The 130,050-nt window shown below is 40.7% G+C and overlaps 5 protein-coding genes and 17 non-coding genes across 26 annotated transcripts; 2 read left to right on the forward strand and 20 right to left on the reverse strand.

Annotated features, from left to right (window-relative positions):
- Positions 1 to 36,792: 36,792 nt before the first annotated feature.
- Positions 36,793 to 36,866, reverse strand: trnat-ugu (transfer RNA threonine (anticodon UGU)). The gene has a single exon. It is a non-coding gene; the product is annotated as a tRNA-Thr (tRNA).
- A 558-nt stretch (positions 36,867 to 37,424) lies between these two features.
- Positions 37,425 to 37,498, reverse strand: trnat-ugu (transfer RNA threonine (anticodon UGU)). The gene has a single exon. It is a non-coding gene; the product is annotated as a tRNA-Thr (tRNA).
- A 1,747-nt stretch (positions 37,499 to 39,245) lies between these two features.
- Positions 39,246 to 39,319, reverse strand: trnat-cgu (transfer RNA threonine (anticodon CGU)). Its single transcript has one exon. It is a non-coding gene; the product is annotated as a tRNA-Thr (tRNA).
- Positions 39,320 to 39,686: 367 nt separating this feature from the next.
- Positions 39,687 to 39,760, reverse strand: trnat-ugu (transfer RNA threonine (anticodon UGU)). The gene has a single exon. It is a non-coding gene; the product is annotated as a tRNA-Thr (tRNA).
- A 361-nt stretch (positions 39,761 to 40,121) lies between these two features.
- On the reverse strand, positions 40,122 to 40,195 carry trnat-ugu (transfer RNA threonine (anticodon UGU)). Its single transcript has one exon. It is a non-coding gene; the product is annotated as a tRNA-Thr (tRNA).
- Positions 40,196 to 40,670: 475 nt separating this feature from the next.
- trnat-ugu (transfer RNA threonine (anticodon UGU)) lies at positions 40,671 to 40,744 on the reverse strand. Its single transcript has one exon. It is a non-coding gene; the product is annotated as a tRNA-Thr (tRNA).
- Positions 40,745 to 41,147: 403 nt separating this feature from the next.
- Positions 41,148 to 41,221, reverse strand: trnat-cgu (transfer RNA threonine (anticodon CGU)). The gene has a single exon. It is a non-coding gene; the product is annotated as a tRNA-Thr (tRNA).
- Positions 41,222 to 41,497: 276 nt separating this feature from the next.
- On the reverse strand, positions 41,498 to 41,571 carry trnat-ugu (transfer RNA threonine (anticodon UGU)). Its single transcript has one exon. It is a non-coding gene; the product is annotated as a tRNA-Thr (tRNA).
- Positions 41,572 to 42,045: 474 nt separating this feature from the next.
- Positions 42,046 to 42,119, reverse strand: trnat-ugu (transfer RNA threonine (anticodon UGU)). The gene has a single exon. It is a non-coding gene; the product is annotated as a tRNA-Thr (tRNA).
- Positions 42,120 to 42,522: 403 nt separating this feature from the next.
- trnat-cgu (transfer RNA threonine (anticodon CGU)) lies at positions 42,523 to 42,596 on the reverse strand. The gene has a single exon. It is a non-coding gene; the product is annotated as a tRNA-Thr (tRNA).
- A 276-nt stretch (positions 42,597 to 42,872) lies between these two features.
- Positions 42,873 to 42,946, reverse strand: trnat-ugu (transfer RNA threonine (anticodon UGU)). Its single transcript has one exon. It is a non-coding gene; the product is annotated as a tRNA-Thr (tRNA).
- A 450-nt stretch (positions 42,947 to 43,396) lies between these two features.
- On the reverse strand, positions 43,397 to 43,470 carry trnat-ugu (transfer RNA threonine (anticodon UGU)). The gene has a single exon. It is a non-coding gene; the product is annotated as a tRNA-Thr (tRNA).
- Positions 43,471 to 44,005: 535 nt separating this feature from the next.
- On the reverse strand, positions 44,006 to 44,079 carry trnat-cgu (transfer RNA threonine (anticodon CGU)). Its single transcript has one exon. It is a non-coding gene; the product is annotated as a tRNA-Thr (tRNA).
- Positions 44,080 to 44,310: 231 nt separating this feature from the next.
- On the reverse strand, positions 44,311 to 44,384 carry trnat-ugu (transfer RNA threonine (anticodon UGU)). Its single transcript has one exon. It is a non-coding gene; the product is annotated as a tRNA-Thr (tRNA).
- A 671-nt stretch (positions 44,385 to 45,055) lies between these two features.
- Positions 45,056 to 45,129, reverse strand: trnat-ugu (transfer RNA threonine (anticodon UGU)). Its single transcript has one exon. It is a non-coding gene; the product is annotated as a tRNA-Thr (tRNA).
- Positions 45,130 to 45,480: 351 nt separating this feature from the next.
- trnat-ugu (transfer RNA threonine (anticodon UGU)) lies at positions 45,481 to 45,554 on the reverse strand. Its single transcript has one exon. It is a non-coding gene; the product is annotated as a tRNA-Thr (tRNA).
- Positions 45,555 to 45,857: 303 nt separating this feature from the next.
- On the reverse strand, positions 45,858 to 45,931 carry trnat-ugu (transfer RNA threonine (anticodon UGU)). Its single transcript has one exon. It is a non-coding gene; the product is annotated as a tRNA-Thr (tRNA).
- Positions 45,932 to 63,248: 17,317 nt separating this feature from the next.
- nubpl (nucleotide binding protein-like) lies at positions 63,249 to 67,667 on the reverse strand. Its single transcript, XM_033641816.2, has 11 exons — positions 67,507 to 67,667; positions 66,575 to 66,719; positions 66,316 to 66,350; positions 66,039 to 66,129; positions 65,838 to 65,877; positions 65,661 to 65,751; positions 65,482 to 65,575; positions 65,208 to 65,293; positions 64,958 to 65,078; positions 64,661 to 64,743; positions 63,249 to 64,547 (listed from the first exon to the last, which is right to left on the reverse strand). The coding sequence occupies exons 1-11, from the start codon at positions 67,633 to 67,635 to the stop codon at positions 64,485 to 64,487; spliced, it is 978 nt and encodes a 325-aa protein (XP_033497707.1). The 5' UTR covers positions 67,636 to 67,667; the 3' UTR covers positions 63,249 to 64,484.
- Positions 67,493 to 70,392, forward strand: dtd2 (D-aminoacyl-tRNA deacylase 2). 2 transcript variants are annotated; one of them, XM_033641818.2, is made up of 4 exons: positions 67,493 to 67,617; positions 68,640 to 68,827; positions 69,377 to 69,446; positions 69,637 to 70,392. In XM_033641818.2, exons 2-4 carry the CDS (start codon positions 68,717 to 68,719, stop codon positions 69,948 to 69,950), a joined length of 495 nt encoding a protein of 164 aa, XP_033497709.2. In that variant the 5' UTR covers positions 67,493 to 67,617; positions 68,640 to 68,716; the 3' UTR covers positions 69,951 to 70,392. The 2 variants fall into 2 exon arrangements, with proteins under 2 accessions (XP_033497709.2, XP_033497708.2); XM_033641817.2 differs by lacking the exon at positions 67,493 to 67,617 and having other exon boundaries at positions 68,506 to 68,827.
- Positions 70,393 to 72,786: 2,394 nt separating this feature from the next.
- Positions 72,787 to 95,613, reverse strand: LOC117266970 (V-set domain containing T-cell activation inhibitor 1-like). Of its 2 annotated transcripts, XM_033642433.2 has the most exons (5): positions 95,202 to 95,608; positions 81,661 to 82,005; positions 80,032 to 80,121; positions 78,815 to 78,901; positions 72,787 to 76,076 (listed from the first exon to the last, which is right to left on the reverse strand). In XM_033642433.2, exons 1-5 carry the CDS (start codon positions 95,251 to 95,253, stop codon positions 76,066 to 76,068), a joined length of 585 nt encoding a protein of 194 aa, XP_033498324.2. In that variant the 5' UTR covers positions 95,254 to 95,608; the 3' UTR covers positions 72,787 to 76,065. The 2 variants fall into 2 exon arrangements, with proteins under 2 accessions (XP_033498324.2, XP_033498322.2); XM_033642431.2 differs by having other exon boundaries at positions 72,787 to 78,901; positions 95,202 to 95,613.
- Positions 95,614 to 107,367: 11,754 nt separating this feature from the next.
- On the forward strand, positions 107,368 to 119,462 carry LOC117266666 (uncharacterized). Of its 3 annotated transcripts, none has more exons than XM_033641953.2 (20): positions 107,368 to 107,618; positions 108,121 to 108,244; positions 109,783 to 109,919; positions 110,059 to 110,228; positions 110,497 to 110,692; positions 111,015 to 111,280; positions 111,370 to 111,455; positions 111,582 to 111,643; positions 111,729 to 111,967; positions 112,172 to 112,361; positions 112,488 to 112,529; positions 112,660 to 112,780; positions 114,727 to 114,868; positions 115,322 to 115,486; positions 115,664 to 115,784; positions 116,891 to 117,528; positions 117,618 to 117,735; positions 117,865 to 117,934; positions 118,048 to 118,377; positions 118,934 to 119,462. In XM_033641953.2, the coding sequence occupies exons 2-19, from the start codon at positions 108,121 to 108,123 to the stop codon at positions 118,374 to 118,376; spliced, it is 3,216 nt and encodes a 1,071-aa protein (XP_033497844.2). In that variant the 5' UTR covers positions 107,368 to 107,618; the 3' UTR covers position 118,377; positions 118,934 to 119,462. The 3 variants fall into 3 exon arrangements, with proteins under 3 accessions (XP_033497844.2, XP_033497845.2, XP_033497843.2); XM_033641952.2 differs by having other exon boundaries at positions 107,369 to 107,618; positions 118,878 to 119,462; XM_033641954.2 differs by lacking the exons at positions 117,618 to 117,735; positions 118,934 to 119,462 and having other exon boundaries at positions 118,048 to 118,190.
- Positions 119,463 to 122,187: 2,725 nt separating this feature from the next.
- Positions 122,188 to 126,412, reverse strand: LOC117267610 (uncharacterized). Its single transcript, XM_033643619.2, has 4 exons — positions 125,451 to 126,412; positions 124,176 to 124,379; positions 123,830 to 124,040; positions 122,188 to 123,563 (listed from the first exon to the last, which is right to left on the reverse strand). The coding sequence occupies exons 1-4, from the start codon at positions 126,154 to 126,156 to the stop codon at positions 123,311 to 123,313; spliced, it is 1,374 nt and encodes a 457-aa protein (XP_033499510.1). The 5' UTR covers positions 126,157 to 126,412; the 3' UTR covers positions 122,188 to 123,310.
- Between the last annotated feature and the right edge of the window lie 3,638 nt (positions 126,413 to 130,050).

A 130,050-nucleotide genomic window follows, 5' to 3' on the forward strand; every position in this document is an offset into this window, starting at 1 on the left:
GTTAAAGTAGCTTTATGCATCATTCATTAATTACAAGGAACAAAATGTAGTTCCTGTGGACCCACAAGCCGACATTCAACATGTTATTAAAAACAATAAATCCAACACAGCAGCTCGGCACAGGATAATATGTACAGGACAAGTGATGAACACGAGCAACAAATGTGACAGAAAAAAAAGTACTGAAGGTGGCGTGGGAACGTAAGCTATCCTTGAGTAAAAAAATTGTCTTGTATTGTCTTTGTGAAGTTGACTTTTATCTCAATTTAATCTCTGTGCATTCAGTGCAAATATCTGGGCTGCGTTCAGCCATGACAAAACATAGCAAAGCCTTTATTTAAACTGAAATGATGGTGCGTTCAACACCCTATTGTGTATGTTGTGTTACGCAAGTGTACTGCTTTTTTAATACGGCAAGGTTTATAGACATGTCGCTGCTGATTGACAAACACCTCTGACACACCCACCAAACAAGAGAAAACATACCTCAATGCCTGTTGCACACCTATTCGTACATTTAAAGGAAACATGTCATTAAACCTGGAAACTACAGCAGAACGATGCGCAGCGTTTTCAGACTGAACATGTCCCAGTTGAGTGTAGCCTAGCTTTAGCACACAACAGGGACTGCAACACACTGATTGATTTATAGCTTTGAATTGTGCAAACAAAACACAGAAGGCAAACACATGCAGTCAACCTGCAACAAGTGTGGAATTCTTGTTGGATAACTGGTTGAACAGGATTTTAAATCTATTGGATAGAGGATCCAAAAGTGGGAGTTATTATTGTTTGAGTCCAAGTGCCCCACAATCACATCAGGATCAAAAGAACCAACATGACCTTGTCCCTACTGGTCATTACTCGATGCTTGGGCAGAAACCCTCTGCATTATTTTAATAGAAAAAATGCTCAACTCACATGACTAATGACTGCTGTGACAAAATACGTCAACTGACTTTTCGTTAACTTTTCGTTAACATGAACACGAGTCTCCTGTCCTGTGATTGTTGGACCCATCCACCTCCACTACCACCGACCCTAAACGGACTTTTTGTCACACTGATGTTGGCTAAAAAACTGGTGTGTCTCACAAAGATGCTAAAGTGTGCATTGTGCATCTGTATCTGACGCCAAGGGCCACCAACCAAACATTATTATGTTATTATAATGTAAAGGTTGGAGTGTCTGGGCTCAGCCTTAGAGATAGGGTAAGGAGCTTGGACATTCAGAAGGAGCTCGGAGTAGAGCCGCTGCTCCTTCATGTCAAAAGGGGTCAGTTGAGGTGGTTCAGGCATCTGATCAGGATCCTCCTGTTAGAGGTGTTCTGGGCACACTGGAGGGATTACATATCTCATCTGGCCTGGGAACGCCTTGGGATCCCCCAGGAGGAGCTGGAAAGCGTTGCTGGGGAGAGGGATGTCTGGGGTGCTTTGCTTGGCCTGGATGGATGGATGGATGGATGGATGGATATAATGTAAAGAAAACTGAATGGCTGATTCTAAAAAAGGTTAATGAAGAACAGTGAAACCATTTTTTTAAATCATTCATTCATTCAATATCTGTCACCGCTTACCCTGGTATAGGGCCACAGGGTGCTGGAGCCTATCCCAGCTGACATTTGGTGACAGGTGGGTACAGCCTGAACAGGTCGCCAGACTATCATGGGGCTGACACATACAGAAATGCAACCATTCATTCTATGAATCCAATTGCACAATTAAAGGCTGCAAATCAATCAGTGTGCTCCAGCTCATGGCTCCAGCTCCTTCTTTTCCCTTGAAAGTTTTGTGTCCTTGAGTTGAGAGACACCTGATTTAACTGCATGCTGCTGGAAGATGAGCAGAGAACACTGTTTCAACTAAACTTCCTCAAGCCTACAGTAGCTCTGTCAGAAGTGCCTTCCTACAACTGCGACAATACTTATTTCATACATATCTTCCGTGTTTTACATGGCTATGGTGAGATAGCTCTGGTAATGATGGAAGATGTTTTCCTCTTGTGATTTAAGTCTTTGTGCGGCAGTAGTGAACACAGAGTGTGAACCTGAACCTGGCACCTGAGAGGTGCCGGTTAATGCTCCTGGGCACTGCCGAGGTGTTCTTGGGTAAAGCACCGAACCCCAATCTACTTGAGGAGCCTGTCTATGTGCAGCCCCTTCCCTCAGATGTCTCTCCATTAATGCATGAGCATGAGTCCTGTTTGTGCATGTGTCTGGATTTCGGGCGTGTGTGTGTGTGATGTGCAAAACAACTACAGAGTGAAAAAATTGAAAAAACATCCCTTGAGGGATTTATAAAGGAATGCTAAAAAAAAACCCACCAGGCTAAACACACCCAATTAGAGCATGGTTGTATTAGGGACATATTTCTTTGACCGTCTTCAGCAGCAGCCACTACAGCTCCTGAATGCATAAATATGATGTCTGAATATAAATCTTCCTGGACAAAGCTGCTGATTCACAGCAATAAGAAAACTTGTAATGAGTTAGTTTCCGTCCCCTGGTGACAAGAATGTAAAGCATCCAGTGCAAAACGTACACACACAGACTCCCGTCTGACACATTAGCAGTCATTAGCATTGCAAATGTTACACTCTCTGCCGAGGTGTAGAGCAAAACACACGTAGCGATTCTTGTAAAACTGACAGGTGCGATAAATGCAGCACAGGCAGGTCTTCACTCAACCCTGATCAGTCTGATGGGAATGCTTTAAATCTGCAAGGTCCCACGTGTGTTCACCTTGGCGCTGGGTGTGCAAATATTTCTGGTACAACTATGAGTATTCAGATTAACATAAAAAAAGATGTTTGGAATAAACACACAAAAAAGCATTTTATTAATTTATTTTATATATGTGCATATTTCCCCCCTATATTTTAACTTCTGCAGTATTTCATGTCTCAGATTCTCTTTTTTTATTTGCACGTTTTTCCTTTTTACACATATTTAATGAACATTTTTGTTGCCAATGACTGTTTCTCAACTTGATTAAATATGTGGAAACTAGTCCATGCCCATTGAGTGCACAGTTGCCCACATACAGTTTCACATGGTGTGTGTTTGGGATACAGGTCATAGAAAATTGCAGATTAAATAGTCAACTGAACCCATTAAGAAGAGCAATGTATTCAGACAGAGTTTTTGTGAATGTGACAGTACAATTGCTTTATTGAAAGTACAGTAGTACATTTTTCTGTTGTTATAGTGCCACCCAGTTGCCAATCAGAGTTAAATTTCTCCAGTCACCTTGAGGCGTCCTGTTCTACATATCTACCAAGTTTAGTAAAAATCCATATGGTAGTTAGGCCTAGATAAGAAATTAGCTCTCCAGCGCCCCCATTTTGTTTGATGGGGTCAATAATGGAGGGGTCCCCTCAGATTATGTGTGGTCATATGCCTACAAAGTTGCGTGGTGATGGGTGAAACCCTTGAGATGTTATACACCTTTATGTGATGAGCCACGCCCTCCGCAATATTCATTGCCTTATAGAAGCTCAGTTTTAGTAAGTTTTCCAACTTCTGCCAAGAGGGAACTTTAGATATTGGTCCCTAGATTATGTTCACCCAGTTTCATGCAGATCGCTCAAGCTTCCTAGGAAGAGATCCATTTGAAGTGTTTTTCAAAAAATTCAAAATGGCGGAAAATCTATATAAGCGGAAGTTATGGGTTCTTGAGGCAAATTTGTTCCTCATGAGGAGAGGCATCTCTGTGCAAAGTTTCATGTCTCTACGACATACGGGGCATGAGATATGCCCATTCAAAGTTTGCAATTTCAATCGGTTGCTACAGCGCCCCCCTTTGGCCAATTGATGTAATATTGCTTTATTCGCATCCTCCCATGACCCTCTACCACTGTGCCAAATTTCACATGGATTGACCAAGTCAGTGAGGAGAAAAACGTGGAACAGACACACACACAGAGTTTTCGTCATTATAAAGTAAGATAGTTGCTAAATAAGTATTTGTATGATATTAATCAATTATTAATCATTTATATGTATTTTATTGATGTTTGATTATATAAGTTACAGTGCTAATTTTTCTCAGATCTTGACAAATTAATAATTCGAAGAAGCCTCCAACTGTGCTCCTTCTGAACGTGTTCCATCCCAGTTTCATTTGAAGGTTAAACTATAAATGCAATTACAAGTATGCAAATTAACCTCCTCACGTGGAGGAACATGTGAAACACATTTCACAGGTGGAAAACTGTAAAACCCTCAAATTACAGACCAGAAATTAAATAATTCACATGAGATAGATTCATAAGATGAAGGTGTGTGTGACTTTCAGATGTAAACTGTAAGAAATCAGATATGAAAATTAATTATTTTTTAATTAATTTTTACGTGTGAATCAAATGTCCTATATTATAATGTTATATATTATTATTATATTATTATTATATATTATATGATGTTTTTATTATGTCATGACAGTTTGTCTTCATCACGGCCACAGATTGTACCGAACTGAGCTGCTAGGCTTTTGACCAGAACCAAGAGGTACGATCACATCACACATCAGTGGCTCAGACGCCGCTGGAACACGCTGCGATGTGTCGGTGAAAATGCCAGGTTAAGGGCTCAAACCACATCACACCAATCCTGGCTTCCCTACACTGGTACCTGTTGGTTTTGATTTTAAGGTTTTATTGATTACTTACAAAGCCCTTAGAAGCCTTGCTCCAGATCTTTTATTGCCCTACGTTCCTTCCTGAGATCCTCAGATGCATCTTTTCTTGTTGTTCCGAGGTCTAGATTAACTCTTAAAGGTGACAGAGCCTTTAACTTCACCTGCATGTGTTTTGACTGTGGGAGAAAGCCCATGTTGACACGGGAAGAGCATGCAAGAACCTGGAACCCTCTTGCTGCGAGGCAACAGCTTAACCACTGCACCACCATAACACACCACTTTTTTAAACAAACATATCCCTTGGAAAACATCCCACAAAGTTCATTACACAGTCACAGAAATATAAAATGACCTCCCACCAAGACAAAAAAAGGCAAAGAAAAACAAAGGAGAAGTCAAACTCCAGTCAAAGAAGCTATTTTTTTTCTCAGTTACCACAAAATACATTTGGTCACCAGCTGCATTGCATACATACTGTGTAGCCCCAGAGTCACATGGTCTCTGATTATAATCTGTGCTTGCATTATATTAATATGACTCATGTGTGGCACAAAGTAAACAGTGTTTTTTCAAAGCCTTAATGTTTTCACTGTTTCTATTAGCCTCCTGGTGAGGATGCTCTCTGTGTCACATCTGGAACAGCTGCTCCACCTCTCCTCAGTCGCCAGGAAACAGAGGCGTTGATGTGTGTTTACCGTGTGTAGGCTGTGTTTCTGGCTCTGTTAACAGTTGTCACACCGAGGTGGAAAATGCGGCCGAGCGCTGCCTCCGCTGATGTGAAGAGCTCCTTCTGGAGTCAAGAACCATCTCTTCGTGTGTTTCGTTGACTTTGAGGGAGAGAGATTGTCGTCCTTACACCAGATCTCTGCGGGCTGACTCATGCTTGTTAGTGAGGAGCTGCTCTGCTGTGCAGTCATCAGCGGATTTAATGACATGATGGCTCTGATGTGTGGTGATACAGGCCTGGGTCAGCGGGGGATCAGCTGGGACCGTCTGACTGCCTGTTGCTAGGAGCTGCACTGTGATGGTCAGCAGGGTCTGAGGACTGAGTGCCCTGATGCTGAGACACAGTTGATAAATAGTGTCTCGAGTGAAGCATATTTCAATATAAGTGGGGTCAAATCACAGGCTCACCTCTTGAATAGGAGTAAGTGTGGAGGAGAAGGATTCTGTAGAGGCAGCATCAGTGACAGAAGTAATGGTAGTACTTGCTGCCCACAATAACAAGGGAATCACAAAACATGCGATTCTCATCCTGATGACAACAATAGCTGCTCATACTACTGCAGCCCAGTCGGCAGGACGAAATGTTAGCATTGTATACTTCTGCACACCCCCAATACATTACATTTCTATGTTTCAAATGAATCATATCATTTTTTTAGTGATGTAATTCAGATTAGATGTATATGAGTCAAGTTTCTCAACAGAAGGAGGCAGGGATGGTGGATATTGGATGGCGGGATGGCTGCCAAGCAGTGGATAGAGGCAAACCACTGTTCGAGACCAACGAAAGCAGGCATTTTTTAACAAGAGTTCAGGACATTTCGAGCCATGATTGTAACAACCAAACTGGGTACTTTTAAACAAGAGTTTTGGACATTTCCAGCCTTGATTGTAGCAACAAATGCAAGTATTTTTTTATGGAAATATGGGACATTTTAAGTCAAGTTTAGAGCAACAAAAGCTGATATATTTCTAGCTCTGTAGCATCAACAGCAGTTCGTTTTTAACAAGAGTTTAGGACATTTTCAGACGTGTTTGTAGCAACCAAACCAGCTAGTTTTTAGCCATAGTAATGGACATTTCCAGCCCTATTTGAAGCAACAAATTCGGGTATTTTTTAATAGAAGTCTGGGACATTTTAAGTCAAGTTTATAGCGACAAATGCTGATGTATTTCTAGCTCTGTAGCATCAACAGCAGTTAGTTTTTAAACAAGAGTTTAGGATATTTTCAGTCGTGTTTGTAGCGACCAAACCAGGTAGTTTTAAACAAGAGTTTTGGACATGTCCAGCCCTATTTGTAGCAACAAATGCAGGTATATTTTAATGTAAGTCTGGGACATTTACAGCCCTGTTTGTAGTGACAAAAGCTGATATATTTCTAGCTCTGTAGCATCAGCAGCAGTTAGTTTTTACACAGTTTAAGACATTTTCAGCCGTGTTTGTAGCAACAAAACTGGGTAGTTTTTGGTCATAATGGAAGTCTAGGACATTTTCAGCCATGTTTGTAGCAACAAAAGCAGGTACCTTTCCAGCCATGATTGTATTGGAAAAAATAAAAATAAAAATCTTTTTAAAGGGAGTTCAGAACATTTCTATCCCTATTTGTAGCAACAAAAGCAGGTATTTTTGAATGAGAGTCTGGGATATTTTGAGCCATGATTGTAGTGACAAAAGCAGGTTTATCTCCAGCCATGATTGGAGCAACATATATGGGTATTTTTCAACAAGGGACATTTCCAGGTTTCTTTGTACTGGCAAGAGCTGGTATATTTCTAGCCCAGCAGTTATTTTTAATGAGAGTTTAGGACATTTTCAGCTGGTTTGTAGCAACCAAATTAGGTATTTTAAGGAAAACATTATGTTGGGTTTAAAGGGGTTTTTTTTGCCTTAATTAGTTGTGAAATGAGGAAAGAAAGTGGGGATGACATGCAGCAAAGGCTGGAGTTGGAATCAAACCCCCAACTGCTGTGGGAAGGACATGGCCTTTTTACATGGACACCTCCTCTAACCACTGAGCTTCAGGCTGGGCACCCCACCAAGGGGTTTTTGTGCCTAAACTGAACCACACATTAACCACAGCGCCGTCACAACATAAAACTAAAAACTGAAATGCGTTAAATTAACATATCTGTGGTTTGCAACAGCATATGATGTCAGCATTTACTCTGGTGACTGCGTTAACTACTGCCAGTACACACTTTTACACACATACAAGTCAGTATTGTCAAGGTCAGACATTTAAGAGGACATCAACAGAGGAAAAAACACATTTTTAAGTGGAGGGGGATTTTAAATACTGCTTACATGTTAATCATTAGTATAATGTCAAATGTTAATTATCACCAAAGGTCATCCTGAGGGGAACACGAATATCAGAACCAAATTTTATGCTCAAACCATCAAATAGTTCTGAAGACATCTCAAAACCACAAACCCCATGGTGACGATAGAGGAAAAATCAAAGTTCACCAAATTATTTAGGATTCATCCTCTGCAAACCGTGGATGTCTGTACAAAATTTCAGTTTCTGAGATATTTCAGCATGTTGGACCAACAAACGTGCCAATAGCACGGCTAAAAATATATAAAGACTAAAAAAAAACGAAAACCTAGAAAACAAGAAAGGATATGAGATGATGACGGTTAATTCCATTCACACAGAAGGTCATTTGTAAAAGAGATGTTTTTAGAATGGCACTTCACACAGAAAAGGCTACTCAACATCATACCCTATCAAATGAAATTAAACTCTCCAGGCTGGTGAAACAGTGAGAGTGCCTCCTGTTGGATTTAAAGATTTATCATCTGATTTCCTGCCCTGCTCCTCACCCTGAACCCTGCAGTGTGTCTGTTTCTGGAGCACGCCGCAATATGAAGATTAAAAAACAGTGTCGGGGACAGAGAGAGACTCTTCCAGCCATCTCTTTTCCTCTCTCGCATGCATCATTCAATACTAACACTCGAGGGCTTACGGAACATTTTTTTCTTCTTGGGAAAATCTCCTTAAAACCCACTCTGAAAATAAAGCCCCGAGGGTGTGGGAGCTTTGAAAGAGACATCAGATGGGCTGATAGGACGTCCTGTCCTCCCCTCCAGCTCTGAACAGGCTGCAGCAACTCTGGAGCTTTACAGGGTCGACTGGTGTTTCATAAACTGGAGGAGCGTCTCTGTCCAGCTGCTCCTTCACAGGATTTCCCCCCAATGTCATGATGTAATGTCCACAGAACACATATTTACTTTACACACGCATTTGATTTATTTTGATAAATGACATTAAGCTGTTTCTCAGACTCTCTGTTTCTCATCACGCTGCCTTCCTGTTTAAGTCTTTTAGTCTTTTTTAATTTTTTATTCTTTGACTTTATAAAAGACATTTTGACATGTTTTCCTCCCCACATTCTCATGAAAAGAAGATCATATTTATTTCAGATTTTCCTGGAATGTAAACTTTCACTACTTGTCAAACTGCAAGTACGACTACCAACACCAGCTTCTTCCAAAACAGCTTGTTGAAAATTCTACGTATGTATTTTATCAGCAGCAATGAAGCTCTACCTAAAGTTCAGTCAGGAACACAATACTTTTCATGCCCAGGTGGTAAGTTCCTCTCTAACCCTGCCATTCACTGCTAACAGGAATGCTTACTCACTATCTCTGGGTGTCATTGTCTGGGTAGATCAATTGAGTCATCAGCTTATTCACAATCAACCAATGGCAACTTACTGCACCTCGTGTTAAATATGGTTCTTTCTCTGCCATAGTTCTTTCTTGCTGCCATCTTGCGTGCCCTCCACCTCCCCATCACCGCCTCGTCTTTACGGATTCATCAGCCTCATCTGCACCAGCAGTCAGCAGCCTCAGAATCATCAGCCACCACCAGAGCTCGATTCCATGGGTAGATTTATCCTGCTGCTGCACAGATGTCCCTCGATCACAGAATATCTCCCTCTGGTGTCCAAGTGCCAAAGACTTCTGTTAAATCTTAATCAGCACAAATAATCTGTTAATCTGTACAGTCATATTCCGCATTAAAGATCGTCAATTCTTCATTCTTCGTGTCTCCTGATTGAAGAGCCCGGTCTCACGCGGAAGTGCCGTGACTTGCGACGTCAGAAACCAACGGAAAAAGGCGTCCTTTAACGTTGGCATGATACGTGGCCAGTTGCCATTATAGTTTAACGGCAACCGGCCGCATCAAGGTAAAAATTGGTGGGAAAAGGACGAAAGTTATGGCGGCGAAAGTCCGACTGGGGCAGGCAGGAAGGGTGGTGGATGAGTCCAACAAACACCGACTTTCACCCGAGAGAACAGTGTTTGCGTCCCATATGACTGTAGTGCCAAACCCTGTTCTTTTTTCTAAATGTTACCATGTGTCAGTTCGCAGTGTTGTACCAACGTAGCGCATTTATCTTGAAAGAGACTGTATGTCAACGTTAAATTTCCTGTGAATTCAAATAAACACAAGAAGTTTGTGCTCTAGAGAAAGGATCAGCACTAAGTGAATAACCTCCTAAGTCCTATGATAAGCTATTATGGCAAGGCTTAACTATACAGACCAGTGAGCAGTGATAACTAACATGTCTTTGGGGTCATCAGGTGGGAACCTCCTTTCACCAGTGTTTCGTCTAGTTGGTCCCACGACACCTCCAGGAGGCTAGACAGTGATCTCTGGCGTCCCAGAGACACTCCCCTAATGCCAGGTCTCACTGCTCCTCACACCAACCCAGTAACCTCCTTTACCTTACTTACACATGGCTTTCTGAGCCCAAACAGCACTGCCACCTTCAACCAAACCCAGGCTCCATACATGCGAGCTCCAGGTAGTGACCGTGCTGATACTACCTTTCCTAGCACATTCACCATACTCTATTTCACACCCTACATAGCATAACTCCCATATAAGCTTAAGTTAATGGAGATAGATAGCTCACGGGATCAGCAAACACACTCACCTTGCAGCATGGTCTCAAACAAAAGGGATTCAAATAGGCCACTCCAACACTTAAATAACCTTCCTCTTCCTGGATTTCCTCCTGAGAGGAAGTGGATCTCTCCACCTGATCTCAAGGAGTTACGTACTCTGCTTAGTAGTTCTGCTACTAAGACCTAAGTGCTAAGTATTAAGTGCTCCCTGCACCAACCCAATAACCTCCTTTACCTTACTTAAGCATGGCTTTCTCAGCCCAAACAGCACTGCCACCTTCAACCAAACAGAAGTGTACTTTGAAAGAAGACAATGCATGTAACAGGCAGAACTTGACATAGTGTCCCAGAACATCAACAACCAACACACCCAGGGTACCTTGCATGTCGTATGTGGACATGGAAAGTCCATGACCAAAGTTCATATGTGACGAGGTCGGAGTGAGAATGTGTTGGATTGAAATAGCATTTATCATAGTAGCAGTATTTTTTATTAATGGTCTGAACTGCAGTAGCTGTTGTACTAATAGTAGCTGCTGTGGGAATAGTAGTATTAGAAGTATTGCTGAAACATAACTAAGTATATTCAATACTTGAGTAATTTTGGGGTACTTGTGCTTTACTTGAGTATTTCTTTTGGTGGTAAAAAGCCCGATCTTACAATATATTACAGTAAAGGGACTGCTCTGCTGCCTAATGTCGGAAATACATTTTTCTGAGGCCAGGAAGCCAGTTCGTTTGTAACGTTGGTCAACATGTCACAGGAGTCGCAGGACTGGCTGTGGGTATTCTCTGACCATAATCCGACTTAAAGTTAAACTATCCCCAATGTTTAGTTTGGCTGCACTCTACTGCAGAATCATGGCCGCAGCTTGGAGCAGCTGCCCAGCTGTCCATAGACATGACATGATACTTTGCAGTAGGCCACACATCGTCCCTGCTCGGTGTGTTTTTGGCGTATTAAATACAATATATCTGATACTCTAAGTATATTTTGTTGCTAATACTTCTGTACTTTTACTTGAGTAAGATTGCAAATGCAGGACTTTTAAATATCCCTGCATTCTTGGCAGGATGACCCGCCATCCACCATCCCCTCCACCTCCAGATGACAAGCCCAGCTCAGATAATGTGTCACTGTAGACAGGTTGCTATGATACATACATGTCAACATTTTCTTTTGGTGACTGGGTGGAGTAATGGTCAGGATCACTGTTGCTGTTATTCTAGATGTTTTAGTAATAGCAGTAGAAATAGCAGTGGTAGTGGGTTTCACCAGCAGCAGTAGTCACAGTACTAGTAGTAGTAGTAGTGCTCGTAGGAACAGTGTTTAGTTTAAAATTTTAGTGGAGATTCATAGAAATAACTCACAGGTTGTTCTTCCCACATGACTTCATTACCTCGTGTCATTTTAAATAATAACCGACTCTAAATATTTCCCCGTCTTCGTCTCTGTCCTTCTGTCATGCTCTAAATAAAACTATGAGGGAGACTTGTGTGGGTTAATCCTCCATGAAGGCCGGGCTCTGCAAGGCGGTGCGGGCCGGTCTATTGTGTCTGGGTGTGTGTGCTCAGCTGGGACGGCTGTAATACTGAACCCCAGCAGGGCGAAGCAGGAAGCTGTCTGAGTATTTATATCTCCCTCCTCTGCAACAATATGGAGCTGTGAACGAGCCAAGTCCTGCAGGATCTCACACTGACTCACCCCAAAACCATCACAAGACTCTGTTTGGGTTAAAAGACGATTATTATGTTATTTCTTTCTTCTGCTGTTCTGTGAACAAGTTATTTGAAGAAAAAACACACATATATGGTATTTAAATGTATGAAGTACATCATGTTGCAACTTATTCATGATAAATATTAGTGTCTTGTAATCACAGGTGGAATGGGCCAGATGTTTGGCATGACATGGAAATAAAAGCTAACTATCATATCATTAAAAATATCCAGCATATCAGCTCGTTCTCATCTCATACTGCTGCTTTATCAATGATTTCGGCAGCTGATATGGATGAACAAAGGCACCTTTCGTGGCAGTATGACACACACCTGGCAGAGGCTATTTCTGATGCTGCCGGCCACACTGGAATTCGTCAAATACCACCACATTGTTAGTGAATGTCAGCATCAGACACTAAAGCACCCAGACACTCTTCATGGCAACTGCTGGAAACTACTATAATATAAAGAGTGAGAAAATCCATATAGAGTGGGAGGGAGACTAAGTGGATGGGTCAAACTAACAAACATTTCACCTGGGAGCATGCTGCCTGTGTGAAACCAAAAGTCAATGGAGTTTCTTTGATAACAGCGTAGCATGCATTGGATGTACTGTAGTCAAGTGATATCATGTGATGTCAGAAAGAACCGTATTTATTTTAAGCCAAATCATGATGTGTTTTTGTAAACCTAACCACATGCTTCTGTTGCCTAAACTATAGGAAATAAACCTACAAACGAAGCTTTGCAAGTCTATTTTGAAAAGACACAATGCATGTAAAAAGTGCAATTGAGACGGTGTCCGTGAACAGACACAACTTGTCATAAATCAGTTCAGGAAGGACCCAAATGCAGAGCAGGAGGCAGGTTGAAGGTTAAATAAAAAGTGAGCATTAACAAAACTCAAAAGCAAGGAGGTATGTGCACAGACAAACTGACAAGGAGCAAAGTAAAACACACAGGTGTATATATACACAGAAAGCCAATCATGAGAACGAGACACAGCTGGAGTAGGTGGACGCGGGCAAAAGGAGATAAACAGGGATTGGCTAGCAACAAGGGTGTAGTGGGGAACACTAGGGTGGAACAAATAAGACCATGGGTGCGTCCCAAGTCTCTTATTTTTATAGTGCTACTGCTAGCTCCTCGCTTGAACCGGAAGTCGTTCGAGGTCCGCCATCTTCTAGGCCGTCCCAAGTCTCTTATTTGTGCAGCGAGGAGCTAGCGCTAGGAGCTAGCAGCAAGCTTTAAGCAGCTACGAGCTAGGATGGTCGAGAGGTTCCTAACAGGAAGTCTTTTTCAGCTTGAGGCCATGATGTATAAATACCCGCCCCCTACACCTGGCTCATTTGAACGAGATGGCAGAGAAACAGCGCAAGTGTACCCGTTACATGCATTCTTTGCAATGAAACGCTGTAATTCACACGTCTACGTGACTACGAAGAGTAACGTTAATAATATTTCGTGCAAGACTGTCATGTTGTAATTAAGTTTATTTCATTCACAATCCGTTGCGTTGTTCAGCGGACTGTCGGTGATGTGTGGCTGTTAAATGTGCAGCTGCTCATGTCCAGAACCACACGTGTTTATATAACACCACACACACACACACACACACACACATACACATTTGCCCATCATTAATTGTCCTGTATGTCATGTGAGTGGAATAATGTTTAATAGCTTGTAGGTGATATTAATTATTAATATTAATATTAATTAATATTATTATTTTCATGTTGTTGTAAGCTACTGCCGTCTGTCCTGCATCTCCCTCTGTCACTGTCTCTCTCTCTCTCTGTCTCATTGTGTCATACGGATTACTGTTAATTTATTATGCTGATCTGTTCTGTACGACATCTATTGCACGTCTGTCCGTCCTGGAAGAGGGATCCCTCCTCGTGCTCTTCCTGAGGTTTCTACCGTTTTTCCCCGTTAAAGGGTTTTTTTTTAGGGGAGTTTTTCCTGATCAGCTGTGAGGGTCCAAAGGACAGAGGGATGTCGTATGCTGTAAAGCCCTGTGAGGCAAATTGTGATTTGTGATATTGGGCTTTATAAATAAAATTGAATTGACTGAGGCAGACTGACAGGTCTGATGTCGTCACTCAGCAGCTGACTTGCTGAATGATGGCGAGTGGAATTAATAATAGTGATAATAATGATGATAATAATAATGATAATGATGCTCATCACAGTGACAGTGGCAGGGCTACAGACCGTTCTTTAATTGCCACAAACTTCGGCAAATGACTCAATAACAATGGTAATACATACAAAAGTGTGTGACCAAAGTCATTACAGCGTTACAGCTTTGATCAGCGAATATAATGTGACTTGGGATGTACGCCAGACGCTGGCTCCGTTATGCAGCAGATCCAGCTGTGCCGCCGTCATCAGGAATGGACGTCGCTTCACGTGACGCTACAGTGGAAAGGACGTCATGTCTCTTAAACCGACAATGCTCGCTCATCGCTCCTAGCGCTAGCTCCTCACATTTTTTTCTAGGTGGGAGGGGCTAAACAGCTAGCAAAGTTGGCTAGCAGTAGCACTAGCAGTAATTTAAGAGACTTGGGACGGACCCCAACACAGAACAGGTGTGAGAGGAAGACAGGAAGTAAAACCAGACACTACACAGGAGGAGAAAATCTACACAATAAAACAGGAAGCAGATTAAACATGAATGAATAACATGAAACAAGGAAGAAGACAAACAGAACCTCCAAACGAAGTCCACAAGATTACATACTATTAACAAAAACCCAGCATCATGACAAAAGTGACAGAGGAGGCTACCTAGCGACTCATTTTGACGTTTGGGTTCACTGACAAGCAGTCAGGATGAGAATACACATGTATTGAATTCTTTTTTACTTTTTCTTAGGCTACTTTTTTTTTTTTTATTTAAAACACTTTGTGGCTTATTTATGAAACACTGTTTAATGGAGATTGATTCAATATTTTTTTTTACATTTCATTTAAATTAAGTTTTAAAATTTATTTATTTAATCCATATTTAACCCTTTGAAACCTGAGAAAACATGGAAAGAGGGCAATGAGCAACGACAGAAGAAATTACCCCAAAAAATTAGCAAGAATTTAATAGATAAAAATTTTAAAAAAGCAAAAACAAAGCAATAATAAATAAATAAATAAATAAAATAATAATAAAAAATCAATTGATAACAAGAAAATTAGAAATAAAAGAAAGTTAAAAACAAACAAACAAAGAAGGAAATGACCTGGAAAAGGAGCTTAAAAATTATAATAATTATGTGACATTATTTTGAATATATAATAATAATGATAATTACAAATATAGTTTTCCCCTAGCTTTTAAAAAATTGTTTCTAAATTAATTGGTTTTGTATTATAAAGGGACATTTCTGTGAAAGGAGTCTCAAAGCAGCACAAGAAAAGTGATGCAGCTTCCAGTTTCAAAGGGTTAACCACGCAAGTCCTGCTGCAATCAACAGCCTCTTTCTCAAGGGAGACCTGGCTAATACAGGATAAAAAAAACTTTCAGACAAACAGCAACCACAATAAATCTAGGAGATATACAGTACAGGCCAAAAGTTTGGACACACCTTCTCATTCAATGCGTTTTCTTTATTTTCATGACTATTTACATTGTAGATTCTCACTGAAGGCATCAAAACTATGAATGAACACATGTGGAGTTATGTACTTAACAAAAAAAGGTGAAATAACTGAAAACATGTTTTATATTCTAGTTTCTTCAAAATAGCCACCCTTTGCTCTGATTACTGCTTTGCACACTCTTGGCATTCTCTCCATGAGCTTCAAGAGGTAGTCACCTGAAATGGTTTCCACTTCACAGGTGTGCCTTATCAGGGTTAATTAGTGGAATTTCTTGCTTTATCAATGGGGTTGGGACCATGAGTTGTGTTGTGCAGAAGTCAGGTTAATACACAGCCGACAGCGCTATTGGACAACTGTTAAAATTCATATTATGGCAAGAACCAATCAGCTGACTAAAGAAAAACGAGTGGCCATCATTACTTTAAGAAATGAAGGTCAGTCAGTCCGGAAAATTGCAAAAACTTTAAATGTGTCCCCAAGTGGAGTCACAAAAACCATCAAGCGCTACAACGAAACTGGCACACATGAGGACCGACCCAGGAAAGGAAGACCAAGAGTCACCTCTGCTTCTGAGGATAAGTTCATCCGAGTCACCAGCCTCAGAAATCGCAAGTTAACAGCAGCTCAGATCAGAGACCAGATGAATGCCACACAGAGTTCTAGCAGCAGACCCATCTCTAGAACAACTGTTAAGAGGAGACTGCGCCAATCAGGCCTTCATGGTCAAATAGCTGCTAGGAAACCACTGCTAAGGAGAGGCAACAAGCAGAAGAGATTTGTTTGGGCCAAGAAACACAAGGAATGGACATTAGACCAGTGGAAATCTGTGCTTTGGTCTGATGAGTCCAAATTTGAGATCTTTGGTTCCAACCGCCGTGTCTTTGTGAGACACAGAAAAGGTGAACGGATGGATTCCACATGCCTGGTTCCCACTGTGAAGCATGGAGGAGGAGGTGTGATGGTGTGGGGGTGTTTTGCTGGTGACACTGTTGGGGATTTATTCAAAATTGAAGGCACACTGAACCAGCATGGCTACCACAGCATCCTGCAGCGACATGCCATCCCATCCGGTTTGCGTTTAGTTGGACGATCATTTATTTTTCAACAGGACAATGACCCCAAACACACCTCCAGGCTGTGTAAGGGCTATTTGACCAAGAAGGAGAGTGATGGAGTGTTGCGGCAGATGACCTGGCCTCCACAGTCACCGGACCTGAACCCAATCGAGATGGTTTGGGGTGAGCTGGACCGCAGAGTGAAGGCAAAGGGGCCAACAAGTGCTAAACACCTCTGGGAGCTCCTTCAAGACTGTTGGAAAACCATTTCAGGTGACTACCTCTTGAAGCTCATGGAGAGAATGCCAAGAGTGTGCAAAGCAGTAATCAGAGCAAAGGGTGGCTATTTTGAAGAAACTAGAATATAAAACATGTTTTCAGTTATTTCACCTTTTTTTGTTAAGTACATAACTCCACATGTGTTCATTCATAGTTTTGATGCCTTCAGTGAGAATCTACAATGTAAATAGTCATGAAAATAAAGAAAACGCATTGAATGAGAAGGTGTGTCCAAACTTTTGGCCTGTACTGTACATTAACACAGTAGTTCCCAAAAGATCCAGGCACGGGATCCAGATTTCTCTTAAGTCATTCGTTCAAGGTCCACACAGTTTAAAATATTTCGCATCATAATTGCATTTGGCCATGTCGTCGAGCGAGTTTGCTGTCTCTGTTAGGTAGCTGTCATTCTCGGAACCCATCGGTTGTATTCGGCGTCTGACTTCCGGCAGATGGCGATACAGACTCTGGGGGCAGGCCCCCGATTTTTTGGCATTCCAGTTTGATTTGAGGAGGCGATTTTCCGTTTCCGACTTAACTATGCTGTAAACACTGCGATGGATTCAGAGTTTGCATTGATGCCAATTATGTTCCGCCTCGTTAGTTCAACTCACGGACCGTTTAACCTGGCAACAACTGCAGCCGGCTCAAACGTGATTGGTCAATATCACACGGACTACAAACAGCCTACAACCAGAAACCAGGGCTCTTCCGCTCTTCTTCCGGAGGCAAGATCTCCGGGGTTTGCCTACAGACTCTGCATTCACTGAATGTAGAGTCTGTATATAGAGACTAGGTAGATGTCTGTTATTCACTCACTCTACAGCAAGAAACAGCACTTCAAAATAAAAGCTCTGTGCCAGAAAATCACTGTACCTCTAAATAAAGCACGCTTTTTACCAACCTGACACTTTCGCAAGTCACTTGCAGTCCATTTAGAATGAATCCACCACCCACCAGTTGGGAACCACTGCATTAACATGTCATGATATATATGCACAACGACAAGTACCAACCGATTCCTTCATTCTTGTACTTATGAGGCTTTAACATCAGGCAGAAAGACCAATTCTCTTAGTTTTATCTTTTGAAGGTTATTCTAAGTGAGAGGAGAGGAGCACATAAAAGCTTTTTTTTTTCCAGCTCAGTCCGAGATCTAGGAACAGACAACGAGACTAAATCTTGAGATCTCAGACTAAAACTACAGTCAGATCTCTGTTCAATCAAAGTGCAGATGTAGCATGGGACTTTACCCAGCATGGTTTTATGAATGGACAAGGAATACTAACGACTGAGCCGATGAAAGGTCAAAGGTGGCCAGTCATCATAGCCATCATTACAACCACTAATTTAATTGAACTGTGTTGCCATTTAAGATGTTCATTTTTACTGTTTTCTGTACACACTTTTGATTTATACAATATAACATATTATGACATAATATGATGTGATGCGATACGATACGATACGATACGATACGATACAATGTACTGCAATGCGATACGATACAATACGATATGATGCTCTGCGATGCGATACGATAGGATGTGATATATGATATCATATGATATGATACGATATGATGTGATGCGATGTGATGTGATACGATGTGATAGGATGTGATATGATATGATATGAAATGATATGATATGATATGATACGATGTGATAATGATACGATACGATACGATGCGGTGTGGTAGAGTACGATACAATATAATATAATATTATATAATATAATACAATAAAATATATTTATATTTTAAGCATTTTGTAATTTATTTCCAGAATATTTGCTTGAATTATTCTTATTTTGAATTTAATTGCGGGCGGCACGGTGGTGTGGTGGTTAGCACTCTCGCCTCACAGCAAGAGGGTTGCCGGTTCGATCCCGGCGTGGGAGCTCTTCTGTGCGGGGTTTGCATGTTCTCCCCGTGTCAGCGTGGGTTCTCTCCGGGCACTCCGGCTTCCTCCCACAGTCCAAAGACATGCAGATTGGGGACTAGGTTAATTTGTAACTCTAAATTGTCCATAGGTGTGAATGTGAGCGGGAATGGTTGTTGTCTCTATGTGTCAGCCCTGTGATAGTCTGGCGACCTGTCCAGGGTGAACCCTGCCTCTCACCCGATGTCAGCTGGGATAGGCTCCAGCCCCCCCCGACCCTCAAGAGGATGAAGCGGTTAGAAGATGAATGAATGAATGAATTTAATTGCCAGTGTAGATGTTCATGTCCACTTTTTTAATGCATATAACTATATTTTTTATTTTTTATCAACTCATTTTTAGTTGAGACATTCTTGTAACTGATTATTGACTTTGGAAAAAGAAGATCAGCAATAAAGATAACAAATAAAAAAATAAATAACTGAGGCTTAACTGAAGGTCCACCGGACAAGAAATCAAACTGCATCTGGTAATAAACACTGTAAGATGTGAAAGCTCTAAAGCTGTGTGCACAAAATCCAGATTCAACTTCATTTAAATTTTGAGTGTCATAACATTTATTGACTCTGTTAATTCATTTAGATACGTAAACTGATTAACTGCAGCCACTGAGCCCACAGCAGGTCAAACACTGGAAGCTTACATACACTCTTTGGGGTTTAATGGCCCCCAGTGCGAGCCAGAAATAATAATTTTTCCTCCCTGATATCTGTGTCGAGCTCCAAAAAGCATTTGTCAGGTGCTGCGAGAGGTGACCAACAGACTGCGCTTCACCTCATTACAGACAAACACATAAATGATAATAAGCCGAGGTGATAAATAAAGCCCAAGCTGAACTTAAATGAGAAAAGCAACTGAGCAGCGAGGCTTTAGAAGAGGCCGTCAGTGTTGTCCTGTATGTTAATGCTTCCCGACAGAGGTCAGCGCAGTCTGAAAACAGTCCTCCTGTTATTGACACGTCTGTTGGGACAGACAGGCAGAGACACAGAGGTCACAGTCACAAAATGAAATGTTTGCCTTGAGGCGGCGGAGTGTAATGAAAGTCCTCCTCAGGTGGGAGAGTTCCCACATCAACACCTGTCACTGCTCCTGCTGAGCCGCCTGATAGAAAACAGCCACCACCGATAAACAGCTTCGTCTTTCGCTTCAACGAGGCCACTGCATAGACAAAGCTGGTGACAGTCTGATAAAAACAAACAAACAAACAAACAAACAAACAAGTGTTTAAGGCTGAGCTATTCTTATCTCCTTTATATACTCTTGGGTTGTTTAATCTACAGCAATTACAGCAACACATCAACTCTGCCTGTGAGGTGAATTGCAAACCAATTGTTGCATCATCTGTCTGGGTGGCTGGTCTCACACAATCTCACCGGTGAAGATATCAAATGTGGAGGTCCTGAGCTGGTGTGGTAACATGTGGTCTGCGGTTGTGAGGCCAGATGTGCTGCCAAATTTACGAAAACGTCTTTCAAGATCGCATATGGTAGTGAAAGATACCCCTTGTTGATGCCAGAGGTCAGAGGAGAATGGGCAGACTGGTTCAAGATGATAGAAAGGCAACAGTAACTCAAATAACCACTGGTTCCAACCAAGGTCTGCAGAAGACCATCTCTGAACCAACAACACCTTGTCCAACCTTGAAGCAGATGGGCTACAGCAGCAGAAGACCACACCAGGTGCCACTCCTGTCAGCTAACAACAGGAAACTGAGGCTACAGTTCACACAGGTTCACCAAAACTGGACAATAGAAGATTGGAAAAACATTGCCTGGTCTGATGAGTCTGGATTTCTGCTGCCACATTCAGATGGTAGGGTCAGAATTTGGCATCATGGATCCATCCTGCCTTGTATCAACGGTTCAGGCTGCTGCTGGTGGTGTAATGGTGTGGGGGAGATTTTCTTAGTACCAGCTGAGCATGGTTTAAACACCACAGCCTACCTGAGTATTGTTGCTGACCGTGTCCATCCCTTTATGACCACAGTGTACTCATCTTCTGATGGCTACTTCCAGCAGGATAACGCACCATGTCACAAAGCTCACATCATCTCAAACATGACAATGAGTTCACTGTACTCCAATGGCCTCCACAGTCACCAGATCTCAGTCCAATAGAGCACCTTTGAGATGTGGTGGAACGGGAGATTTGCATCATGGATGTGCAGCCGACAAATCTGCAGCAACTGTGTGATGCTATCATGTCAATATGGACCAAAATCTCTGAGGAATGTTCTTGTCTATCACGCACAAGAACAAATCTTGACACGTAATTACTCTGATATTCATCGAGTGATAATCCCTCACTGTGAGGTGTCTACAGACTTCGTGGTGAAGATGTTTATTTCAGCTGCTGCATGTCATTTCCCCTCCTTCTCTCCTTTTATTTTCTGCCATCTCTCTACTGTCACTCTTCAAACAAAGGAAAAAAAATGCCCCCAAAATCCCTCAATGCATCGGCAGGCTGTGTAGACAAAACTACAGTAAGTGCAGGAGTTCAAAGTTGAAACAGGAAGTAGGTCTCTAAACTGTGAGGCTGTTGGTTTTGTCTGTTTACTCACTTCTTTTTATTGCTGTCACCGTGTTCCCAGATCTTTCAGCTCATTAAAGAGTCATAAGTGTAATGAAGTCTTTTATCAGTCTGAACACACGAGCTGAGAAAGTACAGCTCCTGTTTATTTACTGATATTATAATGTGCGAGGCTTTGTTACTCTGCAGCTTTGAAGAGTCTTTCCTGAAGCTGAAAGGTCATCCGTTAAAGCCAGCGTGAGTCCGTCAGCTCCTTCCACTTCTGTCGACAAGTCCCTGAGCGATACAGCGACCCCCCGCCTGCGTTAGCAGCGAGTTGCCCTGAAACATCGCGTAAGCCCAGCGTCTGAAAGTGTAAATGCAAAGCGTGCAGCTCTGTACAGTAAAACCTCTGCCAGGCCTCCTGACAGCAGCAGCGAGCGTTTCATCAGACGGGGGCCCGCCGCTGCCTGTCTCATAACTTCCTCTCGCTTTGATCCCGAACCCTGCAGTCATATGCAAAGCAGGCTGGGAAGACGCCGCCATGCTGGGAGCGATCGCACGTACAGAGCAAAGAGTGGAGTAGACTGTGTTTCATTTTCAGAGGTTAAAGTCTGCCGGTGAGCTTCAACACTGACACACTGGAGCTGTGAATTACAATAACACCAGCACTCCTTTCTTATGAGACGCATTCTCTGAAGTCCAACAACACATAACAGATCTTTAAACATATATAGTGATAGCATCATCATCATCATCATCATCATCATCATCATCAGGTGGCATTCACTTCATCCACAAAAGATATAAATTATTTTACTGTTTTAATATGAATAACTTTAAAAGTCTTTGATGTGCAGGAAATATTAAATCTTACAGTTTCTATTTCCTGGTGAACCTCACTTTGCTTCCACAAGCCTCCTGGAGTTTTTTCCTAGTTCATAAGTTCATACATTTCCCAGAATGCCTTTCAACTGTCCCCACAAAATGAGACTAACCTTGTGTCTTTGGATTGGTGACATTCTAGTGAACTGGGTTGCCTCTCTCCAGTGAAGAAAATCTAAGCACAAGCATTTCATTTCCTGTATTCTGGTGGATTTTTTGCCCAAATTTGTTCCCTTTTGTTTGGGGAACTAACCTCTGTCAGTGTGCATGTGGCACCTGTATTCACGTCAATGACATGTTCATTAATTTTAGTTAATCCATAAACACTTAATAATAAAAGTTGATAGTATATCATAAAAAAAAGATAAAAAAAAGAATAATAAAAACAAAATTAACAGAGAATTTAAAAGACAAATAGCAGAAGGAATAAAAGATTTTGAATACCGATTAGTTTCACAAGCAGGTAAAGTGTATAGATGCCCTGGTGGCAACAGAGAACACGCCCAGAAGAAGCTTAAATTGTTGTGGTTTTCTGGAAGATTTGCTGATTGCAAAAAATGTCCCATTGTGTCACTCTTGTGATCTTAGAGCAGATTTGTACAATGCTATTTAGACTGCTTCTGTCTTTCAATGTGAGGCTGTGAAACCAGCAGATAAATGAAAAACACAGGTTTCTGCAAACCACAAACAAGCATTTGCACATTTCATACATATTATATCAATGTTTCTAAAGTGACGTAATATATATAAGCTCACATTTGTCAGAGGGAGTTGGAGGCTATGCTGTTTGAAACCAAATGAAGGAACCAAGGTATTTCCCAGCGGTATTTAATAATAATAATACTAATAATGCTACTACCTTATTTATATAGCAACTTTCAGAAAGCAAAGCCTCTCCCACCTTTTTGAATTAATCTGGAACTTGGAACAACAAGGAAAGATGCATCTGAGGATCTCAGGGTGCGAGATGGAACATAGGGCATTAAAAGATATAAGTTTTTGTAAGTCATCAATATAAACCTTAAAATCAATTCTGAAAGCAACAGGTAACCAGTGCAGGGAGGCCAGGGTTGGTGTGATGTGGATGGAGCCACCGAACCTGGCATCATGACGTTCTCCACGGAACAGCGTTTTTCACCCACTCATTGCAACATTTCCCAGCGGGGTGGGAGATACTGAACATGGGTGTTTTTGGCAGACCTGTCCCTGTTTTTTAAGCAGCTTCTGTGCCACAAAATGTGGGTGTTTTAAGCCAAAACATGATCTTTCCTAACCATAACCAAGTGGTTTTTGTGCCTAAACCTAACCATATCTTCACCGCAGTGTTGCTGAGAAACTTCAAGCCAACAGCAAAAAATAAATGTACAAACGTAACGTACATGTGGTTTGCAGATGTACATTATGAACATTTTCTCTGGTGATTATGTTGTAATAGCTCATATGTGTTACAGCAAGATGTCTGCTTACCACATTTATTTTTTCTCTGCCTCAGTGACTGTTACTTTCTGCATGAAAAATAATTTCAAATCTCCAGTTGAACCAAAACACCTTGTGTTCATGTTGAAAACATCCATTAATTAGTAATGTCGTTCGACCTCGGCTCCCAACAGAGAATCCCATTGGAGGGCTACACACATACTCATAAAACTTGAACTACATCTTCTATTTTTAGCGGTTTATCAAAAATAAAAGTCCCCTCCTACTTTCAGTTTTTTATTGTGGGGGGACAAATGTCATGTCCCCTGCATCCTCCACCAAAATCTAAGCCTTTGTATGCACTTGTTATTGTAGCCTATACTGGCAGCAAGCTGTCTGAGCCAGCCAGAAGCAGTGGCAAGAGTGTTCTTGTTGAAATGACTTTGTAATGCTATAAAGTTAAAAAGAAACTCAATAAAGGATCTTCAGCCAGACGGCAGTGTACAGAGAGATCTCCTGCAGTGCTCAGACCTCACACTGTCACGACTCAGGAAATGCGGTAAAGGACCCGAATGCAGACAGATGAGGCAGCAGGATGACTTCAGCCGTTTATTGTTGGAGCGAGGGAATGGATAGGCTCACTGGCTTGAAAGCAAAAGAACAAAACACACGGCAGCTTTAAGGACCTGGTGAGAGGTGAGTGGAAAGAGGTTGATTAAAACAGGAACAGGTGATCAGGTGGGCGGAGACAGTCAGGTAATAGAGGGAAAGTCTGAGGGCATCTGATGGATGGAAGATGACAATGAAGGGGCCTGAGGACAGACTGTGACACACACTGATCCACAGATTAAACTCTGGACGTCACACTCTCAAACATTCGACCTACACACGACAGAGTCTGACGATGATCACGTTAACGCTGCGAGGAAACAGCAGCAGCAGCAGCTCTGCTTCCTCGACACTCCAAAGTTCAGTCTGACGGATCCTCGCAGCCTCAGTCTGCCATTTATTTTTAATGCACCTGCTGCTAAGCTAAGAACAATAAAAGAAACACTCCTCTTTAACACAGCAAGCTTCAGAGTTTTCATTCTTTTCTGCTGCAGTAACACACATATGGCTGAATGAAGACATCGAGGAGGGAGAGCAACATTTTTGGTGACCTATTTGGTTATTTTCATCAGGATGTGGTGACTTTATCTGCTTAGTATGAGGGTGGGGACAACACACACACACACACTCACACTCTCACTGAGGTTTAACTGGCCTCCATAGGGGGTCTTTGCTGCAGAGGAGAGCAGCTGGCTGGCCTTGATATTAGTAACAGAGTGAGTGTGCGCAGCAATAAAAATATTTCAGATATGTGATTATGGGTGTGGGCTGCAAGAAACAGTTCAGCTTCTTCTGCTTTAATGATGTGATGAAGAAAGCAATTGAGATGTGTGGGAAGAAGACAGAGAGAGCACATATAGGAGTACAGTATGTGGCCAAAAGTATGTAGACAGCTTACGCCTGCAGCCATGTGTGAAAATGTATCATGATGTGATACCACATCATACATTCATACATACTTTCTTATGTTTTGTGTCTAAGTGACCAATGGGAACAACAAAACAAACAGGCCCCGATGTAATCCCTATGTGTAATTGTGCACTGTCAGTTTACATCCATTAAAAGTGTTTGTTTTTGCCACTGACAGGCTCAGATTGCTATTCTAAGTGTCTGACAACATTATGGAAAGGACCACAGACTCTTACAGCCTCCACTCTTCCAGTTTCACTCTGCAGGGATTTCAGACACAAGAGCATTCGTGAGGTCCAGCACTGACGTTGGGTAATGAGCTCACAGTTGGTGTTCCAGTTCATTCCGAAGGTGTTGGATGGGGCTGAGGTCAGGGCTCTGTGCACACCAGTCCAGTTCTTTCACACCAAACTTGCAAAACCATTTCTTTGTGGAGCTGGCTTTGTGCGCAGGGACTTTCCTCACATTGATGAAGTTGGAAAAACATGTCTCACTCCGACCTCGTCACATATCGACGTTTGGTCATGGACTTTCCAAATCCACATATGACGTGCAAAGTACCCTGGGTGTGTTGGTTGTTGATGTTCTGGGGTGCTGTGTCAATTTCAGCCTGTTACATGCATTGTTTTCAAAATACACTTCCATTTTCACAGGAAATGTACAGTTTTCATACAGTCTCAGCGTGGGATTTTTGTTGTCTTGTTTGCTTGTTTATTTGTTAATACATCCCATGGATTTGAGTGTTTGAAAGATGTCTTATGTGGGTATTTTGGGTCAGTGATGGAGTTTTGTTCGCCCCATAAGGATGCCCAAGGGGGTCCATGTCATTGGTCTGACAGCCCATTGGTCCGACATCCCATTAGTCAGACGGTCTGCGGTGCTGAACGGCTCCCAGCGGGCGTATTTCTACCTTGATGGTGCGCCACGACCGGCTCTGGGTCAGCAGGGAAAGGCTTGAGGCGAAGCAGGCTCACAGCTTATGTGTTTGTCACTTTCTTTTTCATTTTAACCCACACCATGAACTTTTCCTGACCCTAACCAAGTGGTTTTTGTGCCTAAACCTAACCAGACCTTAACAACAGGGCATCATGATGATTTCGGAACGGACTTCGGAACAATGGGTTTAATATGGTCCCAACAATGGGATGTCAGACCAATGGGCAGTTCCCGCCCAAGGGTGGGGCATAACAAGTGTCTTTCAAAATAAATGCATATGTCAGTACAACAACGCAAATTGACGTTTTGTTTCCTACAACAACCAACACACATAGTTAGGTTTAGGCTACAAAAGCAAGCGGTTGGGTTTAGGAAAAAAAGAACAGGGTTTGGGAAGCAAACAATGGCCTCCTAGGTGAAAGTCCATGGCTGTTAGACCCATCCACCACCCTTCCTTCCTGCCCTAATTGGACTTTCGCTGCCTTAACTTTTGTCCTTGTTCCGCTGAGTTTCCCCCCTGCATCATGCCGACGTAGAAGGACAGCTTTTTTCGTTGGTGTCTAACGTCAGAAATCACTAAGCAAGCGCCAGTTTTTGAGGACTTTGGACTGAGACCGAGTTGGTCTAAAATATTAATGTATGTTTGTTGTTACACTGCAGCTTTGAAGAGCCTTACTTTGTTTGTCCATGCCCTTCAGAACAATAGTAGTAGGAGTAAAGGCCTTGGCACACTGATGTTATGTCAGTCACATTTGCACACTTTGTCCAAAACTTCATAGATACAGGTTCGATATTCTGCATTTTTGGCATCTGTCAGAAGTCTGATTGACAAGAATCAGTAAAGAAAATGTGGGGGCAGGACACATCTGCAACAAGACAGAGGAATGGGGCGCACAGAATCATTTCATAACTCAGATAGCTCACTTTCAACAGGTCAAATAGTGATATTCATATAGCTGTGGTGCCAAATAAAAGACAGAGAGGAAGTGATGACAGCCAGATAGGTAACTGGAAATGGAAATGTATCTCTGCATTTTGTCTTCTATTGCAAATGTTCACACCGAATAGAACAACAAAACACACATCGCAATCAGTGTGTGAGGTTTCTGTGCGTTACAAAGTTACACAGTGTCTGTAGAGTTAGGAGAGAGTAACAGAGTCAGAGAGGGAAGCAAAAACTAGAGAGAGGAGAAGAAGAAAGTGCAGGGTAATGAGTGTGAAAATGAAAAAGAGAGGTGACAGTCAGAGAGATGAGAGAGGAGGAGAGAGGAGAGGAGGGAGGAGGGAGAAGGGGGAGGCATGAGTTTGCATAAAGAGGAGAGGGAAGGGAGAAAGAGGAAGAGGTGACATTTAAAAATAGAGAAGAGTGAGCAGAGAGGACGAAGAAGGAGGTGTGTGTGTGTGTGTGTGTGTGTGTGTAGCAGCTGTTTTCCTTCATGCAGTGAATATTAAAGTAATTTCCCATGATCCTCTGCTCCAAAAACCTTCCCTCCTCTGATGTCAGCTGGTGTGTTCACGCCATTTTAATCAGGAAGACCAAGGTGTGACAATGTCAGGTAACACTCAACACACACACACACACACACACACACACACACACACACACACACATACACACACACACACAGATTAAAAAAAAAAAATCATGAAACAGTGATGACAGACTTGCAGATGCAGCCAGTCACATCCATAGACTGTAGGAAATAATGGACGTAGCCACAGTGACATCATCCGTCCGCTTTGAAGCCTCGTGTCTGGCATTTTTGTCGTTGCCATCTTGGATTTTTGGAGTCAGAAGTGACCATGTTTGGACGAAAGGGTGGAGATAGCCCTCATGCTAGCTACTAGCTTGGTCAGCCAGTACTAGCTTCTTTACAGCTATGGTTAAATGTGACAATACTAATTCTAATGCTAATTTTCACTAGCGAAAAACGTTGCTAACATTGTTTCAATGGCCCAAAATTCCACATTAGTCTAATAAAATATCCCTTTGGACTGATCTATGAGGACTGACTTGCTTTTGGAGCCAGCCTCATGTGGACCATTTGAGCAACTGCAGTATTTGTCACGTCAGCGTCGGCTTCATTTTTCAGCCTCAGAGGTTGCTGCTTGGTCACATCATGATATGCAGTGATGATGTGATGAAAACAGACCCATTTACATACATGGAGGCACTGCATGATGGTCAGTGGAAAGATGTGCATGATAAGATGTGATTGAGTACTTAATGTTTCAAAACAACTCGGATACTTGGAAGCATGTAATGATGATGAGACATTTCTGGAAACGTCCGCTGAGAGCTGATGTACTGAACTGCTCTGGTTTCTCAGCAGGAGGACGAATAAACAGCAGCAGAATAAAAACAAACTGACAGGAACAACCAAGGCAGCTGACACATACGGGAAGAGACTAAAAGAGTCTGAGTGTGTGTGTGCGTTTCCAGAGAAGGAAACAGCCTTACATTACAAACAAAAAGCTTGTAATGAATCACCTCTCTCTCTTGTTTCTTTCCTGTAACCAGTGACCAGCAGCTCCTTCACTCACAGCTGCATCAATCAACAACAACAGCCTCAGTAACATCTTCTTCTGTGCTCTCCTTTAATGCCTTTAAAACAGAGTCAGGATTTAAGATCATGAATAGCTGATCCACAGTCATCCTTTTATATGTCTGACACTTTTTAACCAGCAACACGGAGGTTCTTCTGTCGATTTTGTTGACGTTTGAAAAGAAAAACCAACAACATTAAGACAAAAACACAGTTATATACAGTGGGGAAACAACTTGCTTTCTTTGCCCAGATGCAAAACCAGAAAATTACACATCTTAACATGATTCAGTATTTCACATTTCTCAGCCATTTTTGTTACATACATGTTATTCCCAAGTCTAAGACTGTTGATATTATAATATTTAAAATATTATTAAACATGACCAACTCTCCCTGATCCAAAGGCTAGAGTGCTTAAAGTCCAATTTTGTGATATTATATGGTATACAAGCCTGGTCTCACTCCAAAGTCGTCGAAATCTGGCACTCGGGCAGTGACTTGTGGCATCAGAAACCAACGAAAAAAGGTGTCCTTTAACGTTGGCATGATAAACTGCCAGTTGCTGTTATAGTTTAATGGTGCCTGACGGCATTAGGTGGGTGGGTGGATCCAACACCTACCTGCCCACCAAATTTCACCTGAGAGAGCAGTGTCCGTGTCCCGTGAGATTCTAAAGCCAAACCCTGATCTTTTTTCCTAAACCCAACCACGTGGTTTTGTTGTTGAAGACAAAAAAAGTCATTTCAGGGTGTTGTACTGAAATAGTGCTTCTATTTTGAAAGAGACTGTATGTAAACCTTAAATTTCCTGTGAAAACAGGAAGTGTATTTTGAAAGAAGACAATGCATGTAACAGACAGAACTTGACACAATGTCCCAGAACGTCACCAACCAACACACCCAGGGTACCTTGCACGTCGTATGTGGACGTAGAAAGTCCATGACCAAACGTCAATATGTGAAGAGGTCAGAGTGAAAATGCGTTTTCTTGGCATACTTTAAACACTTAACATGACATCTCTGTCACATGAAATCCATGTATCTCCAAGTTTTAGGGATTTTATTGTAGTTTACTTCTTGAAGTTTTATGTTTTTTTTTAATCTAATTTCCAACATATATCCCGCAACAGTAAAGCACAGTTAGACCTTCAATAAATCAAACAATAAGACAGTGAAGAACAAAAATAAACAATAACTTAGACAAACATACAACAAAAGACAGAAAACTGAAGAATAAAGAACGAAGAATGAAGAGAGAGGAATGTAACAATCTAGTACAAAACTGGGAAACCACCAAACACCAAGAACAGCTTATCAAATCCAAATCTTCACTGAGGAGGTCAGGGGTCAAACAAGTGAAGGCAGTCAGTGAAGGCAGAAAAATCCATTCAGGGAAATCACACAAAAAGCAAAGTCCATAAATCCAAGCAGAGTCAAAACACGGGGAATCAAACATGAGGAAAAGGTTGGAGAGCATGAACACACTAGGGCGACCATGACAATGTGGCAACTGAAGGGGGGAAGCACTGGGCTTTGGATACACAGGGGCTGATTACTAACTACACACAGGTGAGTGGAACAAGACACAGGTGAAACACATGTGGTATTTAACAAAGGCGGAAAACATGAACATAAACTTGACAGAATATCACAGGAATGACTTGAAATGATATAAATAATATTTGACAGAAATATGAAGATGTCAATATTTTTCCAACATGTTTTATATTGATCTTGTTCATGCAGTTTACTGAGATACAACAATATATATATGACACTTAAAGAACAGCACAAAATGATTAACCTGCAAAAAAAATACCATAAATAAATACATTTCTGTTCATCCTGCTCATACTGTGTATCAAAATGATGACCAAACTGATTTATGTGCAGTAGCTACTTATGAAACACGGTTATATAGAAGTCAGAGCCACGGAATATGTTTGAAAGTGTAATTAACAATAATAATAATAATAATAATACTAACTTCTGATATAACGTTAGTCACTAAAGTCTTTCACTGAGTTCAGATTTAGCTATGAGCCATAAAGAAAATGTTCCTCTGTATGTTTCAGTAAATTATGTTTAAAAAAAGAGCAGAATGGGGAAATGAAAGCGGAAGCATTAAATATAAAAAAGGAAGAAAGAGAAGAGGAAGAGGAAGAAGAAGAAGAACAAAACTCCATCTTTTCATCACTAACAGAGAAACCTGAGAGAAAGCAAACAAACACTGAAGAACAAAATACTGAAGAGTGAATTTCCCCCTGCAGTTAAAGTGCTGCAGCCTCCAGGGAGAGCGCTTCAGGACCCAGAACAGGAAGATGTAATTATTAGTCAGAGGAACTGAATTTGAAGAAGAAAGATAAAAAATAAGTTTGTGAGGGAAATCCATGCAGCAGCAGCAGCAGCAGCAGTAGTGCTGATTTTTATCCGTGCAAATGTTCCTCTGTGTGTTTGACTGGAGAAGGTGACACGTTTCCTCCCTGCAGAGTTAAAATAAACCTCCGTATTTCAGTGTTGAAGCTGTTTGACTGTAAAAGTCAACTGACGGTGAGAAGTGCTGCATTTTTAGAGCAGAAAGTTAAAATCTGAGGTTCAGAAAATAAAGTTGTATTTTGTATATTTTAGGAAAATATATGATTTTATTATCCAAATATAACAACTTTGTTTTGAAAAATATTATGACTTTATTTGTTTTGTTTTTTTTAAAAATGCAATTTTATCCCCAAAAGTCTTTTTCTGAGAACAACTTTTTTTTAAAAAAAATTATTATGACTTTAATGTCGTTACAACTTTGATCTGAAAATATTGTGACTTTATTTTACAAATATCACAACTTTATCCTCAAAATATGTCTCTATTCTCAAAATATTACTACTTTGTTCTTAATTTATTATGATCTTACTCTCAAAATATGACTAAATTTTTTAAAAATTGCAATTTATCCTCAAAATTTTACGTTGTTTATTTCAAAATAACTTTGTTCTAAAATTATTATGATTTTATTGTCATTACAACTTTGATCTGAAAATATTCTGAGAATATTTTACAAATACCACAACTTTATCCTCAGAACATTATGTCTCTATTCTCAGATATTACAACTTTCTTTTAGAATTATCATGACTTTATTTAAAAAAAAAATTGCAATTTTATCTTCAAAATATTAAGGTTTTTTTTTCAGAATAACTTTGTTCTAAACATATTATTACTTTATTGTCAAAATATTATAATTATTATTATTATTATTATTATTATTATTATTATTATTATATTATATCTGACTTTACACACAAAATATTAAGACCCTATTCTCAAAACTTTGCTCCAAAAATATTGGTACTTTATTCTAAAAAAAAAAAAAAATACAGTTTTGTTCTAAAGAAATTGTGATTTTATTATCAAAATATTACAAATTTGCTCTAGAATATGACTTTATTTTACAAATACTTTAACTTTATCCTCAAAATATAATAAAATATTACAACTTTGTTGTTAAAATATTATAACTGGATGAGCACTTAAACATTTTTTTCCAAAACTGAGCTTTTTCCTCATAAAATTATGACATCAGTCTCAACATATTAACATATGGCCTTTATTATAAAGTTTTATATGGTTAGGACTGTTTTGTATGTTTACGTGTTCTTCTTTTAGCTTTTTGTTGATGCGAAAAGGTGCTGTTGTTCGCTAACTAATGTCTGAAACAACCCTAAACTGAGCAAACCAAACTGATATTTTGATGATTTTTTTGTGAGAGCGTCTTCACTAAAAAAGACCAAGAACAGAATGTTAAAAAGGTTAAAAGCAGAACAAACACAGTAAAGTTCAAACATTAACCCAGACCCTTCAAACATCCACAGAACAGTTTGTTCTCTGCTGGAGGTGTAAACCAGTCCGTCCGTCCATCAGTAATATTTCATAAAGTACTTCAGTTCACCTATATCGCCATAGCAACCTCAGCCCGTTTTTAATTGGAGCCTGGGGCCAGTCTGCATCCCTTTCATCTTACAGACACACACAGAAAGACACACTGTGTGCATCTCTGCTCACTGAGACACTTGCAGATACACTCTCTCTCAGTTATTAACACTCACACACACACTGCTCTGAGGTGTCGTCTCCCGATAGGATGGAGCGATGTGGTGTCAGTCATTGCTCTTCAAGTTAGAGGTTCAAATCTGGTTCATGTGTGTCAGTCACTTTGTCTCTGTTACGATCACTTCCTCACTGGAGGTTCTGCACTGCAGGTTCAGGTTCACCATCTTTCAACAGTCACACACCCGTACGAACATCGAAACAGGTTTTAAGATGAGATATAGCTTTATTTATCCCCAGGGAAATTGTTGTGCTGCGGCTGAAGTACAAAATGGGAATGAGTGCAAAAATATATGAGGCTTCAGCAGTCTGAGTTAGTTAAACTCAGCGGATAACCTCCAGAGTTACAGCATTTTCACTGCTAAATTCTCCTCTTTGTGTTTCACTACACAGTGCCACACTTTTGTCACAAATACTGAGTTTGTAACACTGATTTAAACTCCACACCAGCCAGTATTTCTTCCTTTTCACTGGTTTACATTCTCTCTCAAACCAGCACATTCTCAGTTTGTTCACGGACTTTCTGCGTCCACAGACGACGTGAAAGGTACCCTGGGTGTGTTGGTTGTTGACATTCTGGGACAGCGTGTGAAGTTCTGCCTGTTACATGCATTGTCTTCTTTCAAAATACACTTATGTTTTTACAGGAAATGTACCGTTTACATACAGTCTCTTTCAAAATAAAAGCACTACGGTGATACAACACCGGGAAGTGCAGATTTTTTCCTCCAACAACAAACACACACGGTTACATTTTGCCAACACACACGGATTGTTAGGTTTAGGAAAAAAGAACAGGGTTTGGCTTTAGAATCTTACGGGACGCACACACACTAGCCTCCCAGGTTAAAGTCAGTGTTTGTTTGACCCATACACCACCGCTCCCACCCTCCCGACTCAGACTTTCCCCACCTTAACTTTCATTCTTGTCCTGCCGTGTTTCTCACTGATGCCGCCAGCTGCTGTTAAAAATTTATATTTGGGTCATTCCCATATCCCGTGGCGGCCATTTTGAATGTTTGTAGCACTCTGCCAAAGCTCTAGCTAGAATACTTGCAAATAAAGTGCTGCAGGATGAGTCACTGCAAATTGGCTGCAGCACCCAGCACACTTACTGGGGATGTGGGCTAAGCAATGGCACTGCAGTTTCCAGGGTCTGCCACGTAATGCCCTGCGACCTACAATGTAAAGTAATGTGACAGCATACCTTAAATTTACTCAAAGTTAACCCTTTCACATGGGACACAAACATCAAGAAACCAATCTCCTGGGGAAAAGTCCACCACTCCAACCTGCCCCCTGATGTGGACTTTCACTGTTATTACTACTCCTTTCTTTATTCCCATCAGTGCATTCATCACGTGATTGCATATCATATATACGAAATTCTGGTGCATTATTTTTTGTAGTATACAAACGCCCAGGCGCTCAGGAGTAATTCTGATCAGATGCTCGAACCATCTCGACTTGACCTCCTTTAGACTCTGAGCTTCTCCTCTTGTCTCAAAGGTTGAGCCCAGCCTCTCTACGGAGGAACTCACTTGGCTGTTTGTATCTGGGATCTTATTCTTCTGGTATCTACTCAGAGCTCAGGATCGTAGGTGAGGGCTGGAACAAAAGCTTTCCTGTAAGGCTCAGCTGCCTCCTTACCATGATGGTGCTGTAAAACGCCCACCTGCATTACTGCCGATACTGATCAATGACAGTTAGTTTGCTAATACACGAAAGCAGAGTGTGTAGGAGGGGAAAGATTTTGTCAGTGTCATACTCAAGACTGTAAGGCTTTGGCTCTTTCCTGGAAGCACTTGACATAAATGCTGAAAATAATTCAAACAGATTTGTTTTATTTTAAAGTTAAAAAAGACCTCAGTGAAGCCAGCTGAATTTGGGTTAGGTGAAGTGATCAAACAACAAACTGCGCCTCGTATTTTTTATAAATCTGGAGCTCTGAATTGTTGAAAGGCAACATCTTCGCTTTATGACGGATGGCTCTGTATATCAGCTGGAGGTGATAACGAGCCGCCCTGTAGCATGTTTCTGTGGAGTCAGCCGGCTCAGCTTCAAGTTGAACCACTTTTGATAATGCTAAAAGGTGAAAAGGTCATTTTATTTTAGTATCCATTAACTGCTAACTCCACTCAGCCTGGAGAGATGGATGAGACATTTGTACTTTCAGCTCCGCACAGAGGCTTTTAAAAACGGTAGCCAAAACAGTAAAAAAGATGTATCTGAAAAATGGTGCAGTATATAAGTCCACTTATATGCAGTTATGACCCAGCTCTGAGAGGGGAAAGGGAAGCAACGTGAAACCAGATGGTTTGGTAAGATCAAGTTATTTATTGCTCGGATCAGCTGGAGGTAACTTAACAAATAAGAGAAAAAGGAGGCAGACTTCAAAGGAGAAAGGGCCTGAGGGTGCTGCTTTAATCAACTAAATAAATACAACCAAAGTAGGACTCCTCACTCAGAGTATCAATGAGCTCTATTTGAATAAATAAAAACAACAAAAAGACAAGAAATAAAACCAGAAAGTCTAACAAACCCTTCGCTGAGTCCTGCCCACCTTTGGTTACTGCTATCAAGCCTGTCAAACCTTCCACCCAGCAGGTCAATATGGTGTTTTCAACCAACACTAGCCCCTTTTACACTGCCAGATTTTCGGTGAATGTTGGACCGTTTTGCCGGCAAGCTGCGAGCGTTTATACACACAGAGGCGGATTGGCGAGTTGATCCGAGGTGCCCAATTTTCCGCCTCATAGGGTAGACATATTGGCGGAACCCTTTTAGTTTAAACAGACCGAGGCGGGGGCGGCACGGTGGTGTGGTGGTTAGCACTCTCGCCTCACAGCAAGAGGGTTGCCGGTTTGATCCCAGGCGTGGGAGCCCCTCTGTGTGGAGTTTGCATGTTCTCCCCATGTCAGCATGGGTTCTCTCCGGGCACTCCGGCTTCCTCCCACAGTCCAAAGACATGCAGGTTAACTGGTGACTCTAAATTGTCCGTAGGTGTGAATGTGAGCGTGAATGGTTGTTTGTCTCTATGTGAAGGGTGAACCCTGCCTCTCGCCCGATGTCAGCTGGGATAGGCTCCAGCCGCCCCGCGACCCTCAAGAGGATGAAGCGGTTAGAAGAAGAGACCGAGGCGGCCTTCCGCAATGGGAGGGGCTGTTGAAGACTTATGGGAGGAGCTGTTGATGACGCTGCACATGCGACCCACTGGCGGTGGATAAACAGGAAACAGCTGATAGCAGGAATTAGCGAGCAGCTAGTAGCAAGAGGGAAACGCAAACCTGGAGCAACTGGGGAGACAAGGAATTGCGCGCCCTCCTTGTCCTCGCAAACGAAGACGCCATTAACCATCAGATGACGGGGACGGTGAAGGACGGGCTGACTTAGGAGAGGATCGCCAAAGGACTGACCAGCCGCGGCTTCCCTCCCGCGTCACTGTTTACATCACACGCTGAGCTACACCTTTTGTTACTTGCTCACACCCCCCATTGCCCCGAAAAAGGCGCACTCTAAACAAAAGTAGGTAGGCTGCATTTTGCCACACTCCCCGATTTTGCTTTTATACTGCCGATGCTGAAAAAAGACTGATCGGGCTTTCCTGCAAATTTGCACAATTCCTGTCTAAAAAGGGCTACTGTCTCATCCCGACGTGTCATACTTTGACATTTGGTCACTATCATGTCACTGGCAGCAGCCTTTTGCAGTCTATCTTGACGCACAAGGGGTTAGCAGATGGTAATGCAGAAGTGGTCACTTCCCGCGACCCTCAAGAGGATGAGCGGTTATGAAAATGGATGGATGGATGTCTTTGTTTGCTAACGTGCTAAGCTAGCTCATGTTGGTTAGCGTCTTACCTTGGAGCAAACAAAGGAGGTTTATATTTTCTCACAGACCGATGTTTACGGAAGAAAGGAACGATATCTTCTGGCTGTAATTGGTCTGAAACTCTAAAAGTTTCTGGCATGTTGGGGTCCTGAGAGGCTCAACATTAAGGTGCTGCTGGGATTTGAACCCAGGATCTCCTGTTTACAAGACAGGTGCTTTAACCAGCTAAGCCACAGCACCTGTAATCTGCTTGTTTTTTGATGTATGAGATGCTTTTTGAAGCAAACTCTCCTCATATGAAAGCCGAACAACAAGAGAGAAAGTCAGACATTTCACAAAAAAAAGAAAATACAAACTGATATTTTAGGTTTGGTGCCATGTCATGATGAGTGGAGAAGAAATTGTTGCTTTAGAGCGAAGTTTCGACACAGATTCATTTATGATTACGTAAGAGTATTATGCTTCACTACCTTGGCAGTTGTAAGTACCGTGAGTGGACTGCAATTGGCTCCCAAATGTTGAACTTTGTGTGTATCAGGGCACAGCCAACGCACCCTGAAAAACAGATGTTTCGGAACGCTTGTGTGCCGAAAGGGGCATTAAGAAAACAGTGGATGTAAGGGTGCAATAAAGTGCAGCATATGTGCCAGCCCCAGCTTAACAACTAAAACTTGATCAGTCTAACACTTATCACACATTCGAGACACAGTAACAAGATGCTATCATCAACTCATAGCCGCACTGATTGCCAACTCTGAAGTTCACAGGTATGTTAGAGTCCTGAGAGCCAGAACTGTAAGGTGCTGCTGGGATTTGAACCCAGGACCCCTTGTGTACAAGACAGTTGCTTTAGCCATCTAAGCCACAGCACCTGTACACTGATGGATGAGATGCCTTTTGAAGACACATCTTCTTACATCAGAGCCAAACAACAAGACAGGAAGATGGATGGGACCTGATATTATGAGCAGACAAAAAAAGACTGTTGCTTTTAGTGAGGAGTTTAGACACAGTTTCAGTGTGAAGGCTTCAAACGTAAAGCTATACACCCAAGAGATTAAGAATGTCATGCTCCGCCAACTTGGCATCTTTTTCAGTGTAATTTTTCATCTTGAAATCTTATCTCTCCTCATTATCCCAAAGAAGACGTTCCTGTTGAAGCAAACTCTCCTCATATCAAAGCAGAACAAGACAGCAAATCGGGTATAATACACAAAAACTACAAGCTGATATGTCAGGTTTAGTGCCGTGTCAGTGTAAAGCTGTACAGTAAATGTGAGCAGAGGTGGATTGGCCATCTGGCATACCCGGAGTTTCCCATACCTGGAATCAGCTGGAGCCACTCTCCTGGTTTGGGGGTCACAGCCCTAAGTGCTCCGATTGCCACATCCTCTGCATGTAGCCCCTCTTGCTGGGCTTACATCTATGGTAACATTCCAGCAAGTTCCATATTCTCTGCTCTGGTCCATCTATGTCTTGTTCCTGGTTCCTCAACACCTGACATGGACCTTGTTGACCCAGGTGACGTCCGTGCTGGTATGACTCTTGTTGGCCTTTGAGCTGAACGAGCACGCCACAAGGAAGACGCTTGAAGACAAAAGAGACTGAGAAAACGTTCTGACATGCCACCACGAATTATCCATGTTAATACACCTTTACCCTGAACGACCACAAAGAAGAGCAAGCTGGAGGCAAGGAGCAAGAGTGATGGCCTGGTGGTGAGTAAACCACACACAACCCCTCCAGATAGAAAAGATTGCACTCACCCAGGTCCATCCAGGTACATTTCTCATGTCTAATGCAATACAATGGGAAGTTACGGGCTTGTTAGCCTTAGCTAATGAGATTTCAGGAGCCTGGTTTAGCAAAGCAGCGTAAAGAGTCCCAGATCCCCTTTTTATTAATATGTGTGTCTCCTCAAATGTCAAAAGAAACCTGCCTGATATTTGTGTGATTGATTGTGGTGGGCTGGTCTGGGCCAAAATGCCAGGGCCACCCTGAAACTGAGCCTCAAACCAAAAGAATTAAGATTACAGTAAGAGTCTCATGCTCCACAAAGTGAATACATTTGGCGTTGTTTTCAATGTAATTTTTCATGATAAGTCTCTTCATTTGCTCAAAGAAGAAAATACTTTTTATTTTGTGGTTTAGTGCCATGTCATGATGAGCAGAGAAGAAACTGTTGCCTTTAGAGAAAAGTTTAGGCACAGGCTTCAGTGTGAAGACTTCAAAGATAAAGATACACACCCAAGAGATGACTGGTCTCATGTTCCACCAACTTGGCATCTTTTTCAGTTAAGTTTTTCATCTTAAAATCAAATTTCTCCTCATTACCGCGAAGAGGACATTGCTTTCTGATCTACAGAAAATGTGAATCTGTGGTTCAATCTCATCATTTGCTTAAAGACGAAGACACTTTTTGATATAGCAATCCTCTGATCCAAAGATGATGCAGAGAGGTGCTGCTGGGATTTGGATCCAGGGCCTCCAGCTTTACAAGATGGAAATTTTAACCAGCTAAGCCACAGCACCCCCCCGAGAGCTTACAAACAAGAAGGCCTTCCTTACATAATGAGGGTACTGTGTATTGGGTAAAGGAGCAAACTCCTGTGGTCTCTAAGGTGCTGCTGGGATTTGAACCCAGGATCTCCTGTTTACGAGACAGGCGCTTTCACCAGCTAAGCCACAGCACCTCAATGTCTAAGAAAGATATCTGATGGATGAGATGGTTTTTGAAGCAAACTTTCCTCATATCAGAGTGAAACAAGACAGCAAGTTAGCCATTTCACAAAAGAGAAACACAAGCTAATATTCTGTGGTTTAGTGCCATGTGATAATGAGTGGAGAAGAAATCGTTGCTTTCTGGGAAATTTAGACACAGTTTCAGTGTGTCATACGATGAGGAGTGTAATTTTTCTTTTTCAATATAATCCAGCATTGTGTGTAAGAACTTACCCTATTCAGGGTTGGGAGGACTAGAGCCCTTCCCTGCTGATACAGGCTTTTTAAGATAATCTTTGGTCTTAAGACATAGTTTTATGAACAACAGATGATGGGTGAAGGTGCTGCTGGGATTTGAACCCAGGATTTCCTGTTTACAAGACAGGCGCTTTAACCAGCTAAGCCACAGCACCTCAATGACTAGGAAAGATTTCTGATGGATAAGATGCTTTTTAAAGCGAACTCTCCACATATCAAAATAAAACAAGACAGGAAGTTGTATATTTCAGAAATGGTTGCCTTACTAGGAAGTTTAGTCACAGTTTTAGTGTGATGATACAATGAACTTTCCACCAACTGAGTAAATTTAGCATCTTTTTTAATATAATAGATCAGTTGTGTGTCAACACCTACCCTATTTAGGGTTGTGGTGGGACTGGAGCACTGCTTTCTTCTAGAGGCATACACCAAGGACTCATGCTCCATCAACAGGGTAGATTTGGCACATAGAAACACTTTTCACTATCACACTTATGAACCATTGATGATGTACGAAGGTGCTGCTGGGATTTGAACCCAGGATCCCCTGTTTACAAGACAGGTGCTTTAACCAGCTAAGCCACAGCACCTGCACGCCATTTGTTCTTTTGATGTATGAGGTGCTTTTTGAGGATGAGCTTGCCTCAAATCAAAGCCGAACAACAAGACTTTAAGTCCAATATTTCACAAAAAAGAAAATACAGGCTGATTTTTTTTCAGATTTGGTGCCATGTCATGATGAGTGGAGAAGAAATTGTTGCTTTAGAGAAAAGTTTAGACACAGCTTTATTTACGATCACGGAAGAGTGCAGCCAGTGCACCCTGAAAAATAGATGCTTGGGAAGGCTTGCATGCTGTGATGGGACCTTAAAACAGTGGACATAGGGGTGCAAAAAGTGTGGCATGTGTGCCAGCCCCAACTGAACAATTTATACAGAAGTCTGACAATTACGAAACATACATCAGCATGAGACACAGTATCGTGATGCCATCACAACTCACAGCTGCGTCGACTGAAACTTTAAATTTCGCAGGTTTGTCGGAATCATGAGAGCTGTAACTGAAAGGTGCTGCTGGGATTTGAACCCAGGATCTCCTGTTTACAAGACAGGTGCTTTGACCAGCTAAGCCACAGCACCTGCACACTGCTTCCTTTTTTGATGTATGAGATACTTTTTGAGGGAAACTCTCCTCATATTAAAGCCGAACAACAAGATGGGAAGTCAGATATTTCAAAAATAAAGAAATGCAAGCTGATATTTTATGTTAAGTGCCGGCGCAAAACTCAGCAACTTGGCATTCCTCTCTTTAAATTCTTGATGTAGCAACCTTGTGATCCCGAGAAGATGTAGTAACCACAGCACCTGAATGTGCTGTGGTTTAACTGGATGAGAAGTTCAGGTACAGCTTTATTGTGAAGGCTTCAAAGGCAAAGGTACACACCAAGGTCTAATGCTCCATCAACTGGGTTTCTTTGGCACCTTTAGGATTAGCATGAAGATACAAAGATATCATGCTTGTGACCCCACAGTTGATATATTTAGGTGCTGCTGGGATTTGAACCCAGGATCTCCTGTTTACGAGACAGGCGCTTTCACCAGCTAAGCCACAGCACCTCAGTGTCTAGAAGATATTTCTGATGGATGGGACGTTTTTGAAGTGCACTCTCCTCATATCATAGTGAAACAAGTTAGATATTTCACAAAAAAAGAAACACAAGCTAGTTATGTTTTGTGCCATGTCATGAAGAGTGGAGAAGTTGCCTTACTGGGAAGTTTAGGCACAGTTCCAGTGTGAAGTTATACAATGAACTTGAGGTCTCATTTTCCACTAGTTGAGTAAGTTTTGCATACTTTTCAATATGACACTTGTGATCCTGAGGTAATGTATGAAGGTGCTGCTGGGATTTGAACCCAGGATCCCCTGTTTACAAGACAGGTGCTTTAACCAGCTAAGCCACAGCACCTGCACGCCACTTATTCTTTTGATGTATGAGGTGCTTTTTGAGGATGAGCTTGCCTCAAATCAAAGCCGAACAACAAGACTTTAAGTCCAATATTTCACAAAAAAGAAAATACAGGCTGATTTTTTTCAGATTTGGTGCCATGTCATGATGAGTGGAGAAGAAATTGTTGCTTTAAAGAAAAGTTTAGACACAGCTTCATTTACGATCACGGAAGAGTGCAGCCAGTGCACCCTGAAAAATAGATGCTTGGGAAGGCTTGCATGCTGTGATGGGACCTTAAAACAGTGGACATAGGGGTGCAAAAAGTGTGGCATGTGTGCCAGCCCCAACTGAACAATTTATACAGAAGTCTGACAATTACGAAACATACATCAGCATGAGACACAGTATCGTGATGCCATCACAACTCACAGCTGCGTCGACTGAAACTTTAAATTTCGCAGGTTTGTTGGAATCATGAGAGCTGTAACTGAAAGGTGCTGCTGGGATTTGAACCCAGGATCTCCTGTTTACAAGACAGGTGCTTTGACCAGCTAAGCCACAGCACCTGCACACTGCTTCCTTATTTGATGTATGAGATACTTTTTGAGGGAAACTCTCCTCATATTAAAGCCGAACAACAAGATGGGAAGTCAGATATTTCAAAAATAAAGAAATACAAGCTGATATTTTATGTTTAGTGCCGGCGCAAAACTCAGCAACTTGGCATTCCTCTCTTTAAATTCTTGATGTAGCAACCTTGTGAACCTGAGAAGATGTAGTAACCACAGCACCTGAATGTGCTGTGGTTTAACTGGATGAGAAGTTCAGGTACAGCTTTATTGTGAAGGCTTCAAAGGCAAAGGTACACACCAAGGTCTAATGCTCCATCAACTTGGTATCTTTGGCACCTTTAGGATTAGCATGAAGATACAAAGATATCATGCTTGTGACCCCACAGTTGATATATTTAGGTGCTGCTGGGATTTGAACCCAGGATCTCCTGTTTACGAGACAGGCGCTTTCACCAGCTAAGCCACAGCACCTCAGTGACTAGAAGATATTTCTGATGGATGAGACGTTTTTGAAGTGCACTCTCCTCATATCATAGTGAAACAAGTTAGATATTTCACAAAAAAAGAAACACAAGCTAGTTATGTTTTGTGCCATGTCATGAAGAGTGGAGAAGTTGCCTTACTGGGAAGTTTAGGCACAGTTCCAGTGTGAAGTTATACGATGAACTTGAGGTCTCATTTTCCACCAGTTGAGTAAGTTTTGCATACTTTTCAATATGACACTTGTGATCCTGAGGTAATGTATGAAGGTGCTGCTGGGATTTGAACCCAGGATCCCCTGTTTACAAGACAGGTGCTTTAACCAGCTAAGCCACAGCACCTGTGTGACTGTTTCTTTTTATGTATGACATGCTTTGTGAGGATGAACTTGCCTCAAATCAAAGCCTAACAACAAGACAGGAAGTTGGAGATTTCACAAAAAAGAAAATACTAGCTGATATTTTAGGTTTGGTGCCATGTCATGAGTGGAGAAGAAATTGTTGCTTTAGAGAAAAGTTTAGACACAGCTGCATTAACGATTACGTAAGAATATCATGCTCCACTACCTTGGCATCTTTTTCAGCATAATTCATCAACTGAAAGCTAAATTTGTCATCATTAGGTCAAAGACAGCAATGCTTTGAAGCAAACTGTTCTTACAGTATATAAGAACAGACTCTCATGCTTGACAGCAGCTGACCCCAGCTCAACCCAGCTGACATTAGGCTAAAGGTAGCGATACTTCCCAGGTTAGGTTTTTTAATATAATCTTATAAGGAGGTGAGGTATCAAGGTGCTGCTGGGATTTGAACCCAGGATCTCCTGTTTACAAGACAGGCACTTTCACCAGCTAAGCCACAGCACCTTAATGACCACAAAAGATTTCCAATGGATGTGGGGGGGTTTGAAGCGAACTCTCCTCATATCAAAATAAAACCAGACAGTACGTTAGATATTTCACAAAAGAGAAGCACAAGCTAATACTTTGAAGACACTGGTTTGTCCTCATATCAAAACAGCTCGACGAACGGGGTAAATTTGGTGTGTTTTCAATCCAACCCATCTTTCCATCATCTGTAACCACTTCTCTTATTCAGGCTCACCGGGGGGTCAGTAGAGCAGTTCCCATCCCATCCCAGGTTGGAATCTTCAATGAATGAATGAATCAGTCAATCAATTTTATTTATAAAGCCCAATATCACAAATCACAGTTTCCCTCACAGGGCTTTACAGCATACGACATCCCTCTGTCCTTTGGACCCTCACAACGGATAAGGAAAAACTCCCCAAAAAAACCCTTTAACGGGGGGACAGACGTGCAATAGATGTCGTACAGAACCGATCAACATATATACATTAACGGTAATCAGTATGACACAATGAGAGACAGATAGGCATTAAGGTGCTGCTGGGATTTGAACCCAGGATCTCCTGTTTACGAGACAGGCGCTTTCACCAGCTAAGCCACAGCACCTTGATGTCCAGAGTAAATGTCTAATGGATAAGATGCTTTATGAACTCTCCTCATATCAAAGTGAAACATGACAGAAAGTTTTGTGTGGGGGGACTGGAACACAGCTGTATCGCCTTCACGATAATACAGTAAAGGTATACACCAAAGTCTCATGTTTGGCACCTTTTTCAGGGTTAGCCTGAAGATGATAGGCTACATCCAGTATCACACTTATGATCTTGAAATGTTTTAAGGTGCTGCTGGGATTTGAACCCAGGATCTCCTGTTTACAAGACAGGCACTTTCACCAGCTAAGCCACAGCACCTTAATGACGACAAAAGATTTCCGATGGATGTGGGGGTTTTTGAAGCGAACTCTCCTCATATCAAAATAAAACAAGACAGCACATTAGATTTCACAAAAGAGAAACACAAGCTAATACTTTGTGGTTTAGTGCCATGTGTTAATGAGTGGAGAAGAAGTTGTTATTTGATGTATGAGATGCTTTTTGAAGCAAACTCTCTTCATATCAAAGCCGAACAACAAGACAGCAAGTCACATATTTCACAAAAAAATACAACCTGATATTTTGTGTTTAGTGCCATGTCATGATGAGTGAAGAAACTGCTGCTTTAGTGAGAAGTTTAGACACAGCTTTAGTGCTTCTTTTTCTTTCTTTCTTATGCCTCTCAGCCAGCGATAGCTGTAGCCATGATGTTTTCAGGTCACGACCGCCCGTCCGTCCACCCATCTTCGTCTGTCTGTCTGTCCCATTCTCGTGAATACAACATTTCAAACAAACACTTAAAGGGAACTTCTTAAAATTTAGCGCAAACATGCACTTTGAGTCAGCGATGAAGTGATTACAATTTGATGGTCAAATGGCGCTGTGACCTTGTCCCTTGTATTCTCATGAACAGCTTGATGGAAGACCTCTCTTCAAAGATGGACATACTTTGAGACATAGCTGTCCTGTAAGAAACAGACAACAAACTAAGGTGCTGCTGGGATTTGAACCCAGGATCCCCTGTTTACAAGACAGGTGCTTTGACCAGCTAAGCCACAGCACCTGCATACCTGGAGATGGGTTTTGATAGATCAGAAGGCACAGCCGTGCCAGTAGCAGGTAACATCGACTGTTGTCCATCTTTGTGGGTAGGTGGCTTTAAAAGGTGGCTTGACTCGGGCCTGGTCACGATTAATCACTTAGCAGGAGATCAAATGAAATCTTTTGCACAGCCAGATGTTTTGGGTTAACTTCAAAAGACCTCCTTAGATATTTTTAAGGAATCATGGCGAGTGGGAAGCAATTAGGAGACCTCCAACCAGTGTGGAACAGTACTTGAACAACAAATTTCTGGGTAAATCTGGCATCTTTCTTGGTATAACACTACTAATGATGAACCAGAGATGATCTATGAAGGTGCTGCTGGGATTTGAACCCAGGATGTCCTGTTTACAAGACAGGTGCTTTAACCAGCTAAGCCACAGCACCTGCTCAACAAAAGCTTTCAAGCATTGTAACGCCTTGTTTCCACTCACGTATGGGTACAGAGAAGAGTCAACCGGAAGTCCATTCCTTCCTTTGGGAATCTCTGTGATATCCACTGTGCCTGCATAACTCCTCCTCTCCTTATTTCGGCCTGGAATTTACGTTCAGAAAGTTTAACTTTTGCAGTGGATTTTGGAGAGACAGTGACATTGTGCTAGCCTAGCTAACAGGCTAACATCATAGTTTGCTCAACAAATGAAACACTTCATTACACTGATAATTGTGTGACAGAGAGAAGACTTTGTTAGGTGCTGCTGGGATTTGAACCCAGGATCCCCTGTTTACAAGACAGGCACTTTAACCAGCTAAGCCACAGCACCTGTATGTAATTAAACAAAAAGACATTTCTTACAGCAAGAAGCAAGAAAACCAATTCCTTTTTGTAATAAAGGCACTGCTCCATTTAAGTAGTGAGCCAGTCCAGTGAGCGAGCCCACACCATACAACTGGCCATAATTAATGTTATTATTACACCTGTGTGAAACAGACTTCTGTAAAGAAGGCCTGTGGGGGAGATTCTCCTCTCTCCTCTCCTCAAATCAAAGCAACAACTGCATTACCTGCAGGTGCTGAAAAGAAAAAACAACAACCTCTGCATATTTCATCACACGCACTTTCAGACCTGCCAAAAAGCAGTCGGCTCACAGATTATGTCCATAAATGTGCTGTTCACAGGATTTTGAGCTGAGTTACGCTAATGTTTGCAGCTTTGTCCTGCTCGTTATAGCACTCAAAGCCATTACTGTCAGAGATATAAAAAGCTGAAATAAAAACAACAATAAAGCAAAATGTAACCTTTACGTTGGCTGTAAGTAGCCTATGATTTTAAAGAAGCCTCCGAGTGGGGTTAAGCTGCATCTTTCATTATGATACCATAAAAGTAAATATAAGAACAATGCTGTTTCTTTATCACCGTGTCTTCTACATGGATCATCAGCTGGAGAGGGCTCTGAAAGTAGCCTATGTAAATATGTGGTCAATACATATACGGATCTGTAGAGCACTGGTGACCCACACCTCCCTCACCCATGTTGTTAGCTCAGGAGAAAGAGGATGAGAGAGAGACATTGATAAATTAAAACACACACAGCTCTGACTCATGAATATCTCTCTGCAGCTACTACGACCCTCAAACTAACAGTCAAGTGAGGCTTTATATGATGGATTAGATTGATTGGGTAAATTATATATATTATATACTATAATTTGCATTTAATTTTGCTGAAGTTTTGCTCTGTATTTTTGTGTTTTTTACTGCAGGGTGCTGTAAGAGTAAAATTTACAATAAGGATTAATGAAGTATGCTCCATATCTGTACTGTACATGCCCTGCAGGATGACTTATCAAAAATACTGTAGTATTTAAAGGACGAGACAGCATTGTTTGTAACACAAAAAAACATATATTGACATATAAATGACATATATGAAGAGTTAACTGAACTATTATCAAAAGAACGCAGGAATAGGACATGTGAAATGTATTATTTATTTACTGTGGCTCTTTTGACGCTTTAGGGAGCCTGGTCTCCCTCCAAAGTCATCGAAATCCAACACTTGGACAGAGACTTGTGGCGTCAGAAAACGAAAAACAGCGACTGTTAATGTCGGTATGATACATGGCCAGTTGCTGTTATAGTTTAACGGCGCCCCACGATGTCAAGGGGAAATGCAGCGGGACAAGTTAAGGTGGCAAAAAGTCCAAATGTGGCAGGCCGGAGAGGTGGCGGATGGATCCAACAAACACCAACTTTCACCCGAGAGAGTAGCGCTTGCATCCCGTAAGATTCTAGAGCCAAACCCTGTTCTTTATTACGAAACCTAACCATGTGTTTTTGTTGCCTAAACCCAACCATGTGTGGTTGCTGCTGGAGGAAAAAAACGGCAATTTGTGGTGTTCTACCAATGTAGTGCTTTTATTTTGAAAGAGACTGTATGTAAACGTTAAATTTCCTGTGGAAAGGGAAGTATATTTTGAAAGAAGACAATACATGTAACAGGTAACTTTTACTTTCATGCAAGGCTGATATCAATGTAATGTCTGTGCGTTAAGTACTGAGCCGGAGTCGAGATGTGGGTTATCTTAGCTTAGCATAAACCAGTGTTTCTGAAATGGTGTATCAATCCAGGTGTGCCGTGGTATTTTGTTATGACCACACATTATTATTGCAATACTCAACTGAGCCTATACGAAAAGTTTTGAATACATTTCTGATTGACTGTATCAGTACATTGCGTGCACCCATTTCCTGATAAAGAGGCAAACTCTAGCTAAAAAATGTAATTTAACTGAATATGAAAAAAACCTTGGGGAACCTATTTGTCACCGTTCATGCATGGGTGAGTGACACGTCAAAAGCCCTGCTTGGCAGCCAGTGTGAGGGATGATAACATTTAAAAGAAAGAGAAGAAGGCCGTGAGTGGGACAGTGGATCGCTTTATTGTACGGAGCAAATTACAACAAACCACCAGCTGTCAGTAGACAGAATCACAAAAGCTACCTGCCTTATTTTTCTTATTTTTATTGTCTTATGTCGTGATAAGGGTGATAACACACGTTACAGAAGCTATTGTGTACAGCTATAAATACAGGTGTGCCTTGAGATTTTGGTTTGCAATTTGGAGGTTGAACCACTGACAAACACTGGATGCAGGCTGAAACAGAATGCCTGGCTCACACAGTGTTTAAAATACACCTACTAGCACCTGCAAAGCTCACATATTAACACTCTGTGTTATGTTTGTACACTGTGTACACAAACAGAAATGTAAAAAAGAGTTTGTGGTTTTGTGGTGACGTCTAGACTGCAGGAAATTACCTCGGCAATATATAGTTCTGGCACGTAACTCCCCACAACTTCATAACGTTTGGTCACTCCCTGATTTATTACACAAAGCTGTTATATGAATTAATTATGATACAGTATATATCCTGACAATAATGCTGAGAAACTGCAATTATGAGCAGAAAGAAATTAAACTGTGGTTTTCTATGTAGCTATAAATTATTCAGACACACACACACGTCTGGCCTGAGGCTTGAGGGACTCAGGTGAACCACATAGCTTATTAACCCTCCAACACACACACACACACACACACACACACACACACACACGCAGACCTTTAACAAGACAAAGGGAGGCTCCATCTTTTGACAGGCGAAGTGAACAGGGTGTTGCACTCCATCTTTGTTCTGTCTCAAACCAGCAGAGCGTAAAGCATCATGGGACATGAGAGGGGGAGGGGCTTTCATGTCAGATTTCCCCCGATAATTCAGTCAGTCACTGTGATACATGTACCCTTGGCACGGTTCGTCAATCCATGCCAAGTGTCCAGTTAAAAAGGTGGTCTGGAGTACGGTTCATGTGTGCTCAGGTACGGGTCACATCAGGTGTTAAAACCAACTGTTCCAAAACAGGAAAATGGAAGTGGAGTTACAAAGGCTTTGTTTCATTACATTTGCCTGCAGCACACGCTGATGTCATCATCTGAGCTGCAAAGCCACGGGTGATAAAGTAGGAAGGCAGGCTAGTTGGTCGTCCTTGATATTATCTTCAGAATATGACTGTAGTAGGCATAATGTAAAGGTCAACTTCACTGTATGGACTTTGGATCTTGTGATTCTCATGCCTTTCTACACTGTAGCAACAACATAAACAAATGTCATCTAGATGATACAAGTGCTGTTTTACTAAAGCTGGGTATGCACTGTACAACTGTGTTTTCCTTTAAATCCAACTCCTGCTGTACCAGTAAACTGACCTTTCACTAAGCCCTAACACAACAGGTTAAAAAGACAAAGATAGTTAGAAGCTAAAGCCGAACTATAGGCTACAGATCACAGTGTAAAAGTGAACCACCACATCACTGCTGATCGCCACACAAGACAATGAATATAAAGGGAAACTTTGCTGATGTTGAACCAGCTGTGTGGCATCACAGTGTGTGCAGATGAACCGTGTTTGGCTTTGCCACCGGACGGGCAGAGATCTCCGGGTGAAGTCAAACAACGTTCATCTGCACACACTGCGATGACACACAAGACAATGAATATAAAGGGAAACTTTGCTGATGTTGAACCAGCTGTGTGGCATCACAGTGTGTGCAGATGAACAGGGTTTGGTTTCATTCCCGTGCTGCTGCCAGCACCTGGACCTCCGCCGCTGGATGGTTAGGGATCTCATCTGCGTACAATGTGATGTACTGGTTTCTGTACAGCAGGATCGCTCTTTGTTTCACTGTTATAACCATTAAAAAGCAAAAGTAGCATGTGTATACATTGAGTAGGCTATATCTTCAGTAGCTAGCTAGCTAACTCTACACTTTTCAGGGTCTGATTTTGGTTTTGGAACAGGGAAGAAACGTATATCTGTTTCCAACCTCTCCAGGTAACAAGTATCATTAATACACGACATGCCCCAGGCACAACATTTAGCTCCAAATCCACAAAACCAGCCTGAAAATGAAGGAAATCTGAAACGACTGCATTAGAGTCAATGGAGCACAGCTGTGTTACATGAAACATCAAGGGGGCACGTATGCTTTTGCCTCAGCTCGACCAACCTGGCCTCCTTATTTTCCATCCACATGATGTGTCGTGTCCACACGGCACTTTCAGACGCTCTGTTTGCCACTTCACACAGGCGAGAAAACAAAGCACTGACCCTGGGGAATCGACTCATGGCGCTGCTTCAACTGTGTCAGAGCCTGACTATAGCTGACCGAAGCTCTGACATATCAGATATTCATCCGAATGTTGGACGGCCATTTGGGGCCATGATCGGTCATTGCTCTCCTCAAACGATGCCCAACAAAGCTGAAATTCAGTCCTACTTTTAAATGAGTCATGCGGTTAAAGAAATGAAGTCAGAAACAGGCTCAAATTGTACAATATATGCGGAGAATATTGTGAGAGCTGAGCAGCAGGGGAGCAGGGAGGAGGGCAATTGCTCTCAGTACAAATAGTACCTAATATGAAAACAACCTATTTCCTGGAGGCGGTTTGTACAATTGCAGACCCAAAATCGAACTTGCAAAATCAGTATCAGTAGAATATAATCATTCAGCTCTACTTCCCAGAGCTGATTTGCATTTCCTCCCCAGAAAAGCCGCCATTTCACTGGTGCATGACTTATTTCTCTCTCTGTGTGATGTGCCCAGTTTGTACGACTGTCGCCGATGTGGTTTCACTTACAAGAAGACAAATGAAGGAGACGAGAGGAGGAAAAAGTCTTCAGAGAGACGGGGAGAAGAATGAAGAGGAGAGAAGAAGAGAAAAGGAGGTTTCACCTTGTTCTCCCAGAAGAAGAAGACAGATGAGGAGTGTGGGGGTGCTGACTTAATGAGAGGACACACACACACACACACAAACACACACACACACACTGACACTGACACAGCACAATTGCAACCAGCTGCTGCTGTTTATCCGGCCACGAGCAGTACAGCTGCGTCGTCACGGCAACGAGGCAACGAGGCAACGCTCGGGGCAGCGGGCGAAAGCAGCGATCACAAGGTCAACAAGGAGTGTGTGTGTGTGTGTGTGTGTGTGTGTGTGTAATTGCAGGGTAACTTAGTGTGAGAAGATGATTGTGAAGAATCTTTTGACCTCCTTTATGTGAAACCAAAATAAAAGTCGATCATAAAACTACAAAGTGACTTTTATAAACCACCCAATGAGGCAGCGACGCTCCTCCAGTGTAGGAAACATTTCAAGAAATATTCCAAAACGATTTAAACTTTGACCAAGTTTGACTTTTTTGGCAGCTCCGTCTCTCTTGCGTGCAGTTAAACACTGAGCTCAGCTATTGTATTGTGAGAGTTTCCCAACCCTCATAAAACAGCTGCTGTTTGTATTCATTATTTTAGTGTTTCTTTCTGGGGAATAATTGATGATTTGATGCTTGTACCAAATATTTCCATCAGTTCTGGTCACATTTGGCGGTGAACATATTTTCAGGGATCTAAAACATTTTTATCTGGGACCAAGTTTTGATGTCACTCACCCCGAATCAAAGGTCCCAGTTATAATATTCCTTTTAATATCTGATACATATCCATTTACACTAATCTACATACATGAGTGTCCATTAGTGAGATGAACTCTAATTGCAGCCATCGTGGTTTTCCTGCTTCTGTGTCACATTTACTGTCCAGTTCATTCTTAGTGTTTCTAGCAGCTGTTTCCATCAAACTGACTTTACACTGCTCAGCAGCAAACAGCAGACAGACACAGTTAAAGACTAGTTGGTGAATATAGTGAAACATTAAGCAGGTAAAGAGACTGATATTTTTCTCAGGAGTTGGAGGAGACCAAAAACAGAGCTGCAAGAGACTAAATATTTTATTTATATTAATCAGGGGGACATAAACACAACTCATAATGAATGACATTGTTATTCTGTAACTGCTAAAAGTAGGATCTAATAAGCATAAAAAAAACAAGCACTGTCACTGAACGGGAAGTAGTTTTGGGGAAAAAAGTCCTGATATGTGGACAATGGGTTTATTTCTAATAATCACAAGTGTGTAATAAATTACAAATCTGTTTATTTTGATGTCTGAATATTGTTGGGCAAAAGCAAAATGACAAACAATACGGGTTAGGGGTCACTGCTCAAGTCAATTCATTTCGATGCCTGAATATGGCTGTGCAAAACAAAATTGCAAGTAAAGCAACATATCCAAAAGACTTGTGATTTGTTCATTTTGTGACTCCCTCCAGTCTACAAATGTCCTTCTTGTCTGTAGGAACAGTTTGTCACAGCTAATTGGCCTGTGTGAAATGTTGGGATAATACAAAAATTAAGTTGTCTTCAAACAAATACTTCCTAAATAACAGCATGTTAGCTTGTTACTGTAGTTAAAATTAGTCAAATTCTGGTCAAAATGGTCAAACTACAGACGTTATTTAGCACATATAAACAAGTTTCAACCATAATATTTGATCAGGTTTTGCACCTTGTCCACCTTGGTGTCGGGATCGGCTGCAGACTGAGCAGTAAAATGTCCACAAATGAGAACAACAGGTCTAAATTAAGCAGAATGAATTTTAATGTGCAGGAAATCCAAAATGTGATGTCCTCATATGAGGATGCAGGGTCTCAGGGGGATATTATACATTTTTCAAAAGTAGCGGTAACACTTTACTCGAAGGTATCTACATAAGGGTGACATGACACTGTCATAATTATGACATGACATGGTCATGAACCTGTCATGAACATTATGTACATGTCATAAACGTTTCTGACGGCTGTCATTAAGTGTCATTCGGTTTTTGTAATGACAGGTTGACATTGTTTGGGTTGGCTTGGTTATGACAGCTTGACATTAAAACCCTAAGCCTATCTTATAGGCCTCTGCTCGAAAATTGCATATCTATAATGAAATGAATATATCTCTGCAATCACAAGGTCTATTTGAATACTTGTGGTGTCATGGTAAAGGGAACACTTGTGAGATTTGTTAAGATGTGTAAATATCAGTATATGTGTTATATGTGAGGAGTAAATGAAGATGGCACACGGCACAAATGAAATATTTTGAGGGTCGCCTAAAAAAATCAGAGTCAGCAGAACGCGTTGTGGGGAGGTGTCGGCTGCTGTGAGTGGTCATTGTTTTTATGGTTTTTGTTCCCCCGGAACCTTTTTTTCCGCTCGGATTCATTTGAATGACGGACAACTTCCGGTAGTACGCAAACGGAGAATACGCATTTTACAGCGAAATTAATAAAGTAAGAGATTTCTGTTGTTGTTGTTCTTTGGGCTGTAGCTCTGTGGTGGTTAAAGGGAGAGTGATTTGGAGTATACATGTGGAAAGAGTGGAGTCTCAGCTTTCATTTGAGATGAATGGTGTGTGTTTTGAATAACGTGTGGTCGAGTTAGAGCCCGAAATATACCGAGTGGGTCGGGATATTGGTGCTGGAGTTAGTTGTTGTTGTTGTTTATTTAGTTGATGTTAAAACTGAGTTTGGGGCATGTAAAAAGTTTTTTTACAGCCTTGTAGCTTTATTAGCAGCTCTAGAGGTCCCCAATTGGGGGACTTTTGCTCAACAGGTTTTAACCAGGATGACATTACCAGAAGTTGTCTTTGTCATGACAAGTTGACATTAACAAGAAATGCACCTCTATTCGTGTTTATGACAAGTTGACATAAGGACTATTATTGTCATGACAAAGACATCTTCTGGTAATGACATCCTGGTTAATGTCAAGTTGTCATAATAAGGACATCCCAAACAAATTTAATGTCAACTTGTCATGACAAAGACAACTTCTGGTAATGTCACTTTGATTAATGTCAAGTTGTCATAATCAAGACAACCCAAACAATGGCAACTTGTCAATACAAAAACCAAATGACACTTAATGACAGCAGTCATAAACGTTTATGACATGTACATAATGTTTATGACAAGTTCATGACAGTGTCATGTCACTCTTATGTATATTACCTTCAAGTAGAGTGTTACCAAAGTAGCTTTGGTACGATATTGGGGAACACAGGTACATATATGTATATTTTCTTGATTTATTTTTGTTATGAATATGGGTCACAGTGTGGCATGTCACGTCTGGCTCAGGCAGCACTATGGGTATTTAAGATGGCGACTTTCTGTCATATATCAGAAGTCTGAGGAAGATTCGTGTTGCTTGAAATGTCACTCTGCATTAAAATCCTTCTAAACAGGAGCTACTTGGTGTGCGGACATGTGTGTGTAATTCACAGGTGCCCAAATGAAACATTTCTTTGTCTCTATTTTTGGACAGAGATGAAAGAAACCAAAATTATGACATCTCATACACCACATCCATATTTTTGTACAGTCTTTGGTTTCATCATACAAAACCTGTCATTGTCTCCTTCTTCTTCTGAACATTTTAATTCTGTTATTGTTATGAATCGTAGTCTTCACCTGTGCTGCCAAACACAGACACAGAAAAAGAAAAGAAGACGAAGAGGAGGGAGCAGTGTTTGCTTCTATGTTTATAAAGTCATCTCTCCCACTCATTTTCTTTTTCTTCTTCTTCTCTAATTTGGGAATGCAGGATGTGGTTTTCATAACAATGAGGAGTTACATTTCATTTCGCTGCTGACTGAGGCACAAATACACACACAGAGATACACACAAGCATCTTTACATTCAGACAGTGTACTTATACACAAGATGCATGCACATGTGAACTGCACACACACACGTGCATACAAACACACAAAAGAACGTCCACATTCACTCACACAGAAACCTGCTCATTACACATGCAGGTACACGTACACACACGGACTACTGTGTATTATATGTGTATTTCATATTATGCAAATGTTCAGCACAGACTGAACACAAAGACACACACACACACACACACACACACACACACACACACACACACACACGAGGAGGAGGAGGAAGATGGAGAAAGAAGAAAATGGAAATGAGAAACGCTGCCGGATGAGTGACAGACGTGATTCAACTGCAGCTGAACTGTGGTTGTGACTCGACGCACTTTGAGGATATTTTTATAATCACCATGATCATGTGCGCTGATTACATTTGTTTATCATCATTATTTAATCATTATTCTTGCCTTGAAGACGTGACGTGCATGAGGCAAGCTTGGATTAAAGTGAAGATGAGACGAGTCTTAACCTGAAAATTTATAAAGTGTTTTAACATCCTCATTAATATCCTGGTCCCTGTGTTCATGACTTCAACAGTAATCAGGTTTCTCATCATCCTGTGAGCAGTTGTGTCTTGATTTTGTAGCATTTCATCTACTCAAGTAATGTGCAAATACACAATTCTCGCATACATATCCTTCATTTGAATATTACCATGGTATGCTGCTTTATACTTCGACTGCACTACATCTCAGGGGGAGATATTGTACTTTTGACATCTCTACAGTTAGATACTTTTTATATTATAAAAATATATGATGTGCTTATATGATATGATGCAGTACTTTACATTATTAAAATGCTCTTACATGAATATATTTGATAATAATATAACACATTTTGAGAGGATAGATTTTGTTGATAATATTTTTGCATAAGTGACATTTTGGATTCAGAGGCCACTTGCACAAAACATTAAGATTTTCCTTACAGACTGATTTAATGTTCCCTCATAATAAAATCCTTTGCACAAACACCCTTAAGTCTTCTGCTTAAGGTTTCCTCAAAACGTTAAAGTCAGTATTTAAGCTTTTGTCCTTATCTCAATGTTATATTTAAGGAGTCCCTAAACTGATGCACTTAAGACCTTAACAACCATTAGAGCTACCTGCTCTCCCCTGGGATCTCCGCAAGTGATGTGAGGACTCTAAAACTTCACCTGAGCCTCCATCTGCATATCGGTGAGTAGATAATGGCTGAATATTCATTTTTGGGTGCACTATCCCTTTAAGGTACCTCTGACTCTATCTGAACCGCAACATGGCCAAGTTTACAGCAATGAATGAAGAAAATTAAAGCATTCAGAGAAAAGTGTTCCGCGACCACAAGAAAGCAGGGGTGTGAATCTTTGGGTGTTACAGCTGTATGTGTTCTGTGCTGCTAACCCTTTTCCCTCCATCGTAGATCTGCCCAGGTGTGCTGCATTACTGAATGAGATGCATCACACCTGGCGTGGAGGAGGTGCTTAAGAGCTCATGGTCCTGCTGCCTCTCAGCGTGGGATTTTTCTTGTCTTGTTTGCTTGTTTTATTTGTTAATAAATCCCATAGATTTATTTTGGGTCAGTGGTGGGGTTTGTGTGCCCCATAGGGCCGCCCAAAGGTGGGGTGTAACACATGATTCAATTCAAAATTGATTCTCGATTCATAATCAGTTCTTGATTCAGTGCATAATTCAGAATCTAATCCAATCCACTGTGCACAAAGAAAGGCAGTGGGGTAGAATGTGGCATGAAGAGTAAGTATCCTGATAACAGACTCATAGACTCGATGACACCCCAAACACTTTCAGTGGAATCAGTGTAACAAAACACTGGTAAACATCTTCAGCACCAATGGAACCAGCTGATAAATCAAGCTTTTGCGAAATCTAGTTGGAAGAATATTTATATTTATATCTGTATGCATTCATATTTAAGGATGGGGCTTATGTGACGAGCTGTATACAAGGCATTGCCACAGTCCATGAGTCAGATCCGCCCCTCGCTCCTCCACAGCTTCAACCTCTTGTCCAAATATGGTCACTTCTGGTTCCAAAAAAAACAAGATGGCGACAGCCAAAATGCCGAACTTGAGGCTTCAAAATAGGAGCACACAAACCAATAGGTGACATCATGGTATGTCCCCCATAATTCATACAAATGGGCTGGACACAATATTGATATGATGCAATACAATTAAACAACACCTCAAACTACATCCTCCAAGATAACTATGAAATGTAATCACCTCCTCTTTAAAACAATAAAAGAGGATTCATTTATCAAGCAGTTTTTACACACTGTTGAGCAAGGTGTGCCTAATAAAGTGGCCACTGAGTGTATAGTTCACACCAAATTGAAAGTAGGACATTTCTGACTTTTGAAAATCCAGCCATGCAGATGATGCTTCATTAGTAGCATAAATAAATGAAGGGAACATCTGGAGTTGGTGTCGGCTGAGACGTTTATAAAAAATTAAAGTGTGCAGTATCTGTGACCTGAGACGTAAAAAAAAATCTCCAAAATTGTCCTTTCATACAAGTATATATATTTTTTATTGATGTTAATTATTATTTTATTGTTAATCTCACTGTGATGTAAATGTGAAACGTAAATGTGATCACTCAGTCCGGATTTCTGTTTGAGCTTCTGATGAATCGGTTCTTGTGAGGTAAGAAGTTAAAAAAAAAAGTTTCTTAACATAACCTGTATCAATAATATATTTCAGTGTGTTATATTATTCATGTTCCTGCTCTCAGCGGTGATGACTCACATGCAGGAGGGAAACTGAAGGAGGGAAATAATTAAACACATCTATCTATCCCAGCAAGAGCTTTTATTTTGTAACCACTTCCAGGATCAGGTGCAGTAATATTAAATGACATAAGACATCAGTGAAAGGTTGTTACCACGTGGATGTAAAGTTTGAGGCTTCACCTCCTCCTCATCTCCTCCTCTCCTCCTCTATCTGGTTCATCTGCTGAGCTGAAATAGAATTGACTTCCTGATACAAGGTTAAATGAGTTTGATGTCAAATCTCTGCAGGGAGACAGAGAGGGAGGGAGGTAAAATGAATCTGTTGACTGATGGGTTGACATCATCACGCTGTGTGTGTGTGTGTGTGTGTGTGTGTGTGTGTGTGTGTGTGTTTTGCATCTGTAATTTGCATCCAGAAGCCTTGAACAGTCAGACATCTTAAGAGCTCTTATGAGTTCTCAGTCTGTTGTTTACGTCTGGAAAGAATCAAGGGAAAATCAAGTCAGGCTGTTTGCGTCTGGAAAAGGCAACAGGTCAAAAGCCAGTCACCAGGATAAATGTTGGCGTCGTACGTTTCTGCAAACCACAGCTACATTTTACATTTCTATGTAGTGGATATTTTCCAGTGTGGTTAACATGTGGTTAGGTTTCGGCACAAAAATCTTATGGTTTCGGAAAAGATCATGTTTTGGCTTAAAATGCCCTCTTTTCATTTTCTTTTTCCCAATGATGGCGGGAAACACAGCGGCACTATTCTGTCAGAAAAGTCAGTGATGTCTCTGTAAAAAACAGCTGCTTTTGGTGGCAGTATCCCAGGAGAACATGTGGCAATGTCTCAGTTATACAACTGCTTTTCATGGCACTATCCTGGTAGGGAACACAGTGATATTTTGGTAAAAAAAATGCTGTTTATGGCACTATCCTGGCAAAAAATGCATTGATGTCTGGTAAAAAAAACAGCTGCTTTTTGTGGCATTATCTGAGCCAAAAATGCAGAAATATCTTGACAAAATCAGATGGTTTTCATGGCACTATCCCAGCACACAATGCAGCAATGTCTGAGTAAAATACAGCCTCTTTTTGTGACACTATCCAAGCGAAAAATGCAGTGGTGTGTCTGTAAAAAACAACCACCTTGGTGGCACTATCCCAGTAGAAAACCCAGATTTCTTGATTAAAAAACAGCTGTTTTTCATGGCACTATACTGTCAGGAAATGCAGTGATATCTTGGTAAAACACTATCGCTTTTCGTGGCACTATCCCAGCAGAAAACCCAGTGATATCTTGGTGAAAAACAGCTGCTTTTTGTGGCACTATTCTGACCAAAAATGCAGAAATATCTTGATAAAATGAAACACTTTTCCTGGCACTGTCCCAGCAGAAAATACAGCAATGTCCTGATAAAAAACCAGCCACTTTTCATGGCACTATACTGTCAGGAAATGCAGTGATATCTTCGTAAAACACAGCCCCTTTTTTCGTGGCACTACCCCAGCCAAAAACACAGTGATGTCTTGGTAAAAAATAGCTGCTTTTCTTGGCACTATCCCAGCAGAAAACGCAGTGATGTCTGAGTAGAATACAGCCTCTTTTTGTGACACTATCCCAGCAGAAAATGCAATGGTGTCTCTGTAAAAAAAAAAAAAAAAAACAGGCACTTTTTATGGCACTATACTGTTAGGAAACGCAGCTATGTCTTGGTAAAACACCACCCCTTTTCGTGGCACTATCCCAGCTGGAAACGCAGTGACAGCTCATGACAAAACACACATGTTTGGTGACTAAAAACTTCTGGAAACACAGCAATGACTCACTAAATCACAACCTGTTGTGTTGTTTGTTGGTCTTGATCAGAGCTCTGCAGCTTGGCAGGCGTCTCCCCTAGGTGTCACGCCATCCACCATCCCCTCTGCCTCAAGACAAGAATATCAGCTCATATACTACATCACTTTAGAGACACTGATATGATACGTATAAAACATAGCCTGCAACTGTAGTGTATCTGTGGTTTGCAGAAACCTACAATGCCAATATTTTCTTCTGGCGGCTGGACTGAGTTTAAACTGGTGTATGTGTTCAAAGCGGACCCAAACAAGCTGTGGGCAGAGAGGATTCATCACTGCGCTGTTTTAATAAAGACGACTGAATGTTGTCCTCCACATTATGTGATATGCATGCTGTAGTTCCCTGTGAATCCCTTGTGCGTGGGTGTGTAATCTAACTCCTATTCAGAAAGCGCAGGCTCCACCAGAAACAATGACAACCACTTTACAGAGAGGCCGTTTCTAGAATGCAAATTCATCAAATGGCTACTGATGAAACAATATGAGCCATAAATCAAAATGTTTTTGTAATGAAAATAAATCTAAAGGATTATGACTTTACAGTTTGAGAAAATAAAGACCTGTGTGTGCTCTGTGTGTAAAACCAAACCCTGATTCTGCAGATGTGTGTGATCTATTTTTTCATTCAGCTTTACTAATAAAGTGACTTTGGTGGAAAGTTTAGAGGCAGTGGTTGAGAAGACAGTGGGTGTGTGTTTGTTTTGTGAAACCAAAAGTTCAGCTTGACTTTTGGGAAAATCTCTTATCTTTGAATTTAATATTTCATCATGAGAAAGCACTGATTTCATCCATGTTTGAGTGTGTGTGTGTGTGTGCTTGAGCATAAAAACACAAAAGATGGAGACAGATGAGTCATTGTCCTCTCACTGCTATCACCTTTCCAGAGAAACCCTCCCTTCTGCTTTTAATTCCTGTTAACTTTCTCAGATTTGAGAGTTTTGATCCTTTGATACTTAGAGTTGAACTCTGACATTATAACAACAATGAAATGTGACATTAGACCTTTCATAAACCTTTTTTCATAACGTCAGAGATGCAGTAAATCTTCAGATAGAGGCACAGTTATTTCAATAATTTTATATGCTGCAGTTAAATGTCTTCTTTGTGTGTGTGTGTGTGTGTGTGTGTGTGTGTGTGTTTCCAGTATACGGGGGTTTTTCTGCGCCGACACAGTGAGACACTTCACAGCTGCGGTCAACAGTTTCTGGCAAAGACTGTGTGAAGAAAACTTGTGTTGTGACCTGATGACTCCTTGATGACTCCTCTCTCGCCATGTGACTCTGTCCTGATCAAAACAAAGAGGTTTACAGTCTGGTGCCAAATAAAAGGACAAAAAACATGAATAAATAGTTTCAGTAAGAAAATAAAACCAGATCCTTCCACACTTTATGGTTTAATATGTCAGCAATAAACAAACACAAACAGAGTGTGGCCCATGGAACTGTTTGTCAGCACCTAAATTCCCATGATTCATTATGCTGTCATGTAAATTGAGTCCAATAGTTTTTGTCCTTATTTGAAGAGCATTATGGGATCTCATGCGGCAACAGAAACCAACCAAAAAGAGAGCTCTGCAGCTCAGCAGGTATCACGCCATCCACTAGTGTTAGAGCCTAAAAACGCGGTGTAACTGATTTATCCTAAAACTGAAAATGTAACATGAAAGTGTCTGTGACACAGATTTCTCAGAGTGAACACATTCAGGTTCAAATGAAAGAAAGAAAATTAGATATTATATGTTGCAGTCACATTTTTTTATTCAATATGCAACAAGCGCCCTCTGCTGTTTGTCTGTGGCAGTGCGCAGTGCATTGACGCCCTCCAACATTAAAGGATCATTCAGGTTATTTTCAGCAGGGATCTCACTTTGCCTCATTCACAAAAACTCTATGTATGCTTATCAAAAAAGATGACTCCCTAGTGACCAGTGTGTTCTCATTAATAAAACAGATTTTATTAACAGTTTCCAAATCGCTGCAAAGAAGACACAGAAGCGAAACAAAACCAGAAACACCGGGAGTGTTTGGGGAAGACTGGACTGAGCTGTATCTGTCATAGACTATAAAATAATTTCAGTTGCCTGTAGTTCGCATTTCTTTGTTTTCTGGGTTTCTGTTTACTGTGCTTTTTCTGTGGTTTCTTTCCCCTCATTTGCCCATCGACACACCTGCCCTGAATCAGCCTCGTTAGTCCTTCACTGCTACAGTTTTTCCCAGCCAGCCAGCTCCCCTTTTCCACCTCACCTGAGCTTCTCCAGCCTTTTCTCCACCTGCACTACAGCCCCCTCATCAGATTAGTTTCAACTCAGTCTTCACTGGATCATTAGGGTCCAGGCAGCTAAGCTGCCTGGACACTATTGTAATCCTGGGTATTCTTCTTCTTCTTCTTGTGAGGAAATCATACTTCCCATGGGTGAAAACTCACCAAACTTTGCACAAAGGTCCAGTCTCATGCCAGATATCCTCAGCTTTAAACTCCAGGCAATAGTCCTGATGGTGGCGCTACAGCAAGCATCTAAAGTTCAAAACTTTGAAAATTCATAACAAATCAACCATACGTGCTACAACTTCACAACTTTCATCAAACTGTAGCCCCAATATTGAAGAAACTATTGTACATTTAAACCTATTAAAAATTATGACTATCACTCTGGGTTTTTTTTTCAAAAACTGTAAAACTTCTTAAACCTATCTCCTCCCACAATTTTTGCTCAATTGACACCAAAGTTGCTACAGAGCATCTTCAGACTGTCCTACAAAAAGTATGTTTCTCAGATTTTTGATTTATCAAAAATTGAGCCTACAGTGCATCAAAATGTTTGACTGTAAACGGTACTGTAAACATATACATGCAAATTCTTGCTAAATAAATCTTCAATGTTCATGAAAAAAAGACAAAATTCTAGAGTCATGGTAGATGATATGTGGCAAATTTCAGAATTTTATCTCAAAAACTGAATTTTTGACAGCATTTTGAATTTTGCTCTGATGTGAACAATTGGAGTCAATGTAAAAATGGCAATTTTAAACATCAGTTTTTCACTTATGGAGCAAATCAATCATTGTTACAAACAAATAACCAACATCTCCATGCTGTCTAGATGCAATATGTGTATTTTCAGGTTTTTGTTTCGATAACTGAATTTTTTACAGTGGTTTGAAATCTGCTTTTCCATGCATGGACGGCTGCTAAACCTGCATGTCTGGCTTAGTCAATCTGTGAAGCTACACATGAATTGTCACTGACTAATTAGCTCAGTAAGATAGAGATTGATCCTTAGTCTCAGAGGTTGTGAGTTCAAGCCTCAGCTGATGCAAAAGGCAGATTGTGTTGCTAAGTTCCTAAATGTCTTCCAATTCTTCTGCTTGTTGCTCAGAATTGCCTAAAAATGCCCGGACCCGACCCATCGCTGCACAGCAGCTATAATTGTTTTTGTAATGTGATCATCAGTTTTACTATTTTTCTGTTCAAACCTTGAATAAAAAGATTGATCAAGTTCCTGTTGCCTGCAGTCTCCTATATCTGGATCCATCTGCTCCACATCACACAACACAAACCAAAATTAAAGTTCCATCATCAGGCATATTTAACTGTATTCATGTAACTTTCTTAAACATTTTATGCACAGTAATAGATTTATATTTTAGTGTTGTATACAATGAGCAGGGACACGTTTATTTAAATCATTTGAGAAACCAATAAACAGAACAGAATAAAGCAAAATTCACATCTTATTCATCTAGATTCTTACTGATCTGAGAAAAAAGGATATATAAATTGCACATTATACACACACATGACATAGTGATAAGTTTGTAGAGCCCACAGTTGTCATGGTTTAAAAATAGTTTTCTTAAAGGAGTGTGGAACAGGATTTTTATTTGACCAAAATGCCATTTATTGATAAATAAGCATGTTAATTATGACACAGAGAGTTAGATCTTGAGCTGACAAAAATATCAAAGCAGGACCAAAGAAAGATTTAAGTATAAAACAGCTTAAATCCCAACTTTGGAAAAGAGTCAAATCCAGAATGCAGCAATATGACGTTGTTACCCCCGTTAGTTTTTTATTATTTTATTGGTATTTATTTAGACTGCAGTGGAACTCTGTAACTTCTCACTCAGTACGTTTACATGCACAGTTAAGTTGAGCTACGCTTACAGCTTGACGAGGCCATTTAATTGGACTACTGTCCCTGTCCCGTACGGGGGGATTGATTAATTGACTGAAGTATGTCCGACTTTGCAACGATAGGTAGCGATATGCCGACTTTTCACTTTCTTGTTAGTATAGGCTGACCTACTACATCACAGTCCAAACAATGGACAAACAAGTTAGCTACAGTTAGCCAGCAGCAAACTGGTACCATGGTGGACAACTTTACAGCTCTGTACATTTTGTCCGTCCAAAAATGCACAGTTCTGGATATAGACTTCCTGGGATCTTTTTCTGTTACGCATTTAATGCTATTTGAAGCCCGGGGCAGAAAGTGTGGAGCATCTTCCATCTTCACATTATCTGCCTGTGTTAGTGCGACTTTAAGAAATTCGATTTAGTACAATTTCAGTCAGACTGACATGTTTACGTGTATCTTAAAAGTCTGGTTTTAGTCTCTGATGTCATGTAAGCGTACTGAGTGGTACTGGGGACCACCAACATGCAGTTATTTTAAAGATGCAGGATGCAATTCTGGAGTAAGTCTGTTATTCATTCCCAGGTCGTCAGTATTTGACGATCTGGAATAAGACTGAACAATCAGCTATCTTTGCCCAGGCTCTGCACCTTTACATATTTTTAAAATGTAATATTCATAAAATTCTAAACAGACTTTAGCTGAGTTTTATTAAATATCACCTGACAGCTAAATGATTCACATTTATTCAGTAACACTGTGGCACTAACACACAGCATACAGTAGTGCTTTGGATGTAACTTATTGTTCGTTATGACAGTGAAGAATTCTGTGCGTCTCTGTTTGCGTGTGTTTTGTATGCTTACATAAAAGTGTGTCACATGTACAGTACGTTGTTTGTTCTGCAAGTTCCCATGTGCAGTGTGCGTGACATGGAGTGTCTTCATGTGCCTTAATTCCTGTTGAAGCTGTCAATCAAGTGTTGACTTCCTCAAGCCTTTGGACCACAGCAGACGCCACCTTCCTGTACGCCTCCGCCTAGAGAGTAAACACACACACAGCACTCAGTAAATAAAAATACATGGGGTTTTTTCATGAAAACAAAAATGAAAAATGAAGCTATGATGATTAGGACAGAACAGAACAAGGACCTCTGGGCTGTCAGGAGAGGAGACGACCACTGGTGTTCCTCTGTCTGACATCTCTCTGATGTTGAGATGAAGAGGAATGTCACCTGGAGATAATAAATATGACATTACAGGGGAAATCCATCAAAATGATCAAAAATACATATTTCAACCAGTTAAACAGGACATTAAAGTACGAGTTTTTATTTCCTGATTTGTTATTTGCTGGAAATATTTAATGAAACGTATATACAATCAAGAAAATCATCTACAGAGACTTTTAAATGAGCAGCTGGTGCACTCACTGGTTCTCCGACATACCTAAGAAATTGACTCCCAGAGTGTCAGCGAGCTGTCGGGCCCCATCAGAGCCGAAGATGTGAGTCTGGTGGTTACACTTGGGACACTGGAAGACACTCATGTTCTGCACCAGACCGAGAACCTGCAGGAACATTGAACACAACATTAACCTCCTGTAACTGTAGAAGAATAAATCAGATTTGTTGAATTTTAATTTCACTTATCAGATTTTTGACCAGCTGTTAATAACACACACAAATTCACAGATTACCGGCACGTTAACTTTCTTGAACATCTCGGCTCCTCTGCGAGCGTCGAGGAGAGCGATGTCCTGCGGCGTTGACACAATGACCGCACCTGCAAAATAAAACAGACACACAACACGACTTCACTTTAAAACTGAGCATTTGTATCTTTGTCTGACCAAACGTAAACACATAAATAAATAAATTTTGCTAGCTGAACAGCGACCTACTTTACAAGGGACTATGGTAATGCAAGTAGGGCTGGTACAGGTATACTGTAGCTCTGTGTGTGTGACTGACCTGAGACTGGAATGTTCTGTGAGATAGACAGCTGGACGTCTCCTGTCCCAGGAGGCATGTCGACTACCAGATAGTCCAATGACCCCCAGTGCACCTACGATCAAACACACACCTCAATCTATTAGCATTAAATCCTGTTTCGTTGTCAAATCTCAGCTGGGTGTTTGTAACGTTCTCACCTGTCTGAGCAGTTTCTCTAACGCTGACATCACCATCAGCCCCCTCCACACGATCGGAGCGACTTCGTCCACCAGGAACCCCATCGACATGCTGAGAGAGAGGTTAAAAAAGACAGGTGAGAGCTGAAGAGAGAGGGGGAGACATGATGACATAACGGTTTGACTGAAGGGACTCACCAAGGAACCCCGTAGTTGGTGAGAGGGATCATCAGATTGTCTGGAGGAAAGATTAAAAACACCTGAAGTCAGTTTACAGTCACAGAGGCTCCATACAGCCTCTAAGTCCTTTACAGAATATAACTACCGTATACAACTACATTAAAAATCAATGATCAGGTGACATTTATTCTATAGAGAAAGATAAACACTGTGCCGTACTGTTGCTGAGCTCCGGGTTTCCCTTCAGGTTCATCAGTTTGGGAATCGAGGGGCCGTGAACGTCAGCATCCAGCAGACCAACTGATTTGAGCTGAGAGAAAGAGCAAAGATGAACTTAAATCATTTTAACAGAGTTCAAAATTTAGAAGGAAGACAAACTGTGGACATTGTCAGTACATTTGTGTACACTGCCTGTTTGGTTTAAAATAAGTGACTGGCTATAATGTAAAAGAAGAGGACAAAAAACGAATGTGATATAAGTGAGAAAACTTCTTACCGGATCGTTCGCCATCAATCCAAGAGCTAAATTCACTGCAGAGACAGACGCAGAAAAACAAAGTCAACAGGCTGGTTGAAAAGTTTTTCTGTTTTTTTGTCTGTTTCCTCCAGATGCACGTCACTGAGAATCAATGCTGCACTTCCAGCCAGTGTTTAAAGATTAATAAATCCAAAATATCCATACAGAACCCTAAAGCTTTGGATGCAATAGCTATAAAGGATATAAATGCTACAAGAGCAAGAAATTCATGCTGTACCTGCAGTGGTTGATTTGCCCACGCCACCTTTCCCTGAAGCCACAACGATGACCTGTTTGACCCCCGTGATGGGCTTCTGTTTGGGAAGACCTTTCGCCATCTGCTGCTTCTGCCTCTCCTGTAGTGTCTTACTGTCCACTGACCTCTGTGAAAAACAGGAACACAACAGGTACACAATGAAAACAATGTGAAGGTTAGAAAGCTGTGACTTCAAAATACTGGTGTCCATTCCAGACTGGGTTACTTAGAGACTTTTTTACTCTTGATCCTTTAAATTCATTGGCCAATACCGTTGATGTGCTGATCTGATGTTATTGTACATCCCTAGATCTGACACCACCGCTTTCTACTGTAATTAGTCGTCTTTTATACAGTGTTTAAACGTTTATTTTCTCATTTTATTACAATCATTTGCTAATGCTTTATAGATTACGTAAAGGCCATTTATAACAACTTTTGGGCTGCCAAGTTGTGAAAAATCTCTTTGCTTAGCTCCAGCACCTGGACCAGAATCCATTTATTAATCTATTTCATTAACATTTATGATTATGAACTTGACAGACTACTTTATTTATAACTGCTGTTGGTTTAATAACAGTATTTGAGCAGCACTGTGTTCAAGTAAAACCGCTTCCGTATTTCGGGTTTCAAAACAATATCCTTAGCGTTCAAATGAATGTATGAATCAAAGCGAAAGTATATGCACCCTATATTTCATGTGTGAATAACAACAAATAATAACATAAAAACACAATATGTTAACATTTAATGACGTTTCTCTTTTAAATATATTTGTTTGACCGTTACCGCTTTTATTTTTTAAGTACTTCCGGTCTTCTTCTTCTTCTAGATTTCTAGCTACCTTGACGTTAGCATGCAGCTGTTAGCTGTTTCAGCTAACTGAAATTCAAAGGAACAGGCAGTATTCTTACGTGGCAGCGTGCGAACTGAACACAACACGCAGGTCCCGGTTTTATTTCTGTCCCGGTTCGTAACACTGAGTGTTTATTAACGGATATTCTCAGTAAATGCGACAGTCTGCTGTAAGTGAGCTGAGCCATGTTTAGCTGTTTGGATGCTCCTCTGATCGTTAGCTTGGTGCGCGTCAAGCTTGCGCAAAGTACGCATGCGCATGCGTTTTGTTTTCTGTAGTTTACTTTCCTTCTCTAAAAAGATGTAGTTTTTATTTTTCTGGCTGTAACTGGTGTGGTAATTTACTGTATCATAAAAGGGCATTTACTTAACTTCATACTGTCTTTCATATTTTATTTTTATTTTATTTTCTACTCGTTTATTTGTGCATGTTTTTGGATTGTTATGTAATTTCTCTTACATTTTGCTGTTGCCGTGTTATGTTATTTTACTTATTCTATTTTATTATAGAGCACTTTGGGGTTTTTTTTAAATTTGATTTGATTTAGAAAAATCAGTCCATCATCTGGTGATAATTAGATGTGTCATTTTTACTGGGTAAAAGGCATTAAAACATAATTTTAAGTTATGTTTGAAAGTTTTAAGTCACCGTTTTAGTCGTCTCTTGAATATCTATTTTTTAAAATACATGGATATATTTTGCCAGTGGAAATCCCAGAATTACTTTGTTTGTTTATTTTATCATTATTTTACAAATAAAATATCGTTTTTTTGTGTATGGTGTCTTTACTTTTATTATTTATTTACTTCAACCACATTTATTCTTTTATTTGATTTGAATTCAAATTCATTCAATTTAATTTTTAATTTAATTCATTTTGTTTTGCTTTTTTTTACTTAAAATTTTGTTTCCTTTTTGCCTCTGTAAATTTGAAAATATTATATTTTTATTTCTTACAAAAATATGATTTGGAGAAAAAAAATGCACACAATGATTATTAAAATTAGCAAAAACGGAGATAATGAGAGAAAGTGCCTGCGGAAATAATGCGCAGCTTTGAGCACCTTTGGGCAACTTTGGTTGACGTTAGTCCGGAAGTGTGTTGCATGAGTTTTCTTGTGATTTGTCTTTGCCATTCATTGAACATTTCCGTCACTTTCTAAGTCGGTATAGTTCTATTTTTTATGTTAGGATTGAACCGGTTCCTCCTGCACCACCGTTTATAAAGAGGACAGACTTTATTAAACCAGTAAAGAGGATAAACTCAGATGGCGGAGAAAGGCAGTGCTCCTGTGGCCCGGGTGCTGCTGCAGCAGTGTCTGCAGGCCAGACTGCAGGTGAAGCCAGCAAAGGAAAACTCAGAGGCTCAGTTTGTCCAGGTGAGAACACCTGAACATCTCATCTCAGTGTGTCCATCTGCATCTCCTGTTGGAAAAATGTCCATAACTTTCTCTTATCAAATTTGTAAAACAAGCAAACAAGACTCTTCTTCCTTGAAGTAATGTTGTTGCATGTTTAATGTTTTAGGTCACAATGAAAAAAATAATAATAATTTCACATTAGTTGAATCAGGAAATCATACAACAGACTTTTTAATCTTTGGGCTTGGTGGAAGATTTCAAGTATTTTCAAGTCAAAAGGCTCACATCCAAGTAAAGTCACAAGTCACTGGTGTTGAAGTCCAAGTCAAGTTGCAGATCTTTTATATCTCTCTGTATCAAGTCTGACTCCCAAATCATGTGACTCAAGTTGACTCCTCTGGTTATTAGAATTTGGAACAGAGAGATAAAATAGTGTGTCAGTGACATAACAAACCAGAGGGGGACAAATTACAGCATGTTACACTGAAACAGGACTGGATTTCTAATTGAAAGCAATACACCGGCTGCTGATTGGTCCACATAACTGATGACACTTTGTGTTTTCAGATTGACAGAGGGATGGTGATCTACATCTGCTTCTTTAAAGGAGCCACAGACGACATCCTGCCCAAAATGGGTCAGTGACCTTTTTATCTTTTGACCTACATATTACATATGTTTGTGCTTGTGTGTGTATTTTGGGCCTGTGTGTATGAAGTATATCTTCTTCTTCTTTTATCTTCTTCTGGCTCCATCCAGCTCTGCACTTCCTGTAAATCCCTCAGTATGGGGTGTAAATATTGTGTCCTCCCTTCTCTCTCCTCCAGTGTCCACACTGTTGAACCTGCGTCTTTGTGAGTCCGACTCAGGGAAGATGGTGTCAGTGCTGGAGCTTCCCGGCAGTGTGCTGATTGTCCCCCAGGCCACGCTGGGCGGGAAGGCCAAAGGCAGGGCCATGCAATACCACAACAACATCAGCAAAGAGGACGGACTGCGGCTCTACGGAGACTTCATTTCTCTGTGTGAGAAGGAACTGACGGCTGCTTCAGCTGAAGTGACGGTGAAACACGGGACGTATGGAAACAGACAAGTGCTGAAGCTCGACACCAACGGACCCTACACACATCTGATGGAGTTCTGAGTGTAAATATCTATATCCAAGGCTGGAAACAGTACCTAAGACTTTATGTATTGATATTTGATGTATGCATTTTTTATATCAACAAAATTACACTGGAATATGTCACCGTTTTTTGTGTAATCCCCTTAGGAGTCTTAAAAATATGCTCAGAAGGCCACAAAGTGTTGATAAACTCTGCAGTAAACATACCTGTTGAATACATAGTAATATCTGTGAAAGTTTGTAGAGGAGGAATGAGGGTCTGGTGCTGTTTCCCTGGTTACAGTGAAGGGAAATCAAAATGCTTTCCTGTTTCAATGTGACAACACAAGGGTCAGGGATTATAATATAACAAGGGGAATTATTCCACGAGGGATTAAAACACTTCACCCTTTTGAAACATTACACTTTGAAAAAGAAATATAAGCCTCAGCTAATTTAGTAAAGAATAACAGAAGTGGAATGTGACTAAGTACTTTTAATCAGGTGCTGTAAATAAGTACAAGTTTGAGCTACTTGTACTTTGAGTATTTCCATTTTATGCAACTTTATACTTCTACACCACCACATCTCATTAGTACATGCTGCACTTTTTACTGCACTTCATTTATCTGTGAAAGTTTAAGTTACTTTTCAGATTAAGATTTTACACATAAAATACATGATCTTATAAAACATGGCAAAAATGCATCATGTTTTATAAGTTCATCATATGCTTTGTTTGTAAAATATATCAAGCTGGTGGCTGCTTGCTCAGCTGCCGTTCAGCGGCTAGTGAGACATCCTGGTGCAGACTATTAATTGGAGTTAACCAGCCTGTCACTCATTGCAGCATATGAAAATAATTACAAGCACAGCTGTTCTTGGCTTTCAATGTCTGATAGTCCACCACTAACATTTTCGTCACATCTCATCTTGTCAAAGAAAAATTTGACTGTGGAATGGGGACACAGAGTTGTCTCGCCTTTATTACGCCATGGGAGGTAGTCACAGCGGCAAAACGATGTCTGTATAAACAGGGCAGTGAGCAGGACGGGATCATGGGTGTCACAGGTGTGACATTTTGACAATCTGATATGCATGCAACCCACCACGGAAGATAGTAGCTGTTGGTAGTGAGCGGCTAACTCGGAAGAAGAACAGCTGCCGAGAATGCCTACAAATTGGGAAAACAATGAAGTCCGGGAGCTCCTTACCCTCCGAGCAGTGGACAAGATCAGCCACCATATAACAGAGATGGTAAATGATTTTTATTGACATGTTAATGCCATAAAGTGTTGCTGACACGTGTTACACGTCACGCCTATCAGGCCTCTTTTGTTTCCGCAAAGCAGCAATGCAGTGTATCATCACACACTGGGGTCCTGTTTATACGACAATGATTTCAACTGAAAACGGTAAATTTTAGTTGAGTTTTGGCTGATCGTTTACACGACAGTGGCGTTTTGGGTGCCTGAAAATGCAACGTTTTGAAAACAGGCTCCAGAGTGCAATTTTTTGGAAAAGGCACCGTCTCCTTTGTCGTGTAAACTTGCAATATGCAGTTCCTTTGAAAACGGAGACTTTTCGCACATGCGCATTACGGTTCCAGTCACTAGGCATGCACGAGAATGTCAACCATCACAACAACAATGGCAGACTCCCGAGCTCTGTTTGTGCTGCTCACCCTGTTGAATTTATCAACCAGCTACAGACCTGGCATGTATACTGCACAGGGATTGTTATCAAAACGTCGTCTGAACGCGGGACTTTTTTCAAAACGAAAATGAGAAACAATTATGTTTTCAGCGGATCGTTTTTGTGTAAACATAGCCTGGAGCGGCATCATCCCCTTGTTGCTGGGTTCTGTGTAAAAATGTAGAGGGCATAAAGAGGGGACTTTGTAGCAGCTCTACAGCGCCTTATCTGAAAAAAATAAAGGCTACAGATTTTAAGCATTCAAGTTGAATGCCACACATGATATAACCACAGGGGGTTGATATAACCACAGCTGCTTTGATTGACACGCTGTCTGCTGATGTGTCCTCAGCCTAGTCAGATCCACCCCTCACTCTTCCACAGCTCCAACCTTTTGTCCAAATATGGCCACTTCTGGCTCCAAAAAACCAAGATGGTGACAGCCAAAATGCCAAACTCCATGCTTCCAAACAGGAGCCCACAAACATTAGCTACGTCCTTTATTTTTACAGTCTATGAGTTTTATGACTGGGTCCCTATTTTGTTTGTTTTAATGCGTTTAGTAAAAATTGCCAATTATTAAGGAAACTAAACAACTTGCCAACAACAGCATGAAAAAAGGTGTATACATAAATGTAAACTACACAGGTTTCAAAAACTGAAAAATGAAGGTAATTTGCTGAAGGAAAGTGATTTGTCGAGCCTCAAAGATGTTTTTTATTTGCTATTCTGCATTGCCCCCCATGTTGATGTTCTAAATATCTCTTTAAACATGCATGTAGAAAACTGCTATACATATATAGGCTTCATTTTAAGGCATGAGTGAGGCAAAGACCAAACAATGGAAAAAAGAAGTCATGATTTAAAGTTAACATTGAGATGCCAATGAGCTGAAATATGTATTAAGAAACTGCTAATAATTATCATCAATCACACAGCTTCTTGAACTTTCTTGGTATATATTGTTGTGTTGCTATGCAGTTTGAGGTAAATGGGTAATCATGGTGCAGTGGCTTATTGTTAGAAATCACAAAAAACAAATTGGCAACATCGAAACCAAAAAGAAAATTTTTTGGTAAATTGACTTTTAAGGGCCAGAATGCAAATGTGTTCTGTCTTGAAATGTTTTAATGCTTTAAAGTAAAGGGCTTGCCATTTAATGAGGAGGGAAACATTGGAGTTTATTAAAAACATAATCTTTTTATTACAAGTTCAAGTTCTGGTGTCATAACACATTGTACAGACTGTATAGTGCTGAAAACAGAGGAGTGCAAGAAGAAATAAAAATAAAAACCCATTTAGTGGTAAAATACTAAAATAATGTAGTAAGTGCATCAACACTTGCATTAATACTTTATATTACACACACACATACAGCAACTTTGTTGGAATGCCAGCTTAAAATAATTAATCTTTAAAGACATTTAAAGACGTTCTGTTCAGTGAGTATAACATGTCATAGGGGATTAAGAGGTTAAAAAGTGTTACTGAGATGGTTCTACTGCACAGGTTCAATCCCATCAAGGGCAGGACCTCAGACAATGACAAAGATTTATAAAATGATGGTAACAATGCATCACAAGCCACACTTATGAACAATGTCCCTGCAAGTGCGTTTTAATAAAAAAATTTACAAAATCACTGCTCTCATGTCAAAGATTCCAGCACTCAAGAGTATAACAGGCACATCATTTTTAAGTCTCGCTGGAAATACTGGATGAAAAGTTGGCACTTAAGTTATTTCACAGAGGTCATAACCTTTCAATATATTTATCTGTTGAAACTATGTATCTTACATATATAACCTGCTGTAATCTCTCATAGATAAGCACAGTCTAAATTCAAATCAGCCAGCATAGTCAACACATTCTCACTCCAACCTTGTTACATTTTGATGTTTTGGTCATGGACCTTCCACGTCCACATACGGCTCCAGTGCAGTAAATACTCATGGTCACATGCTTGGGGTCATTACAACTAGATAGACAGACAGATAGATAGATAGATAGATAGATAGATAGATAGATAGATAAACAAACAATAAAAAAAATAGTCTAGTGACCTATTTTTAAAAGGCACTTATACCAGTGCTCCCAAATATGAGACAAGCAGCGTGTGGCACTGTACACAATGTTTGTCAGATTCCAGAGTGTTTACTCGAGCAGTCACAAACATGTCAGTAGCGCTGGTCCATCTGGGCCTTTTTAGCACTAATCTCAGAGCGTCATTATATGCCACTTGCAGTGTACAAAGGAAAGCAATATGCTTTAAACAGAGTCAGCTTTACTCCATCAGTGCAACAACTGAATTTACGTGACAATACAATGCTTGCACATACAACATACGACACTGACGATAAATGTCCTCGTCATCTGTCAGCTCGTGTCCAAGGTATTTAACTACACTGCAGATATTCAGAACATTACCTGCCGGTTTAAAGTCAGGAAACGCCATATATTTATCTTCCTTAGTTCTGCAGATCATAATAACAATTTTTGCACTGTTACACTTTACATCATATTGTTCCCCATACATAGAACACACATTAATAGAACCGTTGTTATCAAAATTTACATATTAATAATTAATTATGTTCCTATGAAACCTGACACCCATCACATCACTGTGACAGTGAGCTAATATGTACCTTTGTGGATTCACACAAGACAGACAACAGCACCATCATGAGAGCAAACAGGAGAACGCCTGCTATCCCTTGTATCCAGTGAAGGAAAAATTTCGCATTCAGGTACCTTTTTTAGATAAGCATAAGAAAAATTGTGCTTGTCATTGCTGACATTTTAACACCAGAACTCCGTTAAAAACAATATTTTAAAAGGAGCTGTGTACGACATTCAGATTCCGATTAAGATGCCTGCACGCGGCTCTCAGTATCAGTGTGGCCACGCTGGCAGCTAGCAGCTAAAAGTGCTAACAGTGTGAACAGCACTAACAACATGGTGTTAACAAGGAGGGGAACTGGAGGGTGGGCCCTTTGGTGATGCTATTGCCTCCACCGCTGGTTATCATTAAAAGTTAAAGTCCCACTGATTGTCACACACCTGAATGTGTGAAATTTGTTCTCTGCATTTGACCCATCCCCTGAGGGAGCTGTGAGCAGCAGCGGTGCCGCGCTCGGGAATCATGTGGTGATCTAACCCCCCAAATTCCAACCCTAGATGCTGAGTGCCAAGCAGGGAGGCAATGGGTCCCATTCTTTTAGTCTTTGGTATGATCCGGCCGGGGATCTAACCCACGACCTCCCAGTCTCAGGGCAGACACTCTACCACTAGGACACTGAGCTGGTAAACCCTTTATTTACCCTTTCATTTTCGAAGAGAGATTGGGGTACATAAATAACAGCATAAAATAAACAATTTCAAAAGCACGATACAGTGCAATAATATACATTTAGAGTGTCGAGGTCCCCGTCTTTTTGCTGTCATGGATCCAGATCAGGTTTGGGCTCGGGCAGAGAATCTAAACTCTAATCTGGAATGACCTGTTATAACAAGACTATCAAGTTTCAAAGTGCACTGCAATTTGTTCCAGGTGTGGTGCACAATAAATAAAAACAAATGCTGGTCCCTTGTAATAGACAGAGAAGGCCAACCCATTCTCTGATAAAGAAGACAATGATGAGTGCTATGGCTGTCTACGGTTATAAATCTAAGGGCTGAATGGTGGAGGCTGCTGCATGGCGATAAATTACGTCACCATAGTCTAGCACTGAAACAAATATTGCTTCCACAATCTTCTTTCTACATGATGGAGGGAAACGAGACTTGTTTCTATACAAAGCTTAATTTGTAATTTTTTTGTCAGTGCATCAATATGCAGCTTGAAGGTGAATTTGTCTAACCTGGAAATACAGATGCCCCGCCCCTAGAAAATTATAATTTGCACTTCTTTCTTTCTTTCTACATTTGAGTCTGGATTTCCAAGCTAGAATTTGTCATCAATCCAGAAAATCCAGATGACTACCTACCACATAATTTTCTACAATATACAATTATTGCCATATGAAGAAATCTAGATCCAAATGACTTATAGCTAGTGTTTTGTTCTACTGGAGGCACATGATAGAAAATATTGGTATTGGAAGTGTTCAAGTTTCTATTTATAGGCCAAGTCTGAGATGTATTGAGGTCCACAGTATATAATTGTTTGTCTTTTTAAAGATGAGAAATGAACACAAATATGGAGTTTTGGCCTGGATATCCACTTCCAGTATTAGTCGTTTCCCCCAGAAACTTATTACTTTCAAAGTGCTGGCCAGTAGGTTTTGAGATTGGTAGCTGGGTCCAAGAACCAAAAGCTATACTACTACGTACTAGTAAGTACTAGTAACACTGTATCATATAGCCCATGTTGTCAGACTCAGATTGTCAGATTGTGTTGGGATTGTCCTTGTTCTTTTCCTTGGTTGTTTGGCCGGTTCGTCCTCTCCTGTATGGATTTACAGGCCTCCTATATGACACAAAACAGGTTAGAGATTAGGCTTAGGTTAAAGTTTAGCTGACAATTTTGCTAACTGACTGTAACTGACCTCAAATAACTGTTATGGAAAAAATACCAGGAGGAAATTAACAGAACAAAAGAGAGAAAATGGAGCAGCTATTGAGACTGACTAGCATTAGCCAGCAATAGCAGTTGCCTAATGAGCCCTGTGAGTGTAATTACTACAAGACCAGGTTTGTAAAACCAAATATTTGCAAAGATGCACAAACCTTTACAGGTATGTCTATCATCATCTATTTTTCTTCTTCTCCCTTCTGTATTTCTTTATATGAAGTGTTGACATGGCTGCTACTAGGGGTGCACGATAATTATCGGGCCGATAACAGGAAATTATTACGTCATTCCAATAAGTCCGAGCCCCGCTCCCACTATGAGACCTGAATGGCCTGCAGTGAATGCTGCGTTCAAGTGACGTTGGCATAATCAGAAAAACTCTTTCTGACTGGGAAAATTCAAGAATACCCCCTCATGCCGGAAAACAACTCGTTAACTTGGTCATAATTTCACACAGACACGCACACTCTCTCTCTTTCACTCACACACACACACACACACACACACACACACACACACAGACGCGCACACTCTCTCTCACACTAGTGTTGCAGGGTATACTGGTACCAACTGTAGACCGCGGCACTAAAACTCCACAGTACATATGATACCATAATGTTGGAGTACCGTAGTACTATGGTACCACTACTGTGGGATAAGTTCAAAGTCCAATCGCAAGAGGGTGAGTGTCCATGCACCGTCCAATAACAGCATGTGCTGGCCACCTGGCACTCAATATGCTGCTGCAGTGACATTTCAGGTATTAGCTGAGCTATTGAGTAGCCTATCTTTAAGCAGTGAAAGTTATTTCTTATTTCTTTTTACTTGTAGGTTCGATTTGTTTATATGCTACAGTGATTTGTTTTCCACAGAGCTCTACGGTGCGAGCATTTTACTCGCATTTGCGACTAAAAATGGTTTTGTGCGAGCAAAAGAAATCATTCAGGAGCACGCTGTGCGAGTACAGATTTCAACCAGCAGCAGAAACGAAAGGCGAATCCTGCAGGTTGTGGGTTGAACGGGGGTCACAGACACAGACAGGAATGTATTTCTGTCAAATGTGACGGCCATAGTGCTCTGTGGCGCAAGATAACGGCTTACCGGCGACGGAGAAGCCCTGCTCCAGGTCCAATAATTTCCCCTTGTTGGTGTCATGACTGCCCAGAAGTACCTGAACAGCCGAGCCGTGGCAGCACACAGGTATGTGGCGTGTCAGAGGAGAAACGAGCCGTTCACATTTCTCTCTTTGTGGCAGGTAACGATCCACAAACCTCACCGCACTTAAGGGACTGTTCTTTACTTATGAAGAGACTGTCAGGGGAGGAGGGTGGCTGGTTGATTCTTATTTTATTTATTTATTTTATTTTGATCCCCTCTATGTTAATCACTGATTGATGCTGTTTTTGAAGTATGAATAAGTCAATAAGTAATTTATTCCATTGAAATATCATTGATGTATTATAGAAAAGTGATTTATCTTTTTATAAATGACAAAAGGCACATCTGCGGTATCCTGATACTACTCAGAAGGGTGATACTGTCACTGGTATCGTACCGTGGGTCTCTCTTTCTCTCTCTCTCTCTCTCTCTCTCAACATGAGATAAAAGAACAACTGAACCTCATTTACCTTAGGGAAAAGGTATTCATTTGAATGGAACCATAAGCCAAAATCCTTTGAACGTATTTTTTTGTTACTATGGAATGCACTTTTTCAGTTTAGACAAGTCTAACTTGTTCAGTGCAATCATTTTCTATATATATTTATTTTTTTGAACTTCTGGAATTAACTTTTTCAGTTTGTAATCCCGATGCATGTATTTGCATCAGTTCAACGGGCCTTTATTTTTATATCAGTAAGTAATACACCTTATTTAAATTGATGTTTATTTGAGATATCAAATAGTTTTTTTTTAATATCTTTTCGAAAATGTTTGAGATGCTTGCCAATAGTTTCATTGGAAAAAATAAATATCTCTTCATTTAAAGAGTCAAAACGGTTTTGGTTTTGTTCATAGTATTGATGTCATGATCTTAGGTATACATATATATATATATATATATATATATATATATATATATATATATATATATATGTGTGTGTGTGTGTGTTATCGGTTATCGGTATCGGCATTTAGGAGCTGAAAGTTATCAGTTATCAGTATCGGTTTAAAAGAAAAGTTATCGTGCATCCCTAGCTGCTACATTTGAACATATCTGAGAAACTGTGTGAACGAGGGATGAATGACATAGAAGTTGTATGTGCATATACATGATAGGGTACAGTACTTTCTTTACTGACTGTGAACTGCTGTTTCTATGGAAAAATAAAAAAGTAAGTGTTACAATGTGTTCTAATTACAAGTAAACATAACTGATCTTGAATAATTCAATATATTTGTGCAATAAGGTGTATATAGCATGCGATTATAACAAAAACTACTGATTCTAATATGGGTTCGATTTGACCCACTTGTGGTTTATTGAGCAACACTTTTAAGTGCCAAACTATAGGTTTGCATTTTTTCCAGTCTTTCTTCTAACAGCAGTGACAAATCTGAGAAATCTGTTACAAAAACTGTGAGCCTATTCTTTTAAATGGGGAAAAAGAAGTGAAGAGAAATTTGTAACTTACTGGTAGTTTTACATCTCCTCTGTATCAAATAGACAGCAACAGTGATTCCAATGACAGGAATGGCAATAAGAAAGTAAGCATAGTTTACTGAAAGAACAGAGAAAAGATGTCAAGATTTGTTCTTCACTGTGGGATTAAAATAACACAGATCCATCCATTTTTCACGTCCACTTCTCCTGCTTCAGGTCACAATTCATACTTAAAGGAAATGGCCACTTTAGAATGAAAATACAGACAGTACTTTGTGACCCTCATGCCGACAAGAAGTCCAGTGTAGTTTTTTAACCCTCAAAACTCGTTCGGGGTATCGGAGGATAACAGCTAGCTGGAATAACAGCTACACTTGAAGTGCATAGAACCCACATTTTGAAAATGTAATAAAACTCCACTAATGCATTTCAAAAACGTCAGAACGGCCCGTCCGTCGTAATCCAAGTGCCCTGAAGCCTCGGCATGCAAAACTGACTTGAAAAGACGTAATTTACTCCACTTTTATAGCATCATTTCTCACCGTGGTCAGTTAGCTTGCCCTGCACTTCGAGTGTAGCTGTTATTCCGGATAGCTGTTATCCTCTGATACCCCGCATGAGTTTTGTGGATTAAAAAACTACACTGGACTTCTTGTCGGCATGAGGGTCAAACAGAATAAAAAAGAGCTATCAATGCAAAGAACCATAACAAGTGGCAATAACAGTAATAACACACTATCTCTCTCTACCAGTGCACCAGTGTCTCCCTCCTTCTCTCTCACACATACCCACACATGCACACACCACACCTCGCAATGTTTGAGGTAAACTGTGTGCATATATATGTATATGTATCTATCTATATATGTATATATGTATACACACATTTTCAATTAATAATAATTAAATAACTTAAGTGCAATGTTCACATTTTCATAGTTTTTTTTTGCTGAAACTAAACCAACTAACTATAAAGCTGCATAAAGCTGAGGAGAGCTACCGAGTCAGCTGATCATTATCTGTAAGTTCATCGCTACCAGAGATGTTTCACATTGTTTTCATATTGTTATTTCATACATTATTATTACAAAGATATTAATTGCAGCCTTTTTAAATCAAAGACAAGCAAAAACCGTTAAATCATCAATATCATGCCTTTGAGAAGAAACAAGTTTTGAGATGACGTTGCTGACCTGACCATCTGCATGTATTTCATAGGGGACATAAAAGACAGAGCTTGGTACTTACTGTGACCCTTTCCTGCCTCTGGCTCTGGCTCTGGCTCTCGCTCTCGCTCTCGCTCTGGCTCTGGCTCTGGCTCTGGCTCTGGCACTGGCACTGTGGAAAAATATGGGAAAAATGGCGATATGGGAAAAAAGACAGACCAGCTGTTATGCCAGTGTCAGTAAATGGGGATACAATTTAACATTACTCAAGACATTTACTTCCCTGGATTTGTCTGATCTGATGTGTTGCTCTTCTTTCCTATTCAATTGTAATATGTAACAAGTTTACAAGATAAAGTGTATTTATCAGTCCCTCCAGGATCTTACAGCAAAAACCTTGAATTTGTGGCCAATTTTGTCAAAAATTACAATAAAAAATGTGGCATTTTTATGTGATTTTTTGCAGGAAATTGCTGCAAATGACAAAAATTGGGGCTAATGACAAAAGGAGAAAAAAATGTGATTTTTTAATGAAACTACGACCTCCAAAAAATAAGTCATGTAATCACTTGCTATAATCATCATACTGAATATTACAAAAATAGCTGAAAATGTTTTTTATTGTTATCTTCTTTAGTTTTATTTAATTAGTTTCAAAACATAACATCCAATAATGTTGCAGAAAATCTTGAGTGAATATAGTAGCTCTCAAACCAGACAATGTGACTGTAAAACAACATGTAAGCTACATCTTTTGTAAACAACATTTTAATAAATTCAACACATATTGTGTGCAAATTCTTATGTCAGTACAAGAACGTTTCTCCATACTGCAATGCCGTATTTGATGACCCGTCAGATTACGTTGGAAATGACGCCGCGTGTGTGACGACTTCTGGTTGGCCGGAAAATGTGGAAAAACGCAGAAAAATCACAGGACTTTTGAAAAAATTGCAAGCCCCCGCAAATATTGCACACTATAGTTGAATTTGCGTGAATTATTGCGATCGCAAGATCGCGATTTACTGGAGGGACTGATTTATAGGTCCAGTGTGTCAGATTTAGGGGGATTTTGTGGCATCTGATGGTGAGGATTGCAGACTGCAACCAGCTGAGACTTCTACTGGTTAGAGTTCCTTCAGTGTTCATTGTTCAGAGGGGGTTTATTGGGAGCTGAATTATCCACAGGGGTCTCCTTCTCTAAAAAAAGAGACCAGACCAGGTGATTTCAACCCATAGAACAAGTGTTTTTCAGAGACTGTTCTGCGTGAGACGTGTTGGTAGCCTCGCACCTGCTCATGTTTGCTCATCTTTTTTTCTGTTACTTAAGAAAACACTGAATAAAGCAGTTTCACATTTAAAAATCTGTGTTTTACAGATGCTCTTGTCGTGGAGGAGCTGCCAATTAAGGTGGCCAATACAAAAATATGAATGGCCCAGTATTTGGTTTTTCCACCCTGGGCTACTGTAGAAACATTGCAGTGCAACATGGCGGTGTCTGTAAGCGAGGACCAGTTCCCTATGTAGATATAAATGGCTCATTCTTAGGCAATGAAAACACGTCTTATTTTCAGGTGATTAAACACTAAAGAAACGTACTATATCATATTCCATTTCTGCCAATGTATCCTCAAAGATCCTACACACTGGACCTTTAACATGTAGCATATATATATTTTCACTTTTTTCATTTTAGGTTAGAAATACCCACCGATACTGAGAAGAATATCGCATTGTCTGACTTCGGGTGAGTCTTTGACCTTAACAAGGCAGATGTAATTTCCCACATCCCGATCATCTACTTGGCTCAGTCTCAGTGAAATATTTCCGGCGGCCATTTGTTCATGGAAGAGAGATGTTCTACCTGTGAAATTCCTGTCCTGATGCTCTAGATCATCCTTCCCTTTTCGATAGAGGTGCACTTCTTTTTCCTTGTGAGTCCACTCAACTCTTACAGCTTTCAGGTCGTATGTGGGCTCTTTGTAGCATGGCAGAACAATGTCATCCCTCACTTTGGCTTCAACTGTTTCATGTTTGCCGGTCACATCAGACTCTCCTGGGTAAACAAACATTGCATTTAGCCTTACTGTTGCAGTATCACACTATAACACTTTGTTTCTCAATATTGATTAAGACAAAGACAGCTGAACAGCTGGTCTTTTATTACAGTTCACAGGCCTATAAAAAAAATTTTCAACTAAATGTAGCACAAATTTTAACAAAATTTCCTGAAAAAAAAAAATCATGAAAAGAAAATACAAAATAGTGCACATTTCCATCCTCTAGGCTATACTGTTGTGCTAATATTTGGACTTGGGCACATCAGGGTCATGGAACCTATTATAAGAGCTAAATACTGGACTCAAAGATGACGTCCAAGCATATTTTCCCAAATTGAGTGTTGTAGTATGATCAGCGGGAGACCATTAATGTGTGAAGTGAGTTAGGGGACACTACACTGCAGAGTATTGACATTACTGAATAATTTTGTTATATCTCTTCTCGGTGTTGCACTTTGTAGACGGTCCCTGTTAACACGTTCTGCAGTCTTTTTCCATCCCACCTCACACTGTTTAGCTGCAGCAGCTGTAATAGATGTTACAGCAGGGCTTTATCGCTCTTACCGAACACCCAAATGCTATAGCTGCCGTTACTTTTCTTCAGTTCACCAGAGGGGAGAAATAGCCTACTGACTTCACTCTACAAGCCTATAGAGGACACACCTGACACACCTGTTGTAGCGTCTTCCGCTGAATCAATGGCCACTCTCAAACCCTTGTTTGAGAGTTCCATTCCCCTGTCCGGAGGTATTTTCCCAGTATTCACCGGCTCATTAGACATTATCCCTTACATATACATATACACATATATATATATATATATATATATATACACACACACACACACACACATATATACATATATATATATATATTTTATACATATATACACACTGAACAAAAATATAAACGCAACACTTTTGTTTTTGCTCCCATTTTTCATGAGCTGAACTCAAAGCTCTAAAACATTTTCTATACACACATTTTCTCACAAATATTGTTCACAAATCTGTCTAAAATCTGTGTTAGTGAGCACTTCTCCTTTGCCGAGATAATCCATCCCACCTCACGGGTGTGGCATATCAAGATGCTAATTAGACAGCATGAATATTGCACAGGTGTGCCTTAGGCTGGCCACAATAAAAGGCCACTCTAAAATGTTCAGTTTCATCACACAGCACAATGCCACAGATGTCGCAAGTTTTGAGGGAGCGTGCAATTGGCATGCTGACTGCAGGAATGTCCAACAGAGCTGTTGCCCATGAATTGAATGTTCATTTCTCTACCATAAGCCATCTCCAAAGGCGTTTCAGACAATTTGGCAGTACATCCAACCGGCCTCACAACCGCAGACCACGTGCAACCACACCAGCCCAGGACCTCCACATCCAGCATGTTAGTAGGTTCGTTCGAGATGAGCCAGGCCTGCACAGATTCGATCACCGGCGATCGGCGCACAATGCATGCCGGTTAGTTTTGTGTCCGACTTCACCCTGACTTGCTCTGATGTATTACAAAAGTGGACGGCGATACAACCGCGAGAGCGAGGCGGCCGCAGTTTTTAGAGCCAGGCGCTGTAGTTGCTCTCCACCGACTGCACCACCTGGCTCTCAGCTGATCTAACAGCTGATTGGTTTAGATGTCGACTCCACACTATGACGTTTCAGATAAACTTTTAATTTTTGTTGAATTTTAGAGATTAAGATTGTATTTGTCTGATCTGAGGGTTTATTCTGTGAACAGAAAACATGTTGTGTGACTGATGGTGAAGTTTAGTTGTCAGAGACTGAATACATTCATCATAAACTTGACAACAATACATTCAGAGCTGCCGCAAGTCTCCTACGGGGGCGTGGCGCTGACGTCACTGAATCAGGAAGTGAGCTGAGTGGGGTATCTCGCTTTATCCAATACAAAGAGCATGGATACCAAAAGGCGAAGCTCCGATGAATTTTTGCCAACAGCCACTAGGGGCGCTACCACCATTTTGGACTGTTGAGCTTGGACTGTTGCGCCCAGACAACATGCAAGATTTCAAGGAGAGAGGAGAAAAAAAGTAAAAGAAAACAGTGTAGTGCAATTAACTGCAACAACTATCAGTGGAACACCCCGCACCTGGCCTTCCACCATTTCCCGAAGGATCCCGACAGGTAAGAACTCCTGAGGTGTAAGTTTTAAAGTGTTTTAATATCCATTTCATATGCCAGCTTTGTTTTGTTGTGTGTGTGTATATATATATATATATATATATATATATATATATATATATATATATATATACACACGTGTGTGTGTGTGTGTGTGTGTGTATATATATATATATATATATATATATATATATATATATACACACACATATGGCCTCTTGGACCATTTATATCATTATCATCACTGCTTTAGCATTAAAATATATCATATTAAAATAGCCTATATATATTGGACTTCCGGGTTGACTCAGCCCAAGATGGCAGCATAGGTAACTGGCTCCCGATCAGTACTCGAGAAAAACCCCCGAATTCAATTACCTTGATAGAAATATATACATCTGAAGCAGAGATGGAAAAAGGGGGGGAAATCAAGAAGACAAACAAACCAAAAGAAAAAAAAACAACCCGAATTGACCAACGAAGACGGAGGTGATATAGCAGACCACATGGTCTGCTATATCACCAAGGCGGCTGCAGTGATTCGAACGGGACTTAAAGATATTGTTAAGGAGATCCAGGACTTTAAAACTGAGCTGAAAATGAAGTTCACCACATTCAGAGAAGAAATCAAAAAGGAAATGAAGGAAGAACTCGAGGTTTTTAAGAAGGACATTAACCAGCGGCTCACAGAAACAACAGCAGAGCTAACCATACAAACTACGAGAATCACTGAGACCGAACAGAGAATCGAAGAGCTAGAAAACTGGAACATTGAGGCAAAAGAAGCCCTACTTCAGTCAGTAAAACAACAGAGAATACTACAAGATATGCTGACAGACCAAGAGGAAAGAAACAGACGGAATAATATCTGCATCTTCGGTCTGAAAGAGGGAGCAGAGGGCAGCTCTGTAACACAATTTATTGAACAACTTCTGAAAAACGAGCTGCCTCTGCCGACAAACATGGATCTACAAATACAGCGGGCACACAGAGCTTTACTGCCGAAACCAGACGCTGATAACCCCCCGAGATCTATTGTGGTCAACTTCCTTCAATACACGGTGAAAGAGACGGTGCTGAGGGAAGCCTGGAAGAAAAAAATTCACTATCAAAACCGAGCACTCTTTTTCGACCATGACTACGCCACCGAGGTTGTCCAGAAAAGAAAAGAATACAACGGTATTAAAAAAGCTCTTAAGGAGAAAGGAATACGCTTCCAGGCGCCTTTGACGAAAATCAGGATCCACTGGGAAACTGGCCCGCGGACATACGAGAGTGCACAGGAGGCTGCGAAAGAGCTGAGCTGGAGAGGAATCACGGCAGAGGTGCCGGGGAGAGGTGCAGCCAGGACCGGGATGGAGGAGCGACTCCAGCGGGCACTACCGTGGCAACGAGTCGGTAACTCAGAAGATACTGCTTTGCGAGCCAAGCAGAGACTTCAGGAATTTCAAAGGAAATAATGGAGAAAGACGTATGTGAGTGCATTGAAAAGACTAATTAAGGACAGATTAATATTGATTGCACTCCCTGAATTGGTCAAAATATTGATCGATTGTCTTCCCTTGCTATATCTGATCGGTAGCTAAGAACATACTTTTTGCTAGGAGGTTAATGCAGAGACATTATTGGACAATAAGACCAAACCTACCTAGAGAGGGGCCCCCATATGCTGCGGGATATTCCCCTCACCCCACGAAGGTAACGTGGGAGGCACACACATGGATACATGCCTACTTTTGGAAGTCAAATTGTTCCCTGTTCTATATCAAACTGGTTCTATGTTCTTACGAAGTTGTTGTTGGTTGCCATGGTTACGATACGGATCCAAGTAAAGTACAAGATTTTACAAAAACAATATGAGTAATATCTCACTAGTGTCATTAAATTTAAATGGGCTGAACAACCCAATTAAGAGAAGTAAGGTAATTTTGAAAATGAGAAAACTTAAAGCACAAGTCATCTTCATCCAGGAAACACATTTATCTCAGGAAGAGCATGAAAAGCTCAAGAAATTTGGTTATAGAAACACTTTCTATAGCACATGCAAGCGGAGCCGTAAAAGAGGGGTTGCAATAATGATACAAAACGCAGTCAATTTTGAATGCTTAGAAGAAATTAATGATGAAGAGGGACGATATGTTCTTGTTAAAGGAAAATTAGAGAACAAGATAGTCACATTAATTAATGTATATGCCCCGCCAGAAAGTGATAAACATTTCTTTACAGTTCTATTTACAATTATAGCATCAGAAACAGAAGGCATTGTGATGTGTGCTGGGGATTTTAATGTAATTCTGGATCATAAGATAGACACAACAAGCACAAAAAGAAGTAAGACTCACTTAACTAAATTTATGAATATGTCACTGAAGGAACAGGGTATGGCAGATGTATGGAGAGAACTCCACCCAACAAAGAAAGACTATACACACTATTCCAACACACACAACACTCATTCTAGAATAGACTATGTATTTATGAATAGCTGGGACATGCACAAGGTGAAAGAACGTGAAATTGGAGTGGCTGATATTTCAGACCACAACAAAGTTCATTTAACTGTACAAATGAATAATAGACATAAAAATACAACTTGGAAACTAAACAGTGGCATAATGAACAATAAAGTAATAATTGAGCAAATTAGAAAGGAAATAAAAAGATGTATCGAAGAAAATGCTACAGATGAAATTAACCCAATTATCCTATGGGACACTGTAAAGGCCGTAATTAGAGGAAAATTAATAGCTCAAATCAAAAGAAGCTAAAACAAGCGGCTTATCTTGATCTGACAGGAAAATTAAAAAACCTGGAAATGAAATATCAAAACAACCAAAATATTCAACTCCTACAGGAAATGAAGACCATAAAAGGGGAAATAGACGAAATTCTGAGAGGAGAGATAGAGAAAAAACTTAGATTTGTGAAACAGGAATATTATGAATCTGGCCCTAAAGCTACTAGACTACTGGCAAGGCGAATTAGGAAACAACAGGCGCTAAATACAATACACTAAATCAGAGACCCTCAATCGGCAGGATTACTACAAAAACCTATATACACAACTACCCTCATCTAGTGAGGAGGCAAAAAGACAGTTTCTCAACTCACTCGATTTGCCAGCTATTGGAGAATTACAAAACAACGACCTCACAGCTCCTATAACACCTGAGGAAATATCCAAGACTATATCTAAGCTTAAAGCCAATAAAACCCCTGGAGGTGATGGTTTCCCATCGGAGTGGTACAGAACTTTTAAGGAGGAACTGATACCTCTCCTTGCAGCTTCCTTTAATTGGACTCTCAAAGAAGGCCACTTACCACCATCCTGGAAAGAGGCAATAATTTCAATAATTCCCAAAGAAGGAAAAGACACAGAATATTGTAACAACTTCAGACCAATATCAGTTCTTTATGTGGATTACAAGATATATACATCTATTATAGCACAAAGATATGAGAAATTTATAAATGACCTAATTGACGAAGACCAAACCGGTTTTATTGCAGGGCACCAAACACAAGATAGCATTAGGAGGACCATACGGATAATTAACACAACACAAACTAATAAAAACAGTGCTGTTTTGTTAAGTCTCGATGCTGAAAAAGCCTTCGATAGTGTAAATTGGGACTTCCTATATTTAGTATTAGAAAGATTCGGATTTAATAAAGACTCAATTAATTGTATTAAAACTATCTTTCAAAATCCTACAGCCAGAATAAAAGTTAATGGGAGTCTAACGGAAAGAATAATGTTAGGAAGAGGTACGCAACAGGGATGCTGCTTATCTCCACTCCTCTTTGCTATATATATTGAGCCATTAGCCCAGGCGATTAGACAGAGTGAGGAAATAAAAGGGATTAATATTAATGGACAGGAACATATAATAAGTCTATTTGCGGATGATATTATGATATACCTGGACAGCCCCAATACGACTTTTACTCAGCTAATGCATCTCATAAAAGAATTCGGTGAGCACTCAGGATACAAAATAAATGTAAATAAAACACAGATCTTGACCTTTAATTATACCCCATCCCCACAAATCAGGAGAACTTACCAATTAAAATGGCAATCAAAAACTATTAAATATCTCAGTGTGACTTTAACAAAACAGCTCGCTCACCTTTATAAAGCAAATTATGACCAGATCCATTTCCAAATTAGTAGAGACATAGAAAGATGGTCAACCCTGCCATTAGATTTTAACTCTAGAATTGAAGTAATTAAAATGAACATTTTTCCTAGACTACTATATTTTTTTTCAATGTCTGCCTATTAGGATTCCACGAGAAAAGTTTAAAATTTGGGATAAAATGATCTCCAGATTTGTATGGAATGGTAAAAAACCACAGATAAAATATTGTACACTACAATTGGAAAAAGATAAAGGAGGTATGGCACTTCCCAATTTGAAAGACTATTATCGTGCAGCACAACTCAGACCAGTGGTCAAGTGGTGTGATGAAGACTACTGCAAAGTGGAAAGACATTGAGAGGGCGGTGGCAGGTATTCCAACCCAGTCCCTGATTGGCAATGCTGAATTAATGAAGTCACTACAAGACACGATCGATCCAATAACTTTGCACACATTGAATCTCTGGTTTGACTTTACCAAACAACACAAATTAGAGAGAGATTTAAAATTGTTAAGTTGGTTTGCATATGATGACAGATTTAAGCCAAGCTTAAGTGACCACAACTTCAGGGACTGGGGCAGGAAAGGGCTTACAGCCATGTGTACATTAACAAAGAATGGGAATGTAATGAACTTCCAGGAGTTAAAAACAAGTTATGGATTAGAAAACCGGGACCATTTTAGATACCTACAGTTAAGGGACTATTTTATAAAGGAAATACAAACTGTGAAAACTTTAAATGGTGTACTTGATGTAATGACCAGGACATACAGTGGAACTCAGTACTGTACCGAAATCTGAGAGACTCAGAAGCTGCTTCTACTCTGTACATTAAAGAGAAGTGGGAGAGGGAACTGAACATCAACATTACTTTGGAAGAATGGCATGAAATGTGTGAAACACAACACACAACTACAAATTCAAGAACATGGAGGGAATTCGGATGGAAAAACCTGACTCGCTCCTTCATTACACCTAAATTGAAGAGTAAATAAACTGGTTCCCAACATACATGTTGGCGGTTATGTGGAGAGAGAGAAGCAAACCATACACACATCTTCTGGAAGTGTCATAAACTTAACTTGTTCTGGGAAAGTGTACATAACATAATGAAAGACATTTTGGGATATGTAATACCAAGGGAATGTAAAGTTATGTATCTTGGAAGTTTGAATAAATATGTTCTAGAAAAAGACAGATACTTAACCAAAATGTTATTGGTCACATGTAAAAAAGCAATAACAAGAAATTGGTGCAGGACTGAACCACCCACTATAACTCAATGGCTAGAGATCATAAGAGAGGTCTGCACCATAGAGAGAATGACCCATCAGCTTAAAATGAGAGAAAATGTCTTCTTAACTAAGTGGGAGAAATGGACACAATACGACACAGTGAATGATGCCTAAGGATTGACTGATTTGGATTTATGTACTCTGTTTGGGATAATGGATGCCAGTAACCATGACTGTTATTCTTCTGTTTTTTGTTTCTTACTTAACATATCTGTCCTAATTTTCTATTCAATTCTGCGATGGAATACATGATTTAAAATATATATTTCTTTGTTTAAATGTAATAAACTCCAATAAAAATGTGAGTGTCAAAAAATAGCCTATATATTATTATTATTATTACTGTCCCCTTACTGTACAAACTGTAAATAAATCTTTATTCCTGACTATGTGACAATGCCATTAATGTGTTTCTAGTTAAATTGAATTTCTATTTATTCATTTATTTATTTTTTGGTAGATTGGCTTATGGGGTGATTTTGAAGGAGTAATTAAGTTAATCTTCTCATAAGTGGATGTAATATGTAGAGATGCCATCTAGGCCGTTTTTCTTCGTTTTTTTTTTTTTAAAGTCTATATTTTGCTTTACAAAAACATGAAAAAGCAGCTGTGACCAAGCTATCACGAGGTGAGTAGTATTGTAAGCATAATTAATAGTGATATACTTCAGTTTGTCTGTGTGTTTTTGTATGCAAGCGGGTCTGCTGCGGTCTGCTGACAGTCCAAAATGGCGGCTGTAAGACGAAACCATGGGCGAGTCTGTTGCTATGGGGCGTTCTATTGAGCTTCGCCTCTTGGTATCCATGCTCTTTGTCCAATATCTCTTAGGCGGTGGGCCGAAGTCGCTATCTGCTTTTGTTTTTGAAATGATCGATCCTCAGCGATAGAGTAGCTGCTTTTTTAACATTAACTTAATATATTTTTTCTGAACAAGTTTCCGTTTGTTGGCAGTCTCAATTCGATCATATTTTTATGAAAACTAAACTTATGTTTGATAAACTAAATCAGGCAAACGCTATGGCGTACTATACCGCAAACCAATCAACAACAAGTTCCAGCGTCACCTGACTTGAAGTGTGCCAATGATATTCGCCCAAATAGGAAGTAAACACCGCTCAGAGGAGTTGACCGGAATTGACCGGAGTTAACCGTAAACAGTATGTAGTCTGTGTCTTTATGCTATCTAACCGACAGTATTCTCCTGGACATTTTCTGCATATCTTCCGTGAGAAGCTGAAGACGTTTCTAACGTTAACTTAGTTGAAGTGTTTTGAACAGTTATTCACGTTGTGTATTAGCTCATTAGCCACCGATGTGTTGTTAGCATTCATCACTAGCAAAGTGAACGGACTTTTAGCCGCAGTACAGCTAACTCAGCTTACTAATGAGGCTGCAGTTCATAGTTTCCGATGAGGAGAACCTGAGGAATAAACTGACTGTGCTGTGAGTAACCCAGCTAACGCTCAGAGTATCCTGACTGCACCGCTCGGGCCCCGCTGTCATGGACGACATCGACGGGCCGTCTTCATCTTCGCCACTGACTGAATGAATGACTGAAAGGCTGTTACACATCGTCTGGACACGTGTGACATCTTGATCCTCGCCTGCTGGTTCGAGAGACCATGGAGTTGACAGGAAATCAGACGCAAACTATCTAACTATCAGACTATGTGATGACTATGGTATTAGTACTTTTACTGAACAAAAGGATCTGAATACTTCACCATTGTATGATATATGAATATTTATGATATGAAAATTGAAATTGAATGTACTGTCCAAAGTCAAAACCACAATGTTGTACAAACCAATCTGCTGTATTGCCCTCTCTTTATTCTTGCGAGCTCTCTCAATGTTTCTTCTGTTGGCATATTGCATATAACATTCTCGGTGGTAGCCAACATTAGCTGGCACACAAAGACATTTTCCTTTAACTCATATTTTTCTACAGCTATTGCTGCAACTTGGCTTTCTTTAGTATCAAAACTGACCCACTCCAGAGAACTTCTTACAAATGCTGCCCAACTTTCGACTGAAAATCGTATGATATTAGGAGCTGTGTTGCCTGCTACATGCATGCAGCACTCCATATTTTCCAGGATGCATCCTTAGCTGCAGATGTGCTAGCTAAGGTAAACATGTGTTTGGGTTGATGCAAATGAGATGACATAAAAAAAAAAAAATCAAATCAAGTGGAGAAAACGACTCAGACTCATCACTTGTTGTATATTGTAGTTTATTAGGTCATTCATTAGACTCTAGAAGCTTATAAACTAGTCAGTTTAGGGTCTATTATTAAGAAATATATACACATATATTACAATTACTCTTTTGTTTAGTATTAGAACAATATGAGAAGCAGATGTAACATATGCCTCTTGCATGTTACATTAAATACATCAGTTGAGCTTTAAATGGTCACTATGTCGAATAGCAACATCTTGAAATATAGAATATAGTTTTGCCAGTAATTTTGTGTTATTTTCATATTTTTATGCTGTTATCTTATATTTCAAATTTAATACTTGGCTACACAGTATCCAAGGTAACGATGTAGCTAAAAAGCCCATCACCGGGGGAACAAGTCAGACCGGGCTTGTATCCCCCACGTGAGTGTGTGACTGTTTAATGGAAACCTGTAAATATTAATGTATAGCTGATCTGAGAGGGACTTTATTACTAATTATAACTATATTGACATTCAGAGTGATTATCAATGTGTACTGGTTCATATGTATCAATAGTGTCTTTTATGTAATTTGTAATATAGTAAGTCTTTGACATAGCTGTCAAGTCTCCCGTTTTGGCCAGGAAACTACCGTATTTTACCCCTCTTTCCCGCCGTCCTCCCGTATTAGTATTTTCCCGTAAATCTCCCGTATTATAATAACATAATAACCCTGTATTATAACGTAGGAATGTTCACAGCATTTCAATGTCAACAAAGGTAGGCCTATCAGATTCTGATCACCTAACTGTAGTTAGTAAGTGGTTGACAAGTGGTTATTTTAGATTTCCTGTACACCTGTCTTAAAATGTAAGGGATACTGGAGCTTGGTTGGGGTGGTGGGACGGCTCGCGGCGGGCGCCGGAAAATTTCCCTTATTTTCAGATCCAAAACTTGACAGGTATGGTCTTTGATCCTGGTCAAAGTTAGACTGTTGACCATATAATTTGTTATTTAACGGTTATTAAGCTTCGTCATGTTGACATCATTTATTAGTATTGTAAGTTTCCTTTGATTGTGATTTTATTTATATTAAATAGTTTAACTGAGACCGGGCTTGTATCCCCCAGACCCCGAAGTGCTTGTAAGCAATAAACAGTGATCACTGAATCGACATCGGAGCATCTGTGTGTCTTTGTTGGAGTCAACTGACGTTACTAACTGTTAGCCGTTAGTCCACCATCATTATCACAACACAACGCAGAGACTGTAGGCTGTCGCTATTATCAGCAATATAAAAGAAACTTAACGGGGGCATACATAGAAAAATAAATCACAACACTGACCATTTTTAGCACCTGCAAAGGGATTTGTGTAGACCCTAAGATTATACAATCATGTTACATACATATATTAATGATGATGGTGATTATATACCATATATTTACATTAAATTGTTCATCTGGACACAATAATAAGTCAAAAAAAGACGGAGCTGTCAGTTTTCCCTGTTTACATTTTCGGGTCCTAAGGCCGTCTGCCATTGGTTGATATTCTCTAAACTACAATCTGATTTGTTCATCAGCTAGAGTTATCCCGCAAGTTGCCTGAGCAGAGTGACAATTAAAATACAAGTTTGTGAAAATATATGATCAAACCAGAGCTGCCAACAAATTTTCCCGGACTCTATAGAATTGTTTAATATCACACACAAAAAACTGTGTACTCTATCGATGGAGATCGATCAACAACACGAAAAACGCGTTCGGCCCACCGTCTATCTGGTATTTCCCGACTCGAATCACACAACAAGGCAGTCACGTGATTCCAGAGAAACGGGGCCTCGTTTGTCTTTGGTCACGTGATATCCTGAAAAACGACACTGGCTTCGACACAAGCTCAGTGTTGCCAACTTAGCGACTTTGTCGCTATATTTAGCGACTTTTCAGACCCCTCTAGAGACTCATTTTCAAAAAAGCGACTAGCGACAAATCTAGCGACTTTTTCTGATGTTATTGAAGACTTCTGGAGACTCTGTTGTGAGAGCACGTATCATTCTTAGTCTTCTCAACGGGCAGCGGATGCTGCCGTGAGCTCCTCTCTCGCCCCAAAGCACTCACAGACGGCCCAGTCCTCCCTCCCAGCAGCAGTCAGAGCAGGAGACGTTAACCCCTCCACGTCCAGACTGCAAATGAATCGCACATGCGCGGAACCGCCGCTGGCTGATCTATCGCTCTGATCCCGACCTGGTTTACAGTCAGGGCGGGATGTAAATGTAAAATTTTCTTTGCCTAATATAAATCACTGAAAAAAGGTTCATTTGTAGTTCTAAACATATTCAGGGTGTTTTTTTACTCAGTTTTTGTCTCCCACGATGTTATTCCTCTCTCCTACAGCATCCATTACAATTACATGCATATGGACAATTATGCAAATTAGGCGATGACGTCATTTAGCGAGTTCTAGCGACTTTTAGGACAGCCAATAGCTACTTTTCTTACTGAGGAGTTGGCAACAGTGCACGAGCTTCATTTGGATCGCTTGGATATCTGCTTGCTCGGTGGGCGCTGTAGTAGCAGATTTGTTAGCAGTCTTGCTAGTCAAGTTAGCACTCATGCTAGTTAGCGATTTTCGGGAGTCGTTCTTCCTCTTCTCTTGAGGTTTCATGTTACCAGCAGAGGTAACCCAACGACGGCCGGACAGACGTGGTACCCAAATAAATGCAAAAAGTATCGTTGTTCACACTTAACCTATGTGGAAAACAGTTCGGTTTGCGGATCTCAGCAGAAAGCTTCCACTCAGAGCGCCATCTTGGTTAGCGCCCCTCTCACCCAGCAGCTAAGTTTAAAAGTATTTTAAGATAAGTGTCAAACTAAGTTAGTCTACATACAGACATCTGTCATTTGAGCTTATTAGTAACAATTCACTATCAGCTGAACTAGCGTGCTGTCCTTGTGTAAGACATAACGTGGATGAGAGACTGTGGGCGAAGCATACTGAATATCACTGTCTACATGTTTACGTGTTCATGCTTGCAGAACACGTGTATTGATAAAGTATTGGCTTCTTACTCGCTAAGGGTTAATGTCACTTACAGTAACGAGTATAGCTGCCGTCAACTCGCCATCATTTTTGAGTTATCTTCACTTTGTTTCCACCGGGGCCGCTCAGCTGTTCACCGGTTACCGTGACTCGTGTAGACGTGTGTGCGTGTGTTTGGTTGGGGGGGGGGGGGATCAGCGCCGACACAGATGAACCGATACCGTTAGTGCTTATCAATACTACGGCCTTTGATCATTTAGCCCCGGCGGGGCTAATTTAATACCGGGTTTCGGTACCCACCCGGGTAATATCGGTGGTAAATGAGAAAAGTCCCTGCGGTGGAAAAGGGGCTTTAGTTTCAAAAGAGAACGTCAAGGAATGTCACGTAGCCTACCTGTAACGCTCCAGACAGCCAGAGACAGCAAACTCACAAGTATTGACTTCATGATGTGAATGGTGGTGGTTCGTCCCAGATGAAGAGTGGAAACGGCACCGTCTCCGTTGTCATGTAAACTTGCGTCTTCTCGTCTTCTTCTACTGTTTATTGGCGGTTGGCAAATAACTAGTGGTGTTGCTCGAGCCAGTTTGCTCGAAACAGAGTCGATCTTTTGAAACGCAAGTGCATTCACACCAAAAGCGTCACGAGCGCCAGCGGTCGCTCAGGTCGCTGGCATCTCGCTGCAGCACCTCCAGCAGGCGCTTGCAGCTATAGACATATATACATAGACGCCGCATCGACTGCCTGAGAGCGTCCTCGCCGGCCGCCATCTTGGATGGGTCTCGCTTCGCCGCCACAGTGCATTCACTTCTATTGAGGAAGGAGCTGTATGCACAATCAAATAGAATAACTCACTGAATTTTCAACTGATTTTCACGAGGTTTGGTTTGTTACAAACGGCACACATGTAGTTATGATACAGGATGCGTTCGTACATTAAAAATGCGGGATTTCATGCTTTAATACTTTCTGGAGATAGCAACAGCATGTTATTTAGGTCACAACACAGTTATTTTCTTCACCTCAACCCCAGAGTGGGATATATATATATATATATATATATATATATATATATATATATATATATATATATATATATATATACATATAGATAGATATAGATATACACACACATATACTGTGCTGCTGCCGTGGTCCTGCCAGATGCCTCCTGCTGCTGCTGGCCATCATTAGTCATTAGTCATACTTCTACTGTTATTATACACATATGATTATTGTCACACATGTATACTGCCAGATATTAATATATACTTTCAACATATTGTACCACAGTAGCCAGAACTATAACTATAATATTATTACTTTCATTAATGTTGTTGTAAGCTACTGTTATTGCCGTCTGTCCTGCATCTCTCTCTCTCTCTCTCTCTCTCTCTCACTCTCTCTTTCTGTCTCATTGTGTCATACAGATTACTGTTTATGTTATGCTGATCTGTTCTGTACGACATCTATTGCACGTCTGTCCGTCCTGGAAGAGGGATCCCTCCTCAGTTGCTCTTCCTGAGATTTCTACCGTTTTTTCGCCTGTTAAAGGTTTTTTTTGGGGGGGAGTTTTTCCTTATCTGCTGTGAGGGTCCAAAGGACAGAGGGATGTTGTATGCTGTAAAGCCCTGTGAGGCAAATTGTGATTTGTGATATTGGGCTTTATAAATAAAATTGATTGAACTGATTGATATACACACACATATATATATAGGCTATACTGTACTGTATAAACACAATATACACAATACAAAACATAGTATAGCATATTAATAAATGTATTAATATATTTTAATAAAGAAAAAGCTTGATTGTTGATTGAGTTTATTTCTCACACACGCTCTCTTTTATACCCACAGCCATCAGACTTAATAATTCTTTGTTAAATAGATGATCTTACAGACTTCTTTGAAATTTTCTTTGGGGATTAATAAAGTTCTTCTTATTCTTATTACACTGACTGCTGTGATCCCTCAAAAGTAGTAAAAAACATTTTCAGTATTTACATAAACACAGATTAATTTTGGTATTGGTATTATAACTGAAAATGGGACTGTGGTCAAGATAATTTGAAAAAAGATACAGAAGGATGAGCAGCAGGGGATATTTGCAGCACAGCTGGTGGAAAAGTGAATATGTGCACAAAGGTGTGCTATACATAATATGCTATACTGTGTTTTGTATTGTGTATATTGTGTTTATACAGAATATAAATACTATATATATATATATCCCACTCTGGGGTTGAGGTGAAGAAAATAACTGTGTTGTGACCTAAATAACATTCTGTTGCTATCTGCAGAAAGTATTAAAGCATGAAATCCCGCATTTTTAATGTACGAACGCATCCTGTATCATAACTACATGTGTGCCGTTTGTAACAAACCAAACCTCGTGAAAATCAGTTGAAAATTCAGTGAGTTATTCTATTTGACTAGTGCATACAGCTCCTTCTTCAATAGAAGTGAATGCACTGTGGAGGCGAAGCAAGACCCATCCAAGATGGCGGCCGGCGAGGACGCTCTCAGGCAGTCAATGCGGCGTCTATGTATATATGTCTATGGTAGAGGACATCTGGCGGCTGCACCGTGAACATGATGACATTAAATTGCATCATGCCATCTTGCTGTTCTGCATTAAATTTTTAAGCAAAAAAATATCCACTGATCAAAGGAATTGTTGGACTGTATGTTTATCTATATTAGGCTATCTATATATTTATCTAAATATTAGCACAATTTAATATCAATAAATCATTGCATACATAAGTAGAATAGAATAATAGAATAGAATAATGTTTATTCGGACATGTTTAAAAGAAACAAGCTTAGGTTAGAAAAAAAAATATAATAATAAAGAAATAAAAAATGAAAGACATGAATAATGAAGTTGCGTAAAGTAAAGGTCAGCCATTCAGCAAGTCACAAAGACAAACCAAAGAAAACAAAAACAAAAAAAACAATCAAACAAAGAAATATAACTCGGAAACATATTTGCATATTTCACGTCCTAAAAGGAGCAGGAAGGAAGTGTGAACTTATCTAGTCCTACCCCCTTTTTCTTTATATATATATATATATATATATATATATATATACAGTACAGGCCAAAAGTTTGGACACACCTTCTCATTCAATGCGTTTTCTTTATTTTCATGACTATTTACATTGTAGATTCTCACTGAAGGCATCAAAACTATGAATGAACACATGTGGAGTTATGTACTTAACAAAAAAAGGTGAAATAACTGAAAACATGTCTTATATTCTGGTTTCTTCAAAATAGCCACCCTTTGCTCTGATTACTGCTTTGCACACTCTTGGCATTCTCTCGATGAGCTTCAAGAGGTAGTCACCTGAAATGGTTTTCCAACAGTCTTGAAGGAGTTCCCAGAGGTGTTTAGCATTTGTTGGCCCCTTTGCCTTCACTCTGCGGTCCAGCTCACCCCAAACCATCTCGATTGGGTTCAGGTCCGGTGACTGTGGAGGCCAGGTCATCTGCCGCAGCACTCCATCACTCTCCTTCTTGGTCAAATAGCCCTTACACAGCCTGGAGGTGTGTTTGGGGTCATTGTCCTGTTGAAAAATAAATGATCGTCCAACTAAACGCAAACTGGATGGGATGGCATGTCGCTGCAGGATGCTGTGGTAGCCATGCTGGTTCAGTGTGCCTTCAATTTTGAATAAATCCCCAACAGTGTCACCAGCAAAACACCCCCACACCATCACACCTCCTCCTCCATGCTTCACAGTGGGAACCAGGCATGTGGAATCCATCCGTTCACCTTTTCTGCGTCTCACAAAGACACGGCGGTTGGAACCAAAGATCTCAAATTTGGACTCATCAGACCAAAGCACAGATTTCCACTGGTCTAATGTCCATTCCTTGTGTTTCTTGGCCCAAACAAATCTCTTCTGCTTGTTGCCTCTCCTTAGCAGTGGTTTCCTAGCAGCTATTTGACCATGAAGGCCTGATTGGCGCAGTCTCCTCTTAACAGTTGTTCTAGAGATGGGTCTGCTGCTAGAACTCTGTGTGGCATTCATCTGGTCTCTGATCTGAGCTGCTGTTAACTTGCGATTTCTGAGGCTGGTGACTCGGATGAACTTATCCTCAGAAGCAGAGGTGACTCTTGGTCTTCCTTTCCTGGGTCGGTCCTCATGTGTGCCAGTTTGGTTGTAGCGCTTGATGGTTTTTGCGACTCCACTTGGGGACACATTTAAAGTTTTTGCAATTTTCCGGACTGACTGACCTTCATTTCTTAAAGTAATGATGGCCACTCGTTTTTCTATAGTTAGCTGATTGGTTCTTGCCATAATATGAATTTTAACAGTTGTCCAATAGGGCTGTCGGCTGTGTATTAACCTGACTTCTGCACAACACAACTGATGGTCCCAACCCCATTGATAAAGCAAGAAATTCCACTAATTAACCCTGATAAGGCACACCTGTGAAGTGGAAACCATTTCAGGTGACTACCTCTTGAAGCTCATGGAGAGAATGCCAAGAGTGTGCAAAGCAGTAATCAGAGCAAAGGGTGGCTATTTTGAAGAAACTAGAATATAAAACATGTTTTCAGTTATTTCACCTTTTTTTGTTAAGTACATAACTCCACATGTGTTCATTCATAGTTTTGATGCCTTCAGTGAGAATCTACAATGTAAATAGTCATGAAAATAAAGAAAACGCATTGAATGAGAAGGTGTGTCCAAACTTTTGGCCTGTACTGTATATATATATATATATATATATATATATATATATATATTATCTTTAAACTTTATGTTGACCCTAATTTTTTAAGCTTTCCGCTTTGTTTAACATATACAACTCAAACAAATCAAGCAAGAAATCCAAAAAAATAACACTAATCAGAATGAGACATACTTCAACAACAGGACAGCCTACATGTCCTGTAATCATCTTAAATATTTAGGCTAATATAATTTAGATCTGCCCTGTAAAAGTGTGTTTATAGCGCACTGAATGAGTGTTTTGTGCGAAGATGTTATTACCACTTGTCAAAAGAAAAGACAATGCGCTCACATGTCCTCTCAGATTCGATCACCGACAATCGGAGCACAATGCATGCTTTCCCTGGTTTGCATATTGGAACTACAACAGCCTCCTTCCAACTTTGTGGTAATTTTCCACCCTCCCAAACTATATTATATAGTTCTAGTAAAATATCCTTAGATGATTCACTAAGATGTTTTAACATTATATAACAAATCTGATCCTTGCCTGGTGCTGACATCTTTGTTTTGTTGAGAGCATGGTGTCGCTCTGTCTTTGTAAATTACTTGTTTAGTGAGTCACTCACACTGTAACAGCTCTTCATTCTCTGCTATTGTAGTTACCCTTCCTCTTTTCCCTTCATCGCTAATATTTTCCAAACTGTGAAGGTCTTTGCCAACATCTCAGCTTTCTCTTCATCTTTCACTGCTGTTGTTTCACCATCATTTAAAACTGGATACCCATATTCTCTTTTAATCCCATTCATTCTTTTAATCATTCTCCAAATGTTCCCAATTTCTGTCTCCCTTCCCACTGAGTTACAATATGTCCTCCAAAATTCCTTCTTTGCATTTTTTATGACTCTCCTTAGATTTGCTTGCAGTCTCTTATATTCAATAAGATTCTGAAAACTGTGATTTCTTTTCAACATTTTAAAAGTTTTATTTCGAGACTTAATTGCTTCATCACACTCTTTTGTCCACCATGGAACAATCTTCTTTATGTGCTTACCTCCCTTCTTCAGAAAGATTTAAATTATCAGCATCTTCATTAATAACAATTATCTGCATTTCTTGATCACAAATATACCCAAATTTCTCCCAATCAGCACTACTAAAAGCCCATATCTGGGATCCATCATTATCATATTCTTCTACTCTCAATCCTACTACAGTGAAAATAGGATAGTGGTCACTGCCAACAGTCGTCAATCACTATACCATGATCATCATCATTACCCAACTACCCCATACTGTACTGTGAGCATTAAAATCTCCACAACATATCACTTTTCCTCCTAAATGTACAACTAATGCATCAATTAACTCTATTGATAACTTATTACATGGATTGTAAAATACTCCAATTCTTTACCTTTCCCCAAAACCAAGCTGTCATCCCTGAGGACTAATGACTCCCATCCTCTGCAGGAGGAGATAAAAGCTCTGGAGAGCTCCTTCAGTGATAGACTGATTCACCCAAAGTGTGTGAACGAACGCTATCGCAGGTCCTTCCTGCCTGCTGCTGTCAGGCTACATAACCAGCACTGCTCACAGTAGACTGCACCATGGACACTTTATTGACACTATGGACACTTTATGGACACTACAGCTGTCTGCTGTTTTGCACATACAATCACTTGCACTAGATGTGCTCCCTTTATCCACTGCTCATTCTCATTCACTGCTGCTCATTATTATCCACTTCGTATTATTTTCATTATTTTTATTATTGTTATTGTTATTCATCACCGACTCTTGGATTTTTGTACTTATTTGCATGCTTAGTTATTTAAGTTTTTAAGTCTAATTTTGAAATCTTTAATCTGACTCTTTTTCCTTGACTGCTGTAACGCTGGAATTTCTCAATTATGGGATCAATAAAGGTGTATCTTATCTTATCTTATCTTATCTTAAACTCTGTATTGTATCCCTTGCTTCACAAATATTATACATCCTCCTCCACTTCCCTCCCCTCTATATCTGTGGATACTATCATAGCCTTTAATTTTAAAAATCCAATGATGGTTTAAGCCAGGTTTCTTGAACACATGTTATTTCTGGTTTCTTTTTTATATCTTTGATGAATCCTTTAAATTCCTGGCCATTTGCTGTGAGACTTCTTGCGTTCCATTGTAGAATAATCAGCTTGCTTTATCACCTGAGCCTCCCGGTTTCCCATCTGTTTCAAGTCTTTTGTTAATATGCTCCCAAGATACACCTTTCATACCCAAAAACCTTTTAGGTCCCCTCACAATTATTTTAATCTTCTCTGTTTTGTGTTTGACTTGATCAGTACAATTAATTACATAGGCCATGAACAAAATCAGCCTATTGACTTCGTGCTGTGTTAGCTTTCTGTTTGATCTTCCTCTGATCTAGGGAACAGGTTTAGATGACAACGGTTTCTTTAAAAACGGAAAAGTCTTTCCTTTGTGTTTTAAAAAACTTCTGCGTTTATATGACCATGTTATTGAAACGAACACCGTTCACACGGAGCCGCAAAATCTACTGGAAATGCTGTAGTATGCACGCCAGGCCCAATGGGTGGCAGTGTAAATTTGCAAAGCAACGCCACGGCATGACGCCATGCGCCTGCGCTGAAGCGCCTTCCTCTTTGCTACAACACGGTTATTACAAACCAAAACAAAGAAGACACAATGGCGAAAGCATGCACAGATAACTTTGTCTGGATGGACGACGAGGTGGAGTTGCTACAGTAACAGATCTACACTTCACTTAAAATCAACAGGGTGAGCATCACAAACAGAGCTCGGCATTGTTGTTGTGACGGTCGGCATGCCTAGTGACTGGAACCGTAATGCGCACGTGCGAAAAGTCTCCGTTTTCAGAGGAACTGCATATTGCAAGTTTACATGACAACGGAGACGCTGAAATTGTTGCGTTTTCAGGCACCCAAAACGCCGCTGTCGTGTAAACGATCGGCCAAAACTCAACTAAAGTTTACCGTTTTCAGTTGAAATCATTGTCGTATAAACAGGGCCTGAGAGGCCGTTTACACGTTGCCGGCTATTTTCATAAACGGACATTTCACCGTCTCCGTTTTCAAAAAGATCTTCGTTTACACTTACCCGTGTATATATACACAAGAGCATGCCAAACCTGTAGGTGGCAGTGTAACGAGAAGCTCTAGCCTTCCATGTATCCATTGTCACCATAGCAACATAGGCCGCATTTTTGACACAGGCGCAAGTTCCGGTGCATACTGTGACGTCGGCTGCCTATAACTCCGTTTATCTGCGTTTATCTCAGTTTACATGCAAACGCACAACCGGAGTTTTCCTAAATCTCCACTCTGGCCGGAGTTTTTAGAAAGACTCGTTTTCAGAGGAGAAATCTCCGTTTGCGTGTAAACGAAGGGCACAAACGAAGGAAGATGTCTCCGTTTATCAAAATCACTGTGTACGTGTAAACGGCCTCTCAGTGTCACCCCTTCCCCTTTGTCCTGTACCTTCTTCACGGCCTCTGCATAGCTTATGTTGTTAACGGCTTTCACTTGCTCAATTTCCACAGCCCCCTTCCTGACTTCACAGCCACCAAATGTAACCCTGTGTTGCCCACCACAATTGCAGCACTTATTTTGTACATCAGCTCTGCATTCCTCAACTCTATGTTCACCTCCGCATTTGGGACACCTCTGTTTTCCTTTACAAACCGCTGCTACATGCCCATACCTCTGGCATTTATAACAGCGAAGTGGGGGAGGGATATAGGGCCTAACTGGGAAGCTCATACATCCTATTTTCACTTTTTCTGGAAGTACAGAGCCCCGAAACTCCAGAAGCACAGACATAGTGTCCACCCTTTCACCATTTATTGTTTTTTGCTGTCTCTTTGCTCTATTCACATCTTTCCAAATCTTCATCTACAGGAATCCCTGTTATTACGCCTCTTGTCACTTTATTCTCACCCAGAATCCTTCTTTCACTTACCATTTTCTTGCAAATACTTTCCATCGACAAAGCTTTATTCTTCTGTTCCTCCATTTTATATATTATCGACAAGTTTCCATCCCGCAAAGTCTTAGCCATCTTCACCTCTCCTAGCTTCCTTTTCAACAGTCACCAATTTATGCCAACTGCCAAGTCCAAAGTCCAGAAAATCGTCGCCAAATGGCAAAAATGATCGACGTTGTTTGTAATCCTCGCTCTCCTACCACGTCACCACTACTCGGGCGTCTATCGACTCGAAAAAAAATTGGCATGTAAACTTGAAATATAAAGTTCCTCTGAAAATGCGCAGCGTGCTGAATGATTTATTTTGTTGCTCAAAACTATCTTTAGTCGCAAATGCAGCGCGGTGATGGACGATATCGCCACACTATCAACATTTTACTCCGCCCGTCACAGCGCGCTGTTTGATTGCGTTATCAAAACACGCCGCAATTATTCGGCCTTGCTTTTCACTTATTCCACCTAATACCGAATGTGTGTTTTTTGCAATATTCGGCAGAATATATTCGGTTACCGAATATTCGTTGCATCCCTAGATTAAACAAGAAGTAACACTCGTGTAAGTTATTTAGTTTGGCAATAGTGAGAGAGTATGTGACTATAGATAAATTGGGAACGCAGGGATGCGCAAAACATTTATCTAAGGAATCCTAAATAAAGATTAAGATAATTAAATCTCCTATTTGACATCAGCTCTTACCACTGCCCAGTGGGTCACCCGGGAGGGAAGTTCTTTGCCTCCTTTCTTAGCAGCGAATCATGCAGACGTTTCTCTTAAGGACCCCCAGATTGTCGCTTTGCGACTCCCGGCTTCACTTCACGGCCTTCCAGCAAGGTGATTCAAACTGGAACGCAGCAGTGAGGGATGGTGGAGCCTGGTGGCAGTCCTCACACGTTGCTGATATCGGGCTGCAGGTTGGCTTGGAAAAAAAGAGTTCCTGTGACAAGCGGTTGGCAGCCGCTGGATCTGATGAATCTTTGGGTGAAGAGGCCAGTCGAACAGGCGCTTGTCTACTTTGTTATGATTACTCGCTTATAATAAAAACTAAAATAAAAACATAACCATTGGTAGCTTTGTCACCTTCTACCTATGCCAATCCTCAATACCTATGTGCAGTTTCACATAGATTGACCACGTCAGTGCGTAGAAAAAAAACGTGGGACAGACAGAATGACTGACTGACAGAATGACACACTGACAGTTTCCGTGATTATGTACAGCATACCATACCATGACTTAGTCATACCAAAAATTAGAAAACACCCTGCCCCCCCAACATTCGGCCACAGGGGGAGCCACAGCGATCGGTCGCATTTTAGCCATTTTTGAGTGTTTTTCTGTTGTTATAGCGCCACCCAGTTGCCAATTAGAGTTGCTTTTGCTCCTTACAAAAAAGAAAAATGGCCTTATGTTTCAAATTGTCTTTCAGCCCCCTACACTTTAAGGAAACAAAAGATAACATTCACTAAGATTAATGTCAACTAAGGAAAGCGCAAAAGAAATGATGCACAGGAATGAGATGCTCTGTCCTTCTCATATTTCTGAACAATTTAGTGCAACAACTCTGAGATCTGACCTGTAATCTGACTAATAAACCAAGTCAACATACCTCTCACACAACATCTGAAGATTAGTGACGATATCAGGCAGGATCCACACACCGGTTGTCAATCAAAGCGTAGCCTTCCTTGAGAAACGCTCTCTTTCCTTTGTCCTGGGTGCTGCTGAGGCCCCCTGAGAAACACTCTGACCCTTTAACTGCTTGGGGCGTCTGTCCAAGGGCAGCTCCCTCACTCTGACATCTCTCCATTTAATGCATGTATAGGTCATGTTTGTGCATGTTTGTGTGTATTTAGGGCCTGTGTGTGTATGACAAAAGATTGAAAAATCGAATTTACCCTCAGGATTAATAAAGTAGCCTATATCTTCTTCCTTTATTTTCTTCTGGCTCCATCCAGCTCTGCACTTCCTGTAAATCCCTTTAAATATAGTGTGTAAATATTGTGTCCTCCCTTCTCTCTCCTCCAGTGTCCACACTGTTGAACCTGCGTCTGAGTGAGTCCGACTCTGGGAAGATGGTGTGAGAGCTGGAGCTTCCCGGCAGCGTGCTGATCGTCCCCCAGGCCACGCTGGGCGGGAAGGCCAAAGGCAGGGCCATGCAGTACCACAACAACATCAGCAAAGAGGACGGACTGCGGCTCTACGGAGACTTTGTTTCTCTGTGTGAGAAGGAACTGACGGCTGCTTCAGCTGAAGTGACGGTGAAACACGGGACGTATGGAAACAGACAAGTGCTGAAGCTCGACACCAACGGACCCTACACACATCTGATGGAGTTCTGAGACATGAAGCTTTGCTAGTGCCATCATGGAGGTCCAAATGGTCTCTAAATTCATGTGTAAATATCTATAACTGAGGCTGGAAACAGTACCTAAGACTTTATGTATTGATATTTGATGTATGCATTTTTTAAATCAACAAAATTACACTGGACTATGTCACAGTTTTTTGTGTAATCCTTTTAGGAGTCTTAAAAATATGCTCAGAAGGCCACAAAGTGTTCATAAACTCTGCAGTAAACATACCTGCTGAATGCATAGTAACATCTGTTAAAGTTTGTAGAGGAGGAATGAGGGTCTGGTGCTGTTTCCCTGGTTACAGTGAAGGGAAATCAAAATGCTTCGAGCATACAATGATATGTTAGACAATGGGTTTGTGTCAACAGTTTACAGAAGGCCATTTCCTGTTTCAACATGACAACACAAGGGTAAGGGATTATAATATAACAAGGGAAATTATTCCACGAGGGATTAAAACACTGCAAAAAAATGCATCATGTTTTATATATTCATCATACGCTTTATACATAAACTACATCAAACCACCCATCAGCATATGAAATACTTAAAATCAGATGAAAAATTCTTATTATATGAATGCATCATCAATTATAATACAATATATAACAGTTAAACACTTGCACGACTCATTTTGTAGCATTGTGAGTACTTTTACTTTAAGTACGTTTTGCTGATGATACTTACATACTTCTGGTTAAGTAATATATTTTTGTGTAGGAGACTTGTATTTTCACAGTGTGGTATTGTTAAAGAAAACAATCTTAATTCTTCTTCCACCACTAAAGAATGATGAAGTGGTTCTGTTATTTTGTCCACCCTCTGTGAGCCTGCATGATGCTGAATGGCAGGTTTCCTCCAGTCCAGCAGGGGGCGCTCTGCAGTGTTTTAGGGAACGGAAATGAACAGCGCTAACTTAGCTTCGGTTACAGCAGCCTTTACAACCTGCGTCAAAACGACTCCTCCGTCAAGTGAGCAGCAAGTAGCAGCAATGAAACCTCCGTTTAATCGATTTTACTGCCAAATAAAAGCACATAAAAAAGGGAAGACATTGAAAATTAGTGCTTTTACAAAAGTGTGACATACAAAGTTCACCTTTGTTCACAGTGGTACTGTCTGTGTGATATATGTGTAGCATGGATATGTCTCTCTTAAACTGAAACGACTGATAAATGATAAATGACAATTGCTATGTATAAGAATCACTAATAAATCAGGGGCAAATAATTAAGATATAACAAATTAAATTAGAATAAAAGGTAATTAAAAAGAGTTGGGACAAAACACATTAAAGAATAAAAGAAGAAGAAACAAAACAAGAAGAAGAAGGGGTAACAGGTGAACAAAAGTGGTCACACAATAAACAACTAACGCAATATATTATATAGTAGTTCAAAATCTTGTATTAATTTATGATTATTTATTTTAAAGATTAAGATTTACACTTCAAATATTTACAAGCTGAATTTAAACCATTATTTTTGAAAATCTGCACACCGGAAGTTATACGATTGCGACTGCTAGCTTAAATATGCGAAATCACCAAATGGTGCATTTAGCCACAAGTTCGACCTGAAATTTAATACGTTAGAGAATTTATAAGTTTATTTAGATAAAGTGAAATTAATTAAGTTGTTTGTGGGGACAGTTGAGTCTAAAAATAACGCGTTGAAAGTTCGGATATTGTTGAAAGTCGATGACGGTGTAACGAAGATTTGTGTTTACCGGACACAAGATGTTCTAAGGTGGGCAGCGGTTTCCAGTTTGGAAACTTTAGCGTAATAAGTTTAGTCGTGATACATTTGTTGTATGGAAATGACATGGAAAATGTTGAATTATTTGCTTTTTAGCAGCAACAAGGAGAAGTTTAGCATTCTTATTTGATAATTAACAAAATACCAAGGATCATTTGTTTGAGCTGACATGCTCATGACATGGTGGGAGCTCTAAGGGATGTGAAAGAAACAGTCAAATATGTGGGAATTTTATAAAATGGGAAAAAAAATGTCAGAAAATATTTGATAATTTGCTCATTAGCTGCAACAAAAACAAGTCAAACGTTCCTTCTTTAAAAATATGAAACAATTATTTGAAGACTTAAATTGTTATCAGTAATTTTTATAGCCTGTTAATCAATACATTGACTTATTATTTAGATAAGGCAGACTGATAATGATTTGTTTTGTGACTGCTGATGAGTTGAAGAGTTAAAGTGTCTCCTCCCTGTCTTTGTCTCTTCCCTTACAGATGCCTTCTTTTGACCTTTTGAATAAGGTGGAGCTGTTTATGCGGGCAGGAACGTTTCCTGTAGGTGCATCCAAGAGCTCAAAGAAAGTGACCAGAGCTGCCAGCAAACACTTTATTTATAAAGGTATGTTAGAGCTACACTGGCAGGCGGACACCGGGATGCTTCTTATACATTAGAGAACAGTTTTTCCTTTCAATACAGTTTAGCCTCAACCCCGGATGTATAGATCCTGTTCCCCCACCTGTCCTTACCTTGTGAGCTCCACAAACAAAAATATATTCAACTTTATGATATTGAAATGGAAGCTGAAAATCTCAGAGACGGATATCTGGACAACTGGACAAATAACAAACTGTCTGCATGGTACAACCAGAGTCAATCAAGAAAACAGATTATGTGTCCTTTGGGCAAACTGTTCTTTTTAAATATAATATAATGCCTTAAAAGCATAGCTGTCTGTCACCATGTTTCTCAGGTTTTGTGGCTACTCAAACTGCACATGTCAACGTTTCACATAGCCCAGGTGACCATCCTGGATCTCCCATACTTTGGTCATTTCATTCACTAAGCAACACATAAAATGTGTTACAGAAAGAATGTTTAAAATATGAACTCACTCTGGATGCTAGTCATTTTTTGGATACTTATAAGGTGGTAAAAAAAAGTACTTAATATGAAGGCAAAGCAAGAAAACACAAGTAGTATTGTTGCAATATATTACGCCTTTAAGCTTGATTTTAATGACTTGAAAAAGACTGTTTGTTCAAATGAAATCATGTTGTTTTTACCTACTTAAATAGTTTCTGGGAACATTGCCTACCATCCAATGAGTTTATATTCTCTTCTTTCTTCTTGTCACCAATTTTATGAGGAGTTCAGAGACTGAAATGGTCAAATTAAGGGAGAGATGATGATCCAGGACTGTGACAGTATGATAATTCTGGATCGGTGTGGTGTAGTGGAGTAGAAGTATAAAGTAGCATAAAATGGAAATACCCAATTAAAGTATGTCAAAATTTAAAGTACAGAACTTGGTTAAATGCCTGTGGATATTCTCATTCATCCAGGTCATAGTTATCTCAAGGCAATTGAATCGAACGCAACTGGGCTTGGTTACCAAGTCCAGTTGCGTTCGATTCAATCGCCTTGAGATAACTATGACCTGGATGAATGAGAATATCCACAGGCATGTTGCAGAACAATTTGGGGTTGACACCCTCAAAATGGTGCGGGAATATGAAAGGATGGCTCGAAAGATTGCAGATTACACAAACCACCTACGGTTTAATCTGAGATGCAGACAAAACAGGCTAATACCAACAAGCCTACGCTACGTTCCACTATGAAAGGCTATAGAGTGGACAAGATCTTGGAAAAGGCACAAAACCAGCTATTAAATGAGAGAGTGAGACAGACCCATTTCACCACTGAAGGGCTGAAGGAGAAAGCGGACCACTTACTCCAAAAACTAACATCCCTCTTACCTGAGGCCGTCCTTGGAAAGATCATTGACTTCACAAATAAAGCACAACCAAGTCCAGTTGCATTCGATTCAATTGCCTTGAGATAACTTGGTTAAATGTTCTGACACATTATGAAAATAAATTTGACTTTTTTTGCGTCCCCTGTAACTGACTGTATTTTCTCCCTTCATCCTCCAGATGGCTGCTTGTGGCGTGCCTATCGAGGCCGCCTCCTCCGCGTTGTCAGGAGCGATGAGGAAGTGAGGGAGATCCTGGTCCGTTACCATGACAACAACAACCACGCTGGCCGGACCCGGACAGTAAGGGAGATAATGGTGAGCTTAGATTATATTATTTCATCATCACAACATAACAGTTAAGATGTAGTGATCAAATATGAAATTAAAAGGTTTATACACTGTTGTAAGAGTGAGTGTGACATTCAACGCAAATCTTCCTCCTCTGGGTGTCCAGTTGATGTATTACTGGGTCGGAGTGACAGAGGTGGTGAAGACCTGGATCAACGCTTGTGCTGTTTGTCGGAGCCGAGGTCCTGCTGAACCGCCTGATCCGCGTGTTAGCTTCTGCCTGGCCTACAGCTGCGATGCCTCCAGCTACGTTTACCCTGACCTCAGCTTCCACAAGTAGGACTCCACATTTTAAGAGTTGTTTGATAAAAAATGAAAAAGGGAAAAATAACTACAATCAATCAATCAATAGGCATGAGAATTGCTTGTTATGAATAAAAATATGAAAAATACAATTTGCATATTGAGGATTAATACATTTAAAAAAAACAGAGTATGACCCATCATGTTGTCATAATATGCAGATGATGATATACTATACCTGTCAGGTGTAGCCCAATCATTGTCTATGATTTAACTAAATTATTGAGGCATCATCCCGCAGGTTTCCAAAGGAGGCAGAGCGACGGCAAAGGTGGCTAGCGGTGGCTCAGAGAGATGAAGGCTCACTTCGCACTACCTCCTGCCTCTGCTCCAGACACTTTGAGCCGTCCTGTTTCACGCTGAGTGAGGAGGGTCAGCCGACTCTATCCCCAGACGCCGTACCCACCATCATCCCTGTGACAGTGCAGGAGGAAGAGGTGACACAATGCAGCCAGCACATACAGAATAATTTCTTTTGAAAAAAAGAAGCTAAAATTACACCATTTATGAATCATCTGTGATAGTCTGGCGACCTGTCCAGGGTGCACCCTGCCTCTCGCAGCTGGGATAGGCTCCAGGTTTTAAAACTGTATGAAAATGTTATATTTGTAAATGGCCCATGGCTCATTAAAAGCAGCAACAAAAAGAAAAGTTTTTATTCTCCATTAGGCATCTGTCTTTACTTTGTATGCAGACCTTACAGAGAGTTTGGACCTCAGTTTGCTGGTGGGATTTGATCAGGTACTCTTTGATTTTCAGGTTCCCATCCCTTCAGATGAGGACTTCCTCAATTCCAACACCCTGGAAGACCTCCTGTCCACAGCTGCTGCCGCTGCTGCTGCAGAAACCACAGACCCTCCTGAGCCAACCTTCTATTGCCCTGGGACACCTGTAGAGCTGCAGGAGCACCAGTACTGCCTCCCAGCTCCTGATCCGTACTCCAGGGAGGTCCAGAGGGTGGTGGAGGACAACAGCAGGAAGACCGTCATTGAGCCAAGCTTCACCGCTTACAACCAGATTGCCAGGTAGACCACCTGACCATTCTAATGTTACAGTTTGACCTGTTACAGTTAATGAGCTTGTGTGGAAATGTTTTGTATGTTGCATCCTGCAGGTATCTGAGTCATAGGGTGTTACCGATGCAAAGCAAGAAAGCCAGAGGTTCTTTAAAAAGGATGGCCAAGCGCTTTGCTCTAATAGGTGAGTGGAAAGAGAAATAAAACACAGAATCACTTGAATTATGTACCTCCTTTTATCCTCAATGAGCAGGATTGTTGTATCTAATTAAGTTGAAATGTCTTACGAAGAATTTCTCTTGTGTTTCAGATGGAGTCCTGATGTACACACGAGTCTCTCCTCCTCTCAGAGTGCCGCGCAGCAGAGAGGAGGTTTACGTGATTTCATTAAAATGTATTATGAAATGAAACAGATTCCCTAAATGGATCTTAACGTTTCGCTGCCTCTTGATCCCAGGTGAACTCGATCCTGCAGCAGTTCCATGACAACCAGGGTCACTCTGGCCAGGGGATCTGCCAGCAACAGATCGCAAAGCGCTTCTACTGGGCCAACATGACCCGAGACCTGGCCCGCTGGATCTCTAGCTGCCACACCTGCCTCAACAGAACCAAGAGGAAGTGGCTCCGCTGCAGCGTCCACTCCTGCACCAACTGCTGTGGACCGGTGGAGAGAGGCCTGGGCCTCACCTTCCATAAGTATGAGCACATGTCCTCGAGTTACCCTGCAAGATGACCAGAGAGCAGAAGATGCTGTGGTTAGATAGCAGACTAGTTGAACACAGAATCAGTCGGATTTCTGCAGCAAGACAAACAATGACTGCTTTTTTATGCTTTTCTGTTTATTTTAATTCTTAAGCTGGTTGACATTTCTTGAAGGAAAGAATCTGTTTTTACCCCCAGGTTTCCTCTTGACAACGCGGCCCTGCTGGCTCAGTGGTTGAAGGCTGTTGGTCGTCCTAACTGGCATCCTCGTCTCCGCTCATCAGTTTGTTCGGCCCATTTCACAGAGGACTGCTTCGACCGCAGCGGGGATAAGGTCACCATCCATCCAGACGCCGTGCCCACACTCTTGGTCCACGGCGACTCAGCGGTAAGGCTCAGGAGTTATTTTCTGTATATCAGATCCATGAATAATGAATGCAGTAAAATGACAGTAGCAGTCGTAGTGCAGTTTTATATGAAGAGCAGAAGACTGAGTTGTGTCTTTCCTCCACAGACTTCATCGAGAAGTCCGACCCAGCCGTCTGCCGGAGAGGAGGTATGTTCAAGCTGGGGTGATTACTGGGGGTTTGACAGAGTATTATATGTTGTCCATTTCAACCTTGTGGTCAGTGCTTATCAATTTAGTGCACTGTATGTATTTTGATGATCTGTCTCTGTTTGAGCAGGCCTATTTTGCGAAGTACGATGCCGTGGAGCTCTACCTGAGCAAACGCACCTATCCCCCTGGCCTGAGCTACGTAGAGAAGAACACCTTCAGGAGGTTTTGCAAGAAGTTTACCATTAAAGGTTTGTACAGACCCCAATCTAAACTTAAACAAACTAAGAATAGATTGTCTTAACTATAGGTTCCTCCAGGAGTTTTTTGTACCAAAGTAAGGCTTTGCCAAAAACAATACTTGACTGTGTGTTCATGCTGCACCTGAAAGTATCCCACTTCTGATGTTTTTCCTCCTGCTGTGTGTGACATACACTTGATGATGTGGATTGGCTAAATAAATGTAGCTCTTAAAGAAGAGATGTAAAAGACTTCCCCCAAAAACCTCAGCGTTCACAGCAACAAACAGAGATAGGTATTTGATAGAAACTTAAGGTTGCAAGTGTCTCTCAGAGCCTTTTTAGACTTGGTATTATAATGTGTTTTGGGTGATAGCTCTCAAGTGGAGAGCGCTAAATACAAATCTAAACAACCACCAAGTTGTACTTTGATCCGATCATTCAAACCAGTTGCTGAGGTTGTCTGGGATGCATTTGACCACATATCTTTAGCAGTATAAATGCTAACGTGTCCTGATTTGTCCCCGACAAGGACTACGTCATCAGTGCAGGATGTGGTGGTTGTTAAGGTGACAGTGCACTAAACATTCTACTTTTAGCACACTTATAATTTTATATTTAGTTGGGCAAAGTGTTGTGTGACCATCCATCATTTTGCCCTATGAAAGGAGACGTGTTAAATTCTGCTGACAGCGATATCTCTCTAGCTGTACTAGCACAACGGCTAATGTGACGAGCAAGCATGCTACTGAACAGCCAGCAAAAGTGTGTGCAGGGCAGTAACCAAATCTGAACTCAAGTGGTCACCTGGAGACGCATGATAAGCACAGGTGCGGACAGTGATGAGTCTCACCAAAACGCACTTTAATACCAGGTCTAGATAGGCTTTTAGACCAAGACAAAAAACAGTTGGGATAAATCTGTTAAGTCGGACGTTTAAGGAGTGGACAAGTGAAAATGCCTCTGACAGGTCTGCAGCCACAGAAAAGAGAGTCATGCCTATCTTCCCCAGCTCTACAGTATGTTCCCTATAGACATACGTTACATCTGTCTCCTGAGTGATTTAAAACATTCACAAATATTTATGTACGTCTCTTGCTCCAAACTAACATTGTCAGAGATTGGTAAGGGCTGTCTTCGCAGTTCAAATTGCAAAAACATGACAAGATATAGACGTTTCAGATGTGATTTAATTGTAAAAATCTTTTAAGCCACTGAGAGCGTAGGTTTCAAAGAGTATAAAATAAGTAGGCTATAAACTGAGGGTGGGTGGTTTCAACATGTTGACCCAGGGAAACATACACTGAACATGTGACCAAGGGGAAAGCATCGCTGAAAACATAAAACCCTCTAAAAGTTCCTAATGTGCCACTGTAAGAGGATATTGAACTGAATCTGTCACCATGTGTCCACAGTGCTTGTTTTTCAATTTAAGATTGTTTTCTTGAATTATTTTCTTCTTCTTGGTGGTCGGTTTTTCCATGAGGGCTTTTGGAATAATTACTAGTGTAGGACATAGGCCTTTTTTAGTATTTTTTTTTTAAATATAATTTTGTCTCATAGGTGAACCTCTTCGTGCCCAGTAATTATTCAAATGAAACCGTCTTGAGACAAGAAAATCAATTTAACTCAGGAAAGCTTTCTGACAAAGGGTTGCAAGTGAACATTGCTTTGTATTAAGGGGTCAAAACCAGTGCTTTATGGGATGTATCACTGTCATTATATCATAGCAAAGATTGTAATGTATTGAGGGATACTTCCATGCAAAGAAACGTCTGAGTTTGAGACAGCCAATAAATCACAAGCCTCCACAACAAAACATCTGTAGGACTGATATTCATATAATTCTTGTAACTAAAGACAAATTCTAGATTCCCTCATGGTAACAGTTAATTGACCTTTTCGTTAGGTTCCTCAGTCACCTTAGTAACATGACATCTTGTTCCCTGGTCTCTCAGACGACGTGCTCCACATGGTGAGGGGAGACCAAGTGCGTCTGGTTCTGAGGAGCAGGCAGCAAGTTGAAGCCGCCCTGGTGGATTATCACAACGAGCTGAACCACCTCAACGTCAACAAGTGTCTCAGACTGCTGAACGAGAGGTGAGAGGGGGTCTCCTCTGTCCCTGATAAATCATCTTTGTCAAGATTAGATGAAACTTTATTGATACTGTAAAGATGCAGAAGGGTAAAACGTCCTCGACCACAGACCCAAACACATCATCTCCTCAGTTTTATCACCTTGAACAAAAATGAACCAATAGAAGACGACTATTTCTGCATATTTTTCCATTAGACGTCTGGTTTAAACATAGATTTGTTATGTTTTTAACTTTGTTATAGTGAGAATACTTTTAAGCCTTTTTGTACCATTCTGATAGAACATGCCTTCTCTTTAGGAGTTAAAAAAATAAAGATACAAGTACAAAGTTTGGCATCAAGTTTGGATAATTGCAGGTTTTCAAGTTGTTATTCTTTATTAAACACTGGTGAAGAGATATTTAACATCAGCATCATGCTGTGGTATTAATAACCAGCTCGTGACATCATGAACAGGTACTTCTGGAAAACCATGAAATCTGATGTGGCTCAGTGGATCGACAGCTGCTCGCAGTGCAGCAGGAAGAAAAGGAGGAAACCAGATAACCAAACAGAACCAGGAGGATCAGAGTCACTTCGGGAGGCGCTGAGATCCCCTCAGTTACCCAGTGATGTAGACAGGTATGTGGGTGGGAACGCTACGCTTTAATCATCGAGCAGGACTGAAAAGTTTTCTTGTCATAGGTGAAGTATGAAGTAGTAACAGCAGCAGAAGTACTAGTAAACAGAGCAGTGGTAATTTGAGTATTAATGCCTTCAACAACAGCTCTTATTCTGTCTCTGTCTGTGTCTTTGCAGTGGGAAGGATGACGATGATGACACCAATGACGGCGAAGGTGATGGTCGGGATGTTGATGAAGGTGGTGGGAGTGTTGCTGATGAAGAAAGACAACCAGCAACAAATTCAGAGAGCAGAGCGGTAGGTTTCATAACTTCTCACACGGTCTGTAATCTGTTAATCTGTCCAACAGGAAGACAGAAAAAAAGCTCTCCTCATTCAACGTCATTGCTATTACACTTGTGTAAAACAAATCATAATCCAGTCAATATATTGGTGTCATACACAGCGTGAGCAGCTGCAAAATGACCGCACTTTTGATAAACGATCACAGTCAAATACATTACGTTTCCTATGGCTTCTATAAACATGATGGCAATCAGTCACTCCGAAATATAAGAAAAAATAATATCGATGATTAAGGAAATTTTAAAAAGCTTTTATTGTGGTGGTTTGATCATTAAAACTCACTGACTGTATTAAAAAAATAGTGGATATAGCCACCATGACTGCACCCATTGGTTTGTGGACCCCCATTTTGAGGCCTCAAATTGTCGCCATCTTGTTTTTTTGGAGCCAGAAGTTACCATATTTGGAAGAAAGGGTAGAGCTGTGGAGGAGTGAGGGGTGAATCTCAGAGCCTGAGGTGACGCCTACTAGACAATGTTTCACTCAAAGTGGACATACCCTTGATTATGTGTGACTTTAAGTCTTAATATAATTTAGATGGGTGGGTTATTTTATAGTTAAGCCCTCGTACAGCTATTATAAATGTTAGAATGAGCTAAAGAGACCAAAACTGTTATTGTACCAGGCTGTAATCATGTTTATCACTGCTGTAAAGTTGAGTGTTTTAACATGGGGGTCTAAAAGATTGACTAACTTCTGGAGCCAGTCTTACATGGCACTTCCATGTTGGCTTCATTTTCCAGCCCCTCATGTTGCTGCTTGAAGCCACCCCATGTTTCTCCAGTTGTATGCTTTTACTTTGAGGCAGCAGCAGTAGGAAACTCTGGACATTGACATCCTCCAGCCAAGGACTCCCAACTATTGCACTAAGTGAATGTCAGGATTATAATTTTAAGATCGCTTAAAATGCTGCAGCTTCGTCTTAGTATTAATAAAGGTCCTGTTTGTTTTGCACACTGTCATGAAAAAGACACACAGACTGTAAAGAAACCTGAAAACGTCAGTTGTTGGTCGCTGTCTCACTTTCAGTTTCTCTTCTCAATCTTTTGCCCTTCCAGCCTGTAGCTCCCATCAACCCTCAGCCCAGAATCCCCATCCTCCTTCATCTAAGAACCCCCATCAACTTCCAGCCCAGAACTCCCATAATCCTCCAGCCAAGGACTCCCAACGCCCCCTTTGTGGCCAGAGTCTGGTCTGTCAAAAGAGGAACCCTGCCACAGTCTGACGTCCAGAAGGAAACAAACTGCCCCGACACTCAGCCTGAGAACCAGATCAGCCTCCAGCTTCAAGTGGAAACTCCACTAGAAGAGCAGACACAACCTGAGGACCTCAGTGTCTCTCAGGGCAGTGCCAGAACACATCACAGTGTCAAAGCCCAGGACATAACCAAACCTCCTACAAAGTCACCTGCACTTGAGCTCCCAGAAAAACCCAAATGCCCACAAGCTGCAAACAAGCAAAATCAACCTCCAAGTCAAGGCAGAGGGCTGACAACCCAGAACCAAACCCTGAGTCATGGCAGCGTGCAGCACCCAGTGAAGAGAAAGAGAAACCTGGAGGCTGCGGCGTCGGCTAAGAGGAGCTCCACTTGTGGCATGGAGCCTGTGGTGGCACCAAGCACCAAACCCTGGCCTGTCTTCACCATCGCTGACTCTGCCCCAGCACAGACAGCAAAACCCCTCTCCAAAGTGAACAGGTATGTAAATACTACTGACCCTTCTTATAACCGCCTCTGTATTACGGCATATATATCTACAAGTACTGTATATATGTGTGTGTGAGCAGCTCTGCTTCCTCGCGGAGGCCCGGGACACTACAGGCCCGGACGGTCATCCAGCAGTGCAGTAAGGCAAAGGTTAAGATCAAACCAGGCATGAATGGGGCTGACGCTCAGTGGGCGGAGGTGGGTGGATGGTTTGTTTGTTCATTTTTAAGATTCTTCTTAACTTTTCCAGCCTTTGTCTCATCTTCAGTTTATGGTGTAACAACACTGTGCATGCTGTACATGTAACGACGGTGTCTCTGTCCTCAGATCCAGGAGGGAATGGTTGTGTACGTATGCTTCTTCCAGGGAGCCACCGAGGACGTCATTAATGAGATGGGTGAGATGTCTCTTTACTCTGCAGGCTTCACTCAGCATTTAAAAAACTGAGGTAAAAAAGGCAGGAAAACAATTTATTTACCCTCATGAATGCTACTGAATTCTCCCCCACAGCCAGCAGTCTGATGACCACCAAATTCTTCAGAAAAGACACCGGGCACACGGTTTCCGTCATCGACCTTCCCGGGAGTGTTTTATTTATCCCCCAGGACTCCCTGCTCGGCGAGCCGGTTCCCAAGAGAAGGATGCAGTACAGAGGGGGGTGTGAGCTGTGGTGGGGCGCCCAGCTATTCTCAAACCTGGTGTCCGCCTGCAGGGAGTTAATGTCTGCATCTGTGAAGTGCACAACGGCAGGCGTGAAGGTGGAGGAGGGAGTCTACGGACAGAAACAGGAGATGGAGCTGAGCTCTGTGGAGCCTCTGACGCTCCTGCTGGAGTTCTGAGGTACACCTTGACACTGTGGTGAGATGGGGGCCAAGAATAATCCAGGACAGCTGAATTTATCTGTCCATGCACCATTAAATTCTCAATTTTCCTGCAAGATTTTTCCTGTTTTTGGGTTTGAAACCCATAGCTAGTTCAGCTAGGGACACCAAAGATTAGCCACAGTTACTGAGGTTCAACAAAATTTAGAGGAAAAGGCACCAGGCTGCAGAAGTAAAAGCCACAACAAGGAGCTAAAGAGCTGCTGTGGCTCCAAAGCCGCAGGCTGCCTTCCACTGATTTAAACAATACTAGTGCAGAGTTATGTCTTCAGCCAGACCTCCAGTGCTGGCAGAGCAGAGATTTGTCTGGCTATGTGAGGCTACCTGCAGATATCTACATTTCAGTGAATTAATGGTTCCAGTAACTATGAAATCAGAGAAACTGAACTAGCACATCCTTGCATTGCTAAGTCAATTTTATTTCTATTTATTTATTTTTATTTTTATTTTTATACTCAGATATCACAAATTGGATGCAGACACAAACTATGGTTGCTGCAACGTCTGTGTTTCAGATCCTTCACCCTCCGGCCCGACCATGGTAATGGAAATAAAGCAAGTCTGCGGTTTCTCCGGACCAAACACAGGTGTAGTTTCTGTGCTCATGGCGCCTCAGTCGTGCATTTGGCGCTGGTTTTCCACGTGGCAAAGAAGCTTAAGGCCCTTTGGAGAAGTTTAAAAGTTCAGTCAGTAAAATTGCAGCTGAAAATTTAGTTTCTGCTGCTCTCCAGATTTTGTTTTGTCATCCACGTCTGCCTTTTACAAAGAACATAATTATGTTAATGTGACAGAATGTATGTTTCCATCATTGTTCCCTAATATGAACAGGGAATCAGCCTCTGCTGAGTTAATATGTGATGCACTTACAAGATCAGTCTGATGTTGTTGTATATTTTTTATTGCTGACTGCTGCTGTGTAAAGTGTCTGCACTCTAACCGTTTACAGAACTGTATCTTGTGTTTATATTGTTTGTACTGTACAGTCAAGAGAGAAAAAGAGCAATAATAAATAACCTATGTTAAAACAAATGTACATTGACTCATTGATGACAGCGTTTGTTTTGTTTATACAGAGCTCAGACAACTCAAGTTACTTTTACAAATCAGTTTACTACTGTCAGAAAGGGTTTTGTATCTCACAAGTGCCGAAATACATTCATGTTTCAAGTCATTTTAAATGAGTTCACCAGCTAAATCAAGTCACACCTGCAGCCACACAGCTCATTTAAATGTCTGCAGCCTTCCTGCCTCACTCTCTATAGCAGAGTTGGGTCCAAGTCGTTGTTTTACAAGTCACAAGTAAGTCTCAAGTCTTCCAAATCAGAAAAGGATTTACTTACAAGTAGATTTTCACTTACAAGGAATGCTTTGTTTATTTGGTGCAAACATTAAACATACAATAAACATATTAAGAGGAATGCACTCAAGTCCCAAGTCAAAACAGGCAAGCCCTGCGTCAAGACCCAAGTGGAGACTGACAAGTCCCAAGTCCTAAATTTTGAGTTTCAAGACATTAAAAAGTCATAATACACACTCTCTACCAAATGTAATGCCATTTTAACAACAGAGTAATGATATATTACATTAATAAAGTCATGAATGCCTTTTAAAATCTGTATTTATTTGTTAAAACAAAGGTTTGTTGAAAGTTGTCATGTCTCTGTCTGTAATTTTCGACCGCATGTTTTGCATAGAGCAAATAGTATTTTGTTCACCACCACATAGTTTTTGTACACCAACAAAATTATCATTATTTTTTTAACTGGCACTCAGTAACATACTGTACCATAAAACTTAAATTAAAAGCCTAGGGCAGGCGAGCTCAGTCTGTCACACAACCATCAAGAACCACCTCGATAGTCCTCTAATTGCATGGATTTTAAAGGCTAGGACATTAAGAAAACCCTCTTTATGAGCAGAGAGGGTTTGATCCAATTTACCACGACATCTACATGTAAATAAACTCAGCATAGAAATACTACAAGGAAGCAAAAATACAACGTTGGAGAAAGAAACTAAAGAGCACATTGTTTTTTTATTTATAACCATTTACATGATTTTACACAATTCCATCTCACATAATTCATCACACATACTGTACAATAATCCTGTTTCACTTTCTGACCCTCAGTCCTTTAAAATATATAACTGCTAACTGTTTGGCTAAAGTGGAAACAGACCACTTTTCAATTTTTCCACCACCAGCGTTTCCAATTCATATTAATGTTGGCACCATTGTCACAACGACCAGCAACACAGGACATGCTGCATTTTGTTTTCCACAGTTCTCTTGTTCCACCGCCCGCCATTTCCGCTACTTGGGATAGTAACTACAAAGAACTTAGTCTTTGGTAACTGGGGATAGCTCCTGATAGCTATCAAGGAAAACAAAAGCACTATCCTCTTCCTGTTTTGGTTGCCTGATGTTTGCTGCACTGCCTTTGTGTTGTAATCGAGTCTCCGTTTTCCCAAGGGATCGTACCCTTTGGCAGACACAACTGCATAATGCAAGGCTTATGGGGAACCAATCTTAACCCTGATGGTGTCATCCTGTCACCATTACATTGTGCAATTAGTATTTACTTCAAAATTAAAAATCAAATCAAAACACATTCCTATTTCCACTTTAAAAAAGAAACACAAGTATCACTTAACAAAATCACTCTTTCAAGTCTCCCAGCTCCTTTGTACATGTGCACGGCTGCTAGACTGCATCACTTTAAAAAAATCTGCTGCTCATTTCATTCATGTGTTTGCAACTACAGTCAGACTGTAACAGATATCACAACTACTCTAAAGACAATGACAGAAACAAAGCAAAAAGGAAAAGACGTTTGGGTCCATTTAGTGAGAAACAAACAGAGAAGTCTGTGCCTCAACTACATTTATGGTAAAAATAAAACAAAATATCTTAAAAAAAATAAAATAAAATCACAGTCAGCCAACCGATATATCAGAAAACATTTTCTTCATTCCCAAGCTACAAAAAAAGGGCTGTTTATTTACAAAATCATAATCTATAAACAGACTTGCTCTGGTTTTAAACAGGAAAATTAATCATTCATGTCGGTTTAACCTCACATTAAATACTTCTATTTTAATGCTTTGTGAGAAAACAAAATAATTCAGTGACATTCTTGAAAGACTGACTGCAAACATCTTGTTGGATCCAGCTACAAAAAATTCTCACAAAAATCACATTCAAATGAGACAAACACAACTGTTTCTGCTTTCAGTGAAAAAGTGTTTAACTTTCCACCGATCCTGAAAGCAGCATCTCTCATTTCAGACTTCACATGTTTTTGCTGTGGCCACGTCTGCTACCTATCAAGCAATATCTGCTGTTAGGTAACTGTTTGTTTGCTTGTTTACCATCTGTTTATGGAAACACATTAGTTCCACCTGCATAGTTCCTACTTGGTGCATGTCAACAAACGTACTGCCATTGTGAACAGAAAAATGCTCAAGGAACTTCCTATTGTGTGGCAGGCCACATATAGTATATTTAAGAAAAAACGAACTATTAAAATAAAACTAAAAATTAGTCAATGGGCCATGATTGGCCCTTCAGCCAGACTTTGTACATGCCTGCTTTAGAGGGTCTCTTAGTGCAACCAAATGTCAAACAAGACTTTTTTAGGGGCCAAAACCTTACAATTACTTTACTACGGCTACATCTATACTCTACACATCACCCACCTGTCACTCAAAGCAGTCACGCCCTTAGATATATATAACTTTAAGCCTTAAAAAAATTTGAACCGTTTCCTTTTTATACGAAAATTGATGCCACGTACAGTCGTCACTCTTGGAGCCATGTGGCCATTCAAGTTTTTAACGAAGAAAATTAGGTAGTTTCTTCATTAAGCGACAAGTAAATTCTTTTGAATATAAATAAAATACAACCCCCAAAAAATGCTCTGAAAAATCAGAGCAATCAGGACACCTACATTAATACTTTGAGGGGACAGTTGGCGGTGCATTCAATGACGCACCTTGTAAAATATACTTACTATATTGATTCATGGGGCTTTAAACATACAGACACTAATGAAACTGCACAGGGGGAAATGAGAAGCTGCAGCCTAAAGCCGCTGAAACACATAAAGTAGAGAAATAAAAAGTGCTGCCCTGATCTCCCCAAAACTGACTCAAGTCTACTGGGTTTTATTTAATAATACTAGAATAATGCTGGCCTTCATCTGAGCCTGCCTTAAATTAGATTTCACATTTCTAAATGCAACTTGTTCTTGGTAATACAAACTCAAAGTGTCCTACATGTGTACCTGCTGCCTTTACGATTCAGAAAAATGTACAGTTTACTAATTAATGCCATCAGTCCAACAATCACACTCTAGTTTGATTTTACAATTCATTTCAGTCTTTTCACTTTACAGGTTTTCTCGATCATCAGTGGAACTTCCTGCAGGCGCTTCATGTTGAAGTCCATTAATCAGAGGGAGGACAGAGACTTTGTTTTGCCATGAGAGTTTTACAGGTAATTTCAAACACCTTTAATGTTTCTTACCAGGCTTTTATTAGCAGTTGTCCTCTATTTGTTGATGCCATGGTTTAAAACTCATGTGCACCCTGGAATCGGGGGTCACTAATGGATTTAAGTGCTTTGTTTTCAAAGGGTCTCGAGCCAAAAAGATGGCAGCCACTGCTCTGATCTTTGATTCATCATCCAGTAACTGTTGTAATTATTATATTTGTGATTTTTAGGCCATAAATATAATAATCAAAGAACCAAAGAATCAACAAAGACCTTCAGTCATCTCCTTTCTGTCTGTTCACCTTTTTAATACCTTGTATTTCAACCGTCTGTTCCTGACTGGTGGCGACTGTCTTTATCTTCAGGAGGAATAAAGTCCACAGTTTCCTCCGGCTCCTCAGTCGCCCTCCCACACACAGTCACATTCTCGCAGCGGATTTCGCTGGCGCATCGTCGTGATGACAGTGATCCTGTTCTCGGACAGCTCTCGCAGCTGGTTGATGAGCTCCTGTACGCAGGGGCTGGGCCAGGGGTGACCGTTCAGGTAATCCCTCAGGATGAAGGAGCGCTCCACCAGCAGCTCCAGCTGCACCAAGTGTCGCAGCCGGTGGAGGCTCAGCAGGTCCTTCTCTGGTTCTCTGCGGAAAAATCTGAGAGGGGAGAGAGGAGGCGGGTCAGACCTAACAAGAGGAGAGTTTCCTTTGCAGTTTGGTTGTTGTTGTTGTTGGCACTTAACAAGACCTGCACTGTGGTTTATAAGGTATGAGGACAATGTTCAAATCCACGACAGAAAACAAACTAAAAATGCAGAGGATGTTGGGTAGAAGTAAGTGGTCAGCAGAACTCACTGGTTTGTTTTATTCCAGTCTCTGTAACCTTGCAACAGACCTAAAAATAAATGTCCTGTCTGTCTCACCGTATCCTGAGCGTCCTGAGCTGAGGAAACAACATAGGGATCCGTCTACAGAGGCTGCCACTGGAGCGGTTCTGCTCGATGTCGAGGTGCTCAAGTGCCGGGACTTTAGGTGCGATGGAGTCCATGTCTTTCAGAGTTATGGCCACACGCAGCGTCAGCCTGGTCACGCTGGAGGGGATGGTGGTCGTGTAGGTGGCGAGAGAGTTCCCACCTAGACCGACAGAAAACAGCGGTCACAAAATCTTTACATCAGGACAAACATATTTCAATAACAACCTCAACTCATGGAAACAAAACCAACACAACATCTACAGAAAAGGGAAAAGCTTTTAACAGCCCATCTCACCGATGATAGTGAGTGTCTCCAGCTGTTGGAGGGGACTCAGCCAGGAGGTGAGGCGGCACTCGATGCCCTCTCTGATGTACCTGTAGCGGACAGTTAGTGACCTAAGCGAGGTCAGGCTCCTCAGTGCGTTCTCTGGCAGGATGGTTTCTGGGTAATCCACCAACTCTAAAGTGGTCAGCGCAGGGCCGCCGTACCGAGATGCTCCTACAGGACAGAAGAGGAGGAGAGTTTGTAATAGAGTTTAAACAGTATGGATGATGGTTTACAAAACTTTATCATCTTGTGGTGTGTACTGTCATTTTGCCCAATCCTAAATCAATTAATTGCAACCACGAACAGGTCAAAATAATTGCTGCCCCTTAAATTAAGAACAGAGCTTTCGATTTACTGGTCCATCTACGTCCCAACCCTCACCTGTGGTCATGAGCTACTGGTAATGACCGAAAGAATGAGATCGCGGATACAAGCGGCTGAAATGACTTTCCTCCGAAGGGTGTCTGGGCTCAGCCTTAGAGATAGGGTAAAGAGCTCGGACATCTGCTTAGAGCTGCTGCTCCTTCGTGTTGAAAGGGGTCAGCTGAAGTGGTTCAGGCATCTGATCAGGATCCTCCTGGGTGCCTCCTGTTAGAGGTGTTTCGGGAACGTCCCACTGGTAGGAGGCCCCGGAGCAGACCCAGAACATGCTGGAGGGATTACATATCTCATCTGGCCTGGGAACACCTTGGGGTCCCCCAGGAGGAGCTGGAAAGCATTGCTGGGGAGAGGGACGTCTGGGCTGCTTTGCTATACCTGCTGCCCCCGTGACCTGGCTTCGGATAAGCGGTTGAAAATAGATGGATGGATGGAAGTTAAGTACATGTGGATTGTGGTAAATCAGCAAAAGCATGCAAAACTACTGGTCTGATCCTGAGATAACAAAGAGACTACAGCCGAGATGATTGATTGGTCAATTGACGATCAATCTGCAACTGCAAATATGTCAAACATTATATATTTGTAGCATCATTTTTCCTTGTTTTCTCTGTTTTACATCACCGTAAATAAAATAAATTCACATTTTTCTGATATTTAGTTTAGACATGATTAATTGGAAACATAATAAATGGGTTTATTGATAATAATAATTAGCTGCAGCCCTAATGAGGAGCTCAAACTGGGGATGGGTTGCCACATAAGTTCATGTGATTTTTAGTTAGTGGGGTAAAATCTGCAGGAGCACCGGTCTGTGTAACAAAGAGACACCACAGCAGGTGTAGAGGCAGGTAACAGGCTGACCTGGGTGGTCTGGGTCCGGGGGGCTGAGGTAGTCGTCGGGCAACGGCTCCGGCGGCTCCCCCCTCATCCCCCAGGACAGGTGCTTCAGCTTCTTGAGGCTCAGCATGAGGTTGTGGAAGACACTGCAGGGCACCGGCCTCACCGTGTCCAGCCCGTAGCCCTCCCCCTGCTGGTGGAAGAGCAGGTACCGCAGGTTGACCAGCTGCGACACGGTGTTAATAAACTCCACCGTGCAGGGCAGCCGGACGTTACACACGCTCAGGTGAGTCAGCCTCTCGTGCAGGTGCGTGCTCAGGCTACTCCCGAGCATCGGCTCGTCCCAGGTGGCATTGCGCACCCCGAGGTCCCTCAAGTCCGGGAACCGGGACAAGTTGTCCAGGTATTTCTCCTTGTACAGCCGCCCCCCGTCCACGAACACGATGGCGGTGAGGGTCGGCAGGAACCTGACGAGCCGTCGCCACTCTTTGCGCCGCAGGTGCCGCACCGCCACCCGGGTGAGCTTGCGATGGCGCAGGGTGTCCCAGAAGCCGTAGGTGTAGCGGCGGAGGTCGGACAGCACCACCGTGTAGTCCCTCCACAGGCACGGGTGGTCGATGAGCCTCCTCAGGTGCCTGCAGCCGGCGCGGACCGTGTGCTTCTCCTCCGTGGTCAGGTAGCTGAACACGTAGACCCAAACTTCAGGTGGAAGCTGCGGCAGCTCCTCCATCAGCACCGTCAACGCTCACTGCTAACGGCTAACGGCGAAAACTCAGACCGCTTCAGCACCGCGTCAGCCGGTGAAATAACAGCTGTGCATCAAGGCTTCAGCTCCAGGAGCCCCCGCTGTCTGGTGTCAGTCTAACACCTGTTATAACACCGCTTATTGATCTTATCAGCCGCTAAATATGGACCTGAGACCTGCAGCACCACTAGCTACTGTTTACACTGCGCCCGATTTTGAAGCTGTCGCGCTCTGATGACGTCAATTGTTATTGAACAAAAATGTCAAATATAATCATATAAAAATAAATAAGTTATGCTTTAATTTATGAACATTTTAATAAATAGAAAAAAATAATACTTAATTTAATTATAGGGTAATAAATAGAAAATGTGATTTGATTCAATGATGTTAATTTAATAGGAAATTATTTGATTTATTAATGTTTAATTTGACAATAAGTTATTTAATATCAAATGTGATGATTTGATTTAATATTAATAAATTTAATTTAACATTAATATATCATACAACAATAAGCACATTAAAGTAACATTATTAATTTAAAAGGAAATATAAAACTTTAATTTAATATTAAGTCAGTTTAATAAGAAATGTGATGGTTTGATAATAGCTTATTTTAATAGGAGTTGTAATGATTTAATTTATTAACATGTTAATTTAATAGAAAATGGAATTATTTGATTTAATAATAACTTAATTTAATTGGAAATATAATTAATTAATTCAATATGAACTTAATTTAATAAGAAATAATTATTGAATTTATTACTAAATTAATTAAATTGTAAGTGTAATAATTAAAATTTAAGTTCATTTAAAAGGAATACTTTAATAAGTTAATTCAATATCAAATTTAATTTAATCATGTGGAATTGGCAAAGTTGGCATTTAAAGGTGGAGTCTGCGATTCTGATTCATTCTAGCTAACAAAAAAAAATGTTGCTAGCTTCAGTTGTAATCCTGACTCAGTAATACTTCTTTGTCTTGTTATATCACTACAATGATTCCTTGAAAGCATTGCAGGAAACTGTGACAAACCAAATACGGTTTAAATGGCTGCAGTCCTGTTTACGTTTTATTTTCTACATCCATTTTCTTTTTTCATGAGCATGTAAGCTGTCAGGTCACAGTTGATGCATGTAGAAGGCAAATGTAAGGGTACAATGCAGATGGACAGGTTCAGTGAGTGTGTGTAGACTTTATATAATGTTCTTAAAACTGTGTTAAACTTCAGCTGTACTTCATGTTACAGGTATGGTAAGGTTACTTTTGGTCTGTACCGCAACACTCACTGCTATCCTATTAAATACAAAGTCATTTCCAACGTGTGAAGTTCCTTTGTAGTTGATTTTAAATTCAAATTATGCCATAACCTAAATGTTCTCTGTAGCTATGACTCTGTTTTTGAAGTAGCTAAAAATGTATCACTGCAGTAAATCCCCATTTTAGGTGATGATGGAGAAATAACTTTTAATAATTGTCAGCATTTTTGTATTAAAGCAAAGTAAATAATTCATGGGTTAGCTGACAGAGCTTATTTGAGCATAAAGCATAAATTTAGGTTGCCTTAAAAACTTAAATAATGTGACAGCAAATCATAAAATGATTAAGTTGTTAAAGCGGAGCCTGTAGGTGGATTGAAAGAATACAGAGATACACTCACAGCTGATGAAATATATTTTAATCGTTTCCATTCGTTGATGTAACTGAAAACATATAAATTAAAAGAAATCAACAAAGAAAGCCTCGGTGATTCAAGAGAACAGAAAGGACAGGTTATCTGTGGAGGGTCAAAGGTCATCGGGCAGGTTAGCAGAGGGAGAAAAATCTGGATCAGTCTGAAACTTCATACTTTTATGTCGTTTATGAACAAAATCACTGTTGTATCATCAGCCTAATTTCTTGTATGAACTTCTGCAATGTTCTTTTTGGATGCACCAACTTTCCCCAAACTGCTGCTTCCACTTCTACCTCAGTTAGTGATTTACTACATTTGTCAGTGTGATCATTCAGCTGTGGGTTTGACAAGCAGGTAACAACTATGAGATTATGAGATGGGTCATCATCACCTCAGTCTAAACCCAAATATGTATCACTTCTAGAAATAATTTCTCCCTGCAGGATTGTTTAATGTGGGTGTAAAATTGTGCAAAACATTTGTTGATGTTGCAGTTGGTCAGTTATCCACAAGGGAAAAAACACAAACAAATCTAGTCTGTGATTTTTACAAAAAGAAAAAATAATGAAACAGTCTGTGTCCTGTGATCACAACTCTCTCCTAAATCCTGTCTTCTAACAGGAAGCTCTGACCTCTTTAACATTAGTTTTTTGCACCCAAGAGACTTGAGTTTCTTCTCTCGTTTTACACACAAAGACCTCGAAGAACAAAGACAGATGAAGGCTGACTGATTCAACAGTTGGCCTTTGTTCTACTTTGACAAAGTAAAACACGCCGCAGAGAGCAAAAGCTGACTGCCACATCCAGTGTGTCTGCATCAGAGGAAATAATGATCCTGACACTCAGACTGAATTACTGGTTTGCTTTCACATCGTCGGTCTGTCTGAATAACTGAAATCAGAGACATGATGTATTGAGCCAATCCAAGAAACATCAAAACTTATAATCTGAAAACATTCTGACTAACAAAAAAAACTCACCTACCATCTTCACACCACTGATAAATAATTCTAATGATCAAATTGAGGTTATGTCAATAAAATATGCACCTGGCACTGTAATATTTGCTTTGCTCTCTATTGTCTGTGGTGTTTAACTTCTAGAAGAAGAAAAGGCAAAAATACAAAGAAAACCAAATTTAAGTCCAAATTATACTGTGTGAGGGGTCCACACTTCGCTATCTGCTCATGTTTAGAAGTAGAAACAGAACTACATGCATCTAACATCTGTGTCTGCATCCATTTTTGATCAGTGGTTCCCAACTGGTGCAGCCACGGGGTCCAGTTTGAGGTCCTTCAGTTTAATACATGCAGCATCATACTTGTGTTCAGCCATGTCATTGAGCTGGTTTTCTGTTTCTGTCAAGTAGCTGTCGGTTAGTCACTCACTGTACAGCAGGAAACGGCCCTTCAGAAATTTACTGTACTTAAAAATAAAGTGTGTTTTGTTACGAACTTGACACATTTGCGAGTCGCCATTCAGAATGGGCCGTGACCCATTTTTGGAGCCCGATCCACCAGTTGGGAACCACTGTTTCAGACTATATTTATTCCTCAAAGAAACTGTTTGACATTTTGGGAATTACACTTCTTTGCAGAGACTTGGATGTGAAAATTAATACCGCATCTACGGCTGGTGAAGAAATATTCTGTTGCGAAAAATGGAGACAAGTTTTTACGGAGACAAAACAAATGAGACATAATGTGTTCATGGAGTTTTAGAGGTGCTGGTAGGTGGATTTTGTTTAGTTGGACAGAGCCAGGCTAGCTGTTTGCCCATTTCCAGATTGTGCTAAGCTAAGCTAACTGTCCACGGCTTCGTATTTGTCATACAGACAAGAAAGTGCTCTGGTGGTCTCGGGGATGACATGTAATGACACGCTCCCAAGTTTGACTCCAGCTGGTGACCTTTGTTTCATGTCATTCCCTTTCTCTCTCTCCTTTCATTTGTCTAATAAAAACAAAAACATCCCCCCAAAACACTAACAGAAACATGTTGAAAAAGGACGACGAGAGCCAAAAACTACACAGGACAACTGGCTTGAACCGCTCACTTACAGCTCGACAGTCAAGTGTCTAAAAATGAAGGATGTAGTGTGAAGGTGTGAGCTGTCAGGATGTTTCTGAAACAGTGTCCTTAAGACAGTATGAGATCCCAGAGAGACCAGAAGAAAAACATGAGCCCTGGTAGTTTAAACA

This window comes from Epinephelus lanceolatus, chromosome 15, assembly GCF_041903045.1.
Source record: "Epinephelus lanceolatus isolate andai-2023 chromosome 15, ASM4190304v1, whole genome shotgun sequence".
Lineage (NCBI taxonomy): Eukaryota > Metazoa > Chordata > Actinopteri > Perciformes > Serranidae > Epinephelus > Epinephelus lanceolatus.

Coding starts and splice junctions, on each gene's coding strand:
- nubpl (XM_033641816.2), bottom strand. CDS start 67,635: ATGGCTCAGCTCACTTACAGCAGACTGTCGCATTTACTGAGAATATCC. Junction 66,351..66,574: donor GGGCAAATCAACCACTGCAG/GTACAGCATGAA, acceptor CTGTCTCTGCAG/TGAATTTAGCTCTTGGATTG. Junction 65,079..65,207: donor TCAAGAAAGTTAACGTGCCG/GTAATCTGTGAA, acceptor ATGTTCCTGCAG/GTTCTCGGTCTGGTGCAGAA.
- LOC117267610 (XM_033643619.2), bottom strand. CDS start 126,156: ATGGAGGAGCTGCCGCAGCTTCCACCTGAAGTTTGGGTCTACGTGTTC. Junction 124,380..125,450: donor CCCGGACCCAGACCACCCAG/GTCAGCCTGTTA, acceptor TCTGTCCTGTAG/GAGCATCTCGGTACGGCGGC. Junction 123,564..123,829: donor CTCAGGACGCTCAGGATACG/GTGAGACAGACA, acceptor CTCCCCTCTCAG/ATTTTTCCGCAGAGAACCAG.
- dtd2 (XM_033641818.2), top strand. CDS start 68,717: ATGGCGGAGAAAGGCAGTGCTCCTGTGGCCCGGGTGCTGCTGCAGCAG. Junction 68,828..69,376: donor CAGAGGCTCAGTTTGTCCAG/GTGAGAACACCT, acceptor TTGTGTTTTCAG/ATTGACAGAGGGATGGTGAT. Junction 69,447..69,636: donor CGACATCCTGCCCAAAATGG/GTCAGTGACCTT, acceptor TCTCTCCTCCAG/TGTCCACACTGTTGAACCTG.
- LOC117266666 (XM_033641953.2), top strand. CDS start 108,121: ATGCCTTCTTTTGACCTTTTGAATAAGGTGGAGCTGTTTATGCGGGCA. Junction 108,245..109,782: donor CAAACACTTTATTTATAAAG/GTATGTTAGAGC, acceptor TTCATCCTCCAG/ATGGCTGCTTGTGGCGTGCC. Junction 111,968..112,171: donor CTGGGCCTCACCTTCCATAA/GTATGAGCACAT, acceptor TTTTACCCCCAG/GTTTCCTCTTGACAACGCGG.
- LOC117266970 (XM_033642431.2), bottom strand. CDS start 95,253: ATGAAGTCAATACTTGTGAGTTTGCTGTCTCTGGCTGTCTGGAGCGTT. Junction 82,006..95,201: donor GGCTGTCTGGAGCGTTACAG/GTAGGCTACGTG, acceptor TTGTTTACCCAG/GAGAGTCTGATGTGACCGGC. Junction 80,122..81,660: donor CGATATTCTTCTCAGTATCG/GTGGGTATTTCT, acceptor ATTTTTCCACAG/TGCCAGTGCCAGAGCCAGAG.